The sequence below is a fragment of the Triturus cristatus genome, chromosome 12 (genome assembly GCF_964204655.1).
Source record: "Triturus cristatus chromosome 12, aTriCri1.1, whole genome shotgun sequence".
Classification (NCBI taxonomy): Eukaryota; Metazoa; Chordata; class Amphibia; order Caudata; family Salamandridae; genus Triturus; species Triturus cristatus.
This window is the reverse complement of record NC_140595.1, coordinates 862,189,039-862,333,217: the sequence shown is the minus strand read 5'-3', so window position 1 is coordinate 862,333,217 and position 144,179 is coordinate 862,189,039. Positions and strand designations below refer to the sequence as shown.

General features: G+C 49.5%; 1 protein-coding gene and 1 long non-coding RNA gene across 4 annotated transcripts in view; both read left to right on the top strand.

Moving 5' to 3' along the window:
• Positions 1 to 39,569: 39,569 nt before the first annotated feature.
• On the top strand, positions 39,570 to 109,286 carry LOC146783129 (uncharacterized). Its single transcript, XR_014972324.1, has 2 exons — positions 39,570 to 40,012; positions 108,958 to 109,286. It is a non-coding gene; the product is annotated as an uncharacterized LOC146783129 (long non-coding RNA).
• An 18,904-nt stretch (positions 109,287 to 128,190) lies between these two features.
• Positions 128,191 to 144,179, top strand: part of LOC146783128 (uncharacterized) — a 389,572-nt gene continuing 373,583 nt past the window's right edge. Inside the window, exon 1 of one of the 3 annotated variants that reach the window (XM_085639289.1) lies at positions 128,191 to 128,326. The gene's annotated coding sequence lies outside the window, so the exon portion shown is untranslated. The remainder of the gene's footprint in view (positions 128,327 to 144,179) is intronic. The other 2 variants (XM_085639291.1, XM_085639290.1) reach the window with 2 other exon arrangements.

Below are 144,179 nucleotides of genomic sequence, written 5' to 3'. Positions count from 1 at the left end.
CAAACAACCATCAACAGATTGTTGTGAATAGCCACACAGGCACTGCCCAGTGTGAGTATGCACAAGCAAACTGGTGTATCCCTGTCCAGTGGACACATGTAGCACACATGTGAAAAATACAACCTAGGCCAGGGAAGAATGCCACAGAGGCAGGGCCATGCTGAACCCACAGTGAATGTGCACAGTGTTGGATGACACAGATGATTAGGAGGGCAGGTTGTGTCAGGGGACTGTAGTGGGCACACTGCTCCATGGTCCTGGAAGGAGCTGACTGTAACAGGAGCAACCGTCCCGGCACTATGCATATCTCCCACTCATGCACATCATGTCTGAGGCCACAACATTGGTAATGCCAACAATTATGCACCCCCAAATGACTGAACAGGACAGGGCACAGGCAGACCACACCCACACATGATGCTGAAAGCACTGTGCACCTTGATTAACTGGCAGCCTAGATGACCATGTGCAATAGTGATAACACACAGACCAGGTAACACATGTCAAGGAGGGGAAGGAAGGAAGAACAGCACAGGTTGACTTGGGGGAACAGGATATGCACTGCACATATATACCCTGGCATTGTCTCCAGGCGACTGAGCAGCAACAAAAGCTGGCGATACACAACAAACACACATGTACCTACCCCCTTCCTGCTGCTGTAACTCCTGTATCCGCCTATCCAGGTCAGGGAAGACCACCGCCAGGACACGCTTCATTTGGTGGGTCAGGCGCCGGCACCCGCCATGCTTGCGGGGAGCCTCCTCCTTCAGCATGACCCGGGCGATCCTCCGGGTCCAGCACCGGATGTCCTGTCATCTCTTCCTCACTTGTGGCAGGCGCCGACTGCGACCCTCCACCGATTGAACGGCCTTGACCGGCCTTGACGGCGCCGACTGCGACCCTCCACCGATTGAACGGCCTTGATGGCCTCCTTCCAGATCTTCCCCTTATGGTAGGCGGTTACCTGTGATGATGACAAAGTGGGACAACATCACAACACCTGCACCATGTCACAGAGACACACATTTTAACATCTTTGATTTGTTGAACAGGGCATAGTATGCTGGCAAGTAATAGCACCTTAGTCATAGGGACATTTGCCACTGTGGACGCACCAATGCACTACATGGCATAGTAAGTACACAGGTGGCATGAGGGGTGCGAACCAATCCCTGATCATGGCACACACTGTGCATCCCAAGCAACACAAGGCTGATGGCCAGCACCGCAAAGCAGTCACATGCCCCAGGCCACTGACAAAACCGCAGCAGAGTACACAGACACACACAGGCACAGATCAATCACCTGCCATTGTCAACAGCGGATACAAAGCTCACTCTGCACATGTGCCACTTGCCAGGGGTGTGTCACAGGTGTGGGGCTAGCTCAGCAAGTCAGACACACAGCACAGCTTCCTTCTCACATCAGATGGGTCGAGCAGTTGCCTCCTCCATACAGCTGTGGTGCAACATTCCAAATAGACACTCACCCACATGACAAGGAACATTCACACACATCAATGTCCAGGGGGCGTACACATCATTTGGACACTCTCACCACTCTCACCACAGCTCCACTCAACTCACACACATCTGTGGGTGCAGTCACCTGTCACACCGGGGTGACCACTGAATCACCGCAGGACAATAGAACAAGAATGCCCAAGAGGATTAGCCAGGCTGAATGTGCCATGCACTATGCAGTGAATGTCACAGTAAGCACAATGCAAGTGAGGAGTGCACACATGAACTACATCAAGCCCTGCATGAGAGACATAAGCCATCCACCCCCCCCTGGGACCCACTCTAAACAACATTGCATGTCTGTCACACCTGGACACAATGCCAGAAGTGACAGACACAAAAAAGGTGCACAGGCAAAGGTAGTGGAGTCAGCACTCACCTGCTCCCCTGGTCGACCATACAGCATGGGGTACCGTGGGAGGATCACATCCAGCAGGGCCTGGTTCTCCTCCTGGGTGAAAGGCTGGGCCCTCTCCACAGTCCTTGACATGGTGCCAGAGGGAGACAATACAGCAGCAGTGGTATCGACTGACATATTGTGCAGGCAAGTGCCCTCTCATGGGTTCTGCCTGCCTTATATCTGCATTGCTGGCCTATTTCATTTACAGGAGTACAGAGTGATTGGTCAGACTCATTTGCATCCTACGTTTCCTCCAATCCCTTTAAACATACACCAGTGACAGCCTTAGCATCTTTCGAATTTGCAGCATCATGTCAAGTCAACAACCACTTTGCAACAATGTATAATGTAGCCAACTGCTTTTTCCAGACCACATGATGTAAAGTTTTGAACTTGAAACTCGGTATCCATGACAACCAGCATGCATTTATGCCCTAATACTTGTCCCTCATGTGTCCCCATTGTAATTTTTAAATCCCCACACAGGTACGGCGCGTTTCACACGTACCCCTAGGGCACCATCACTACAGTGATACGGCCCGTACTCACGCGTGTACGGGCCGTACACACGTGGGTACGGCCCCTATCACTATAGTTGTGTTACCGTAGGCCATAGTGATAGGGGCCGTACTCACACGTGTACGGGCCGTACACGCGTGAGTACGGCCCCTATCACAATGGCCTACGGTAACACAACTATAGTGATAGGGGCCGTACTCACGTGTGTACGGCCCGTACACGCGTCAGTACGGGCCGTACACGCGCGTGTACAGCCCGTACACGCGTGTGTACGGCCCCTATCACAATGGCCTACGGTAACACAACTATAGTGATAGGGGCCGTACTCACGCGTGTACGGCCCGTACACGCGCGTGTACGGGCCGTACACGCGTGAGTACGGCCCCTATCCGTATGGCCTACGGTAACACAATTATAGTGATAGGGGCCGTACTCACGCGTGTACGGCCCGTACACGCGCGAGTACGGCCCGTACACGCGCGAGTACAGCCCGTACTCACGCGTGTTCGGCCCCTATCACAATGGCCTACGGTAACACAACTATAGTGATAGGGGCCGTACTCCCGCGTGTACGGCCCGTACACACGTGAGTACAGGCTGTACACGCGCATGTACGGCCCGTACACGCGTGTGTACGGCCCCATCACAATGGCCTACGGTAACACAACTATAGTGATAGGGGCCGTACTCACGCGTGTACGGCCCGTACGCGCGTGTACGGGCCGTACACACGTGAGTACGGCCCCTATCACTATGGCCTACGGTAACACAACTATAGTGATAGGGGCCGTACTCACGCGTGTACGGCCCGTACACGCGTGAGTACGGCCCCTATCACAATGGCCTACGGTAACAACACTATAGTGATAGGGGCCGTACTCATGCGTGTACGGCCCGTACACGTGTGAGTACGGCCCCTATCACAATGGCCTACGGTAACACAACTATAGTGATAGGGGCCGTACTCATGCGTGTACGGCACGTACACACACGAGTACGGCCCGTACTCATGCGTGTATGGCCCGTACACACGTGAGTACGGCCCCTATCACAATGGCCTACGGTAACACAACTATAGTCTCCCGTGCGCAGCTCGGCCTTCAGTTCCCTGATCCGGTGTCATTCATCTTTGGTGTTTGTGCATGCATTGTCTCTGGGTGTGCCATGTACAACCGGACAGTCCTTCCTTTACACACGCCTGTTGCAGTTGTCCTTCAGACATCCTAGTCTTTGTGTGCAAATTGTGGCATATTTTCAAGAACATGCCGCCTGCTGCTGCGGACCCTGCAGCAAGGGCCCACAGAGTATCCTGATTTGGCAACACACACGCCTCAAAGAAGCTCCTCCCTTCCTCCCTCCACCCATTCATTTGGCTGTCCTCAGCTTGTCTATGCCACAGTTGGCACCACGCGGTAGCAAAGGCTGGACCATCAGCACATGCAACGTGCACATTGCACGACCCTCATGTCCTTGCATGACACACATCACACTACAGTCTGATGTAGCAGCCACACTCCAAGCAATGTCCATCCGCAAATCTACCGCATGCTGTCAGACATACCCTAAGCGCACACACGACACCTTTGCATGCTGAGTGTGCTACTCCAACTGCCTACACAGTGCTGCCACGCCTTCCAGGCCCTGTCACACCAACCAGGTCATGTCCCTCCTACTCCCCACCGGCTCTGTACCCCAGCAAGGCAATGGGAGTGGGACTCAAGGCTTCTGCATGTAGTATGGTGTCGTCGTCTGGCACATGGCACAGGTATCATCTCTCAGCGTGTCAATCTACAAAGTGTCCAGGACCCCCCTCTCCACCATCACATGCGCACAGCACCTCATCTGCTGGTATGCCATTGACAGCCAGGTGCTCCTCGCCCTCACCAAAGACGCAGACATTGCCAGTTCCATTATTCCTGAATGCATGAGATCCATTGATGAATGGCTGTACATGAGCCACTTGAGGCTGGACTTGTACAGGACTGAGGTGATCATCTGAGGATTGTCCCCTTACAGCTGGGTCAAGTGCTTGTGTCCCACCCGCAAGAGCCCTGCCCCGGCACCCAGTGGCCACACACACAAGATGGTGTGCATCATGTATTGCTCGCACACATTTGCCATGTCAGTCCACAGCATCTGTACCTCATGCTGCAACGCCCTCTGCATTATGCACATGATCCACAGATAGATCCACTCCAAGGAAAGACAGACCATCCCCCATGTCCACGACAACATCCGTGTCAAATACTGGCCTGCCGTCTACGGAGCACGTACATCCAAACTCCCGGGAAACTTGTCCACATCCAGGGTGCATCTGCACACCTCAGCTTCAACATCCTGCGCCCCAGCCACATCACCGTCCACCATAGATAGCTGCAATGGATCACTGTCAGCTGCAGGATGACCTCAACACTCCCCACCCACACTCAGGAGGCAGTCCACAACCCCGACACAAAACCAACCTTGTACGTCTTGTCATACGAGACCCCGTTGGGCCATCTCCGTGCTTCCGACCTTGCCCTGGCCACCATTCTTCACATCCACCGTACTCCAGCATGCAGGACATAGTTCTCCCACCTGCCAACACATACCTGGGATTCCCTCCCCGGGAACCTCCACATGAGCCATGACCTCTACGCCTTAATGATAATCTTCCAAATAGGTCTGTCCGCTCAGTATTGCAAGCCCCCCTCAGCAGCTTGTGGCCATCACAGGTGAGTGTTCTGCTCCATGCCTGCTTTGAATGATACCTTGTGACCCATGTGTGTCCTGTACCAGACTCAGATCCCAGGGTATGGATGGCTGGAGTTAGTTTAACACTCAGGCATAGTTTGACATTTACATACACATATGTTGTGGAATTAAGCAACATGACAGCAATGTCTCATGAACCAAATAATATTTTTATTTGCGGTGGGGTACGTGTTTTGGTAGGTGAAATTAGGTGCTCTACCGGGGGAATAGAATCCAAAGTTCACAGGGGGAGATGGTATCCTTGGCATTGGAAGTCATCAGAGTCCAGAGCACAGTGTTGGTCATCATTGGTCAGACTGTGACCAGCAAGTCCATGTAGCAGAGAATGTCATTGGATGAGGTGCTGCTGTTGCGCCAGAGGGCCAGGTGCCAGGCCAGGTCACCTGGGAGATGTTGATGGTCCACTGACTCTCACGGTCTTTTCCGTGGACGACCCACCTTCCTCCGGGGACCCTCAGATGCAGGCCTTGACGATGTTTGGGACGCTCCGTCGGATGAATCCTCCTCCTCCTCCCTCCCTGTGGCTGGTGCTGGTCTGCGCCTGCTGTCACAGGGAGGGTTGCTCATGTTGCCGGCAATCCGACGGAGTGAATGGCTCATGTCCCTTTGCACCGCCAGGAGCTCAGCCTGTCTTGCCTCCATCCGTCCTTGGTGTTATTGTTGACTGGCATGTTGCTCGGCCTGCATGTTCTTGATCTCGTTGAGGGTCCCCTGCATCTCTGTGAGTCTTGACACTACCTGGCTGGTGCCCCTGGTGTCACGCCGGTATGTGTCCAGGATGTGGTGTGTGTGGGACATACCGGTTCCCTCAGCTGGCTGGTCAGGTTCACGCCTCCGCCTGCCTCCACTCCCACCACCCCTGCCCACTTGAGCCTGGCCTGCCGTTGTGGGCACATCGGGTCTACGGGACCCTAGAGGGATGGCATTTGCAGGGTTGCCTGCCTCCTCCTGGGTGCCCCCAGAACCTTGTCCCTCCTGGTCAGACTGGCTGTGTTGTTCAGTGCGAGCAGGGCTCCTGGGTGTCTCCTGGGATGTGGCAGCAATGGGGGTGGTGGTTGGCACAGATGTACCTGACGCAGGTGCTGCAGGGGCTTGGGCACCAGAGGGGCCAGGTTGGTCGTGGTCATCCACAGAGTGGTGAGAGTCGTCGCTGCCGGTGGGGTCATCTTCACGGCGAGCCGGGGACTGTGATTGTTCCCCCCCACTGTTGGGGGGAGATCCACGACGTTGCCTTGTCTGTGAGAGAGAGACAATGTTAATGCTGTTTCATGCGACATCCATGTTTCATACATATTCAAGTTGTCACAGTTCCTCCAGGTAGTTGGATGTGCCTAGCATTCCTCTCAATGTCCACTTGGGGATGGGTATGTTGCGGGGGACAGATTGATATGTTCTCCTGAGTGTTTGACCTGTAGAATTTTTGCTAGGATGCTTATTTGGCTATGGATTGGTCTTGTGTCACATGTCCATTGTGAGAGTGTGTAAATCCGTTGCCTGCCCCGGGGGTGTGTGCTTGTGTAAGGGGGGTGTGTGTGACCGGGACTGCTGTTGGGTGTAGTGTGAGTTGGCATTGGGTCTCCCAGGTGATGTGTGTGTCCCCTCATGGTGAATACTGGCATGACAGTGAGTGTGAGTTCCTGTGCTAGTTACCTGTGCTTGTGGAGTTGGTGTTTGAATGTACAGTGGTCCCAGGAAGGCCTTGTGCTGCATACAGCAGGGCCAAGTGTCAGCGACATTGTCAGTACTTTGCCAGTCCCTGTGCATTGTGCATGGGTATGTACCTATGCCATATGGGCTGAGGGCATTGGTGTCTGCTTCTCATTTTCACAATGTGTTGTGTGAGGCCCACCCTCCCAGCCTCCCGGACATCCAGTCTTGGGTTTGTGGTTGGTGTAGCCTGGGACATGGCATTGGCTTGATTTGTGAATGGTGCATGGAGACGTTGGTGGCATGAGCATGGTTTTTGAGTGTGGTTGTGTGCGGTGAGTGCTTGGAGGAAGTTGCGTGCATTTGGTGTATTTGTGGTGTGGACCCCATTACCCACATGTTACGTAAGTTGTTTTTGTACTCACCAGGCTCTGCGACTCCTTCAACTCCGTGTACTTCCACCGGCGGAAGCAGGGCCATCACCTTCTCCTCCCAAGGATGGTAGTGTACGGGTCTGCGGGGCAGCCCGCCTCCAGTGATGTTACTCTGGGCGTATTCCTCATTCGTCTTCCTCTTGACTGCCCTGCGCAGATCGTACCACCTGGCTTGGCATTCATGCCTGGTCCTTCGGATGGCGTTACAACAAACAAATGATGGACGGAATGCTGACAATGCAGACATTCTCCCCCAGTCAAGAGATCTGGGTTAAATCCATCGTTCTTTTGCCCACTACGCCACCCCAGTTCAGACATGGCCATATGCAAATCAGTCTTGACCCTGTGCCTCATGGGAACAGTCCAGCCCGAACTGCCAAGCCATGTCTTCCCTGGACCGGAATCAAGCATCCTAGGACCGGTTTCTGGCTATCAGCCGTCATCAGCCAGGATAGCTTGACTCCAGTGGCGTAGTGAGCACGGGTCCCACGTCTGGGAATACCCATCCCACTTAGGGCGAAAAGCGTTACAACAAACAAATGATGGACGGAATGCTGACAATGCAGACATTTTCCCCCAGTCAAGAGATCTGGGTTAAATCCATCGTTCTTTTGCCCACTACGCCACCCCAGTTCAGACATGGCCATATGCAAATCAGTCTTGACCCTGTGCCTCATGGGAACAGTCCTTCGGATGGGCGCAATAGCATTCAACTTATCGACGATCCTCTGCCACAGGCTGGTTTTTTGGGCTATGCTGATCTGTCTGACCAATGTTCCAAACAGCTGTGGCTCGACTTTGATGACTTCGTTGACAAGGAGCTCCAGCTCTGCCCTTGTGAACTTTGGATTCTTGTCTGTGGGCATGGTGTGGGGTGTGGGTGTGGATGGTTGTGGGTGTGAATGTGACGGTGTGTGTGTGAATGTGAGTGGGGGTGTTTGTGAAGGAGGTTGTGTGAAGGTGTGTGAGTTAAGGTGAGGTTAAGGGGTCAGTAAGGTGCAGATGTTTGTGTGTGGGGTCTGGCAGCAGTGGGTCTGTTGCAAAGGCTCATGGGTTGTGTGTGTGGGCCCTTTTTATTGGTCCATTTTTGGGTGTGGCTGTGTTTGAATTTTGGTGGGTGTGTTATAAGAGGTGGTTGTGAGTTTGGGCCTCTGTTTGCCTGTTTGGATGTGCCAGGTCAGTCTTTGAGATGTATTTTGTCATGTAGACGTGTTTTGTGGTGTTGTACGAGTCAAATTGACCCTCCTTGTGCTGTTTTACAGTGTCCTGGTTCTGTCCGAGTATTTTTCGCGTAGGTACTGTCCGTACATACGCGATGCTGGGTGAGGGTGCTGGGGTACGGGGTTAGGGTGCTGCGCGTACATGTGGTGGGGGTACGGCGCATACAGGTGCGGGCCTGGGGCGGTGGGGGTACGGCGCGTACAGGTGCGGGCCTGGGGTACCCACGTACATGGGGGGTACGACGCGTACATGCGGGGGTACAGCGCGTACAGGTGCGGGCCTGGGGCGGTGGGGGTACGGCGCGTACAGGTGCGGGCCTGGGGCGGTGGCGGTACGGCGCGTACAGGTGCGGGCCTGGGGTACCTGCGTACATGGGGGGGGTACGGCACGTACATGCGGGGGTACGGCACGTACATGCGGGGGTACGGCGCGTACAAGTGCGGGCCAGGGGTACCTGCGTACATGGGGGGTACGGCGCATACATGTGGGGGTACGGCGCATACAGGTGCGGGCCAGGGGTACCCACATACATGGGGAGGTACGGCGCGTACATGCGGGGGTACGGCGTGTACAGGTGCAGGCCTGGAGTACCCGCGTACATGGGGTGGGGGTACGGCACGTACATGCAGTGGTACAGCGCGTACTGGGGTGTACAGCGCGTACGCGTGCGGGCCTGGGTTACAGTGCGGACAGGGGGGTGTACGGTGCTGACATATTGGGGGTGGGGGGCTGTACGGCTCGTACACGGGCACAAGTTTACCCGTGTACATGTGTGCTACTGCGTTGGCTCCGTACGGGGCCTTTTACATGCGGTTGTGTATTCGGACGGGCGGTACGAATCGTACTTGCGCGTTCGGACTTTTGTTTTACGATTTGCACGTAAAAATGTCCGGCTACCTCTCGTACACTTTTCACGAGGCCATTCGGACGTAAAAAATTCCGACTCCCTCTCGTAGACATTTCCCGACGCTATTCGTAGGTATTTTTCACGTCCGAATCGTACTTGGCCTTTTTTACGGTACTTGTACGATTCGTACGTAAAAAAATACGGATACGAGTCGGACGGTAAATTTTTTTGACGGATCGGAATCGGCATCATAATGTCAAAAATATTGATCCCCAGAATATCAAATAAAATATTATCGACAACATAACTAATAAATCCCTAAAAATACACCAAAAATCTAATTTTAACATAAAAATTACATTAAAAAAGTGACATCTTTTTTATTATACTAAATTTGGGGGAAATCTTGGACACTAAAAGGGTGACATTTACTATTCTCACTCCAACCGTAAACCAACTTCAGGAAGGTGTTAGACACTAAATGGGTAATATTTACTTTCCCCACCCCAATCTACACCAAATTGGAGAAGGTGTGTGACACTAAAGGGGTAACATTTAGTATTACCACTTCAATCTAAACCAACATTTGTGCGGTGTTGCTCACTGAAAGGGGTGACAGTTACTATTCCGACGTCAATCTATACTAATTTGAAGGAAGGCGTTAAACACTTAAAACTTCAAATTTTATAAATCCAGATCCGAATAAAACATTTTCCCTAAAATATTATAACATTAAATTATACAATACACAATATTGCACATTCTCACATTTCACTAAATTACAAAAATACATATATTAAAACACTATAATTGAAACTACTAACCTTTTCATAAAATAAAACCTTCTAAATTTAAAAATTGTATTTTAATTAGAAATAACATGTACAATATTTTTTTACATTATTTCTTACCATTCATAGACTTTAAAAAATACAATTACATGAGATTCAAAGAACAAAATTCTCAATAATTTAAAAAATATATATATTTCTTACATTTTTACATTGTAAATGTTTTGTGAATACATTTTTAAAATGTTCCAATTTTTTTTTTATAATTGTGTATACAGTTATAACAATTTTATTTTAAAAAGTATTATTTTTTACATTTATACAACAAAATAAATGCAAATATACTATTTTACCAAAATGTAATATATTAAAAAATACATATTTTCTAAATAAACATACCATTAAAATATATCTCATTTAACAAACAAATATTAATAATTTTTAATAATTATATAAAATACATTTAAAAATTCAAAACAATTAATTTGCATGTCTTTAAAATTATTAACTTACATTTAAATTTTAAGTACATATGTTTAAAAAATCTCCCCACTCTTATCCCCTAATGACCCAACATCCTGCTTCTAAAAATAAATTAAATAATTAATTAAACATTAATATAATTTGAAATACAAATTTAAACAATTTAATAAATAAAAAATGTCAAAAATACCAACAAAGACAATATTTTACCTTCTATATTTCTGTCCATGATATATTTGAAATCCTGATATTTTTGACACTGTTTCTGTAGCATGATATTTTTTTCCAGATATTTGGCCAAACAGCGAATAATTATTCATATGGTTGGTTAGTGCTTAGGTGTTAAGGTAATGTGCTGTCCAGCGGCGGCCTCCATAAATAAAGGGTGGTGGGGCAGGTGGGGTTCAGCGGGAGAGGTCGCACGGGGGGCTTACAAATACATTTAAAAACGTACCATTTGCCAACGGCCACCTCCAGCTTTCGTGTCCTGCCGCCTCTCCCCTTCTTCCTGGGTCCCAGAGGCCCCTGGGACCCAGACTCTCCTCCAATCCCCGTGCTGCTGGGGATTGTCTGCTCTTGTCTGAGCAGGCAGGAAAGACTCCCTGCTCAGACCAGGGAATCTGTGGGGTGTCTCCAGCCCAGCTGCATTGAGCATGTGCCTGAGATGGCCGGCGCATAGGTGCATATCCTCCCCCCTCCCATACCTAGGCCTGTCCCTCCCAACACCACTGGCTAAGAACCAGGAAATGTAAAATAAAACGCTGAAAGAGCATCGCCAGGTAGGGGGGCGATGCTCCTCCGCCATTGCGGATGAGCCGCAGCTGGTGCCATCTAGTTTTCCTGTGATCTGATTTACTGATGAAATGCTACATTTGCTCAGACCACAGCAAGTCTGCAGATTTGTAGCTTCATATGTGAAAAGAATGTAGAAAAACACTTGTTGGAACATGGCGGCCGCATTGTGAGTGGTCGCGGGAACGCTCCCTCAGGCTCTGACTTTTTCACGATCACTTGATGCCGGGAGAGGGATTACGATGTAAGACGGTTACCTCTGTGGAACATCCAACATATCGGGCCCCGCTTCTCGATCGGCGATGAGAGAGGAGCTTCGGTGGTGCTGGCGGTCCTGTCCCTACACGGCCGAGGTGTTCGAGACGAGCGTGTTCGATCTTCGGGACGAGGGCGGAGCAATTCCAGAAGGTCCGCGCTGGAGGTGGGAGGCGGCGGCGGCTGCACGCGGAAACAGCGGCTTATACTCACTGCTTTGGCGATCTCTGTGGGGGAGCCCAGCCCAGCGCCCAGAGGCTAACTACCTGGTATCGGTGAAGGTAGGGGGGGCCCGGTCAGTGCGGATAGCCCAGACTGAGGTCTCCAGGAAAGGGGGTGTGTCCACTGTGTCCACAACAACAGGACACGGGGGCTGGTGGCTCCCTCCCTTTCATTGGTGGGCCAAGACTGGTAAAGACTCTAGTAAAGGGTGTGCCCGATGTTCGGGAGAACACAGGGGGTGCTGGTGCGTGAGAAGGGGGGCAGCCCGCTTTGAAGACTGTATGGAGAGAAGTGCTAATATTCAAGAGGCCATTTCCCCCCCAAAATTAAATAGATATTCATTACGTGCAAGAGCAGCCCACCTAGCGGCCAATAGAGATATAATACATTTTTCTCAGAGGGCTCCTCCGCCTCTAGCAATAGTGTCAGAAGCTAGGAACGATCTCCAAGCATCACCAGGACGGCGTAAGCAGGAGACAGGAATACAAGACCTGCCTGGGGGTTAACCCTTGCCAAACAGTTGAGGGGGAAGCTTAGACCGTAGGAAAGGAGAGAAAAAAAAGCAGTAATTAAAACTAAAGTCACTCCATCACTGAAGACTTTCTATCAAGTTATCTCACTTATATCCTCAGCTAAAACGCCGCATCCACCAAACAATATCATGCCCAGCCCCATGCAGGGGGGGGATCAGATCTTTCATCGTCAGTCAAGAATATACCATCTCTAGCCCCCCCCCATATCTCCCAATTTTATGTCTAAAGAGAAGATGGGGAGGTCGACGAAGAGCAAGACGGCTTAGATCAACTTAGATTCTTAGTCCTCGAGGAGCATGAAAAGGCAGCTCATGATATCGATCAAGAACAGGGGCAGGTGGAAGAAGGGCATGGAGTCAATCAGAAGGATTCAAGTTCATCTACTCTAAACCCACGCTCACTAGCGGACTTGTTGATGGCTATGAAGGAAGAGATGACGTCTAGGTTCACTATCTCAGAAACAAATCAGGCGGAGATGGCTACGCGATTTACTGTCTCAGAGGCAAACCAGGTAGCTATCAGGTCATCATGTGAGGCTCTGGCCAAAAAATTGGAAGAGATTACAGCAAGAACAGAAACACTTGAAGAAGAGATTCCAAAACTGAAGGAATCCTTAGTGACTACTTCAGTAAAGTAAGACTCTCTTTCGTCTCAGAATAAAGAGCTGAAAGATGACCTGGAACGGCTAGAGAACCATTCGAGGCGAAATAATTTAAAATTCCTAAATGTCCCAGAGACAGTTGAAGGGCAATATATAAAGGGATTTCTGATCGCCCTGTTAAAGGCTACAATCCTTAAGAGCCAACCGAATATTGATCTTAATTACGAGATCCAAAGGGTACATAGAGATCCCTTCAAAAGAAAGACCGGGAAACAAAAACCACATAAAATACTAGTGAATTTCTTATCATACTCCGTTAAGGAGCTAATTGTGAGAAGTTGGCCTGATGTATGATGTCACTAGTTCTAGTGTACACCTTATATCAGTCCAAATACCCTTATGGTGATTGGTTGTAAAGTCAACCTTATAGACCAGCTATCCTAGTGGTAGCATGGACAAGAGCAGTCTTAGGCTAAACTCTGAATGGCATGTGAAGCCAGCTGTGATACCATATATAATCCCTTGAATACCAAATGAAAGGACACCACAACAGATATATATATAAAATAAAGTGTATTTATTCTAGTCAAACCCTCAGCACTCTTTATGAGATTAGAGGTAAGTACAACACAGTCTTATTTAAGCATACATTAAGTCACACAGGTAAGTAATACAGTTAGGCCCTAGGGGCCACGCAAACCATATACTAAGTAAGTGGTATAAGGACCACTGTCACGGAAATAGAATAGGCCTAGGCCTAGGGAATCGCTGGGGCTACACTACACTAGCGTTAGTTAGGAAGTGGGAGGCCCACGGGATTCGTGTGCAGAGTGGAAACACTCACGCGTAATGCGTAAAAGTCACTAGCAATAGTACAGTTTAGAAAACGATAGATTTAGGACACTTCCGGAGTAGCTAGGACGTCGAGACTGGAAAACTAGACACTAGGATAGTCACTATCCTGATGAGCACCGGAGTACCCAAGTTACCTAGCCCACAGGCTGCGGGTGCATAGGGGTGAAGATGCGTCGGTTTTCGTTGTCGACTCCTATGGATGCCTGAAGAAAGATGCTGACAGAGTGTCCGGTGGATCCCAAGGCTGGGATCAAGAAGAGAGGAGACCTGCAAGCAGAAGGGACAGAGTCAAGGTCACTATCCAGTGACCACGTGGAACCAGGAAGGAACCAGGCGATGTCGTGAAGATTGCAGGTGAAGGTGAAGCTTGTCGCTGCAGCCAGGAGGACCAGGAAGCGTTGAGGACGACCAGGACCAGGAGGCGAGCTGTCCCACGAAGGCTCTTGCTGTCGGCGGCGTCGAAGTTGGACTAGGACTCACAAAGCCTTGGCAAGCGGAACCCACGAAGAACGGAGGACTTGCTTCTGGTGCAGACCAGGAAGGTCTGGGGTGCTTTTTCTTTGCAGAGAAGCGGGAGCCAGTCTGGAGGAGCCAAACCAGCACAGAAGATTTCAGGGTACGTCGTCACAAAGGCCACTAGCCAGCGGGCAAGCAACCGGACAGACGCGGCAAGCAGGAAAATGCAGAAGGGCCCCACGCAGGACTCGTGGAGTGTGGGGGGCTGATCTTCGGTGCAGATGGTGCTTGGGGTTGGGGCTTCTCAATCCCCGGTGCACAACTTCGAGGGTGCCTCAGAAGCTGCGCTTTAAGTTACTAGCCACTTTTCCCAGGTAGCCGGTCCCACGTCGCTCGTCGCCTCCACGGATCTCAGCTTTGCTGTGGATGTGGATCAGGGTCGGAGAAGTCTGGAAGTCAAGGCTCTGGTCGGGCTCTGCAGTCGGTTCCTCGTAGAACGTGGGCAAAGCAAAGGGTAGTCTCTTGATGGTGCCTGTTTGCACAGGGTAGCCACTCCTAGGCCACAAGGGAGATTCTTCAGTCTTCTTCTTTCGTCGAATGTCGAAGGTCCAGAGTTTCTGTTCAAGTTGCAGGTTCAGGATAATCTAAAGTCTTGAGGCCCAACTCCCACTCTTATACTAATCTGGGGGGCTGGGATACCTGCTAGGTCACGCCTTATGGGTGGGATCTGGGAGGGGGTGGTTACACCCACTTCCCTTTGTCCAGTTTCGCGCCAGAGCTGGGGCTGGAGTGCCCCAGCGCCGGTTTGAACTGGACTATGCAAGGAACACCTTGTGTGCCCCAGGCATGTCTCATTCCTTTCAGCCCACCCTGCCCCAATACACTAAAGGCTGTCTGGGGAGGTGCTAGCACCTCCCCAAGCAGGAAACCTATTGTCCAGGCCTCCCTGGCTGGGATCACTCCCAGCTGCAGGAGGTCAGACTTGTGTCGTGGCAGCAGCATCCATTTTGTGATGCTGAGGCTTTGGTCAGAGGCTAACAGTGAAGTATGATTTTAACATGTCTTTCCCTCTAGAAGGGGGGAATAATATCCTCATGTCCAGAAATGGCATGGGGGTATTATTCCACAGTGTTAGACACCTTACACGACATGTTTCGATAAAGCCAAACCATAGTTACCATAACCGTCTAAGATTATAAGGCACTTTAAGAGTATATGGTAGGCTATATCATAGAACAGCTATAAGGACTTGGTTACGAAAGCTGCAGACAGGCTCAGCTCATGCTAGAGCACCATCTCACATGTTACCAAGCACTCTGCCTCCAGGATTGTTAAGGCCTGCCATAGGAGTGACTGATAGGTACACATGTGTCTATATGTAAGTTAGGTATAGGAATACTACACCTAAGCAAGGGGTGATTACACGACCTTGCCCCAGCTGAGTGATCAGCCAGTTGTGTCAAAATGGAAGGCCAGGCCAGGGGTGGCATAATACATGCTGCAGCCCCTGGTAGGCCTAGGGTACACCTATGCCCTGGGTACCTAGGGTACACTGTACAGGGGCCAATAAGGTGATCCTATCCAAATGGGTTATGCACCTAAAGTACATAGTATTAATTTAGAGAGAGAACAGCAGGGCTGTGGGTCTGATTAGCAGGCCCACAGCCACATCTAAGTCGAAAACCAGTAAAGCAAAAGCAAAAAGTGGGGGTGAACATAGAAAGCAGACCCTACTCTCCTACACTAATCCTCACAGCAACACTAAAAGAAGGGACTATATCCTCGCCAGCTACCAATTATCCCACTTTCTCTTTTACCATCAGATCCGATATTTCTCATATAACGGCTACGAGACAGTGGGAATTGGGGAAGAGACTGGAAGAGATCAACAGCGTAGGGGCAAAGGCACAATTAAGGTTTCCTGCCACCCTTCGGGTAATGTGGAAGAACCACATGTACATCCTACGATCGTCAGAAGAGGTCGATAAATTTATTGTTAAAATCCAACGCGAAAAAAAGGATGGGTAGTAAGAGAGGGATAAAGGGGCCAAGCCAGAAGGAGTGGCCCTTGCTAAGTCCTCTTGGCCCGCAAGTGATATTTATAGTTTTTTTTTTAGTCAATGAAGAAGTCCGAGGGAACAATTCCCAAACAGGCTCTGCCTATGGAAGGGAGGGTTCCTCAGGGAAAAGGGTGCTACGGGGGGTTAAGGGGCACTTAGGGGAGGTTAAGGGTGTAGGAGAAAGAGGGGGGGAACACAGGGTGGAGAGCAGAGTAAGGGGAAAATGGGAAACAAAAATAAAAACACCTCATCACACCAAGATTCACACTTTTGCAACAAGGGAGTAATAAAGAAGTCCTTTAACTATAAGGAAATCCTTGGTAATGACGGGTAATGTAAAAGAGGGCTGTAAGATTCAATATATTTCCTGGAACCTAAACGGATTAAGGTGTGAGCGTAAGCGAAGATTGATCTTAAAATATTTAGAGCTTGCACCAGTACAGATATGTCTATTACAGGAGACTCATTTAAATCCTTTGGAGTTCGACGTGGTCTTTTCAAAAATTCCCTGGGTACAGTGTTTCTGCGTTTCACAACAATCAATGAATAATCGTGGAGTAGCAATTGTTGTTAAAAAGGGTCCCTCCTGCAGGATCAAATCGGTTCAAACAGATCAGTCTGGTAGATGGGTAATTGCCCTCCTGGATTATGGCGGTGTTGAGATGACTTGTTCATCTTATTATGGGCCGAATTCAGATGACCCCTCATTTTTAGTTAAACTACAAGGGAGTTTAATGTCGGCAAACCCCCCCCCCCTGATAGTAGGAGGGGATTTTAACGTAAAACTCGACCCAGCAAAAGACAGTTCCCATTCAAGTTACACCATAGTAACCCCTAAATCACGAAGGGTTATGAAAAATCTAATCTTAAATTTAAACTTAGCTGATTTATGGAGACTTAAGAAAGGCGATACCCAGGGATTTACATACCACAGTAAAAAATATAGACATTCTTCACGGATAGACTATGTGCTGGTCAATAAAGAAGCTCTCAAAAATGTTATTAGTATCACGGTCATGCCAACCCACTGATCAGATCATGCACCTCTATTAGTAGTCTATGTAGCCAGCAACAATCGTACTCAGTCAAGATGGACACTGAATAGAGCAATGCTAATGGACACAGAGATAATACAATCCATTAGTAGATCTTCTTTAGAATTTTTTAGCTTTAATTTGGGATCAACTTCAATCGATCAAGTATGGGATGCCTATAAGGCTAATTTGAGAGGCCTACTTCATGCTCAAATAAGTTCTAAAAATCGAATAAAGACTCATGAACTTTACGCCCTTGAGGGGTAGATTGCCACTCTGGAGACTGAAAGGAGGGAGACCACTACAGGAGATGTGGGGGTTCTAGACTCGATAGATAGTAAATTGGAGGAGGCCAGACAAAATCTTAGGTCTTTTTTAGACCAGAAATGTAAGGCGCAGTGGCAGGCCAGAAACATGTAGATCTTTGAATATGGAGAGAAAGCAGGGGCAATTCTGGCCTGGAAGGCAAGGTTAGACCAGGCAAAGAACGATATCAATGAGTTAATTATTGATAGTAATGGGAACAAATCAAGTAACGTGGAAGAAATACAGAAACCCCCTTATATCTCTCTTCTCAGATCTATATAAAGAGGATCTTAAACCTACTCAAGCCCAGATATCCCACTGGCTAAAAAACAAGTCTCTTCCCATTCTAACGGAGGCCTCCAAGGAGGTGTTGGATGCTCCTATAACAATAGAAGAGATATCGAACCAAATAAAACGAGCAAAGAATAAAAAAGCTGCTGGGCTTGACACTCTCCACAACGGAATATATAAACTACTCCAGGACGACCTCCTTCCGGTACTCCATAGGCTATTTAATTCAATCTATTGTTCCAACGGGGTGATGCCAAGATCATGGAGTGAGGCCACGTTAATGTTAATTTTAAAACCTGGTAAGGATCCCTTAGCGGCAGATTCTTATCGTCCAATCTCCCTCCTGAACGCTGATTATAAAATCTCCATGGGCATATTAGCAGGGAGATTGGCGAAACTGGCTCCTAATTTAATCAACCCCGATCAGAAAGGTTTTATAGAGGGGAGGGTAATTCAAGAACAAATCCAATTATTGATAGGCAACATCGACCTAGCAGAGGCAAGAACAGACCCATTGGCAGTGGTGGCAATCGATGCCGCCAAAGCCTTCGACCGTGTGTGTTGGAGGTATCTCTGTGGCGTCTTAGAGGCCATGGGAATTGGCCCAGTGTTCGTGAGGACTGTCAAATACTGCTATACAGGTGCCTCGGCAAAAATCCTTTTGAATGGCTCACTTACTCCAAGTTTTCCAATTCAGAGAGGGACTAGGCAGGGATGCCCCATGTCTCCTCTTTTATTTAATCTTTATATAAAGCCTTTAGCTCAAACTATTAAACTGGATAATACCATCATTCCATTTAAATCTTTAAGCTATGAATGTTAATTGGCACTCTATGCCGATGATGTGATAGTCTACACCAGTGATCCAGAGAATGCAATTCCACAATTGGAACACACGTTAAGGGAATTCGGCAAGGTCTCAGGGTATTGGGTAAACTCAGATAAGACCGAAGTAATGTGTTGGAACACTACATATGGAGGAGGCCCTGTAAGCAAAGAATTTAACTATCTTGGAATTAAAATAGTTAAAGATTTAAATAAAATACCATTGATAAATCTCCGGAAAATCGAAAAGGATATAGATTTTTTGTTTGCTAAATGGAAGAACCTCCCTTTGACTATCTATAAGAGGGTCAATTTGGTAAAAATGTCTGTGCTCCCTAAATTGACATATATTTTCAATGCAATTCCGATATCCTTCCCCAGTAAGAATATAAGTAAGATACAGGGGAAAATAGGCAGTTTTACATGGGGCCAAAAAAGTGCTAGGATGTCGTGGAAAAAGCTTAGGAGGAAGCTCCTTGAAGGCGGGCTAGCTCTACCGGACATCAACTGGTACTTGGTGGCCTTTCAGTTTAAAGGGGTCAGGATGCTCCTAACTTATCCTGAATCAACTGCCTGGGGGAGAGTACTTGGGGAAGTGGCTTCAGTTGAGGGTGTTAGCGGCCAAGGCGGGTTTTTGTACAAATTTGGTGCACCAAGGTTTTTTAAAAGGGTTTGGCTAAAGGTTTTGAAATCAGCCCTATCAAATTGGTATAAAATCAGGAGGATATGGGGCATAGGGTACTTCTCTGACTTTGCCCCAATCTGGGATTCTCCCGGGACACCACCCTGTATGTCTGATAGTCTGGCGACACCAATCAGAAACTCAGGGATAGTGAGATGGTCGGACCTCGTAGACTCAGAGGGTATTTTTTCCTGGGATATCCTATTAGCCAAGATAGGTCCTTTATTTTCAAGGTTTAAATATCTTCAATTGAAGTGTTGGTATGAGTCAGAAAAAAGCGACATCTCCGGGAACTGGGAACTTGAGCAATTACTGCAAGATCCGCGACCGAGGAAGAAGGAGATAGCCCTATGGTATGCACGAATCCAAGAAGCAGAGGAAGCTAAGATCCCTTCCCCAACATTAGTTTGGAGTCAAACACCACTGGCTATGCACATTGATGGATTATTTGACTCATCATTGAAGATCATATATAAATACTTAAAGCCTGCTTCCCTGAAGAAAAATCTTTTTTTGTGATAAATAGGCTATATTACACTCCAGCCAAAATTGCAAAATTTGCACCTAACCCGCCTCCAAGCTGCCCAAGATGTAGTTTTGTTAATGCCGATGACATGCATATCTTCTTTCAATGCCAGGAACTAACTACATACTGGAAAGGAGTGGGCGATACATTAACATCCATATTTGAAATAGATATTGTAGTAGACCTACCCCTGGTGTTTTTTGGTAAGAATGATTCTATTAGCGGTGTGCTCTCACATGAACAAATGGCCCTTGTACTATATCTAATTCTCCTGGCAAGAAGAGAAATTTGTATCAAGTGGAAGGATACCACCCTCCCCCCATAGGGTAAGGAGGGATGGTTGAGAGCCGCCCTCAACATGGCACGATTAGACCAAGACACCAGGGAGGATAGCCCACTCAGTACTTGGCGGTATTTGATAGAATGGGCACGACAAGTATTTGATCATTTAAGGCGGTAAGATCTAAAAGGGCCCTATTCCCCAAGGTCCCATGATTAAACCAGTCCTCAAAAACGTGAGGAAGGCCGCGTGGCCTAGACAGAAACAGTGAATCAAAGGGCCCACAGGAACAAAATAATTTTGGCTTGTTAAATCTGTGAAAGTCTTTGGTGAGATGAGGACAAAAAAAAGAAAAAAAAAGGAAAACACTTTCTTTTGAGGGTGAGTGAAAAGACTTTCCTGTTCAACTAAGGATTCTGTCTGCATCTTTCCCGAGTTTGCTTCCCATTTGGGACCTAGATTATTTTCTGAATTTTGCTTTCTCAGTACATCTCTGCATTGAGAGCCTTCATGGCATTGAATTTGTACCATATAATTTGAAATTCTGTAATAAAACCCTTTTAACCTCTCCATTGATCTAGAACTCAGTTATTGAGTGGGCCTGTTCAACCGGATCATTTATTTAATTGATTAACTTCCCTGATTTTGATGCTTGGGCTGAGATGGCTGTTGTCTTTTCTCCCAGACAGGGCCCAGTGAGTCACGCACCCACCCTGCACTTCCGAACACAATAACCTCATGTGCAGAATACCTCAAGGAACATCCCTGAGCCCTAACTTCTTCACCATCTACATGGCGCTATGCGACAATGTCATAAGATCCCATTGAATCAACATTGTCTCATACGCAAATGACAACCAGCTCATCCTCTCCCTCACAGACAACAATCACACCACCAGGTAAACTGGATGAAGAAGAACTGCCTAAAACTCAACATGTATAAAACAGAAGTCCTGATATTCAGGAACAAGAGCTCTCCATGGGACTCCTCCCAGTGGCCAACAGAGCTGGGAGGCACGCCAACCCCCACTGACCAGACCTGGGACCCATGCCCACCCCCACTGACCACACCAAAAACCTCGGTATCATCTTAGATGACAGACTCACAATGAACTACAAGTCGTCTTCATCCTACGTATGCTCCACAAAATATTTGCATGATGAATCAACTCATACAAAGACTCCAAACCACCCAGAACACCACCAGACTCCTCCTTAATATCCCCCACAGCGCACACAACATGCCCCACCTCAGAGACCTACTCTAGCTAACAATCCACAAGGGATGCCAATTCAAGCTGCTCACCCACGCATATAAAGCACTCTACAACGTTGGACCTGCCTACCTCAACCACCACCTCAACGTCCACCTGCAACTGTGCTCAACCACACTCCACCTCATGCAAATACCGCGCTTCCACAGAACAAATCAGGAGGACGCTCCTCCTCCTACTTGACTACCAAATCCTGGATCCTGGTACGACCTTCCACATCACAGCCACACCACATCAGAACCTCCCGTTCCCTACTCGAGCTGCTCAATAAACTGAAGACCTGGCAATTTAACTAGGATACTGATCAGCTTACTCATCTACTCCAGCGCCTGGATACCCCTTGATTGATAAGCACACAATACAAATCCGCTTAACATAGCAGTGCTATAATGTGACGTATTAGTGTCAAAACTTGCACATGTAAACAAAAAACACTTTTTGGGGAATTTTGAAGACCCTTAATCATATTTTGGAGATGCTTGTTGTAATATCTACAGAGCAAATATTTTCAGGGCTCAGCTCATACATATGCTCGTATTGGGAGAGGTGTGGCGTGGTGACCAGAGAAGCTGACTCTGGAGCGTGGGGCTCACGGTTCCATTCCCGACGGCAGATCAGCTCAGCATCATGCGACTCTGGACAATGCTCAGTTATCTCCCCGACGGCCCCTAGCACCTTGAAACCTTAAGGGGTGATATGTTCACATTTTACAAATCAGAATTATGATTATAAAAGCCGAGCCTGACCCTTGGTTCTGGCTGAGCTCTCCATGTTAATTTGTTTGCTCGCCTACCTCTAACCAAAGTCCAGTCAGAAGTCGCTCTCAGGCGCAGCCTGGCATTCACTTCTAGTTAGCACATAGGAGTCACTGAATTCTATGTCAGGTAACGGAAGCTTCGGATTATGCTTCCCTTTCTTTACGTAGCTGAAACAGCAGCCAATGAAAACCTTAAACTACATATCCCAACAGCCTTAGCGGCCCTTCTCTCCACCAATCACATGTAAATAGTCCCCAAATATATATGGTCCACAAACTGTAGTCCTTCCTCTTTCTTTGCTGCTGCAGCAGTGCAGTGGAGTGATTTTCTACCCTTCTAATTATGTGTATGTTGCCACATGTTAGTTACTGTTGGTGCCGTAGGTGTTATCAGATGAGTGCTTAGGCGGTTATTGTGTGTGAACTCAGCGCGTCTCGTGCATATTTATTTTTGTCTTCAATCCCCCTTGTGGAGCGGGACAGACGCGCTTGGCGCACACAGGGCAGTCCTCCTTTTCCTCTCGGGCTAGTGCATGTGCGAGCAGCCACGCATGCATAATTAATCTCCGATCGGCTGCTCACGCTGTGACAGTTTCACGAGCCGGATTATCCCTGGTCCCTAGAGCGCCCAACGGGGTGCATAAACGTGACAGGCTTGGCTTAGGAGAGTTGGGATGGCTCCCTCTACTCTTTATTATCTTATTACCTATTCAGTGAATGTGCTGAGTGCAATTGCTGACCGGGGGCTCCTGTCCTAAAACAGTCAGTTTATTATTATTACTATTTTCACCCTTGGGGATACTCTCCCCCAGAATCTCTTCCTCCCCTCTGTTAACACAATGGCGTACTACACCAAGGAGGTTGATACCTATAATGACTACACAGTATATGAAGAGGTGCCTTATAAGTACTATATGGAAAAGCAACTTGTTGAGGCCCTTGATTTACACGAGCAGGAATCAGTGAATCGGGCATTGATCAAGGCTATACAGCTCTTTGCCCAACCTTTGAAAATTTATGGGAAACGAATATTGGGAGGATCCATAGGGGATTCCTTAATCAGGGAGTAACAGTCGGGGGAGCCTAGCATTGCCCGGGAGGTGGCCTTCAAGAACTCCTCTTCTGTGGAGATGGCTTCAGTGGTCCTTCTGGATCATGGATAGGGCAGTGCCTTTGGGCCAGATGCTTTGGCGCCTCCCACCATTTCCGCTCCTGTGACGGCAGGCGTATCATCCCCCTCGTCCAGCACCTCATCCTCTGAGGAGGAACAGGAGATGCCTCGCCCTACCTAACGTAAACACAAAACCCACCATGTAGTGCCTGAAGCCCCAGCGAATAATAACCTTTGCTTTGATCCGAAGAACATTATCCATCCTAGGGCTATGGAGTGGGTCCCCTGTGCAGAGGTTGCACACTATGTGCTGGAAAACATGAGACAGGACTTTGAGCGCAAGACGTGCAATACTTGAAGATTGGAATGTCCTAGACCCTCACGGTAAAGTGACTGAGACCCTGAGATAGGCCCCGACATGGCCACTTCCCTGAAAAAATTCACTAAAGATCCATAGAAGGGGTTGGATAGGGCCTGGAAGAGGTGTCAAGACATGGTTTTGGATGTATCAGGACCCCTCACCAAAATTCTAGTTTGGCAGTCAGGGCAAAGGATTTCAATTCCTGCCTGGATCGAACTGAAATTGTAGAATGGGTGCAAAGAGCCCAATTTTTTGGGGGCAGTGCCAATTGCACTCCGTCTAAGGAGCAGCGCAAGTCGTTCTTAATGAGGATAGACCCTCAGCCGGCAGATTTAGCTTCCAATGAGGCAGGTTCCTTGGCCAACTGCCTCTTATTTGAGGATAAATTTGTCAAAGACCTGGGCAAATATGTATCCACTTTATCAGCGCTTGATAAGGCCCATACATCCCTGAAGAAGGTTTTCCACACTGGCCTTTTTACCAAGGCCGGACGCTATTGTGGCCGAGTACCAGGCTGAGGTAACCCCAAGGCCTCAAGAGGATATGTGCCAAGACGATGTGGTGGTGCCCTGCGCTCCAATTTCTACCCCACCCACAACAGAGGTGGCAGGGGTCCAGCGCAACATGGAGGATACAGAGGAGGAGACAACTCTGGTGACACCTCTTATGCAGGTAAGGATTTTTCCATCTTCGTAAATGTTGGTGGGAGGATGGATGCGTTTATTTCAACGCAATTGGGAGATGATTACCCATAACCCATTGGTCCTCCAGACCAGTGGCAGCTGATGGAATTTTAAAGTGGTGGGAATGCAGAATGACTCAACGTATGCGAGCGAGCACAGCGAGCGAGGCTGACGGCAAAAGCAAGGTGCGGGGGGGTTCTCCCCCCGTGAAGAAGTTTTTTTTGTGCGATTTTCAGCACTATTTCTGTGATAAATGGACTAAAAATTCAGTTGTTCTAGGCATTCATAAAAGAAAACTCATACATTATTTCTGAGAATTTCTGGGTTTCCAAGCAAGTCTGACTTCTGAAGAGGGCTAGAGTACTAAGCAAGGCTGCTTTGGCTCTACCCTTTCCCAATAGAAAACACTAGTTAGTGATGTGAACAAGTTCAATGGACAAACCTGGGGTCTAGGGAGAGTCCCTTTCCCGAGAAAGAAATGTAAAAAAGATTGGCAAATGGTGCGTTTTTTTTTTGTTGAAAAATGTTATTGTTGTTATGTTAATCGAGTACAGCTGATCACCATCACTTACAGTTACAGTTATTCCTTTGCATCATATACAAAGTAATACCACTATATGAAAGAAGCATAAGTACAATCTCTCCAACCTCACTGTCGTAGGATCCTACACTGCCTTACATGAAAGGCTTCCCAAGTTGAACGCTCTCTCAGTTTATCAGTCACTCAAATCCGGATCAGAATCTTCGGGTGGAGGGGTACATATGTTCCCCTGAAATGTGTTCCACTTCCCCCATACTCGCATCCATTTGCGGGGGCATCCCCTATTTATAAAGACTGCCTTTTCAGCAACCATGGCACTGTCTAGGTCACGACACCACTGCTGGTGAGAGGGAATTGTTTGTGCTCCCCTGTGTTGTGCGATATTCCTTGTGCCCAGCGTGATACTTAGGGTTGCCCATTCCTGTTCTGCATGATTGAGATCTGTTGGCTCCCACACATTAAGTAGGCATCTCCATGGTTTGGGGGGGACAGCGAAGCCACACACGCGAGTGATCGTGGCCATAACTGCCCTCCAATATTGTGTGATATGGGGACAGTCCCATATTATGTGGTAAAAAAGTACTAATGAACCCACACCCCCTAAGGCAAAGTGGTGTATCGGCCCTCCCTATTTTGTGTAGTGTGGTTCTAGTGTAGTATGTTCTGTGCAGTATTTTCAGCTGCACGAGTTTTAATCTGGAGGGAATCGCCACCTCCCGCGGGTACGCCAGCGCCTCCTGCCAGTCCTGTTCGTCTATCTCTCCCACTTCCACCTGACTTTTCTCTTTACGGATGTGTGTGGGATCCTTCTGATTGTTGACCAACTTACAATATGTTAATGAGATTACTTTTTTGGTTAGGGAGTCCGTCAACAAGCGATCCTCAAGCGGTGAGGACTTAGGTAGATCAGTTCCCGGAGGTATGGCCTTCGTCAGTGCGTGCTGCATTTTAAAGCAAATTAATGCAGCGATAAAGCAAGGCCTATTAAGCAGTGGGAACGTATAGTCTTGAAATATTAAACACATTAAAAACTGCCCCGTATCTTCTTGCATTCATTTGTTCAACAGTTACTGTAATATGTAAATTGTTCTGCATGACAAATTTAGCCCCTTAAAATGTATGCTTGCCCAGTGTCTTGCGCTGCATGCGGCATTAGCTTTGGAAAAATATGCTCCAACCCGACTTCAGGAAGCGCCCACAGCTGCTGGCTGTAACTAGTCATATGGAAATATGTGCAGACAGGTCTTTAAGTGTGATCAAGTGGGGGCTCTCTATAAAGGAACATGCCAAATACATTTCTGTGATTCCCATAGTGTGCCATCAGAACGGTATTTTGGTTTCTCTCTGAGATGTAATTTTATCCAGATAAATGGCACAGCAACTGTGAGGTACTAACGGAGCTATCGCATTTTCCCTCTCATGAAGATCTTGTTTTCAACAATCCATTACCTTATCTCGCCGCCATTAATGACGCTGAAAGTGGAACGAGATAACATGCCTAACTTGCCAGAGGAGCGCTGTCTCATCAAAATGACAGGATTATTAAACAAAGATCCCTTTGGATGGAGCTCCGAGCTCGAAGTTGCCTGCGCGGTTTGCCACAGTGTTCACGTTTCTTTTTCATCTGTTCACTTGTATGAACCACTATGACAGCAGCCCGGAGGTGAACTCTAAAGCTGGCGGCCCCGTGGCGGGTGGAGTAAAGACAGTGTGGTTTACATTAGGTGCTCCACTAACCTGACTGCCTTTGACTCGGTCCCACAAACTTTAAAATAGGCCCATGGACACCTGGCCTGAAAGAAACCCCTCGCCATGGCACATGTCTACGTCCACGTTTCAGTCTTCTCTCTTCAGCGCTTGAACCAAAAAAAACACAACATCTAAACGTGAGCTGCTGCCTTCCTAAATTCACCTATACACTTTAAATGACTGGAACCGCCTCCCTTTACTCATGCGCTAGCCATATTCGTTCATCCTCATCTGTATATGTGTAATTAAACACACGTGCGAGCCAAGAGATGTACATGCACTCTTTTTCACTCTCTCTTTATCTCAGTCTCTCTCTTTTGATTGCTCTGTCTCTCTTTCGCTCATTCTCACTCCCTCCCGCTCACTCTAGTCTATCTTGGACTTACTCTTACTTTTTTTCTCTGCCTTGCTCGAATTCTCGCTTTCTCTCCCTTCTGTAAATCTCTCTCTTTCCCTCCCTTTTGTTTCGCTCTGTCTCTCTCCCTCTCTTTTGCACTCTTCTCCTGAGCCTCTGTTTCCGGGCCTACCTTTATTGCCCTCTGTGCATCACATGGGTAAAGCTTTATATGATCTCACCCTCCCTAGTATGACTCATGCACCGCACATTAAGACATTGTTTTCTTTTTTCCATCGCCTCATAGTAGGGAGAAAATTGCCACAAAATAATAAAAGTTGACATTTCCGTGAAATACTGATGTGTCCCCAAACAAAATACACCGGTTGAAACTCTAAATCTTCTTTGAAGTGCACATATGAAATTTAGTTTTAGAATAATAAAAACGCACTTCAAACAGGGCGCTGTGTCGTCTTCTTATTTTAAAAGTACGAATGTGTGCTGTTACACCTCAACAGTTGTGCTGGATATTACTTGAGAACGCCGTGCCAGTAAAAACAAGCATTGAAAATGCAATAGGCCTCGCCTTTAGTTAAGTTAAAGCTATTTGCTTTGCTAATGGTATTGTATAGCAAAGCAAATGGCTTTAACTTAATCAAAGGCAAGACCTATTGTTACTGACTGGCATTGCCCAGATGTAGGTGGATGAGCAACTTGCACAGTAATTCAGTCCCATTTAGGACCCAGCTGCGGATGCTAACAGGAGAAACAGAGGTGGAGGGTGAGGAGAGATGGAGGGTGAGGAGAGACCGCTGTGGAGGGTGAGGAGAGACAGAGGTGGAGGGTGAGGAGAGTTGGGGGGAGAGACGGGGGGAGAGGTGGTATCACTTTCACCTCCTCTCCTAGTGTAAGGTAATGCACCCTCTCCACAGGCCCTGCCGGGGCCGAGATCAGATCCCTGCCCGCATCAGCCGTCACCCGAGACCGATTGTGCTTGTTGGTAAAGAGAGGTTTATTATCTGATGATGATGTGATCCACTTGGAGGGGGGGGGGCTCCCCTCACCCATCACCAGGGCCGACACTGAGAAGGCACCAGAGACCTGAAGCTGTCTATGCTGCAATACTGGGGGAGGGGCAGAGGAAGAGGAGTGGGGTTAGAGTAGGAATAGAGAAGGGACAGATGGGGAGAGAAGGGACAGATAGACAGAAATGGAGCGATAAAAAAATTGGAGAGCGAAAATAGCGGAGTTGGGGAAAAGGAAAAAATTATGAGAGAACTTGTAGAAAAGAGGTGGAGAGAAGATGGCGAGATGGGGAGGAGAGGGTAATGACGCAGAAGAGAGATGGAGATGGTAGAGACAAAAAGCCAGTATGTGGTCCGAAAAACATCCTCCCCAACAATCTTAAAACACACAGAACTCACATGAACAGACGAGTCCCTCAGACAACCCATGAACTGCACAAACAGGACACGGTCATACACAAAACATCACTTACAGACCCACACGAGTCACAAACACAACACACAGAGACAGTGCAACACTCACAGCAGCGGTGAAGGCAAACAAAGTGCTCTTGCGGCACCCGGGCCGGCAGCAGTGATCGGGGGCATACAGCGCCTTGAAGCTTCCGGGCCGGCGGGGATATCAGCTCACCACGATCCCCTCTGGTCACGGGTCGGTCAGACAACCCATGAACTGCACAAACAGGACACGGTCATACACAAAACATCACTTACAGACCCACACGAGTCACAAACACAACACACAGAGACAGTGCAACACTCACAGCAGCGGTGAAGGCAAACAAAGTGCTCTTGCGGCACCCGGGCCGGCAGCAGTGATCGGGGGCATACAGCGCCTTGAAGCTTCCGGGCCGGCGGGGATATCAGCTCACCACGATCCCCTCTGGTCACGGGTCGGCAGCACCCAGCGCCTCTGTTCACAATGTGCAGGCGTTTTTTAGGTCTTGCCTGAGCCAGCGCTTTAGCGCTGCTCTGGCGTGAGCTTTAGTAAACGGGGGATTTGGAAGTGCAAACTAGTGCTTTTCAGGCCTCCAAATATAGTGCATGTGCGCCGGGCGCGCGCACCATTTGTCAGCCTGCCTATTCACTTTCGCAGCCGCTTTGATGTTCTCAGTGAGCCGCGCGACCACTGAGAACATCAAAGCCGCCGCGAAAGTGCTCGCCATTTGCCACCCCCTCCCTTGGCGGCTTAGTAACAAACCAAACAAACTCCTGGCCAACTTCCTCAGAGCGTGACAGGCAAAAAGCTTCATACTAGAAGCTAGAGACAGTAATGGGATAAAGCGCTCACAAGAGGTAGCTAAAACTGTTGCTTTCAGGATTTCTATATGGACCTCTACAAGAGAAATCCTACAAGCCCAACTCGTCACAAACAATATTTACAGAAAGCTGCGCTCCCCACTTTACAACAGCAGACCAAAAGAAATTTGAACAACCCATCCCCAAAGAAGAGATCATGACAGCACTATCAGAGCTATGCCCATTTAGGGCCCCCAGCCCAGACGAGTTTACAGCACTTTTTAGAAAATATTTTTAGCCTTCAACTACTTCCCATTTTAGCAAATGTCTTCCTCAAAATAAGGAGAAAACGTGACAACCACAAAGGCACAAACAAATCTATATTCCTGCTGTTAACTACTGGCAAAAGACGGCTAAAAACTGTGTCTCCTGTAGGTTTATGTTTCCTTAATGCAGCTGTTAAAACTCTCATTAAAATTGCGACCAACCACCTTTACTCAATCATTATATACCCTTACCAATGTGTTTTGTCGCTGGACAGCAAACAGGTGACAACAGCAAACAAGCATTGGCATAGCCAATAGGTCTCGCCTTTGGGACCTTATAAGTGTTTAACCATGCAACAGTTGATGTTGTTGCACCAAGGATATTGTGCTGCATACCTAAACACTTATAAGGTCCCAAAGGCAAGACCTATTGGCTATGCCAATGCTTGTTTATTTATTAGGTCTCGCCTGGGCTAGCGCTTTAGCGCTGCTCTGGCGAGAGCTTTAGTAAACAGGGGATTTGGAAGTGCAAACTAGTGCTTTTCAGGCCTCCAAATACAGTGCATGTGAGCCGGGCGCGCGCACCATTTGTCAGCCTGCCGATTCACTTTCGCGGCCGCTTTGATGTTCTCAGTGAGCTGCGCGGCCACTGAGAACATCAAAGCGGCCGCGAAAGTGCTCACCATTTGCGACCCCTCCCTTGGCGGCTTAGTAACAAACCAAACAAACTCCTGGCCAACTTCCTCACAGCGTGACAGGCAAAAAGCTTCATACTAGAAAAGGGGTCTACAACCTTTTCTGTAGTGAGAGCTACTTCTGCTCAAGGAAAGTCTTCCCGAGCTACTAGCAAATTTTATACCTGTAAGATAGTGACTATACTATGACCACCCAAAGCAAGATTTTCAGTAGTTACCACCCAAGTATACCAAGTGCGGTTAACAGCAGAAATGCTGGGAAAAAGTTCTTCAATATTAAATGCCTCCCCTTAACTTATGAAGTAACATTCAAATCTTGACATGCCTATTGGCACAAGGGACATAAGCACAGCAGTATGTCTCCCCAGCTCAGCTTGAATTATCATTCACCATGCCCATTTTTCTATCTAACACTACTTTCCACTGTACGCAAACAAACTCAATTTCGACGATTTCGGATTTACAAATATTCATTTCATGATTTTCTGATGATGCACAGAGAACATTAATCTGTGAAAAGGTAGGCTGGGATGATATCAGGTACAGGCCTACGGGTCTTCCTCAGGATGGGGGAGGGGAGGCAATCTAGGGTGAGGTACAGTCAGGATACAGCCCCTGAGGAAGACCCGCCTGCAGAGGATATAAATTACCCTCATTGCACCAGGGTCGAAACGTCGACACTCTCCCCCAGTATGCCTGTACCTGATATCATCCCAGCCTGCCTTTTCACAGATGAATGTTCTCTGTGCATCATCAGAAAATCATGAAATGAATATTTGTAAATCCATAAGGCACTGGGCTATCTGTAAAACTGGTGCCACTATGAACCACGAACAGTATTACTAAGGATACCAGAATGTGTAATTGATTGTTTATTGAATTTGTCTTTTGGACTCCACTCCTTTATATCTGTCCTACCTCACGAGCACTTTCCTTTTCCACACCCCCCTTGGAGCAACCTCTTACTCTATTTGGAGCATTGAATATGGTGATCTGTTATAAAAGTAACTAAAAAATAAACAGTCACTATTGGAGTGATATTTTGTGACTTTGTGTCTTTTGAGGATATACCTGTTTGCATTGTAAAGAAAATGGTGGTACATTAATGATACAATGCTAATTCTATATGTACCGGATGCCCTTTGACTAATGAATGTTTTTCATAACTGAATTGTAGCTTTAAAGAAGTCTAGGACCGTTGTTTCCTATACCAATTGTTACCTAGGTCCATGGACAATTGTGGGTTACCCCATTATGTCATAATGGATGCTCACCATACCACAGATGCCTGGATTATGCCAGTGATGCCCCCCATTATACTAGGGCCACAGTTGTGCCAAGGCTGGAAACCAGAAGGATCAGGGATAAGACCACATATCAGTCATGACCATTAATATGTACATATTACATGTACATATAGGCCAGTCATGCTCAGAGTAGGTCTATGATGGCTGCCAGCATACCACAACTAGCCCAAAAATACTAAAATAGTCAAGGATGACCATAATTATGCCATTGGCACTATTATGTCAAGAATGGACACAATTATGCCAAATATAACACTCTTATGATGGGGCTAGCATATATATTTGGCGGTTTTTGGCACCAAGCATAGTTTCAGGAAGCAATAGTGTTTATTATGGGCACACACATAAATGTTGATGAATCTGTTAATTTTCTCTGGTCTGGATCATACCCTGTTCTCCTCAGGTCTTGAGCTGATCATGCATCTAACTGACACATTTTCACTCTGACTCCTGCAGTCCCGCACTTTGGTGGGGCAGCACTGATTACAGCTCAGGCTACTGCTGCCATACTTTTTTGATGGTGTATTGTTCACACACATGTTGTGACTGATAAAGGAAGGACTGTAACATGGTCAATCTCCTTGTGGCTTAATTATATTGAGATTGGATACAGACTGTCATGTAGCAGGTCCTATAAGCTGGCACAGTGTGTGTTTTAGTGTTAGTATGAGTTACTGTGATAAGTGTGGCTGGCTGTCACTCTTAGCGTCTTGAGATGATCAGTGCTGCGTTCTTTAATAGGCACCTACCCTGAAATTCATAGAGAGCTTGACTTCGCCTCAGAGAGCTACTTTGAAGGTACTGGCGAGCTACCAGTAGCTCCCGAGCTACTCGTTGGAGACCCCTGTAAGTTAGAGACAGTAATGGGATAAAGCGCTCACGAGAGGTAGCTAAAACTGTTGCTTTCAGGATTTCTATATGGACCTCTACAAGACAAATCCTACAAGCCCAACTCATCGCAAACAATATTTACAGAAAGCTGCGCTCCCCACTTTACAACAGCAGACCAAAAGAAATTTGAACAACCCATCCCCAAAGAAGAGATCATGACAGCACTATCAGAGCTACGCCCATTTAGGGCCCAGCCCAGACGAGTTTACAGCACTTTTTAGAAAATATTTTTAGCCTTCAACTACTTCCCATTTTAGCAAATGTCTTCCTCAAAATAAGGAGAAAACGTGACAACAACAAAAGCACAAACAAAGCTATATTCCTGCTGATAACTACTGGCAAAAGACGGCTAAAAACTGTGTCTCCTGTAGGTTTATGTTTCCTTAATGCAGCTGTTAAAACTCTCATTAAAATTGCGACAAACCACCTTTACTCAATCATTATATACCCTTACCAATATGTTTTGTCGCTGGACAGCAAAGAGGTGACAACACCAAACAAGCATTGGCATAGCCAATAGGTCTCGCCTTTGGGACCTTATAAGTGTTTAACCATGCAACAGTTGATGTTGTTGCACCAAGGATATTGTGCTGCATAACTAAACACTTATAAGGTCCCAAAGGCGAGACCTATTGGCTATGCCAATGCTTGTTTATTTACAGATCTGAGATCCTGTACCCCGCTCACCCCCCCAAATAAAAATGGCTCCCACTTCTTTTTGTAGGCTTGCATGTGTAAGGGAACATATACATAACTACAAAATGACAGACTCAGGTTACCACACTCACGTGTTCGCTATACATGGTGTTCTTTCACGTCGTCTTAGAATGCTTTTGTTTTGAATCTGCAGTGCTGGCACATTCCCTTCAGCTCAGATAAAGCACAGTGTCCCTGTGCTTGAGCCTGCAACAGTCTGATGCACCGCAAACCGGAAATCTTACTCTCTAAAATAATAGCCTTTTGGACTTGAAGTGAAGCAAACTTTCCATCACTCGCTTGGGTGGCACATTCCTGTTTCCTTTTATTAATCAATTACCTGCCAGCACATAGTGTACCCTCTGTGACTTATTTTTTGTACTGCTCCAAAACATGTTTGACATTATGACCGAGATGTGTAAAGTAATTTCTGCACTGTCAATCCTATGAACTGCAAAGTTTCTGACTCCTAAAATGGATTTACTAACTCATGCCGAAGGCTTTGTCTTTCTTAGACAGTGCCCCCCCTCCTTCCCACTCATCTGCAGTTTTTTTTCAAAAGACAAACCACTCTTGTTTTTTGTAGCCGGTCACGCCAGCCTGCCACGCTAGCCAGCCTTCCAGCCCAGCCGTTGACCTCAGCAACTCGGGAGAGCAACTCAGCACCGCTTTACTCCTGCTGTCCTGGCTATCTCTCCTACTAATAGCGTTCCAGCAGGAACAAGCCCAGCGCACTGTGGTGACCAATCACAGCAGCCATTAGCCTGTCACCCTTAAGCGGTGCTATGGAGAGCTTCCCCAGACCGGAGTTCAGTATAGCTCTTCAATTCCTGGCTGCACAACACCAAGGAAAATGTGCTGCATGGCTAATCACTTATAAGGTCCCAAAGGCGAGACCTATTGGCTATGCCAATGCTTGTTTTTAGCTTTCTTCTTTTGTTTCCACAGAAAACTGCGGCACTAGTTGTGTTGAGGCCTTGAAGGAATTATACCAATGTACTACCTCAATGCCATTAACGTCTTGATCTCAGTTTTAAAATGTGATGAAGCACGTCGCTCATCACCTAATGTAAAAGTCCAATAAAACGAATTCCTAGCGAGTAGAGATATTCCAAAGTATCTTTATTAAAAATACAGCGTCAAAAGCCCCAAACATGCCAGCAGCTACAAACAGCTCTGCCTCGCACAGTTGCCCCATTCAGAATCATGATATCATTCCAGGGATGATGCAGTGGTTACAGAATCTGGTGTAAAGAAAAAGGGCCCCCTGCGGATAGATGAGAGTTCCTCTAGGCAGGGAAATAAGTAAAGCATACAAAACCTAGGTCGACTCCTAATGAATTATGCAACGTATAATGAAAGTACCTGTCATCCGAAATCCATGGTATGTTTTGAAAAGTTTAAATATGTATATTTTTTCTTCTTTGAAAAGTACGTTGTCCGACAGACCTCTCCCTTGTCTGCCTGCTAACGCCCGTAGAAAAGTACAGAATGCGAAAATGAAACCAAAACTTTTCAGGTCTCTCCACCCTCCATGCCACGTGATCACGTTCTCTCTCAGCTTTGATAAATTCATTTTATCTATTTTCTGCCAAGTTTCCCACCATTCAGCAAAATAAGAAAAAAGGATATTGACGTAAAACACATACATAAAATTTCAGTGGTCGCTTGCGTTTTCTGAGAAGCCACTGCATCAGTTCATTCGAAGAGTAGGGCATTCTAAGATGGCCGCCACGGTAGCCCGAAGTGATGCAATGCATTTCCCGTGAAAGGGCTAGGGATAGTTTCTTCTGCCTCTCTATGGTCTTTTGTGCAAATGCTCGGCTGCAGCTCGTAGTTTGTAGCCTGCAGGACACGTATGGAAGAGGAGCAGTGCGTTAAAGAGCGTGCAACATGAGGCCAGGTAATGTTGGATTTTGTAACCGTGCAGGCTTGGGGAGGAGAGAGCATAATGCGGAGACGGGTATCAGAGAGAACGAAGCACTCGAGTTGCAGGGTGATTTTAAGGGGCGCCTTTGGAGATAGCGAGAGAAATAGGGCCTACTATGGACCTTTAAAAAAAAACAAGCGCTTGCCATGACGTATTTGCTCGGCTTTCCCGCCTGCTAAAAGGTTTCTTGTCTTTATGGGGCCATGTGTTTGGCCCCATAAAGATAAGAAACTTTTTGCGGTGAACACAAAGCAGGCGAGGCCATCCAAATGGGACGGCCGAAAAAGCCGAGCGAATACGTCACAAGGAGCTCTTTTCCAATGGCTGGCCACCGTTTAGCATAAACGGTGACGCCAGCCAATGGAAAAGAGGGGCGGGGCTCAATGCCCCTTACAGAAAATACCCCATATCATTAAATCTCGCCAGCGAGACTGCGCATGCGCACAGCCTACGCCAGGCGAGACCTAAAAACACAAGGGTGTCATGTTGACTGTGAAGTTGATGGTTGTTCATTATGAATAATTGAATGTATAATACTTAAGGCTTTTCCAAGCGCCTTCAGCAGGAAAGTATATACAGGCAAGATGTGGAGCTCGCAATTTTTATCAGGACAATGCAAGCAGAGTTCAGCAAGGCTGGTTCCAAGTCATCTGTGATAAATGAGAAAAAAGGACAATCAGTGCACACCATGACTCTCTGTGCAGCTAGTTCCGCACACTTCAGAACTATTCAGGTGTGTACACAAAGCTTATGAGCCTGGGGGAGAGGGGGCTCAATATAAACGCATCTTTCATGGTGGCCACTGGCCCAGACTTCACCCGGGTCACACACCTACAATCGATCTTAAGTGCTCCTTGCCATAGCGGCACTTCCGTACGGGTCCACCCTCTGTCATGTGGTGCGAGAAGCCTTAGAATACGTGTTACAATAACCCCATGAGGCGTGCTGCACACACAATACTTGAATGCACGTTTTTCTGAGGTTCCAAGTGTGGAAACCAATTTATCCAACACACATCACGTGATTTCACATCAGATTTAATAAGACCAACACACTTACGTTATGCTCAAAGGCAAATAGGGCAGCCCTTCACACAATCATCAGGTGTTCAACATTACCTATACGGTTGTAAATGCAGCATTTTCAGAATTCTGCAATGTCAGTTCAATATATCTTTACTCGGCTATAAAGCAGTCATAAAACATCACAAACGCATACCAAGAAAGTATACAAATACAGATATAGCAAATCTTTTGCGGCTATTTTCGGCCGAAAAGCGGTGATAATTTTATCACTATATTAGTAAGGTCATGCTATCGCGTGAAACCTTGCCTTAGCGCCTGAATTCCTAACGCCCATATTTGCATCTCTAATGAGATGCAAAGTGGGCGTTCCTGACCTGACATGACAGGAGAAATGTCGCTAAGCGACATTTCTGCTATCATCAAGCCCTACGCTATGAAGCATAGCGGCAAGAAAAGTAGTGATAACCCCTGTCATCGCTACTTTCCTTACACCTGCTTCAGGACTGACTTAGCCATGATATCCTATGGAAGGTGGATATCATGGCTAAGTTTGTGAGGCCCTATCAGCAAGCTAACGCCACACTACGTGAGATTATCGCTGGGTTTCCAGGTATAAACTCACATTTGGCAGTTAGAGCTAGGATTTTTATCGCTTTCGAGATAAGCGTTGCTAATAGCACGCTATCTCAGCGATAAAAATCCACGCTAGCCGGCGATAATTATCCTAGCGCTAAGTGCGCTTAGCGATAATTATCGCCGGTTGTTGCTGATATGCCCCTTAAAGCTCATAAAATACATAGACGTGATTCACATCTTTTCCTAATGAGGACTGCTATTTTTATAACATTTCAAACCGCAAAACATATTTGTGGAGTCTAAGGGGCATATTATCAAGCAGGGCGTTATTAAAATTATCGCCAGTTTAGCTGCAGAAAACAGCCGCTTAAGCGGCGATAATGGGCTTGATAATATGCCGCAGAGATTTCCCATAGAAGCCCATGTTCTGATGTCAAACTGGGCTTCTATGGGAATTCTCAAGGGCATATTATCAAGCCCATTATCGCCGCTTTAGCGGCAGTTTGCTGCCGCTAAAGCGGCGATAATTTTAATAACGCCCTGCTTGATAATATGCCCCTAATGTCTGTAGGCTTATCATATGCTCATTTATATGATCTGATTTTGCTCTTGCGCAAAATGGGGACCAAGAATCAGCGACGTAGCATAGACAATATAGTGCAGAGAGGTGATATGTGCTTTGCCTAGAGACGCCATCACAAGGACAGGGGGCAGTGTTCTAAGAAACGGTCCCTGCATGGGGAAAGCAATAATAAAGTGCAGTGTTTAACCTACAAAAAGTTAGATAAAAGCGTTGTCTAGAAAGCATCACAAATGACAGAGGGGGTTCTGGGCCAGCTGGTGTGCAAGCATTGGACACCAGACAAAGATGGCGCCCGCCTCACCTTATCTAACAAGCATTGGCATAACCAATAGGTCTCGCCTTTGGGACCTTATAAGTGTTTAGCCATGCAACAGTTGCATAACTAAAGACTTATAAGGTCCCAAAAGCGAGACCTATTGGCTATACCAAGCGGCCGCAAAAGTGAAAGTGATCGCGATCGCGATCAAACGCAAAAGTGAAAGTGATCGCGATCAAACATCAAAGCGGACGTGCGGTAGCTAAAGTGAAAGTAATTGCGGTAAAAGTGGCGCGCACGCCTGCGCACATGCACTTTAGCCCTAGGCTGTCCTGGTAGCACTTTTTTGAGCCCTGGGTCAGGCGAGACCTAAAAAAAGCATTGGCATAGCCAATAGATCTCGCTTTTGGGACCTTATAAGTATTTAGGTATGCAGCACAATATCCCTGGTGCAACAACATCAACTGTTGCATGGCTAAACACTTATAAGGTCCCAAAAGCGAGACCTATTGGCTATGCCAATGCTTGTTTTTTTATAGTTGTATGAGGGAAATTTCATAATAGGCATCCTTCACTGCACTGCGCAAGGCATTATAAACATCATATTACACAGATTCCTACAGCGAATGTAGTGCATTTGATTAGTTGACGACGACCTGCACAAACCCGATCGGCTTGAGGAGCACACAGCAACCGATAACTTTAAGTAGCCAATGCTGTGAAGAAGCAGGCTACTAAAATGAAAGCATCATTAACATAGCGTGCCCCACCCATCGCTGGAAGCACAGTGAGCCAGCTGCCAGGCACCGCCCGCCGGACAGTCTCCTGAGCATCACCGCGGCTCTCCCAGCTGATTTCACACAACTTCCTCTGCTGATCTCACCGCCATGCAAGAACCAACTAAAAGGCAAAGTCTAAAAACCATAGAAGATACCATTTCAAAAACAAATCGCTTATAATCGAGCGGTTCCCCCCTCCCTTCAGCGCCTTGAGACCCTCACGGGTAAGTAGTGCGCTTTACAAATTCCTTGATTGATTGATTGATTGATAATCAGTAGAATCAGTCATTATAATCACTTGCAATTACAGGTTCCGGAAGAACAGGCGCATCCGAAAGCGGCACTGGAATTGTAAACAAGCATTTGCAATGCAATAGGTCTCGCATTTACGCGAGTTTGAGCTATTCGCATTCTAAATTACAATGTCTTTTATTTTTGTTTTGGTTTTTAAAACAAATAAAAGGCATTGTTATTTGCAATGCTAGTAGCTTAAAATCTCGCAAATGCGAGACCTATTACATTGCAAATGCTTGTTGTGATGTGTGTTTGCTGGTCATGTGCACAAGTTTCAAGACTTTTGGGGTGTTTCTGAAAGTATACAGATAATAGTTTTCCATTTTGGGTGTTTCTCACACCAGTGTCTAAAGAGACAAGTAAGTGCTCCTGCTAATGTCCTTTAGGATCTGATAGAAACATTGTTTGTTGTCTAAACCTAGTACCCTAACTGAACGTGACCTGCGCTGCCATAGAAGAAAGACTACAACTCCCATAATGTAACTGGCCGTTAAAGTGGAAAGCCAGGACTGTAATATTGTGCACCAGATGACATGAAGCCACCTGTTAACCCCATAAATCAACATGGTTCTAACAATGACAAGGGAAGCTGCTATCCTCCCCAGGCCGCTTCGAAAAGGGCTTTGAGTGACGTGCAACACTTTCAAGGCAATTCTTGTTAAATGCTAAAATCATTCCTAAAAAAATGATTGTCGGGGGTGTTCAGAGCAAAGCTGCTAGATTCCAGTGCAATCTGTACTTGCAACAAACTGTCTCCATTTTACGAACAACCCTCTCCTTCCCTGTGGCTACTTGTAGGACTTGCGTGGCCTTCAGCGGCGCCATGTTTTACTAGACAATCCTTCTCATGGCGGAGCTCAGAGCCTCCATGCAGACAAGCTCAGAAACCAGCACTCTGAGATAATTACCTACAGTACAGCTACTAAAATCACATGGCAGAACTAGACAACCAGGCCTATCCGAGACATGTGTTGAGCCTTCCAGGAGTGGGAAGAAAGAAGGGTCACGGCCCGCAGAGCCCGGCTCAGACGGAAGTGGCGTCATGCTAAGCGGCATGCCGGGAGAGGTAGTATTTTGGTCTCTCTTTGGCCAAGCTACTGCACGGTTTGTAGTCTGTCCGTGCATTCTCGCCGGCCGCTGACATGGCGGGAATGGAGAGGGCTACCGGGTGGACGGGCGGAAGCCGGGCGAGTTGTGCAAGATCCAGGCTCGCATGGGGGTCTTCGCGCAGGCAGACGGATCCGCCTACATCGAGCAGGGCAACACCAAGGCGCTGGCCGTGGTGTACGGGCCGCATGAGGTGAGCCTTGTAGTTTTATTTATTGCGAACTGGACCCGCAGGTATTGGAGCACTTTACATGGGCACCGTTTTCATTACACAAGGACACATACACTTTTGGTTGGCGAGGGAAGATTAAGTGGGGTTCTGTTGTCTGTAACTTCATAGACGCGAGGAAGGATCCTTCTGCTGAGTGGAATCTACATCAGAGCTGGCCCAATGCAACCAGGAAGAAACCGGATCCGCTCTGGGGAGCTTGTTATGGAGGGGGTCTTTATTTACTAAGCTGCCTTGCAAAGGGCGCCCATGTTCTTTCCAGAGGCCATTGTGGTCAGTAGACTGGGGGTGTTCAACACAGAGCGGCTTTAGGCGACTCTGCCCACACTGACCTCGAGACACACAAATAAATACGATTAGAATGATGGCAGCTCGGTTGGCTGGCTGATACGGACCCAGGGGCCGACCCCGTGTACAGATTGTACTGGAAGGCTCCAAGCACAGCAGTGCACACACACTCCAGCTCTGAGTATCGAACCAACCTGCATGACAGAATTGTTTTGTTTTTGTTGTGTTTATAATATAATGAACGCGAGCTCGACCCGAGCGCTTTACATGAGCAGCAGTTAGATTACAGAAGGACACATTCATTTTTGGTAGGCACGAGGACATTCAGTGATTTGCCCAGAATCACAGGATGTTGAGCCGACGCCGAGACTCGAACCTAGTTCCCCAGCTCTAAAGCCGGCAGCTCTGGCCATTACGTCACACCATCTCCTCAGAGTTTGGCTACCTGCAACCCACCGCCGCCACTGTCTGCTGACAGACTAGCAGCTTTTCTGAAATTTGAAGACCGGATATTTGCAGCGTGGATGCCGCGAAGGTGGAGGAAACTGCAATTGTCCAAATGACCCTCAAACAAGTCCTAATTAATGTATGGCACAGTTAGGTCAGGGCCTCACTGGCCTCTGGGGCCACCTGTCAGTCGAAGGCGGATATGCGCAAAGTGACTAAAATGCATAGAATACTCCTACATTTACGTAGACCTGCATGTGCACCTCTTTTTATTGACATCTGTCGGGTGTTCTCAGCAGCCATGTCCATGCCACCGCAGTGCGATTGCAGACCGTGCCCCCTCCAGGTGCCCACAGGAACGCCTGCCACAGCAGCGGGATTAGATTCGGCGTCGAGAGCGCAGTGCCCAATAAATGCGGGGTGCCATTCCCGGAGCTTCCTTGGCCAACATCTCCCCAACGGGGAGAATGGAAAGTGAAAGTGTATGAGGCTGCTGAGGACGGAAGGGGGACAGGAGATGTGCACGCCGCGTGGCTGTACACATCATTGCAAGCGCGTCTCCACAAGGGCGTCCACAGACTACAATCGCCAAAAGCCCTGCACGTGCCCATCTCCTGTCCCACTTCCGAGGCAAGTCAGCAACAATAGATCTCACTGGCGACAGCGAGACCTAAAAATAAATTGCGGCAAGGGAACTGGGGGAAACTTCCGAAACAGTCGTGGCTCGCAATACTCACGGGGGGTCGCACGGGGTTGGGGGATGGGGGACTCACTCAGGAGAATAAAATTAAGAAGACTTACCTGACCGTCTCTGCTCCTGGGCCGGCCCTGGGGTCCTGCGTTGGCACCCAACGTCTTCAGGAACAGCCACACGGCGTCACTGGAATGGCAACCCTTCTAAGCCAGGATTGGCTTAGCAGGGTTACTCGCCGCCCTGCCGCCCATTAGGAGACCAAGGGTTGCAGCATTGAGAAACCCTCTGTCTCCTAATGCGCAGCCTCCAGCCAGACAGTACACTAGTGCGCATGACTGGGCTGGTCGGAAAAATTCTCCGACCTTCACCCAGCATGCGCACTTGTGCTGCTGCCTGCTGTGCACTCTGCGCCACTCTCTGGCTGCCTGACAATGCATGTCAGTCAGCATGACGCCAGACCCCCCACCCCCTTCAGACTCTGAAGGGGGTGGGCGGTCCAGCCTCCGGCGTCATGCTGACTGTCTGACATGCATTGTCAGTTAATTACTGTTTGGTTACTTTGCAGCTTTGCGGGCGTGGGCGGCTTGTAGGTGTCATGTTCCCTAGCGCCTCTCGCCAGCAGCCTGGAAGCAGGGCAGTCATCCCTCGCAACGAGACTCCTCCCATTGTTACCCCTGGCAGGTTACAGTCTAGTCTTTCGACGGCGCGTAGCTGACGCCGCCGGCCGGCCGTCACTACCGGCTATATTGGCTTATCACGGCAGAGAACATCGGTCTCGGCGCTTCGGATTCCGCAACAGAGCTTCGCCGGCACGCAGGAGTGTGGCGAAGGCTCTACCAGCAACCGGACAGTCGGTCCGGACCACGCAAGGGCGCCTAAAGATTCCTTCCGACGACTCGTGCTGCCATCACCTTGCTCATTCCCCGCAGCGCAGGAGAGCTTTAACATTGCCTGGGCAGTTCGTGCGAATGCACGGAGCTGCCATCACCTTGCTCATTCCCCGCAGCGCAGGAGCGCTTTAACATTGCCTGGGCAGTTCGTGCGAATGCACGGAGCTGCCATCACCTTGCTCATTCCCCGCAGCGCAGGAGCGCTTTAACTTTGCTTGGGCAGTTCGTGCGATGGCACGGAGCCGCCATTACTTTGTTACCTTCTCATAGCGCTAGAGCGCCTTATCATTACTTTGACGACTCGTGCGGCGGCACGAAGTCGCCGTTACTTTGTTTCCTCCTCATAGCGCTGTAGCGCGTTACCCTTGCTTCGACGACTCGTGCGACGGCACGAAGTCGCCATTACTGGTTTCCTTCACGCAGCGCAGGAGCGCTTTATATATTTGTCTTTCCTTTGGTGATCCGCACGACGGCACGGACATCGCTTCCACAACACAAGAATACCTTACTAGCAGGTAACCAAGTAGGGATTCCTGCTTTCCAAATCTCTGTATCTATCCCCGGTGATCATTGGATGTGTATGTTCCCGCTAAACCCCAGCGCTTTAGTTAACCCTGTCTCCTCTCTTGCCTTTAGGTAGCGTGGACTTCCACACAACCTCAGGAGCCACGAAGGGTGCCCCATCACGCCATCCACTATCCCGCTCTCACCACCCTTCCTGGCAACCTCCCCCGGTCCCCTCCTTGCCCTGGCTAGTATATTTAGTCCTTCCAGTAGCAGAAGGGCACAGACGGGGGTTGCCCATGTCGACCCTGTGGGATCCCTTCACAAACACGAGGTAAGAATTGTGGGGATCTGAGAGAATCCGAAGCCCAAGCTTATCTTCCTACCCGGACAACATGGAGAGCCCCGAAGTTACTTTACAGGACATAGCAGCGATGTTAACCAACATCCAAGCTGAGAATCGGAGCCTGAGAAACGATGTCACTGCCTTACAAGGACAGATGGGAGCAGGTCACGCAGGAACGTGGGGCGCGCCCCCGGTACAACAACCCCGACCAGCAGGAACATTGAGACCTCCCTTGTTTAACCCGTGGGGTCCGGCATCTACTCTCTAGACTACTCCTCCCCCTGTGCAAGTTCTAGCCCAACCCATGGCACAGTTGGCCGCACCAGAACGGTTTTACGGCGGTAGTACGAAGTACAGCATATTCCTCAACCAGTGCCACCTACACTTCATGGCCAGAGCGACTGCATTTCCGGATGATGCCTCAAAGGTCGCCTTTGTTCTCTCCTATTTAGGAGGTGACGCCGCTCAGTGGTCCATTCCCTTGGTAGAGAACGACGAGCCTCTGCTCTACAACTTTCCAGTGTTTAAGGAGACCATGAGACGTATGTTCGCCCGCCATACGTTCGTGCAAGCCGCGGACAATGAACTGCTTAATTTAAAACCGGGCAACACTGACTTGTTGCACTACATTACCACCTTCAATCGATTGGTAGTAGAGGCTCACTGGCCAGAAGCAAAACAAGTATCGGTGTTCTATAGGGGCCTCCGGGAGGAGCTAAAGGACCTCATCTCTCAGATGACAGAACCACCAGAGGACATAGGTCTGTTTATTGATATGGTAGTGAAACAAAACTATCGTCTACAAGAGCGAAGAACCGAAAGATCCAAAGGAGGTGAGACCAGACTCCCGGTATACAGGGACACCGCAAAATCCTGTGAAACGCCCGAGCCCATGCAGATCGGAGGTGTTCGTGCTCCCTTGACTAAAGAAGAAAAAGTAAAGAGACGGAAACAGAACCTATGCCTGTATTGTGGCAAGAACGGTCATTTTGTGCGGGATTGCCCGGCCAAGCCACGCCAGCCCAAGGAGAGGACCCCTTCTGCTCTATCAATCACCAGAGAAGAAAGAACGGGAAACGGGACCTCCCAGTAGATAATGGGGTCTGTCTATTGGGACTACAAACCGAGAAGAAGCAGACCTCGAACACCTGCGCCAACCACCACCACATGGGCGTGCCGGTGCTCTTACAGTCGTCTACAGGATCCTCCTGGCGTGTCATAGCCTTAATCGACTCTGGAGCAACCGGGAACTTCATCGATGCCCGTTACATGACGGGTCTGGGCATACTGAAAAGAGCCAAAAAGAAACCTGAAATAGTAAAGGCAGTAGACGGTACGGACTTAACCTCAGGACTGATCCGATACCAAACAGAAGACCTGCGGATGGTGATGGAAAATCAGCATACCGAGACCATCGCCTTCGACATCATCGATGCTCCTCAGTTCAGGCTGATATTAGGCCTCCCCTGGCTGGTACAGCATAACCCCCTGATTAATTGGGCTACTGGCAAAACGATATTGGACTCTAGTTTTTGCGCCCAATCCTGCTACCCCTCAGAGAGGAAAACCGTGACTAGAGAGGTCCAAGCCTGTACCCTGCCCAGAGACGGCATGGGCTTGGTCACACAGGAAACTATACCCCACGAATACCAGGACCTGGCCCGGGTTTTCGACGAACAAGGAGCCAATACCCTGCCTCCACATCGTCACTTTGACTGTAGAATTGACCTGATCCCGGGATCCACGCTCCCTTGTAGTAGGGTTTACTCTCTCACGGAAAAAGAAAACGACCATCTCCGCACCTACCTCACACAATACCTTCAGAATGGGTTCATCCGGCACTCTAAATCTCCGGTCTCCTCCCCTCTCTTCTTCGTGGCAAAGAAGGAGGGTGATCTACGCACATGCATTGACTTTAGGGCGATGAACGCCATAACCATTAAGAACAGGTATCCTCTACCCTTAATTCCTGACTTACTGGACCAAGTGAAAGACACGGCCATATATACCAAGCTGGATTTGCGAGGGGCCTACCATCTAGTCAGAGTCCGGGAGGGTGATGAATGGAAAACCGCCTTCCGGACGCGGTACGGGTTATTCGAGTATCGCGTCATGCCCTTCGGACTCTGCAATGCCCCAGCTGCATTTCAGTACTTCATCGATGAGGTGCTACGGGACTTCATCGACCGTTTCTGCATCGTGTATATCGATGATATACTAATCTACTCCGCGAACATGGAAGAACATCTCCAACATGTACGAGCCATTCTCCAACAATTGCAACAACACGGGCTGTACGTGAAACTGGAGAAGAGCGTGTTCCACACCACAACGGTGGAATTCTTGGGACACATTCTGACACCAAGAGGTGTTCAAATGGATTCCAGAAAAGTCGACGCCATTTTGACGTGGCCATCCCCGAACTCCGTGAAACAAGTCCAGAGGTTCCTAGGGTTCGCGAATTATTATCGCCGCATCATCGATGGTTTTTCCCGGATTGTCACCCCCATTACCTGTCTCCTGCGCAAAGGGGTACAGTTCGCATGGAACGCCAAAGCAGAACATGCATTCCAAGAACTGAAGACCAGATTCACCTCGGCGCCAATCCTGAAACATCCTGACCCTACACGCCCCTTCGTCGTGGAGGCCGATGCCTCGCAGAACGCCCTAGGGGGAGTATTGTCTCAGACAGACAACAAGACCAATATGCTTCACCCAGTAGCATATTACTCCAGGAAGTTGCAACCCGCTGAATGCAACTACTCCATTGGAGATAAGGAACTCCTGGCCATCAAAGCAGCATTTGAGGAATGGCGACACTACCTCAAGGACGCTAAACATACGGTGACCATCTTCACCGATCACAGGAATCTAAAGTTCCTTCGTTCAGCCAGAGCATTGATGGCAAGACAACTACGCTGGACACTCTTTTTTAACGAATTCGATTTCCAGATCACATTTAGACCCGGAAGGGAGAACGCCAAAGCCGACGCCTTGTCACGATTAGAGGAAAATGAAGACCAGACGCCTCCCACAGAACCATAACCCATTATTCCCATCCGATGCTTCCAGGGAGTAGTGACGTCCTCCGATTTCTTGACACAACTCCACCAAGAGTTACAACAAAAAACCAGGGACGAATGGGCCGGAGACATCCAAGGTCTCACGGAAAACAACGGATTCCTGTTCAAGGACGGGCGATATTATTTACCATTGCCCTCTCATCAGCAACAAGCACTGGTCATGTTCCACGACCACCCCCTAGCAGATCATCCAGGATACCAGAAAACCAGGGAACTACTGCAGAGACAATTCTGGTGGCCAACCCTTAATCGTGACACACAAGCCTACATCGCCCACTGTGCCATCTGTACTCAAGGAAAAACGCTCTCAGAACCCACAGTAGGGTTATTACACCCCATTCCAGTTCCCCCTGGCCCATGGCACACTGTCTCGATGGACTTCGTGGTAGACCTCCCTAAGACCTCCACAGGACACACTACCATCCTCACTATTGTCGACCACCTGACGAAAATGGCGCATTTCATACCATTAACACATCTGCCATCAGCAGCAGAATTAGCAGTCCTGTTCATGCATAACGTAGTAAGGCTACATGGTATTCCATCGGTTCTGATAACAGACAGAGGTACTCAATTCGTGTCCAGATTCTGGATGGAAGTCTACTCGCTTTTACAAATGGAAGCCCGTTTATCGTCCTCCTACCATCCCCAAACAGACGGACAGTCCGAGCGAACGAATCGCACTATGGAACAATACCTCCGTTGCCTGCTGCTTTCCATGGAAGATGAATGGTCCAAGGTATTGTGGATAGTGGAGTACGCCTACAATAACAGTAAACATGCGGCAACAGGAGTTTCACCGTTCTATTGCCTCCAGGGACACCATCCCAGAACAACTCCCTGGGAAGAGGCCCAGACATGTGGAGTACCTACAATACAGGAACACCACGCTTCCCTCCGCGCCATTTGGCAACAAGCACGTTTTGAACTCGCAAAGGCCAAAGAATACTACAAAAACAACACAGATAAACACCGACAAACCGAACCAGCCTATGTAGTGGGTGACAAGGTGTGGTTATCCATCAAGAACCTCAACACACATGGGCCCAAGAAACTGTTGCCCCGATACCTAGGTCCCTATCCCATATCCCGTGTCATCAACCCTGTGTCCATGAGACTCTCCCTACCTTCTCACTTGAAAATCCACCCCGTCTTTCACGTTTCCCTCCTGCGTCCTGCTCATCCTGACAGCCCGAAGGCGTAGCCCCCTCCTCCTGTTCCCGTGGATGACCACGTGGAATACGAGGTTCGGGCCATTCTTGATTCCCGTAGAACTAGGGGGAAACTCTTTTACCTAGCGGATTGGAAAGGGTACGGCCCGGAAGAACGATCCTGGGAACCCCTTTCTCACGTCCGCAATGCTCCTTCATTAGTCAGAGCCTTTCATGCCCGACACCCTCAGAAACCTCGTCCTGTTACCCCTCTTTGACCGACGGGTTGGTCTGCTTTAGGGGTGGGTGCTGTCATGTTCCCTAGCGCCTCTCGCCAGCAGCCTGGAAGCAGGGCAGTCATCCCTCGCAACGAGACTCCTCCCATTGTTACCCCTGGCAGGTTACAGTCTAGTCTTTCGACGGCGCGTAGGTGACGCCGCCGGCCGGCCGGCCGTCACTTCCGGCTGTATTGGCTTATCACGGCAGAGAACATCGGTCTCGGCGCTTCGGATTCCGCAACAGAGCTTCGCCGGCACGCAGGAGCGTGGCGAAGGCTCTACCAGCAACCGGACAGTCGGTCCGGACCGCGCAAGGGCGCCTAAAGATTCCTTCCGACGACTCGTGCGAATGCACGGAGCCGCCATCACATTGCTCATTCCCCGCAGCGCAGGAGCGCTTTAACATTGCCTGGGCAGTTCGTGCGAATGCACGGAGCTGCCATCACCTTGCTCATTCCCCGCAGCGCAGGAGCACTTTAACATTGCCTGGGCAGTTCGTGCGAATGCACGGAGCTGCCGTCACCTTGCTCATTCCCCGCAGCGCAGGAGCGCTTTAACTTTGCTTGGGCAGTTCGTGCGACGGCACGGAGCCGCCATTACTTTGTTACCTTCTCATAGCGCTAGAGCGCCTTATCATTACTTTGACGACTAGTGCGACGGCACGAAGTCGCCGTTACTTTGTTTCCTCCTCATAGCGCTGTAGCGCGTTACCCTTGCTTCGACGACTCGTGCGACGGCACAAAGTCGCCATTACTGGTTTCCTTCATGCAGCGCAGGAGCGCTTTATATATTTGTCTTTCCTTTGGTGATCCGCACGACGGCACGGACATCGCGGACGTCCTCTCCAGCGTTTCCACAACACAAGAATACCTTACTAGCAGGTAACCAAGTAGGGATTACTGCTTCCCAAATCTCTGTATCTATCCCCGGTGTTCATTGGATGTGTATGTTCCCGCTAAACCCCAGCGCTTTAGTTAACCCTGTCTCCTCTCTTGCCTTTAGGTAGCGTGGACTTCCACACAACCTCAGGAGCCACGAAGGGTGCCCCATCATGCCATCCACTATCCCGCTCTCACCACCCTTCCTGGCAACCTCCCCCGGTCCCCTCCTTGCCCTGGCTAGTATATTTAGTCCTTCCAATAGCAGAAGGGCACAGGCGGGGCTTGCCCATGTCGTCCCTGTGGGATCCCTCCACAAACACGAGGTAAGAATTGTGGGGATCTGACAGTAGGGCAATGCCCCAGCGCCCTAAGGGACCCACTTCCACTGCTCCAGACACTTCAGGATTTCAAACTAGAGTTCTATTCCTCCACGTACAAGTGTCAAAGACCGTTCCCTCTCCAATCTTCCTTAACAAAGAGCAGTTTCATGGACAAAGAGGTTGCGTCGCTGTTGCACAAAGGGGTAATAGTGAAGACACACCTGCATCCTCACGGCTTTACCAGCACCATCTTTTTAGCTCTAAAGAAGAATCAAGGGTTCTTTTGGTTTTAAATATGAAAGAATTCAATTCATGGATTGTGTATCACTACTTCAAGATGAAGGGCATACACTTGTTGAGGGATCTGTTACTGGAGGGTGATTGGATAGTGTGTCTCGATCTCAAGGACGCGTATTTGACAATCCCTATCTTCCCTCCCCCTCAGACCTTTTTACAATTTCAGTGGCGTCTCCAGTGGTTCAAATTTCTAGCTATGCCCTTCGGCCTCTCCTTGGTGCTTCTCCAAGTTACTCAGACCGGTGGTTCAGTATCTGCTCATGGCCTAGAGCAAAGACTTGGTTCTACTACATCTATTCTATCTTGAACAACTCAAATACTGCAGTATCTGGGATTTGTCATCAACTCGGACAAGTCGATCATAGTACCATCTCAGACTATGACATTTCTAGGGTTCCAGGTGGACTCACTGTTGAAGCAACTGTTGCTTCCCTGGAGGAAATGCATTTAGATCAAGAAAGAGTTGAGGAAAGCACTTGCCTCTCCGACTACATCCTCGAGGATTCTGGCTCGCCTAGTGGGCCTCTAAGCTGCCTCTATTCAAGTGATATTCCCGGGCCTACTCCATTATCGGACCCTGCAGCGGTTGAAAAGTTTACATCTCTGCAGGGGTCTCACCTATTCAGAACAGATCGTGCTCTCCTGAGTGTCCTGGTGGCTGGATCACATGGATGCATGGAATGGCAAGGCCATTTTTGCGTTGATCCCGGAAGTAGTGATAGAGTTTGATGCCAGCCAATGGAGCTGGGGGGCTCGCTGGAGACGGGGGCAGATGGTCCCTGGAGGAACTTCAATTCCACATCAATTGTCTGGAACTCCTGGCAAGTTCTTTCGCTATTCGGACATTGTCACCTCAGGAGACAAGTTGTTGCATCCTGTTGAGGATGGACAATGTGTCCGCGGTGAGTGACATCAATCGTTTGGGGGACACGAAGTCTTGACTCTTGGCGGAGATAGCCAAGGATTTCTGGCATTATTGCCTTCAACATCACATTTCAGTAACGGCAAAGTATATTCTGGGAAGCCCCAATGTAGTGGCAGACTTGAAACTCTTGTTTTCTCTGGGATTCCAGCAACTGGAAACTGCATTGCAGGGTGTTTTTTACTACTGGTATTGAAATGGGGACCATGCAGAATTTACCTATTTGGGTCTCGAGTGAACACTCAATTGCCCCTCTTTTACAGTTGGAGACCAGATCCTCAAACTCTCCGTTCGGATGCCTTCCTTCAGTCTTGGTTGATAGACCAACTTTATCCATTTCCCCTGTTCCTCGTGATGCCACGAGTGTTGGCGCAGGTTCGTCGGCAAAGGGCAGAGATTGTGCTAATCACACCATATTGGAAGGCGCAATTATGGTTTCCAATGACACTTATCCTGTTGTGTGCTCCTCTTGTGCATCTGTTATCATGCCAAGATCTTCTTCTGGATCCGTTGGTATGCTCTCACCCACCTGTGACGCAAGGGCAGTAGTTACTCATGGCCTGGAGACTTTCTGGCGACAGTGTCAAGTGCTGGGAGTTTTGCAGGTCGCAATGTTCTTCTTGTCTCAATCATGGACTCCTGCTATGCACAAGCGCTATGAATCAGCTTGGCGTAGATGGGTTTGATGGTGTAGTGAACGGTACGGTAGGTGGATCCCGTGGGATCTGGTATCCATATGATTGTTAATTTCCTGTCAGAAGAGGCAAGTCAGAGTTTGGCATACAGGACAGTTAACAATTTCTGTTCAGCGATATCGGTGGGCCAGCCTCAGCTGGATGGTAAACCCGTTGGGGAACACCCTCTTGTTTGCAAACTTTTGAGAGGTATCAGGCTACTTCGGCCTCTGCAACCCAAATATTCCACAGTACGGGATGTGAATATTGTGCTCCAGTTTTTGAAAATTGGCCAGCAAATGAAGGCCGTACATGTAAGCAATTGTTGGCAAAGATCACTTTGTTGTTGTGCCTTGTTTCCTGCAGAAGGGTATCGAATGCCAGAGCCTTGGACTTGGCAGGTAGAGTACATACCCCTGCGGAGGTCTCTTTTACAATTTCTAGATATACCAAGACAAATTCTACATGTGTGAATCGTCCTGCCTTTCCACATCATCAAAAACTGTGCATTGTTAAATGTTTAAAATGTTATGAAGATTGTACGTGAGGACTACGTAATGATGTGGCAGGCCAATTGTGATTTCCTTGCAAAAACCTTTCTGGACGGGTTCTTCAGCGACCTTGGCCTGTTGGTTTAGATGGTTATTGGCCGAGGCTGTCATTGATGTCTCCATATTTGGAGCTCATTCTGTGAGGGGGGGCTATGGTCTCAAAAGCATTGCTCACTGGTTCCCGACTGGAGGACATAATGGCCACGGGGGATTGATCTGCGGATTCAACATTCAAAGTCTTTTATCACAATCCTATTATTGATGTTGCATCTAATGTGGTGACTAAACTTTAAACTTGCATGATCCGAAGCCTCCATTTCCTAACATAGAATTAAAAAAATTCTTGCTGGCGCATCTCAAATTTTCAGATCTATTAAGGACACAGAGGTGAGGATTATCCCACCATAGGTTCTGTTACACATTCCATCAGCCCCCATACAATTCACGGCCAGTCAGAGGATATACCTGTGGGCTATGGGGCTTCGCCTCTGCACGCCCGCTACGGTGGGTCTTGGTTATCACGGTGGTGGTCCCAAGGCGTGGTCTCTGATTCTGTGGAGGGCCCGGCGGCAGGACTACAGAGCAGCGCGGTCCGGGTCCTGTTTCGGGACTTAGGAACTACGTTTCCCACGGGGCATAGCGGAAGTGACTGCGATTGCCGAAATCACGCGGGAAGCAAACGGGATGAGGAAGACCGGTTAAAGGAAGCCTCAAATCAAATCAGGTGTTTGTTAAGCACAACTACTCACCCGTAAGGGTCTCAAGGCCCTGGGGGTGTGGGGGCGGTTTGCAGGTTCCAGTCAATCAAGGAGGGAGTGTCGAAGAGCCAGGTTTTGAGGTTTCTTGCGAAGATGGGGAGTGATGTTATCTGTCTGAGGTGGAGCGGAAGGTCGTTCCAGGCTCTGGCCGCGCGGAAGGAGAAGGAGCGGCCTCCCGATCTTGTCTTTCTGGTGCGGGGCACCACGGCATAGGAGAGCTGGGCTGATCGTAGGGTCCTTTGGGGGTGCGTGGAATTTGAGTCGGCTGTTCAGGTATGCTGGTCCGGTGTCGTGTAGGGCCTTGTGAGCGTGGGTTAGCATCTTGAAGGTGACTCTAGCTTCCATGGGGAGCCAGTGGACTGTGCGCAGGTGCTGGGAGATGTGGCAGTGTCTCGGCAGGTTGAGGACCAGTCTTGTGGCGGCGTTTTGGATGTTCTGTAGCTTGCAGGTGAGGTTTTTGTTTATTCCGGCATAGAGTGCGTTGCCGTAATCGAGCCTGCTGGTGACCAGGGCGTGAGTGACGGTCTTTCTGTGTTCGAGGGGGATCCATTTGAAGGTCTTACGTAGGAGGCGGAGGGTGTGGAAGCAGGAGGACGAGACAGAGTTGATCCGGCGGTCCATTTTGAGCTCTGAGTCCAGGATGATTCCCAGGTTGCATGCGTGGTCCGTGGGGGTGGGCGGGCTTCCGAGGGTGGGGGGCCACCAGGTGTTGTTCCAGGTGTCTGGGTTTGGGCCCATGATGAGTACTTCCATTTTGTTGGTGTTTAGTTGTATGCAGCCTTGGGCGATCACAAAGCTGCTGGTTATTCTCTTGTCGAGTGGCGCCCCCCGCGCTGCAGATTCCTGCCCAGATCTGTGTAGGGTAAGGGTGCACTTGCACCGCCTTGATCGGGAACTCTCCGATACCACTCTTTGCGTGGATACAATTTGCTAATTGACTTTTGGGGGCATACAAACTACTCGAGACCTGTGACTCAGCCTTCAGTGCTAGCTTGGTTCCTTTCTCCAGCCAAAGCACTTGTGTTTACAGATCATTGGTGTGTGATATGTTACATCCAGCTACGAGTACTACTAGTTGTTTTAGGTATATAGGTTTTGTGGTGAAGGATGTGGTTGCGCATATGTATATGACTGGCAATAATACAAGCACATTACTACAGGATCAAAAGAAGTATTTTGATGATTTTTATTTGGTTCATTTCTAACAGGTGGTTCAAGAGGCGGCCTTCTGCTCTTCCCCTGTGACGTGGAACCGTGTCTGTGTACTGGTGTGTATGGATCTTTGGCACATAGTAAAGCGAGCGACTATTGCGTGTATGATTGGGCTACAGAATTTATGTTCCCTTTGTACCTCTATCCCTTTCTTAGCGCAATACTCGCCATTGCTGAGCTAAGATACAGAACTATTGGTTCCATGCTTCTCCTTAATGGATGGAGTGTTGTTATTTGTTTTACAGGTATGGGTTGCTTACTTGCTTAGATAAGAGAACAGTATATATGTATATATGTATATATCTATTATCTACTGGCGGTCGCCAGTAGATAGTTATAGTTAGGACCGTGTTTCTATAGGAAATCGCAAAATTCTATTTTGAATAACTTTGGCGCCGGTTGACGAATCTTCGCGAAATTTTCAAGACTAATGGGGCGCTCCGCTCAGCTCCTACCCTGAAAGTCTCGGGGGGATTCATCAAGCGGGGGCTGAGAAAAAAGGGGGGTCCCAAAACGTGTTTTCCCCATGCATTTTCCCATAGGACCTTTAGTCGAAGGTACAGCCTGAACGGCTGAACAGAATTACTTGAAATTTGGCAAAGAGGTAGTCCTCAGGTCAGGCATGTGCCTTTTGCATATATGGTGTAAATCCGTTCAGTAGTTCCTGAGAAAATCAAAAGTAAAATGATATACATATCTGGGCGGAGCCTAACCACACATCTCATCGTGAGATCTGATTGGCTGTCAGCACTTCATCCAAGAAGTGTTGGCAGCCATCTTGGGACCAATATACATGATAGCACCTCATTAAAAAGCATTGCAGTTAATAGAAGGTTTTAAGACTTTAGTTACATTATAAATCATTTGTTGATGGTACCATACTCATTTTAGGAATTGTGGTGTGTTCTAAAGGTGATTTTACCATGTGAAAAAACCTTCTGCTGTGATATCATGAATCATGTTTGAGAGAGAACTATTTTCTCATGCTTTTCCCACAGAGGTTTGGAAGGTGATCTATAAGCTAACCTGAGAGCATATTTTCTGTAAATTCACATTATCTTTCTCAGTCATGTGAGAATGAAGTCTGACATTCTCAGTAAAACATGTACATCCAACAAGGGCAGAGACTGTCAGTTGATTCCTTTGTGTTCTACTGCAGCTTCCCAGAGTGTTCTAACGAACAACTAGAGCGCTAACAGTCTTACTTATGACAGAAGTATGGCACACCTGAAGCCATCTTGATTGGAATAAAGTGGTAACACTTAAAACATTTAATTTACAAAGGAACAAAATGAGGGGGTTCATTTTGCCATAGAAATTATGATTAGTGCTGTAGAAAGAAAAATTAGGGCACATTTTGACTTCTCAAATCCTCTTCTATTTCATAAAAAAATTCTGACATTCAGACTGAAACATGCACTTTGAATACCAGCAGCAGACTTCCCTGGTGAGCAGTAGCTTTACTACAGTGATCTAATGAGCAACTAGAGTGCTAACATTCAGAATTTATAGCAAATGTGTGACACATCTGGATGCCTTCTTGATGGAACCAAAGTAAAAAACTGAAAGTATTTCCTACTGAGGAGACTGCAGGAAATTAGGAAACTTCATAACAAATAAATCTCCCAAGATGGCCACCAGAGACAAAAGAGCCCAAATGTAGCCCAAATATCACCCAGATGTAGCCCAAGTATAGCCCAATGACAGAATGTCCCAGAGTGTTCTTAAGAACAACTAGAGCGCTTACTGTCTTACTTATGACAAACGTATGGCACACCTGAAGCCATCTTGATTGGAAAAAACTGGTAACACTTAAAACATTTAATTTAAAAAGGAACACAATGAGGGGGTTCATTTTGCCATAGAAATTATGATTAGTGCTGAAGAAAGAAAATGAGGGCACATTTTGAGTGACTTCTCAAATCCTCTTCTATTTCATTAAAAACTTCTGATATGCAGACTGAAACATGCACTTTTAATACCAGCAGCAGACTTCCGTGATGAGCAGTAGCTTTACTACAGAGATCTAATGAGCAACTAGAGTGCTAACATTCAGAATTTATGGCAAATGTGTGACATATCTGAATACTTTCTTAATGGAATCAAAGTAAAAAACTGAAAGCATTTCCTACTGAGGAGACTGCATTAAATTAGGAAATTGGGAAATTCATAACAAATAAATCTCCCAAGATGGCCACCAGAGACAAAAGAGCCCAAATGCAGCACAAATATCACCCAGATGTAGCCCACATGTAGCCCAATGACAGAAGTGTGCAAAACACTTATTTTTTGAGTATTTGCAGTTTTATATAGTGCAGACTTGTCAGGTATTGAGTGCTTTACATGAGCATTGGTTACATCACACAAGAACAAATTCATTTTGGTTGTAGACATGGGGAGATTAAGTGATTTGACCAGAATCACAGAATGTTGAGCTGAAGCAGAAACTCCAACCTGGTTCCCCAGTTGCAAAGTCTGCAGCTCTGGAAGTAACACCACATCCTCTCCCCTAGGTGCAACATTTAATCAAGTGGTCAACTGGATAAAAAAGCATAAAGAATACAAATAAAGTAAAAGTTCTTTGTCGCTATTTGAAAACTCAGAAAATATGTCCTCATTTTAGTTTTTTAGAGCACTAACCATAATTTTGATGCAAATAAGACCCTCTAATTTTTTTTAAACACGTAGTTTATTGGTTTTTTGTACAAACACATATACATCTTTACTCAAGATTCATCAGCATACTCCCCGAGGAGTAATCAAAAGCCCCCCGCCAGTTATACAGTGCTTAGTACGAGGCTATGTAAGTCCTGCTGGAGCTGTGCGTCAAACAAACCAAAAACCTTCGTAACTAAAACCCCTACCCTTAAACACTGTAAAAGTTGTAAAGTTCCTCCCATAAGACCCTCTCATATGTGTAATTTCATCAAGATGACGTCAGGCGTTCCACACTTTTGTAATAAATATAGAATGTTAGCAATCTAGTTGTTCATTGGGATACTGTTGAGAGGCAGAGGCCAGGGGCACGGACTCTGAAAATTAAAGGCAGGTAGGAGAGTGGAGAAGTGTGGCTCAATGGTTAGAGCGGCAGACCCTGATGCAGAGATCTAGTCCGGGACCAGGGTTCAATTCCCCGCCTCGGCGGGTCTTGGGCTCAAAAATTCCACGAACCTGATAATTCTCGCCTTGGTGCCATTCCAATCATGGAGTCCCACTCTGCAACTCTGGGCAATAGCTTGCTTAATCTCCACAACGGCCCCCACAACGCTAAGGATGCCTGGCCTCCACCTTGGGGGTGCCCAGGAGTGGACGCCTCACAGGGAAAGCCAGGATGGGTTCCACAGCGGTATTCGTACAAGCGCCTTGAGACCCTTGCGGGTGAGTAGTGCGCTATACAAGTATCAATTTACAGAGTGCAGATGCAACAATTTGACCACACTGGGCAGGCAGGAAGGGCAGTGGCAGCACAACAGACTATGGAGGGCAGTGGAAAGGGGGACAGGGGCAACAAACCAACAATACAGGACTGGCAAGAGAGGCTGTGGCAATATAATACACCATTGTGGGCAGAAGGAAGAGGCAGTGGTAGTACAGCCATACATGCCAACAGACCCGTTTCAGCCAGGAAACGTCCAATGTTTTTAAGCTCAAATGGGCTTTATTTGATCTCTCTCCTGTCTACAATCTCCTCTTTTTCAATGTAACTCAAAGGGGAAATTCAATACCCCAGTTCTTTTTTCAAAATCTCCCTATTACCAAGTTCAAAATGTTTGCAAGTATGGTACATTGGATCATGGTAGGCAGGAGGAATTGGGGTAGGGACATGGACTCGGATAACAGAGGACAGGAGGGACATGGAGAGGTGCACCAAACTGACCCTACAGGGCAGGCATCAGGGTTTGCAGCAGCACAATACACCACACAGCGCATGCGGGACAGGAGTGAAGCACAACAATCCATAGAAAGCAATAGGGAGGGGACAGGACCATGCACATGTACAACAGAGAACAGAGGTGAAAGAGGCAATGGTAGCTAGCTGACCATAATGGGCAGACAGGAGAGAAAGCTGCAGCATAACAGACCATAAAGGGCAGGAGGGACAGATCAGGGGCATTACAATGGAACAGAGAAGCCAGGAGGGGCGGAATAGGGGTCTGCACATGGAAACAGAGGGCTGGGGGCAAGGGGGCAAGGCAGGAGCAGCAAGATGACCATGGAGGTCAGGCAGATTGGGCACTAGAAACAAAACACACCATGGAGAGCAACAATGAGACTATGATGGCATACACACAGACCATGGAGGAAAGGTGGGAGGGGGTCAGGGGCAGCTAGCTGACCACACAGGGAAGGTGGGAGGGGCCATGGCAGCACAGAAGACCATGCATGGCAAGCGGGAGGGTTAGTGGCAGCACAATGGCTATGATGGGCAAGAAGGAGGGTGCAGGGGCATGCACAAAGGACCATGGAGGATAGAAGGGAGGGTCAGGACCTGGGCTCAGACAAGAGAGTTCAGGGGAAGGGGCCTCACAACAGACCGCGTGGGCAGGCAGGAGGAGCAGTTGCAGCACAACAGACCAGAGAGGGCAGAAGGGCGTGGCAGTAAAATGGACCATGGAGGACAGGAGGAAGGGAATAGGGGCATGGCATGTGGACAGGCAGGGTGGAGGTGGCAGGGACAGGTTACAGTCATCTGACAATGCTAGGCAGGTGGGAGGGGAGTGGCAGCTCAACAGAACACTCAGAGTAGATAGGAGTGGCAGGTCCATAGAACATGGTGGGCAAAAAGGATGGAGCAGGGGCATGCACAAAGACATCGGAGGGCAGGGGGAAGGAGAATAGGGGCAGCAAGCTAAGCACAGAGGCTAATCAGGAGGTCAATGATGGGCCATAGAATTGGGCAATGGAGGGCAGGAGGAGTGGACTGGTACATCATGCTAAATGGAGGGCAGTGGCAGTGCTCCAGTGCGGAGTGCAAAATCCCTCCCTACCGTTGCGGACCAAAAGATCTCACACACGCACACTATCCATACATTCGCTGGTGGGGCCCATAACAGCAACACACACTCACCATCAGTCCGTACGAGAGGCGATTATCCTTCCAAGTGCTGGATAATGAGGGAGGAAGATACCACTTTACCCTAATGAGCAACAAACCTACAAACCCTTCTTATACTCATTAGGCCCTAGATTCTACATTTGGTATTCCCCTCATGACCGGGATGGATCTGTTAGTTGTAGATTTAAGTGAATTTCTAATACTCTAATTAACCTTTTCATTAACACATTTCAATGAATAAACAACCCAACGCATTTCTGTAGATGTTCAAATCCAAATTTATATTAATATTGCAGATTAAATCATTCATTTGATCAAGTTGCCATTCATATTTACCTATTCTGGCTAAAGTCGTCCTCTATGTCAAATCTGGCAATCTCGCAAATCTATGCCCATCAATTTAGCAGGTTAAGTTCATCAGGATTTTGGGCACTAATTCAGTCCGTCAAAGATTCAGGCTAACTGCTGTCCTGCAGTGTCACCGTCCTCTTCGTCAGCATATCAGGAAATCGAAGAAGCGACCCTCCAACCTCTCTATTCTATGGGTTTTATAATAATTTCAATAGCAAAATGTAACAATATTGAGTTTTAAACTGTTCTGATTGGCTGATCAGGGGTCAACCTCTCCGTTCCCATAAGGTTTAGTCCATGTTGTCAGCATACTTGCTGGTTCCGGTTCTTTAATAAAGCTTTTTGTCTGTAGCGCTGGCACCTTTCCCAGTGGCCTTGATAAGTACAGCTTGCCTGGGGTCAATACAAGGACATTGTTGCTCATCTTTTAGCACAGGCGCACTTCACCCAAGCCTGGTTCAGCGTCGGCAGTTGGGTTAGGCACCAAAAGCAGCCATCATTTGATAGGCCAGAATAGTCAACTTAAGCAAAGAAACACAAAAACGTAATTAATACATAGAAATGACTAATTAAATGTTATTCCCTCGCTAATACCCATATGTGTGTGTATTTATCTAGCCAAAAGCAACACTCAATGCGGTTTATACTTACTAAATAAAGCACAAATCACAATTTCATCACCAAAGCGACATATATCATGCAATGTTCAAATTATCTATCATTAATATGCGTACGAAATTTAGTTCACGTCATTAACTAGGCCATGCAGATGCAAATCCCACGTGTATTTCGGTCATTAATAAGGTTGATTAGTTATTTCCACATCACTTCAAACCATTAGTACAATTATGATTAATTAATTAATCTAATTAATAAAACGACATGCAAAATGGGATGGGTAAACAAACATTTTGCATAACCCGCTCCAGCAGCAGCACATCAGACCATGCATGGCAGGAGGGAGGAGGCTAGTCCATGGATTCAGACAACAGAGGATAGGGAGGAGGTGGATGGGGCAGCAAGCTAACTGTTCAGAGAAGGTGGGTATTAGGAACTTTATTGTTTTAAAATGTGTGCCTGTGCAAACTACTTAAGATATGAACAAGTATGCAGCATAATCTCACTTTTATTCAGGAAGAAGAGGACGTTTGTGACTGTGACTCCGGGCTCACTTGGCAGAAACACCCCCTGACCCTCCACCCCCCATCGTAAAATGTAATGCCCGTGAAAAGGGTAGGTGGACGCAGTGTTATATAGAACATAGTCCTGAGAGCACGATTGAAAATGAAAACTAGATATAGTATATGGTATAAATAAGGCTCCCGGTTTTCCGTTTAAACGGATTTTTACTTATAAATACAGACGGAAAACGTTTTGTCCTTCGTCTGTATTTATAAATAAAAACGGAAAAATACTGCCAAAGTGCTTTAGCTCAAGGTTGCCTGATCTGATGCATAGAATGCAGGCTGCTCTGTGCACATGAAAGGCGCGCCCTACTTAGAGGGCGGACTCTTAGCACAGCATTTGGCACTCTCCCTTCACACGTCATTACTCAGGACCCCTGGGGGGAGCCTAGGATAGTCATCCCCATCCAACATGCTCTCACTGCTAGGCAGAGGCACAATAAAAATTTCGGGGGGGGGGCTAATTCTTCCGGCCGAAGGGGTGAAAAAAACAACAAAGCCTCGCTAACAAGTGAAGTGATGGTCTTTCAAAGACCTGTGAAGTACCTGGGTGCGGCTGTGTGTGCCCGGGAAGCGTCTCAGCCCTGGAAGACAGCAGACACACACGACAGGGGGGCGGGAGGGGCTGGCTATGCGCACCTGCATAGGAGAGATAAGATCAGAGAGACATGGTGACTGCAGTGAAGGAGTCCAAGGTTAAAGGGTACGGAAAGAGAAGTGAGGGCGGGTAACGGCCGAGGGTAAAGACACGGGGTGAGAGTACCAGGAAGAGATGAGAGACGGTGTAATGGGAAGGGTAGAGAGTAAATGGGAGGCGCTGGTTCCAGCAGAGGCAGCGAAGAGGGCACAGCCAGCCGAATCCAGAGCCCGCACGCTCGCTACAGTGCCTCAGCTGTACCCTGCTCAGTACTGTATGTTACCTTTGCTAGGCCAGTACATGCTGTGGACTCGGAGCGGGGAGGGGTGAGGGGCCGAGGACTCGTGTCAATGGCACATTAGGTACTCGGTGATGTGGCGCCCCCTTGGCTCCTATCTGGCCGCTTTAGGGGTCAAAGAACCTCTCTGGAGAGGGGCCTTTTCGACATCCTAGTGCACAGATGGGGGGGGGATGCTTGTCTCTTGGTCATTTGGAGCATGTTTGTGCCCCTGGAGGCCCCCCCGACTTCCAGAGGCTTTCATCCACTCTCAGCCTTACACCCCACTTCTCCTTGCGTTCCCTCACTTCACTCATGCATAGCTGGCACAAACATGGTCTTACAGCTTCTAGTCACAGCAAAGAGTCCTAGTACTAAATGGGCATGGAGTCTGATGGGCAGTGTCAGCTATTGGCATACGTAAACAATGTGACGAACCGACCCTGTCGGGCAGTGTGAGATGCTGTCACTGATAGACAGCATGAGGGACTGGCAATTGGGGGCATGTGAGGATCTCCCCAAGTGGGCAGTATGAAGAACGGGTAGTGGGGGCAAAATGTGTAGTTCCAAGTGATGGGCAGTTTAACCCTTTCGATACGCATGACGGAGCGGTTCCGTCATGCGCATCGGTCGCGCTGTGCGGATGACGGAACCGCTCCGTCACGGCCCCGCCCGCGCATCGAACCTTCAGCACGGCGCGGTAATCCGCGCCGCGCTGAAGGGGTTAAGAAGCTGGCACAATGAAGATTGTGAGAAAGAGGCTGTGGGGTTCAGAATAGTAAAGTTACACTGGTGAACAGTGTTAGAATGTGGCACTGTTGGGCAATGTGAAGAACTGGGGTGGGCAGTGTGAATATCTGGCACTGGTGGCTAGGGTGAGGAAAAGACAGTGATGTGGGGGGAGCGGGGGGGTGAAGCCAGTTGAGCCCAATGGGTGTTGCGCGCCTCCTTCCGGGGGAAGACTGTTTCCGATGCGGACACAAAGCATTTTGCACCCTCCTCCCTTCAAAAATATGAAGACATCTTGCGTTTTAGCAAGTTATAAATCGATATTTATCATAGTGTACGCTGGAAAATTATCTCCTCCGTTTAAAAAAAATAGAAGAAAAATCTGCCAAAATAATTCCTATGTAGGCCTAAATAATCCCAGGGAAATTGTTCTGCAATGAGAAAAAAGAATGGGTTGCTCCCTCAAAAACACAGCTTGACATTGGACCTCTGTCTTTGAAGGGCAGGATTTAAAGGTCCCTAGGTTGTACAGCCCGCAGTAAAGGTTTCCTCATGCAAGTTACACAAGGTCTGTTTAGGCCTATTTTCTCTTTAAATTATTTTGGCAAAGTTTTCAGATGAATATATTGTGTTTACTTAATTTGATGTATATATACATATATCTAAACCTATTACAACTGAGTGCAAGTGTGCAGTGCCTACTTAAATAAATGTGGAAAAATACTGGCTGCAGCGTCTTCTTTTGCTTGCGACAAAAATAAATGTGGATAAATACAGATAAAATGACCAAAAAATAAATATGGATAAATACAGACGGAAATGTCAAAAAATAAATACCATAAAACCGGGAGCCCTATAAACTATGCACCAAAAAGTGTGATATACGATGAACCGGGGCGTGAAATATAATGTGCAATACATTGTGCGCAATGACCGATTCATTGGAGAGCGCGAGATAGCACAGGCACTAGCGCGTGCTATGCGATATGCGCCTTGGAGTGTAATATGCATAGGGCAGTGTTGTGTAACCTAACTAGTCTCTAAAGTTGTAATATAAAATATGTGCTGGGGAGTGTAACGTTTCATATGCACTGTGACAAAGATATGGATACCAGATTGTAATATGTATGGCATAGCGCTGTGCGTTATAACATAACATAGGCATCGAGGAAGGCACGTTAGATGGGGCAATATAACCCGTGCGAAGGCAAGTGTGGCATGACATATTCACGGGGTGGTGTTACAGTGCACATGGGCTAGAGAGTGTCATAGCATACGCACTGGCTGGTGCAATACAACACAGAGGTGTGAGGCACTCGGCGGGCACTGGTGGGTGTAACGTAGCATTGGGCTCAGCCAGGAGCACGCTGTGACTCTCAAGTGAGGTTCGTCTCATTTCCAGAGAGTAAAATAAAAACGTCAGTTCTTCTTTTTTCCGTGCCAGTAAGCGCCGATCCGGGAGAGCTACCCCTTTAGTCATTTTTTGACTAACCTTTTTGACTCTTTTCGGTCACTTTCTCGACTCTGGTGCCGGTAGGATGCCTGGTTTCAAGGCCTGCGACAACTGTCATCGACTGATGTCGGTGACCGATCATCACCGCCGGTGCCTGTACTGTTTGGGCCTCGACCACGACGCGGAGTCGTGCTCCGATTGTATGGCCCTGACCTCGAAAGCTAGGCGGGAGCGGTCCCGTAAGCTTCTCGAGCTTCGCCACTCGGCTCCGCGCCCCTCTCGATCCCGGTCCAGGAAGAGGTCCAAGGATCGGTCGCGGAGCCGCACTCGACATCGTCGCTCGTCTGGCTCGAAGTCTTCGGGTAAGTCGAAGCACTCCAAGAAGTCCAAGAGGCATCACCGCTCTTCAGACTCCCCTCGCCGGTAGCGCGACTCGGCCGAGGGTCAGGGTGGTTCCACCCCCGCGGCTCCGCCGGAGCCACAGGCGCCGCGCACGTCCCCATACCCGCCGGTCACTGGGACTGACTCGACGCCGGCGGAGGTCAGTGCCTTCCTCTCGGCCATGAGGAGCCTGGCCCCGCCATCGACGCCCGCTGGCGGGCCTTCGGGCCCCGCGGACTCGACTGGGCGACCTTGCGCGCCGGCGGCTCCGGCCCCAGCGCCGTTGGAGGCTCCGGCCCCGACACCGGTCGACCTCGTCAGGCCTCCTCCACCGGTGTCGACACCGGTGCCACCTCCGACGCCGACTCCGGTCGACGTCGATCCCCGGTTCAGCCCCTGTCCCGTCCCGACGCCAGTGCGGCGCCGCCCGACGCCGCTTCCGACGCCGCTAGAGACACATTTTGTCTATCGACCGGCTCCGATCATTCCTCCTGTTTACCAGGAATCGGATGACGGGGGCAACTGGGAGGGGTTCGTGGACCCTTTGGCCCTTCAGGGCCAACTTTCACAGGACTGGGCAGATGAACTGGGGGAGGCCAGTGGTTTAGATACCTCACCGGACACTGGATTCATCTCTCCTCCGACTGTGGCTTCGGAGGAGTGTGGTAAATAATTTAATTACCGGAACTTAATTTGATGCGGAAAATCTATAACAATAGCTCAGTAAAATAAGAGGCAGAATCCGTGGTATTAAAGGTTCGGAACGGGCTTTATTCCAAAATCAATTTAAATTGAGGAGCTCCATATTCCATCACCACGAAGGTTCAGGAAGTGAAGACGCTACTTTATTGACAAGTAATCATTTTTATACAATAGGCATTACAGTGAAGCAAATGCAGGAGGCGTAACAATTGATAGTAAAGATAAAACATACATGCGTAGCAAAAGTGGGTGTAACTAAAGAACGTCATCAGGTATGATGTCATAATAGGGTGGTTCCATGAAAGAATTTCGCAATGTCAGCAGAAATACTTGGCAGAAATGCGCGCGCAGCAGCATGACGTGTGATTGACGTGCAACTAGGGGGTGAAGGGGACTTGACATTTAGCTCTACATGTGGCGACAGAAGTCTGGAGGGTCAAGTCAACCTAATCCCAAATCATATCTAACATCCTATGTTTAAAGAACTATGTTATCCAAAAGAGAAGTCTTTTAGAGTAGAATCTTATTCTATACTGACTATACTGACTGTTAGTGCGTGTACAAGCGTCTAAGTGTCTACACAATATGCGGGGGCAGAAATCTTCCATAGTAACAGGGCTATGAATTACTTGTATAAAGACAGAGAAGCCGGGCCTTTTGCTCGGTAGCTGGAAGAATGTTTACTTAAACTACTAGACAGGAATGCATTGGGTAGGGAGCGGAGCAGATAATCTCGAAGGTGAAATACAGTTTTTGGCAGGCAACAGGCTGATGTCAGGCACCGTTAGCCGCGCAGAGAGTAGGGCAAAGTTCATGGATACAGATGCGAGCTCAGACTGGAGCTTTCAGAGGCAGAAGGCAGGAAAAGCTTGATGGCAGAATCAGGGCCTACTTGCCTGGACTGTAAAATGGCATAAGTGAACCATATAAGCCGGTGGCCTTTCATATTTAGGAATAGAATATCCGGCCCATTCATGGCGGATCTGAAAGAGGACATGTTGGCGGTGGACGCACATGTGTTTGCGTCTTCATAACTGGAACTGGAGGGAACATACATGTACTTGTGATTTATACATGAAACCGTTGGGGTCCAAGATAGGGGAAATAACTGATCAGAAAAATCCATATTTCCACATTCCCTCCTTGTCCCCTACTTGCCCGTTAAGAGATATCAATCTTCATCAATCCATCGATCTGTTCATATAGCATCATTTGTTCTTCTTTTTTCTTCTAGAATGAATGAAATCTTGGTGGTGGAATACACGATGTGGCACACAGACCACAGATCGCTGGTCCACATTGTAGGCATAGACAGCAACTGAATAATATGAGGAAGCCAATACCTAGGAAGGATAGGACCTTCCATCCAAAGGTAGATAATACACTCCAAAACCAACCGGACCAAGTCCAGGTGCCTGGATTCTGGTGTATCTGGCTTACAATCTTATGAAGACGAGTTATGGCTTTATATACAGATGGCGAATTTTCTGGTATGAAAATGCAACAACTTGATCCGATGACCCTATAAGCTCCGCCCCTATCGGCCAGGATGACGTCAAGGACAAGACGATTTTGAAGCACAACAATCCGCATAGCAGACTGCTCTTCTGTTAAATTGCCTAAGGCGGAAATAGTTTCGTTCACTACTGCTTCAAGGGTTCTAGTTAATCTACGTATCAGCTTACTATTGGTAACTGTACCTATATAGGGAAATAGACCTTTATTGAAATCTGTGTATTTTTCCCATGCGGTCTCAGTGTAATCGACTATTGGGAGATCTTTCTCTATTGTGTACTAAATGAGTGTTTCTGTGATAATCAGGAGGAGCTAGGAAAACAGGTGGCAAAAGGAATCCGATGTAGCAGGTACCATCCCAATCTAGTGGCAGACGTATGTATGCCGTCTGACCACATATGAAGTAGGAATGGCGGGAAGCTCTAAATGTAGACTTGCCTTGATCACTAAATTCTATTACAGTGGTGCATCTACTATGGCCCATATGTATGGAACCATTCTTTCTTACACATAATTCACCTTTTACTGGAAAGACTGACATGGCGGGCAAAATTGGTGTAGCTTCGGATTCGACATTCAGGATCATGAGATTAAGCGTAAAATTACCTAATCCATATACTTCATTTTCTAGATCAGTTCCTGTTCTTTTGGGAAGTCCCTCCTTGTTAGGGTAGCAGACTTTGAGCAAAACTAAGTTCAGATTTCCCCATACCCAGTTATTCTGGTAAACTGCAGAATTCGAATCTAGGGAATTAATTAAACTAAACCATGCTCCACAGGAGCCGTTGTGTGTGAACGGGTATGGAAAGAGAGGTAGAATTCCTTTATAGTTCTGATAGGGAGGGAGTCGGCCACATATCCAACAATTTGTAGCATTGCTAACCTGATGGGAATGATGTAACATACTAATAAAAGTGTTATTGCGCAGCGCAAATCTATAGGACAATTCATGCGGAGGTAATTCACTAAAAGAATGTTCGGCAGTAACATTGTAAACATGTCTAGAAATAGGATAATATATGTGCAACAATATACTTGCAGTAATTATTAAAAGACTTAAGAACAACAAAATTAATAACGTCACTGTGCAATGACTACGCAGTGATTTACAGTACGCATGTTGTTTCAACTTTATCCTTCTGTTTCTTTCTCTATATAGGTCTAAGGGATACATGTCAGAGACAAATTCGACCGATTCACCTTGGAGAGGACTTAAACAATCAAATTGCCTGACTTGTTAGACCGAAGTTTTAGTTTATATTGTTCATTGTTATTCAATTCAACCAAAGGAAGTTTTGAGTCAATCGGTGAAGACACGCAAGGTGTGTCGTTTACGTCTGACGGTAGTCCATGAAATTTCTTGATATGACTTGAATGTATCCAGCCTTTTCGACCTTCGATCTTCACGGCTGTCCTCGTCGTTAGCAATACGAGTTGAGGCGATTTCCACCTAGGATCCAGCTGAGACTTCCGATCAAAGTTCCTCACTAACACCAAGTCTCCTGGAATTACGTCATGGGGTTTCACCTCGGTGTTATCGGGAAAGGCTGCAGCTACCTGTGAACGACAAGATTGTAGTGCAGACATCAAGGAAGCCAAGTAATCTGTCAGCATATTACAGTCAATATCAGTTATTTTGCGTGGTATAGGCGTCCCCCACATATTTGGTGGTCTACCGAAGATCACTTCATAAGGGGATAGCCCTGTTCGAGAGTGTGCTACCATTCTCATGTAAAAGAGTGCAACTGGTAACGCTACTACCCAGTCGACACCTTTCTCTCTGCATATTTTGGACAATCTAATTTTCAGGGTCTGGTTATGTCGTTCCACGAGACCTGCTGCCTCGGGGTGTCGGACACAGTGAAATTTCCACTGATAGCCTAACAAAAGTGAAACGTGTTTCATTAATTCGGATGAGAACGGCTAGCCGTTATCTGAGTAGACAGCACGTGGTAAACCGTACCGTGGGAAGAATTCTCGAACCAACTGTTTGGCAGTAGTCGGAGCAGTGTAATCTGAAACCAGGTATGCCTCTGTCCAACGGGAAAGAGCACAGACAACTACGAGAACATATTTGAATCCTCGACATCGTTCCATCTGGATATAATCCATCTGGAGGACTTCAAAAGGGTGATCAGGAGGCTGAAATCCACCCTGTTCTACGGGAATGCTTTTTCCTGGGTTAAACTGACAACAGATCATACAGGTACGGACTTTTTGTTTAGCTGCTGCTCGTAAATGTTTGTTGAACCAAATGTGTTGAATGCTGTCTAGCATAGCTTTTTCTCCTAGATGTGCTGGACTATGTACAGTGTTAATAACGACGTGGAATAGGAAGGAACCACACAGATTTTTCCTTCGTCATCCATCCTTGATCCGTTTGGATCCCTCCTAATTCAGTCCATTTCTTTATTTCGTCTGGTGTAGCATGTGTCTGTATGTCGATTACGTCAAGGGCGGGATCCTTAACCGTCATGCAATATGTTGGTGTCGGGACTATTGTCTTTGTCATGTCGGATGTTTGAGTTTGAGCAGTCTGTTTAGCTGTTCTGTCAGCTAGATCATTGCCTTGAGAAATGATATCAGTAACTTTCGTATGGGCTTTACATTTCATAATTGATATTGCAGTGGGTAGATGTATTGCATCTAATAAGGCATGAATAAGGGGTCCGTGCTGGATGTGGGCACCGTGAGATGTTAAATAACCTCTCTCTCGCCACAGCACGCCGAAGTCATGTACAACTCCGAATGCATAACGTGAATCAGTGTATATGTTGACTTTTTTATTTGTGGCTTGAATACAGGCTTGTGTCAGAGCGATGAGCTCTGCTGCTTGAGCGGACAAGGTATTTATGCAATTTGTTTCAATGATTTCAGTGTCTGTTGTGACTGCGTAAGCGGCCACTAGCTCTCCTGTACCTGTTCTCATACATGAACCATCTACATATAACGTCAGGTCTGGGTCTGACAATGGGACGTCTGTCAAATCTTGTCTGGGTTTCGTCGTGATAGTGATAACTTCAATACAATCATGTGCTAGTGGGTCTGTTCCATTTACAGGTAACAGTGTGGCAGGATTCAATGTACTACAACGTCTGATTTCTATATGTGGCTGAAACAATGTTAATTCGTAACCAGTGAGTCGTGCTATAGTCAAGTGTTGTGTTTGTGTGCGGTTCAAGAGAACCTCTACTGCATGTGGTACTTGTACTGTCAATGGATGTCCTAATACTATGGCATCGCTTTGTCTGATTGCTAAAGCTGTTGCTGCCACTGATTTCAGGCACGCAGGCAAAGCCTGAGCTACGGGATCTAATGTACTAGAAAAATAAGCACATGGTTTGTGTGATCCTGCTTGTTCCTGTGTGAGTACTGACAAGGCAGTACCTTCGCGTTCTGTAACGAAGAGTGTAAACTGTTTATTGTAACATGGTGTTGCTAAAACAGGTGCTTGGCATAAGGCTTTCTTTAGGCTTTCAAAAGCTTGTGTATGTTCCTGAATCCAAGGGAGAACAGTCGATGTGGCTGCCTCCTGTGTTGTCAATTGAATGAGTGGTTTTGCTAGAAATGCATACTGAGGGATCCACTGCCTACAATATGAAGTGAGGCCTATGAAAGCCCGCACCTCCTTTTGTGTCTTGGGTATTGGCATATTTGCAATTAACTGGATGCGATCTGATGTAAGCTGCCTTCCCTCCTTGGACAGTGAGTGACCAAGGTAAACAACTCGCTGGACACAGAATTGCAGCTTAGAAGGGGACACCTTGTGCCCCTTTTCGGCCAAAAATTGTAAAACCGTCAGTGAGGCTTTTTCACATTCAGGTTCGCTTCTAGCGGTGATCAGCAGATCATCGACATATTGAAGCAGGGCAGTGTTGACTGGCATGTGGATACTGTCGAGTTCTCGTTTCAGTGCTTGGCTATAAATGCTGGGGCTTTCTGTAAATCCTTGAGGTGCGCGTGTGAATTTAAAGCTACGTCCATTTAAACTAAATCCGAACAAATATTGGCTTTCCGGATCTATTGGGACGCTGAAGAAGGCATTCTTGAGATCAATTACAGTAAAGAATGTTGCTTCGGAATCAATGGCTGTCAGTAATGAAGAAATGTCTGGGACTACGGGGTATTGTGGTACTATGCATTTATTTAATTCGCGCAGATCAATAACCAATCGATACACTGGCGGGGCTGTTGGATCGGTTCGTTTAAGAATCGGAATTATCGGGGAATTACATACATTGGAGTCAGTTTCCACAACCACTCCTTGGGTAATAAGCTCGTCAATAATTTGTAGTAAAGCCACTACAGCATCTGGGGGTAACTTGTATTGTCGCATTCGTGGAAGTACCACTCCTGCCTTTAGTGTGACTCGATATGGTGTAATGTTCATGCAACCAACATCTGTAGGGCCTTGTGCCCATAAATGTGTGGGTAAAGTCTGTAGTCGGTGATCCATGTCTCGGGACACGTAGTGCCCTTTGAAATCACGTAAAAACAATCTTACTCCTTCCGGAGAACAACATATAATAGCTCCTAGAGCTTTCAAAGTTTTTATGCCTAACAAGTTTTCTGGACATGATTTAGTAAGTAATAAATCTGTAGTTCGTGTCAAGGGACCAATCGTAAGTGGAAGAGGCTGTGTTACTTCGTTAATGATAGGTTTTCCTGAAAAGCCAAGGGAAATATTCTGTGAGCCTGAGAGGGGTGCCCCTGGAACTTCACTACGTTTTATTGTTGTTCGGCTTGCCCCTGTATCAAGTAAGAATTTTCTATCTTGGCCTAATAGTTCACTGTGCACATAAGGTCCTTCTTGATCTACAGGGACCTCAATAAGGGGTAAGCCAACTTCCCTCTCTAGGCTGTTTCATGAGTATCGTTGATAATCAGGATAGTCATACTGTGCGGTCTGATACATCTGTCGGGTCGTTGTTTGTGTGGCAGCAATAGGCTGCGGTGGTGGAGCTGGCATAGACTGTTGCGGAGCTGGCATGGACTGTGCATGCTGCAGTGCTCCTTGTTGGTTCTGATCCTGTCTAAGTGGTCGTGATCTTTCTTTTGTATTACCTATGGCGATATTATGTTTTAAGACTGGACAATCGTGTACATAATGACCTGGCTGTTTACAATAGTTACATGTCCCTTTTACAGGACCTGTTGAAACACTGGACTGTGTTATACCCTTCTTATGACCATCAGCTGGAACTGTCTGGGAAACTAGCATTTTCATTTTCGTGTCTTTCATACGTCTATGTTCATGTTCTTGTTCTTCTCTAATTCTATTGTGATGGTACTGTAGCATTTGTAACATTTGTGACGGAGTGTTACCTTGCCAGGTACTCTCGAATTTCAATACTCTATTCTTAACTTGGGGCAAGGCATTTTCAACCAATTTTGTCACAAACAGATGTGGATACGACTCGCTACTTGCTTTTATTCCACTATTTATACCAAAACATTTTTCAAATCTGGAATAGAAATCACTAGTGTCTTCATCTGATTTTTGTTTACAGGCTGAGATTGCACCCCAGTCTTCCTTTTTCGTAGTTAATAAACGTGGCAGTACCTGTACTAGTAGACCTGGTAGTGCTTTGATCTTGTCCCCGAGCCCTGAACCTGGACCTCGAGCTTTTTCTTCGTTTTCTAATGCTGTCCAATCTATCTTCTGATCTCCCACCTCCCAATCCTTTTCCTTGAGTTTTTCGTAAATGCCCGCAGGCATTAATACCTTTAATATTGTCATAATGTCGGGGTAGGTATATTCTCCCATGAGTAACATATCTTTAATTTCACGATGGAAACCCGCTGGGTCTTTATCATGACTGGGGACCACTTTCTTCATTTCTAATAGTTCTATTTTGGATATGGGTGTGTATACAAACACACGTTTAAACTCATTGTCATCACCTTTTATCGGGTGCACTTCGCGTAAGGGATTCTGTCTATCCATGTAATACGTCGTTCTTTCCTTGATGGGCAGTGAGACATGTTCAGGACATACAAAAAGGATGTACTGCTTTCTGGATTCTAGTATTTCTCTAATTAACTTAGTACCGGAACCTCTCCATTTATTCGTGAGTAATTCAGTCAATATATCAGGTAAGGGACCAGGATCGGAGTGTTGGCTTTTATATAATATAAGGAGTTGTTGAATCATATAGATACCAGCTAAACGCTGTTCATCTGGGGCGAGGTTCAAAAACGTATGCACTAGTGTATCATCACCATATTTTCCAGGACTATCAACCCAGTGAACGGCTGACCTGGCTAATTCTTGTTCGTCCATAGAATCGAGTATATGATAACCCCTCCGTTCTCGGAGTAATTTGTCTGCGGCTTGGAACGAATGTTCGGGGGACCTTGTATTTATTATAGGAGTTTGGAATTTTCTGTTATTATCTGGACGTATCGGACATATCGGATCAGTAAAGCATCTAGTATTATTGCAAGATCTTCCTCTACCTACATAGGCCATAGTTTCTAACTGTCCTGTGGGCAGTTCTAATTCTTCCTCATCCTCGGTTTGTTCTGGTTCGTCTACTGCTAATCTTTCCTCGTGTATTCGTTCTATTTCTTTGCGGATCTTTCGGCTCATAGCTACTATACATGATCGTTTATCGTGTCTCCCCTCTGATATATTCTTACCCCATGTGGTAAGAATTTGCATTTCTTCCGGATTTACCCCCGGTTGATCTTGATTTCTGATCACACAGTTTATGAGGAAACGTAACAGTTCCCCCTGGATTTCCACTTTTTGGTACTCCATGGCTCTGTTAATACTCTCAGGGTCTCGCCCTGACTGAACAAAGTGATATATATTTTCTAAATGTGCAGTCATTCCTGGTAGCTTCCCTAAGTATATTGCAGCTCGTCGGATACGTAATGATGCCAGCATCATTTCGTCCCCTTTTCCGGGCACAGGGTCATATCTACAATCTATTAGAAGTTCCTTGAGCGTGTTGGGAGTTACTAGTTTGGGCGTACGTTGATGGGCTAATTCTTGAAAGGAAAGTTTATTTGTTCTGGGTGGCGTGGAAAAAATGCTTGATGTACCTCCGGTAGCACCACCTGGGGTGCTGGATGTGAAAGGATTCGTTGAACGGGATATAGCAACCATAGGTGTGGATGCGGATGTAGAAACAGATGTGCTTGCCGGAACTTGTGTCGGAGTTTGCTGTTGCAGAGGTACAGACGAAGGAGGGTCTTGGCGTTGAACCCCCTCGGCAGGCGGTCTATGTGGCGCAGCATTAGCATACTCGGGAGCTGCGTCGTCTAAATAAGAGGAAAGAAAAACATCTTCTGCGGTTCTGGGATGCCCTTTGGGATGTGCTTTTATCGGAAATAATGGGGGTGGCAAGTCTCTTGGTATCTCCGGAGTAGCCTTAGGTAATCCTTCGGCCAGAAGAGGATACATACCATTCACAAGGGCATTTCTTTGTCTGTCTGTTTGTTCTGACTTTACTCGAGTACCTTCTTCAATTAATACACTTTCTCGAACTTTATTTGAATTCTCCTTACTTTTCTCTTCCTGTCTGAGCGCTTTCTCTGTGCGTCTATATGATTCTTTACGCCATAATTCAATGGCATCTTTCTGTGACTGTCTAGCTTTCTTTTTCCATAATTCTTCTTCTACTTTCATAATGCAATCTGCATCCCAGGTCCCAGCTGCGGGCCACCTCTGACTTTCTGGTAATTCCTTGGTGTAGTCTACCCATAGATCAAGAAATAATATGGCGTCTAGGCCATGTTTATGATACATGAAGTACCCTGGAGTGTCCCTAGGAGGAATGGGAACAGCTTCTTCGAGTACCCCTTTTCTAGTTTTGATCTGTCTTAATTTCGAAAAGAACGGCATATTGAGAACTGATCTGATACCTAATTTTGAACACGTTTTAATACCATAAAACACAATAATGGACAGTCATTCACACCACAATATACAGAACGTATTTAAAACATTTTAACATTTAACATTTAAATGAAATAGACAATGATGGCCATTTAGGGAACTAGTCACTAAGCATAATACTCGATACTAACTAGGTAATTCTGAATTTTATACTAGACCTACTTGATATACTGCTAAACAGTACAGATACACTGCTGAAACAGTGCAGACCGGATTTGTGTACCCAAACCCGTCTTGACCGGCACAAACTATGTGCACGTCAGAACGCCTCCCCGATAATGGTACTCACCGGGTAGCTCGGAACGGAAGGCCTCGGAACTGAACTGAACTTGAACCGGACTGGACTCGACTCGGAACTTCGGAAACTTCGGAAACTGGTGGGCCTCTGTATACCTCGGATCTTGCTCTCTCAGCTAGGCTCTGGTCGGGATACTTCGCACTTCTCACCGCCTCGTCTGGGTGTTGATCGCAGCCTCAGTTACCCCCGCTCGGCAGGAGGGAGATACAGGAAATCCTGTGGGTACGCGTTGTTGTCCGTCCAGCTGTGACAGGAGACCGGGCCTGCAACGCACCGCCGGCGCGTGAGATGAGAAAGTGTCCCTATTCGGGCGCCATTTCTGTGGTAAATAATTTAATTACCGGAACTTAATTTGATGCGGAAAATCTATAACAATAGCTCAGTAAAATAAGAGGCAGAATCCGTGGTATTAGAGGTTCGGAACGGGCTTTATTCCAAAATCAATTTAAATTGAGGAGCTCCATATTCCATCACCACGAAGGTTCAGGAAGTGAAGACGCTACTTTATTGACAAGTAATCATTTTTATACAATAGGCATTACAGTGAAGCAAATGCAGGAGGCGTAACAATTGATAGTAAAGATAAAACATACATGCGTAGCAAAAGTGGGTGTAACTAAAGAACGTCATCAGGTATGATGTCATAATAGGGTGGTTCCATGAAAGAATTTCGCAATGTCAGCAGAAATACTTGGCAGAAATGCGCGCGCAGCAGCATGACGTGTGATTGACGTGCAACTAGGGGGTGAAGGGGACTTGACATTTAGCTCTACACGTGGCGACAGAAGTCTGGAGGGTCAAGTCAACCTAATCCCAAATCATATCTAACATCCTATGTTTAAAGAACTATGTTATCCAAAAGAGAAGTCTTTTAGAGTAGAATCTTATTCTATACTGACTATACTGACTGTTAGTGCGTGTACAAGCGTCTAAGTGTCTACACAATATGCGGGGGCAGAAATCTTCCATAGTAACAGGGCTATGAATTACTTGTATAAAGACAGAGAAGCCGGGCCTTTTGCTCGGTAGCTGGAAGAATGTTTACTTAAACTACTAGACAGGAATGCATTGGGTAGGGAGCGGAGCAGATAATCTCGAAGGTGAAATACAGTTTTTGGCAGGCAACAGGCTGATGTCAGGCACCGTTAGCCGCGCAGAGAGTAGGGCAAAGTTCATGGATACAGATGCGAGCTCAGACTGGAGCTTTCAGAGGCAGAAGGCAGGAAAAGCTTGATGGCAGAATCAGGGCCTACTTGCCTGGACTGTAAAATGGCATAAGTGAACCATATAAGCCGGTGGCCTTTCATATTTAGGAATAGAATATCCGGCCCATTCATGGCGGATCTGAAAGAGGACATGTTGGCGGTGGACGCACATGTGTTTGCGTCTTCATAACTGGAACTGGAGGGAACATACATGTACTTGTGATTTATACATGAAACCGTTGGGGTTCAAGATAGGGGACATAACTGATCAGAAAAATCCATATTTCCAAAGGAGGGTGCAGCTTTTTCTGTGGTGCTGCGCAAGGCGGCCGCGGCCCTTGGGCTTGAGCTGCCTGCCGTGGCTGTGAGGACTAACATCCTCACTGAGGTGCTTCAGTCTGCCGCATGCTCCACTGAGCCTCTGCTGCAATTCAATGAGGCCCTCATTGACATTCTGCAGGGCACCTGGTCCAAGCCCTCCACAGTCCCTCCTGTGGATAGGAACGTTGCCAGGCGCCACCGCCCTGCTCCGGGCGACCCCAGTTTTCTGTCCCAACACCCCACCCCTGAGAGTCTGGTTATCCAGGCCTCTACCTCCCAATCCTCCTTCCCGTCCGCTCCTCCGGACCGGGATTCCAAGAGACTGGAACAGTTCGGTAAGAAGCTGTTCTCCTCGCTCAGTTTGGGCCTGCGGTCTTTGAACACCGCCTGTCTCTTGGACCGTTATTCCCACTCTCTGTGGGATACGGTGGAGGACGTGCTGCCCCTGTGCCCGGAGGAGGCCCGGGCACGGCTTTCCTCAGCTCTGGCCGATGGGAGAGATGCAGCGCGCCATGCAATCCGATGTGGTAGGGCGATTTCTACCACGGTGGCGCTTCGACGTCACGCCTGGCTGCGGTCCACGTCCTTTTCAGGGGATGTCCAGAGTTCTCTCATGGACATGCCTTTTGATGGCACTCGCCTTTTTGGTGAGAAAGCGGACAGTGCGCTGGCTCGCTTCAAGGACTCCCGGGCTACGGCCAAGTCCTTGGGCCTCTCGGCCCCGCGGCCACAAACTTCCGCTTTTCGCTCCTTTCGTGGCCAAGGAAGGGGCACCACCTCACGTCCGCCTAGCCACCGGCCGCAGAACCAGCCTGCACGCGGACGCGGACGTGGTTTCCGCCGAGGCGGTACTGGAGGACAACGCGGTCAGTCCACATCCACCCCGGCAGCATCCGCCTCAAAGCCTTCCTAGTCCGAGCTTTCAGGCCCATTCCTCGCCAGTGGGAGGCAGGGTTCGCCATCACCTGCTCCACTGGCGTACCATCACTTCGGACAGGTGGGTGCTGCAAATCGTCCGAAGGGGCTACTCCCTCCTCTTCGAGACGACACCTCCAGCCATGCCACCGCAGCACCACCGTATCTCGGAGGATCATTTGAATCTTCTGCAAGAGGAAGTTTCGGCCCTCTTGGCCAAAGAGGCCATCGAGCGCGTTCCGAGCTCAGAAGTAGGTCGTGGTTGTTATTCCCACTACTTTCTGGTTCCCAAGAAGGGCAAAGGGGGCCTACGCCCTATCTTGGACCTCAGGAACGTCAATGCCTTCCTCCGGAAGGAACAGTTCAAAATGTTGACTTTGGCTCAGGTTCTAGCTGCCCTAGACCCTGGAGACTGGATGGTAGCGTTGGACTTGCAGGACGCATATTTCCACATCCCCGTCCTGCCGGCCCACCGGTGTTACCTGCGGTTCACGGTGGGTCAGGAGCACTTTCAGTTCACCGTGCTCCCCTTCGGCCTTACCAGTGCCCTTCGGGTGTTCACGAAAGTGATGGAGGTGGTCGCAGCTCATCTGCCCAGATCAGGGGTTCCAGTCTTCCCCTATCTCGACGACTGGTTGTTGAAGGCGGGCTCGCCCCAGGCAGTCGTCTCCCACCTCCAGACTACGGCGGATCTCCTGCATTTGCTGGGGTTTTCCATCAACGTGCCGAAGTCACACCTGAGCCCCTCTCAGAAGCTCCTCTTCATCGGAGCGGTTCTCGATTCGGCGCAGTTCCGGGTTTATCCACCGGAACAGCGGGTCCGGGATATACAGGCCCTGATTCCTATCTTTCGGCCTCTATCCTGGGTTTCGGTCAGGCTAGTGTTCTAGGGCTGATGGCCTCCTGCATCCTACTAGTGCATCACGCCAGGCGGCGCATGCGGGCTCTGCAGTGGGACCTGAAGTTTCAGTGGGCCCAGCATCACGGCAACCTGTCCGACCATGTCTTGATCTCGGAGGGCACTGCACAGCAGTTGCAGTGGTGGCTCACGGACCGCGTTTGGGTCACGGGCAAGAGCCTCTCCCTACCCCTACCGGAGCATATCGTAGTGACGGATGCGTCCCTCCTGGGATGGGGTGGCCATATGGGAGAGGCGGAGATCAGAGGCCTCTGGTGTCCTGCGGAGTCTCGCCTCCACATCAACTTGTTGGAGCTGAGAGCGATCCGACTTGCACTGAAAGCCTTCCTTCCCTCTGTCCGGGGAAGTGTCGTGCAGGTGTTCACGGACAACACCACCGCCATGTGGTATTGCAACAAACAGGGCGGGGTGGGGTCGTGGACCCTTTGTCAGGAGGCTCTGCGCCTCTGGACATGGCTGGAACACCAGGGCGTCACCCTAGTGGTTCAACATCTGGCAGGCTCTCTGAACGCCAGAGCAGACGAACTCAGCCGCCGGTGCATGATGGATCACGAATGGCGTCTGAACTCAGAGGTGGCGCAAGGTCTCTTTCAGCAGTGGGGAGAGCCTTGATTAGATCTATTCGCCACCGACGAGAACGCGCAATGTCAGCAGTTCTGCGCCTTGGAATTTCCAAGGCGGCACTCGCCCGGCGACGCTTTTCATCGCGAGTGGAGTTGCGGTCTGTTGTACGCCTTTCCGCCTATACCACTTCTGCCCAGAGTGCTGAAGAAGATCAGGCACGACCGGGCCCAAGTCATCTTGGTGGCTCCGGATTGGACACGAAGGTACTGGTATCCCGAGCTACTCAGTATGTTGACCGATCCTCCGATACGTCTGCCCCTTCGGGAGGATCTTCTGTCGCAGCAGCAGGGGACGGTCCTCCACCCGAACCTGTCCAGCCTCCACCTCCATGCGTGGAGATTGAGCGGCGGCAGTTGATGCCATTTGACTTGCCTCCTGAAGTCTGTGATATCATTCTGGCAGCCAGGCGTCCCTCCACAAAGACGGTATACGCCTGCCGGTGGAACAAATTTGTGGCATGGTACATAGCAAAGGCTGTGGATCCCCTTTCCGCCCCTCTTTCTGAGGTTCTCCTCTTTCTTCTTTCTTTGGCCCAGCAGGGCTCTGCCTTGGGCACCTTGAAAGGTTATCTTGCTGCCATCTCTGCCTTCTTACGGCTTCCTGATCAGCCTTCTCTTTTCAAGTCCCCTGTAGTTTCACGCTTTCTTAAAGGCATTACTCACACGTTCCCTCCTGTCCCTTTTCGTAATGCCTCAGTGGGACTTGAATCTTGTCTTAACATTTCTGATGTGCGCTCCCTTTGAGCCTCTTCACAAATGTCCTCTTCGTCTTCTGAATCTTAAGACTGCTTTCCTGGTAGCCATCACCTCGGCTCGACGGGTGAGTGAGCTCCAGGCTCTATCGTCCAAGCCTCCTTTTCTATCTGTTCATCCGGACAAGGTTGTCCTTCGGCCTCGTCCCTCCTTTCTACCGAAAGTGGTGACCCCCTTTCATCTTGGGCAATCTGTCACCTTGCCCACCTTCTTTCCGCCTCCTCATCCCTCCAAAGAGGAAGAGCGGCTCCACCGTCTGGACCCAAAACGTGCGCTCTCCTTTTATTTGGACCGCACAAAACAGTTCCGAGTGGACGACCAGCTTTTCGTTGGCTACGTGGGTGCAAAGAAGGGAAAAGCTGCGCACAAACGGACCATCTTCCGGGGGGTCGTTTTGTGTATAAAAATCTGTTATTCCTTGGCAAAAAAGGACCCGCCTGTTGGGCTCCGAGCCCATTCTACTCGGGCCACGGCAGCTACTACTGCTTTGGGACGGGGAGTCACTTTGCAGGACATCTGTCAGGCGGCCACGTGGGCTTCGCTGCACACGTTTGCCAGGCATTATTACCTAGACAGCCAAGTCTTGAGGGATGGCTTCTTTGGCCGTTCTGTCCTCCAGGACTTTCTGGTGTGATCTTGGTTCGCAGACCCACCACCGGGGTTGGTATTGCTTGGGTATCTATTCTAAGGTGAGGAATCTAACTAACGTGTTTCTTTCAGATGAACAAGTTACTTACCTTCGGTAACGATGTATCTGTAAGAAACATTAGTTAGTTAGATTCCTCTCCGACCCACCCATCCTCCCCGTTCTGCGAACTGACATCTAGGGTTAAGGCTATCCTTTTCAGGGCCCTAGATTTTTTGGCACCAGTGTCGGTCTCTTGCATGGCTCTGCGTTTCTGGCACGGAAAGCTATGTAAAAGAACTGACGTCAGCGCGCGAGGGCGGAGTCTAAGTACTCCGACGTCATTCCGGCGCACGACGCCAACGACAGACGCGGAGCCGCAGACGACGCCTAGCGACGCGCAAGGGGTATTGCTACAAAAATCTTCCGGATCCAGTCTGACGCCTGGGGATATTCTAGGGTGAGGAATCTAACTTACTAATGTTTCTTACAGATACATCGTTACCGGTCTTCTTGCATAGTTTGGTCGAATTTTTGTCGATTCCCCTTTGAATGGCTTGGTGTGCGTGTATATTAAATGTGCCTGTCAATAGCTACCCATGTTTGTATAAATAAACGACAAGGGTGTCTACTTGGAGAGTACCCACCGGCGGGGGTGCCGAGATTAGGCACGGTAGGGAGTCAGACACGTCAGAGCTTCACTAGCGGTGTAAATACATTCCATGTTGATTCATTCTATGCACAGTCGCCTTTTAATGAATATCACGCAAATCGTCATGGTGATAGGTACATACGGTTTGTCCAGCATGTCCTAGGTGTTTCTATAAATATATATATTTTTTTAAATAATAAAAAACAAAGGCCGGCCCCGGGGGATGGGGTCCCCGGGGCCATAAGTGGCCTGAGGAGGGGGCAACGCAGCCCCCTCCTAAAGAAGTTTTTTAAAAAAAAGGTCATGACCCGGGGGTTGGGGTCCGATTAAGGCCTTGAGAGGGCCAAATTTATTTTTTTCAACAAAAAAATAAGGTGGAGGCCCTGGGGGATGGGGTCCCCAGGGCCAGTAAATTAGAAAAAGAAGGGGGGCCACACAGCCCTCCTTCTTAAAAAAATAAAATAAATAAAAGACCGGCATCGCGCCGGAGGCCACGCCCCCTCCTTTCAGCACTCTGCAAACGCGCCCCCTGGCCAGTTGTAAGTTTGGGAATTAATTCCCCTTCAATACTGAGGGTCCCTCAGGGCCAACTAGCCCAACAGGTATCTCTAGTATGTGCCAGGGAGCTGCGTTGCAGACAGGTGTTCTGAGGCCACGCCCCTTTTTACACCTCTATGCAATGCAGCTCTGTGGCGCTTACTGGAGGTACCTAGTCGGCTATTTTGACCCTAGGGACCCTTAGGATTCAAGGGGACTTAATCTCTCAACTTAGAACGGCCACAGGGCACATTTACACAGTGGTAAAGGGAGGGGATGGGGCCTGAGGTGACTTGTGCAAACACGCCCTGTGGCGCGTTTTAAGTTGGGGAAATTATTCCCTTTCAATCCTGAGGGACCCTGAGGGCCAACTAGCCCACCAGGTGCTTCCAGTAAGCGCCACTGCTCTGCGTTGCAGAGAGGTGGTGCAGGCCGTGCCCCTTTTTACACCTCTCTGCAATGGCGCTTACTGGACGTACCTAGGGGGCTATTATGCCCCTAGGGATCCTCAGGATTCAAGGGGACTTAATCTCCCAACTTAAAAAACGGCCACAGGGCGTGTTTACATAGTGGGGAAGGGAGGGGACGGGGCCTGAGGTGACGTGTGCAAACACGCCCTATGGCGCGTTTTAATTTGGGGAAATAATTCCCCTTCAATCCTGAGGGCCCCTGGGGGCTAACTAGCCCACCAGGTGCTTCCAGTAAGCGCCACTGAGCTGCGTTGCAGAGAGGTGGTCCAGGCCGTGCCACTTTTTACACCTCTCTGCAACGCAGCTCTGTGGCGCTTACTGGCGGTACCTAGTGGGCTAGTTGGACCCTAGGGACCCTCAGGATTCAAATGAACTTAATCTCCCAACTAAAAACGGCCACAAGGCGTGTTTACACAGTGGTGAAGGGAGGGGATGGGGCCTGAGTTAACATGTGCAAACAAGCCCTGTGGCGCGTTTTAAGTTGGGGAAATAAATCCCCTTCAATCCTGAGGGACCATGGGGGCCAACTAGCCAACCAGGTGCTTCCAGTAAGCGCCACTGCGCTGCGTTGCAGAGAGGTGGTATAGGCCGTGCCCCTTTTTACATCTCTCTGCAACACAGCTCTGTGGTGCTTACTGGAGGTACCTAGTGGTCTAGTTGGACCCTAGGGACCCTCAGGATTCAAGGGGACTTAATCTCCCAACTTAAAACAGCCACAGGGCGTGTTTACACAGTGGGGAAGTGAGGGGACGGGGCCTGAGGTGACGTGTGCAAACACGCCCTGTGGCCTGTTTTAAGAGGTAGTTTTAATCCCCCTGCCCTATTATATACTAGGGGCTTACAGAGGAGGTCATGCTGATCACAGGGGGATCCCAACGCATAGTGTTCCCTAGTGTATGTAGGTGTTTTCACTGTATTCTGAGTGTCTTTTAACATAGCACTGGCTCTAGGACTGTTTAGTGAGACTCAGTTACCACCAGTATCCGTCTGAAAAAGTTGAGGGTACAGGATGATTTTGCAACAAGGCTTCTTTCTGCTCTTCTGTTTGTTCTTTCTGCACGTTATCCTTCTTCCTGCACTTTTCTTCGTCTTTGAGGACTTCTGTTGCTTCTTTCTGCATTTCTTTTTTTTCTTTCTGTGCGTTTTTTCTTCTTTCTTCACATGTCCTATCTCTGTAGGCATAGTTAGAAATTAGCATTTAAAAAACCTTTGAAATTCACTGAAAAAACCATAGGTTTCAGGCATGTTATAGTTAGGAATTAGCATTTAAAAAACCTTAGAAATTCACTGAAAAAACCATAGGTTTCAGGGGCGTTATAGTTAGCTGGACTTTTCACTCGTACAAAACCATTGAAATTCCCCCGTTATAGTTAGTTCAGCTAACTATAACTCGCGCGCCCGCAATGCACTGCTGATGACGTCACATATTACATCACTCATGACATGGTCAGTGACGTCACTCATGACATCACTGATGACATCACTGATGACATCATCCTTGTGATAGAGTGGCAGACCTCCTCTCCCCCTAATATAACCTTTGATACACACATTCAAAAATAGAAACTAAAATTTTCAAAACAATGGACATACCAATACCAGTTACAACAACCTCTTCAGTAATTCTAAGAATCACATACACATCCACTCATTCACCAACAGTCCTATACAGTCACTCATACATGTACTCACTCATCATATGTACTCATACACCTATACATCCTGTTACACAACGCCACTCATCCATAGAGTTACTCACACACATAGTCACTCATGCTAATAAAGAATCAAACATCCATTTAGTTGCATATACAGTTATACACACACCACCACACTTACTTCTACAGAAACTTACACATACTTCGGGCCATATGTAAGTAGCTAAATACCGGTCGGTAACGGACGAAATTCGGTAAATATCCCGTTACCGACCGGTATTTAGTCAATTGAGATGTAGGAGGCCAAAAAGAAGGTTTCGGTAAATAAGAATCGGTAAACACCGATTCATATTTACCGAATTCTAAATTACCGATTCATATTTACCGAATACATATTTTCCGATTCGGTAAATATGAAGTGGTAAAACGAGAAAAGAGATGTAGGTAAATTCGGTATTTAAGAAATCCATGAAATTCGGCATTTAAGAGTCGGTAATTAACACAGATTGAAAGCAGGTGGTAATCAGCAACAGTGCATATAAGCAATCCCAAAATGCAACAGCGTGGACACCATGGCCGCTCTGTATGTGATTGCAAGGCGCCTACGTCTACAGGCAGCAGGTCTGAGGATTTGGAGACGGGAGGAACACATTTACAGACAGCGCATCACACTCTTTCAACAGACTGAGCCTGAGATACATGAAAGGTACAGGCTACACCCACAAACCATCATGGACCTGATAAGGGACCTGCACCCACTCCTGGACCAGCCAACAAGAGGGCTCATGCCATACCACCACATGTGCAGGTACTCTGTAGCCTACATCTACTTGCATCTGGCAGTTACCAGGGGGTGATAGCTGCGGTAGGCGGGGTATCCCAGAGTTGCCTGTCCCGTTTCTTCAGGAAGTTCCTGGATGCAATGATGCAGAGAATGCAACACTACATCAGCTTCCCAAACACACAGGCTGAACTGCAGAAAACCAAGACCGACTTTTACCAGATGGCACAGTTCCCGCATGTCATAGGCTGTATTGATGGCACACACATTACAATCTGCCCACCAGCAGCCACTGAGCACATATACAGGAACAGAAAGTCCACCCACTCCATAAATGTGCAGGTAATCTGCGATGCAGGGAACATTATCACTGATATCGTAGCAAAGTTTCCTGGGAGCACCCACGACTCCTTCATCTTCCAGAACAGTGGGATCTACGCACGCCTGGTTGCCGGAGAATTTGGAGAAGGATACCTGCTAGGTAAATCACTGTTACGCTCCCTAACACTTAGTGCAAATTATTGTGTATTGAGGCATGTGACTGATGGTTCTCTCTTACTCACCTAGGCGACAGTGCATATGCCGTGCGGTCATTCATCCTCACTCCCTACCTACACCCATCAACCCTGAGTGAGAGACGATATAATGTGGCACACAAATCAACACGCAATGTGGTGGAGCGCACGTTTGGACTCTTGAAAAGCAGGTTCCGCTGCCTCCACAAAAGCGGAGGCGCACGCCAGTACTCACCCATCATCTGCTGCAAAATCATTGCCACTTGTGCAATGCTGCAGAACCTTGCCACGAAGAAAGGTACAGAGGTGGAGCTAACTGATTATGAGGACAATGATGATGAGTCTGCACAGCCAGAGGCCAACGCAGCTGGAGTGGCAACAGCAACAGATGGGAGAGAGAGACGGGCAGAAATCACATGCAACTATTTCTGAGTAATAAGGGGACACAGCCAGTAGTTGGATGGCATGACGTAGTTTAATTATGCGGCACTACGCCACAACACAAAGAAAAACCTGTGCTCTCAATATTGTGCAATAACCAGTTGCAAATCAAGGGTTACTTCACCCAAATGTCTCATGCTATACTGGGCAGCATTAGTGTCTGCGCCCACGCACTACAGTGCGGGATGCCATTGATTGTGCATCCTCGCTAGCGGCAGCCCTATGCCGCCTGCTGCTCCTCCGTGTATCTGGGACAGGGGGGGTATGGCTGCTCCTGCTGGTGGTTTCTACTATGTCCACAGCATTCCCAGCACCAGTTGTGGCCGACTGGCTTGTCAGTAGCACTTCCAGTGCACTGGTGACCCTCACCATCCCCCTTGAGACGTCATTGCTGCAGTGCGTCAGGCCCTCCTGCATTGCCACAGAGCGCCTGCAGAGCAGCGAAGTGGCAGTTGCCAGCCGGCTGACTGCCCGTGTATGATTGTCTCTTCTCTGCCGTTCCCGGCGCCGTGCAGCTCTGTCTGCATCAAACTTACTGCACAGCAGCATGACGGACTGGGACATGTCCCGCATGCCCGCAGCCATCACACTCATTCCCTCAGCCATAGCGCTGATGCCCCTGTCCATATTTACAAATGTATCTTGGAGTCCCCGCATTTGCCGCTGCACTGACATCATTGCCCTTGCCTGTAGGCGCTGTATCTTTACCATGGTGGCCTCCAGCCCCGAGAACACTCCATGGCTCTCACCCTGTGGTGGTGGACTCTGCATCTGAGCCCTGCAACGACGTCTGGCACCTGAGTGTGCTCCCTCAGAGGCGGAGGGCACACTGGCATGGCTGCCATCCAGGGGCACAGTGGATTGTTCCGGCCCCCTGCAGTCTTCGGATGAGGACTCCGACACTTGCAACCTGGAAGCAGCACGCCTCCTCGACCTGAGCAATGCAGGCGGTGATGATGCCGGTGACTCCAGCATGAGTGGCGATGCTGGCTGTGGTGGTGATGCTGGCTGTGGTGGTGATGCTGGCTGTGGTGGCGAGGCTGCATGTGGTGCTGGTCTCTGGCCAGAACTGGTGGTGGCCTTCCCTGAGCTGTCTTTCCGGTGTGCCCTCTCTCCCGTCTCATGTGCAGTCCTGCGCAATGTATCGTCTGTGGACAGAAATGCAACATCAGCTCAGTGTACCTGAAGCCCTGCATTGCTAGCATCACAATACAATTCTGAAACACTCTCACATTGTCCTCTGCCTGCTTTTCGCTAATGTGTGTAACATGCCTTGTTCTGTGCTATTCAGTTCATGGTTGGGGTTTCCCGGACTACATCTCCCATAATGTATTGCTAGTATGCACTAACACATGGACTGGAGTGGGATACTCATTGCCCACTTGGGGAGTTGGGATAGGGGTAGGGGGGGCCACATTGCTGTGCATGCGTCTTACCTTGTTTGGTGGCGGCTCTGGCAGAGCTGTCGGCATCCCCAATCCCCACGACACTCTCGGGCTCTATTGTGGACTCCACTAGCTCCTCCAGTTCTGTAAGGGCAGGTGCCCTGTTCCTTCCCCCTCCTGTCCGGCTGGCCTCCTTCTGCAGTTCCCCCATCGTCCTCTTGGTGACGATGCGTAGGTCATACCACCGCTTTTTCAGCACGTCTATATCCCTGGGGGTCACTCCGATTGCATTCACCTGCGCCTGGATTCCCAGCCAGATTTTCCTCTTCTCCGACTCAGGCACTTGCAGGGACTGCTTTCCAAACAGCTTCTGGTGCTGCTTGACCACCTCCTCCACTAGTACCTGCAGTTCCTTTGGGCTAAATTTTTGTTTCCTCCTCCTTTCCCCTCCATCTCTCTCTGTCTCCTGGCTGGACATTGTCAGTTTGAGGCTCACAATCCGGCACTGGCTCCCTTGCTCTGCTCTGCACTCCCAGCCTCTCCAGAGTCTGTTGATTGTGTGCACCTGCCTGGGTGTGGCCACTTCCTGGTTGGGTGGGGTTGGCCTTGCACTGGATTGGCTGATTCATCAAGTGATGTATATTTGAATTACCGATTCGGTAAACTCCGATTCGGTATTTACCGATTCGGTAAATACCACCTCGGTATTTACTGATTCGGTAAATACCGAATCATGATTCCGGCCGGTATTTTGGATTCGTTATTCATTTACTGAATTTTACCGAATCGGTAATTTTTACCGATTGTTTACCTACATACTATTTACCGATTCATAATTACCAATTCGGTAAAATTCGGTATTTATGAATCGATAAATTGTATGTTACCTACATATGGCCCTTCGTCTTTTAAACAATCACTTATAGAAACACATACTTATTCATACAGGAACTCTTTCAATCTCTCACTCTCACATATACTCACTTATATACACCAATAGTCACATATACTAGTTTAAAACATATGTAGTTACTCATGAAGACACTATTGAGACAGTCATTCACTCACTAACACACCCATGCACACACTCATCCACCCATACAGTCCTGCACACATGCTGTCTTCAACACATACAAACAGTGAGTCACTCATTCATGCACCTATGCACTACGTAATACCCCCCACCGAACCATACAGACACTCAGACACTCATAATGATACTCAAAAAACCAACTAATAACCTATATAGACACTCAAGTAGCTACTCACCAACCCATGCAGCCACTTATACACAAAGTGAGAGACTGATACAGATATTTACATATTTAAACATTACTCACTAAGCCATGTATTCACTAAGATACACTTAATCAGTCAGTTATACAATCAATTTTTAAAAAACAAATCATCCATTTAGACACTTATATACCCATTTATTCTTCCATCAACCTTGAGATATACATATATAAAACATATGTAATTTTCAGAAAAACACACATTCACTGGATGATGTCATCAGTGATGTCATCAGTGATGTCATTTGAGATGTCATCAGTGATGTCATGAGTGATGTCACTGACCATGTCATGAGTGATCTAATATGTGACGTCATCAGCAGTGCATTGCGGGCGGGCGAGTTATAGTTAGCTGAACTAACTATAACGGGGGAATTTCAATGGTTTTGTACGAGTGAAAGGTCCAGCTAACAATAACGCCCCTGAAACTTATGGTTTTTTCAGTGAATTTCTAAGGTTTTTTAAATGCTAATTCCTAACTATAACATGCCTGAAACCTATGGTTTTTTCAGTGAATATATATATATATATATATATATATATATATTCACTGAAAAAACCATAGGTTTCAGGGGTGTTATAGTTATCTGGACTTTTCACTTGTACAAAACCATTGAAATTCCCCCGTTATAGTTAGCTCAGCTAAATATAACTGGCGCGCCCGCAATGCACTGCTGATGATGTCACATATTACATCACTCATGACATGGTCAGTGACATCACTCATGACATCACTGATGACATCTCAAATGACATCACAGATGACATCATCCAGTGAATGTGTGTTTTTCTGAAAATTAAATATGTTTTATATATGTATATCTCAAGGTCGATGGAAGAATAAATGGGTATATAAGTGTCTAAATGGATGATTTGTTTTTGAAAAATTGATTGTGTAACTGACTGATTAAGTGTATCATAGTGAATACATGGCTTAGTGAGTAATGTTTAAATATGTAAATATCTGTATCAGTCTCTCACTTTGTGTATAAGTGGCTGCATGGGTTGGTGAGTAGCTACATGGGTGTCTATATAGGTTATTAGTTGGTTTTTTGAGTATCAGTCTGAGTGTCTGCATGGTTCGGTGGGGGGTATTACGTAGTGCATAGGTGCATGAATGAGTGACTCACTCTTTGTATGTGTTGAAGACAGCATGTGTGCAGGACTGTATGGGTGGATGAGTGTGTGTATGGGTGTGTTAGTGAGTGAATGACTGTCTCAATAGTGTCTTTATGAGTAACTACATATGTTTTAAACTAGTATATGTGACTATTGGTGTATATAAGTGAGTATATGTGAGAGTGAGAGATTGAAAGAGTTCCTGTATGAATAAGTATGTGTTTCTATAAGTGATGGTTTAAAAGACTAAGTATGTGTAAGTTTCTGTAGAAGTAAGTGTGGTGGTGTGTGTATAACTGTATATGCAAATAAATGTATGTTTGATTCTTTTTTTTTTTTTTTTTTTGAAACCGTTTATTACAGAATCCCAAAAATATACAAAGATGGGCCTACAACCTTCAGGCCGGCCGCTAGCAAACAGAAGGAGCATATAATACAGACAGTAGAACGCACGCTGCAGCAGAAGGGAGTTCACAGGAGTTGAAAGAGGCGTTGGCAGCCACACCATCCGGACCCCACACGACGGTTTCATTTTTATATAAATAACAACAAGAAACAAGTCCACAAGGCAACCCACAGTCGGAAACAACAGCATGTGCTCCCCTAGGGGGGGACCCCACCGATCCATAGGAATATCGAGGGGGGGAATAGGTCAGGACGGGGACTAAGTAGACTCATTGCCCAGAACCGGGAAGACAAACAGGCTAAGGAGACGGGGCCGGTGACGGATCAGGCAGTAGCGGCGGGGTACAGATTCCCCCACGGTAGGTGTTCCAGGGGCCCCATACTTTCACCCATGTCCCAGGCTTACCTCTCGCAAAATACACCACCTTTTCCCGAAACATACACCAATCCATGTTGTCCTTCCACGCCGAGACAGTCGGCGACCTCTGGGAACCCCACAGTTGCGCAATGTCACGTTTGGCCACCATATATCCCAGAGTCGCCCACCACGTCTGTGGCACTGAGTAGTCGGTTGGCTCCCATACATTCAAAAGACATCTCCTTGCCTCAGGCAACAGCGGCACATGCGTAACTACCTGCAAAACCTCATGCACACCACGCCAGAATCGCACCACCTCCGGGCATTCCCAGAAAATATGGAGAAAGGTCCCCAAAGAACCACACCCACGCGATGTCTGGAGGATCTGGCACCCGCAGGAGCGCCAATACACCCACACGTCGGCGGCCCATCACTCCCACGCCCGGATCGACCTCATCTTTGTGCCCTCTACCGACTGCGTGGGGGTGCGGGACGCACGCATTCTTCCGAGGGGCCTTTCGGACCACTCGCCGGTGCTCCTCGCTCTCGGTCCCCCCCCCCTCTCTGCCCGTCCGATATGGCGTCTGAACGCTTGGTTCCTTCACGACAAGGCTTTTCGGAGGGCGGTCGGGGGCGAGATAGTCGACTACTACTCTCATAATGAGGGCTCTGTCGTCTCCCCCGCCGTCCTCTGGGAGGCTGGCAAGGCGACTGTTCGGGGCGCCGCTAAAGGGCACCTGCAACGTCAACGACGGGCTCAATCCCAGAAGCTCGCGGACTGTGAGGCCCAGGCCTTAGAACTGGAGCGTAGTCTGGGTAACTTAGCCGATGCCGCACGGTCTCGTCGCTTGGCCTTCCTGCGGGAAGAGATTCGCCTGCACTCCCTGGAAGCGGCGAAGATCCTATGGCGCTCCTCGGTGGCCCGGGTGTACGGTTGGGGAGACAAAAACGGCACTCTTCTCCACCGCCTGGCGACCTATCCGCGGGCGGGCAGGATCATTCCAGCCATCGCGGACCCCGCGGGTGGAGTCCACACGGTCTCAGTGGCGATAGCCCAGGCATTCGCTGACTACTACTCCCGGCTGTACCGTCTCCGACCGTCCACGCTCTCCCTGAATGAGCTACTGGGAACAAACGGGGCGACACTTGCGCGGCTGCAGCCTGAGATTTCTGAGACCCTGGATTCGCCGATCGAGCTACAGGAGATTGAAGAAGCGATCGGCCGCCTGGCACCCGGGAAGACCCCGGGACCTGACGGATTCCCCCAGGAATATTACGCTCACTACCGTGAGACACTGGCCCCGAGGCTTCGAGACCTCTTTGCGGCCGTGGTGGAGACGGGCTCGTTCCGGCCCGAAACGGATACAGCAACCATAGTTGCACTCCCCAAGACACAGCCTCCCTCGCGGTCCTGCTCCGACTACCGGCCGATATCCCTTATTAACACAGAACTCAAAATCTATGCCACGGTCCTGGCGCAACGGTTACGCCCATCGCTCGCCTCCCTGGTCCATCCGGACCAATGTGGCTTTATGCCGGAGCGGGGGACCAGACACTGTCTACGGCGCCTCCACCTCGCGATGGCGCACCGCGGCCGCCTTTCCCCCTATCTGGCCCTCCTCTTGGTCGACTTTGAAAAAGCCTTTGATTCCGTGGGATGGGCGTACTTGGGTGAGGTCCTGGAGCGTATGGGCTTCGGCCCCCGGTTCCGAGCCATGGTAATGGTCCTCTATGCGCGCCCGCGGGCCCGTGTGTTGGTCAATGGGGCACTTTCTCGCCCATTTCCCATAGGCCGGGGGACGCGCCAGGGTTGTCCGCTCTCGCCCCTCCTTTTCGCTCTGGCGATGGAACCCCTGGCGGTGCTGATTCGCGCGGATCCTGTTCTTCGAGGATGGGAATGGCCGGATGTGGCCCCCGACAAAATCGCCCTATACGCGGACGACGTCCTCCTCTATCTCTCGGACCCAGCGACCTCGGGACCCCGGGTCCGTCGGATCCTCCATCGATTTGGCCAAGCGTCGGGTCTTCACCTGAACCCCAAAAAATCCGTCCTAGTCCCGCTACACCCGTCGCGGGAATGCTTCGACTGGCAGTCGGACATCCCCCTCCGGAGACTCTCCTTCAAATACCTGGGGATTTGGGTCACCCTCCTTCCGGAACTATGCTGGGCCCTTAATGTGGCTCCGGTAGTCAACAAAACCAGGTCAGACATGCTCCGGTGGCAGTCCCTCCCATTGAATCCGCTAGGGAGAGTCGCTCTATACAAGATGATGATCCTCCCCAAATTTCTTTACATACTACAAAATACTCCATGCCCTTTTCCGCGCCCGTGGTTCCGAGACCTGGATAAAATGGTGACCAAATTCCTTTGGGGCGGCGGTAGGCCTCGGCTGGCCTTGGATCGATGCAGGGTCCCCTCCTATGATGGCGGTCTGAGCATGACCAATCTATATCTTTATTACCTGGCCACCCAGTTACTGGTGATCCATGACTGGTTCTCGGGAGGCTGGGGCGACCCGGCTTACCGTCTCGAGGTGCAAGGCCTTGGGTTCTCCTCCATCCAAAACATGCTCTATGGCACAACGGTCCCCCTATCACTCCCCGACGTCGTGCGGGCTCCTTTCCTCGCGTGGCGCGCGGCACTGCGGCACACTAGATGGTCGGGGACGTCCACACAACTCACTCCGCTTTGGCACGGGACCTGGCTGCGGGAGGTGGTGGGATTGGCGGGCTTTCGGCAGTGGGATCTTCTTGGTATCTCCTGTCTGGGCGACTTATGGCGTGGGAGCCGCATGTGTTCCTTCCAAGAGCTTCAGACCCGCTTCTCGCTGCGGCCCTCCCAATTCTACCGCTACCTTCAACTGCGCCACGCGGTCCGGGCTCACGTCCCTCTAGACTCCAGACTGCCTCCCCATAGCCCACCTGAAGCTCAGGTGATGCTGGGGTATCTGGGAAAGGGGGGTATATCCCGCATTTACAAATCCCTGATTAACAATTCCCCGGTGGACTGGAGCGGGCTCAAACAGCGATGGGAGGCCTGGGTGGGACCCCTGGACGAGGCGGACTGGAGGGACGCCCTTATGGGCCCTCGGTCGCTTACCACCTCCGCTAGGCTGCGGCTCATCCAAATCTACTACCTACACACCGCCTATCTGACCCCAGACCGCCTGTACCGGGCGGGTCTCCGCGTGGACGCCTCCTGCACCCGGTGTGGGGTGGCTCCGGCAGATTTTTTCCACATGGTGTGGTCTTGTTCCCGTCTACACGATTACTGGGCAGCGATTGAAACTGAGCTAGCGGAGGTCTTGGGTTGGGAGGTTCCCCATGAGCCTAGAATGGCCCTGCTGGGCATCATGGATGGGATCGACGGATCCCGTAACGAAAAGTACTTCCTCACCACTGCCCTTATGGTGGCTAAGAGAGACATAGCGGCAGTATGGTCACAACCGGACCCACCCAGAGTGGCTACCTGGAGTAGAGGGGTGGACTGGTGTGCGGCCCAGGAGCGGTCGTTGTGTGCTGCGCGAGGCTGCCCCAAAAAATTCCGCAAGATATGGGGGAAGTGGCTGGGGGGCATGATTTGAAGGGTGGGGGCGCAGGGGGTGGGGACGGAGGATGGGGGAGGGTGGGAGGGTCTTTGCAATGGTTTATTGATGCTTATCCAAATGCAGTTACTGATGCCTTGTTCAATGCACTGCTGTATCTTACTCTTGATACTGTCTTTTATGCCGCAAAACACAATAAAAATTTGTTTATCAAAAAAAAAAAGAACCACACCCACGCTTACACAACCCGTCCACAGCATAGCCCATACGCATCAGCCTCGGCCCCGTAACATACACCCTATGGAGTATCTTGAGCTGGACGAAGCGAAGGCGGGCCGGTATGGCCACCTCTTTCGGGGAGGCCACCGCAGACACCCAGTCCTCGTCATCCAGCTCCAATCCATCAGCCCCCCACGCCTCACGAAGGCCGGTCAGCAGTCCCGAACGGTCATTGATGAGCTTTTTGTAAATTAATGAAATCGCGCCGTCCGGGACATGCCCATCTAGCACTCTATCCTCCAGAGGGGAGTACTCCGGGATGGAGGCAACGTCCGGAAATACGGAGCACAACGCATGACGGATCTGCATATATCGAAAGTACTCCCTGTCCTGCAGCTGGAATTCTGTCTGCAGCACATCGAACGTTTTGAATCCCCCCCTCGTCCAGAGATCGCCCACCCTGCTGATGCCTATCATGTCCCACCTCTCAAAGCCCTTCGAGGTCCACAGGGAGCCCAGCCGCTCAGATGCGTATAGTGGCGTCGCCCGGGTCAAGCGATCCCTCCACCCCATCGCCACGTTAGCCGTGTGCCACACCCGTACCATGACCCTCGTGGGGCCCGTCAGCCGCGCGTCATGCGAGCTAGAATAAAGCGCCCGATTATAGTCACCACCCGGCAGTAACATTTTATCCATCTCAAAGGCCGGGTTTAGGGCGGGCCCGTAAAGGCCGTGATTGATCGCAGCCAGCTGGGAGGCCCAGTAATATCGCTTGATATCTGGGAGGGCAACCCCCCCGTCGTACCACGGGAGCGTCAGCTTCGCCAGGGCGATACGCGGCCTACCCTCCCAGAACAGTCGGCGCTGCAAGCTCTCCACCTCGCGAAAGTATTGTATTCTGCAAAGCGTACAGGAAACGTGGCAGCGACATCATCTTAAACAATGCCGCCCGGCCGAGCGGCGAGAGCGGCAAGCGCCTCCAACACGCGACGTCCTCCTTCAGGCGCTGGAGGGGGGGAAGCAAGTTCTGTTTATATCGGGCCTCCGCGTCCAGGGTAATGAAGACACCCAGGTACCTAAATCCCCGCGGGGCGATCTGGATAGGACAACCCCGCGGAAGGATAGGATCCTCCCCAGAGAGGACATACACACACGATTTAGCCCAGTTGATGACCAGGCCGGAGTTGAGGCCAAATGAGTGCAATACATCAACCAGTACTATCAGTGATTTACGTGGGGAAGCCAGGTACAGAAGAATATCATCAGCGTAAAGAGATACGCGGTCCTCATACTCGGGGGTCCATCGGAGACCACGAATAGAAGGATGCCACCGCAGCCACTCCGCCAGGGGCTCTAAGGCAAGCGCGAAGAGGAGCGGCGATAATGGGCAGCCCTGGCGCGTGCCCCTGCCCAGCTCAAACGGAGCCGACACTCTACCGTTCACAACCACCTGCGCCAGCGGTCCAGAGTACCACAATTTCACCCAACCGATGAATCCCGGGCCAAACCCAAACTTCGCCAGTGTCGCCCAAATATATGGCCACTCAAGTGTGTCAAACGCCATAGTGGCGTCCAGGGATGCCAAAATGGCCGGTTCCCGTATAAACGGGACACGCGCGAGCACCCCATGTAAGCGCCGCAGGTTAAGCGCAGTGTTGCGATGAGGGATAAATCCGGACTGATCCTGGTGAATCAAATCGCACACCACGCCAACCAGCCGATTAGCCAACACCTTGGCGAGAAATTTGGGCTCCGCATTCAGCAGCGAAATAGGCCGGTAGGACGTGACCCGGTCCCGCGGCCTCCCCTCCTTGTGAATAACCACGATAGTAGCCAGACGCTGGTCTAGCGGGAGGGAACCCGCCGAACGGGCCGCGAGGAACATCGCACGGAGATGCGGCGCCAGCGTATCCGGTCGCAGCTTGTACAATTCGATGGGAAGACCATTAGGACCCATGGCCTTGCCGGAACCGACCGAGCGTATGGCGAGGGCAATTTCCTCAGAGGTTGGGGCGGCGTCCAACAACACTCTGTCCTCCTCCGAAAGGGAAGACAGCGCGATATCCCTAAGCAGGGCATGGGAATCCTCTTCCGAGCGGGAGGACACCGGGGAATACACCCCACGGAAATATTCTGCAAAGCAATCGACAATTTCTTCCGGTTCAGTGACACACACACCATCCAGTTTCTCAATCGACGGAACAACTCGACTCGCTCTCTCCCTTTTATCCAGCCAAGCAATCAATTTCCCAGCCTTATCACCCACATCATACAGTCTCCCCTGTTGCTCTCTACTGAGGCCCCTGGCCGCCTCCGTGACGAGGGCCTTATAGGCCGCCTGCTTGAGTCGGAGAACATGTAATTTGTCATCCGTCACCCCACATTCGAGGTCGCCCTCCAACTCAGTTATTTCAGTTTCAACACGGGTCACCTCCTCCCGCTCGCGCCTCCGGGAATGGGAAATAAGGGACAGGGCATCCCCCCGAATCACCGTCTTAAATGCCTCCCATAGCGAGACCGCCGATGACACCGACCCCACATTATCATCAAAATATCGCTTAAGGGACTTAACCAACTCTGCGCGAATGGTGGGGTCACGCAGGTACCAGGGATTAATCGGGACCACCCTACCCTCTCCCCTCGGGAGAATATCGAAGTGCAATAAGAGCGGGGAGTGGTCTGAAATACCCCGCGCCAAATGACGCACCTCCCCGATCCTTCCCGCATGCGCCGCCGGCACCAGGACATAGTCTAGCCTTGAGAGACTGCCATGGGCCCTGGAATGAAAGGTGTACTGTTTCTGCGTAGGATGTTTCAAACGCCAACAATCCACCAGCCCCAAGGTATCCAAGAGGCCAGACAACCACGCTTGGGCACGGGGGAGATCCCTATGGGGGTGACGGTCCTCAGTTCCGGAAACCACAGCGTTAAAATCCCCCCCAACCACCAGAATCCCCTCCGGAAGGCCAAGGAGGAGGCGCCCCAGATCCGCAAAGGTGGTCGTCTGCAACCCTGGCGGGACATAGACAGAAACAAAAATAATCACTCTGCCCTCCATTCTACCCACCAGAACCGTGTAACGTCCCCTGTCATCATGGAGCACCTCATCAACTTCCAACGGGAGCGAGGTCTTGACCATGATGCCCACACCCCTTGAACCAGACGTGAAGCCCGAATGGGCCAGGAGGCGGTAGCCCCGTCGGTTCATAGCACGAAAGGAGTTGCCAATGAGGTGCGTCTCCTGCAGAAAAACTATGTCAGGTGAAATTCGTTTCAGGAACTGCAGGACCACACCTCGTTTTATCCTGTCCCCCAGTCCATTAACGTTCCAGGACAAAAGACTCAGTCCCCTACCCCCCATCATAAACGAAAGCAATCACTCGTCCCCCCGAGAGCACTTTGGGAATAACACAACGATACTTTTGCCTTGTGGTACAAATGAACAACACCCCACCCCAACCCAACCGCCCCAACAAAACTCCCCCCTCCCTGCACCCCTGCATGAGCCCAAACAGCCCCCCCAACTTGCAGTGTGCCTGTCGCCCCTATATAGTTGAAACTAGGTAAACCCCCTAGAGGAGGAAAGAGTACCCCTTCGAGACCCCGCACCACCTACAAAGGAGGGGGAACGAGTACAAAAAACGAGAGACCCTAAGCTTGGCCGAAAGCGGCAGCATCTTCGTCCAGAGTGAGTCCCAGTATCAGCACCTCAGTCCCGGTCCAGTGGGCCCTCTCCTCCCGCAGCCCCCCCCCCGCCATCCCGATCCCGACCCCCAGACAAAGTGTCCAGCCAGTCCCCGGCCGTTTCAGGACGGTCAAAAAAGTGAGTGCGACCATCCACCTCCACCCGCAGCCTGGCCGGGAAGAGCATGGCGTATTTTAAGTTCATGTCCCGAAGCCGCCGCTTGACGCCCAAGAAGCTCAGTCTCTGCTTCTGGACCGCTTGGGTGAAGTCAGGATAAAAGTTCACCTCCATGTTCTCCAGCTTGATCGGCCCTTGCAGTCTGGAGGCTTGCAGAATCGCATCCCTGTCCCGAAAATTAAAAATACGGGCAATAAGAGGCCGCGGAGGGGCTCCGACCTTCGGCCTTCCCCCGGGAACTCTATGAGCCCTCTCCACGGCAAAAAACTTACTCAGTACCCGAGGCTGGAGATGGGTAGTGATCAGGTCCTCCACAAAAAGATCCGCCGCCGACTCCTCCCGTCCCTCAGGTACTCCGATGATGCGTATATTATTCCTCCGGGCCCGGCTCTCGGAATCCTCCAGGCGCCGATCCATGAGCGCACTCGCCTGACGAAGCCGGTGTATCTCCGTTTGAAGGGCCGCCACCTCAGTCGTGAGGCCCGACGCGGTGTGGGCCAAAGAATCGACCCGGTCGTTAGTCTTCGAGAGATCAGCTCTCACCAGGTTGACATCAACGAGGACCGCGTCGATTTTATGCGCTAAAGTGTCAAACCGCTGGCCCACCGAGGCCTTCATCTCAGCAATGGCGCCCATGACGTCTTGCAGAGTCAGATCTGTGGGCAAATCCGGGGCATCCGGGGGGCACTCAGAGGACTTGTGCGGTCCACCGGGAGATCCCTTCGGGAGGGTGTAGCGGTCCATGATGTTGGCCTGATGTGCGGCACCACGCCGGGTCGACTTGGCCTTCAACCGATCTCCATCTTGTTTCGTGGCCATCGTCGCGGGTCTCACACCCTCACCAGCCACGCAGTAAAAAGCAAGCAATCGAGGCCACGAGCTCCGGGGGGCCACCCCAGGATGGCGGAGCGGGCCACAGCAGGCAGGTAGGCAGGGTCTCCCAGCGAGGCCACCCCAACACAAGGAGCACCGCGATCCCACTTGCAAAGACAGCAAGGGGGCGCAAAAGTGAAAGTGAAAGTGAAAGTGCGGGGTACGCGACTCGCCAGGCCCAGCCCGCCGTTGTTGTTCACTTTGCCACCGGGTCGCCCCCAAACGCGAATCCGGGGTCAGGAGAGAAGTAGGCCGCAAACTTCAATCTGTGCTCACTCCGGCACCCGAGGTCCGATTCGAAAATGGGAAACGGGTACCACCTCGTCTCAGGCTCACCGACACAGTCCCCTCAACCGATGCAGGATGAAGACAGGATAAACGTAGGAGGTTGCGGAGGTCCTCGGGAGCCTCGCACCTACGCGGCCATCTTGGTTGCGCGCTAGGCTCCTCCCCGTATGTTTGATTCTTTATTAGCATGAGTGACTATGTGTGTGAGTAACTCTATGGATGAGTGGCATTGTGTAACAGGATGTATAGGTGTATGAGTACATATGATGAGTGAATACATGTATGAGTGACTGTATAGGACTGTTGGTGAATGAGTGGATGTGTATGTGGATCTTAGAATTACTGAAGAGGTTGTTGTAACTGGTATTGGTATGTCCATTGTATTGAAAAGTTTAGTCTCTATTTTTGAATGTGTGTATCAAAGGTTATATTAGGGTGAGAGGAGGTCTGCCACTCTATCACAAGGATGATGTCATCAGTGATGTCATTTGAGATGTCATCAGTGATGTCATGAGTGATGTCACTGACCATGTCATGAGTGATGTAATATGTGACGTCATCAGCAGTGCATTGCGGGCGCGCGAGTTATAGTTAGCTGAACTAACTATAACGGGGGAATTTCAATGGTTTTGTACAAGTGAAAAGTCCAGCTAACTATAACACCCCTGAAACCTATGGTTTTTTCAGTGAATTTCTGAGGTTTTTTAAATGCTAATTCCTAAAAATAACGTGCCTGAAACCTATGGTTTTTTATGTGAATTTCAAAGGTTTTTTAAATGCTAATTTCTAACTATGCCACAGAGATAAGACATGTGAAGAAAGAAGAAAAAATGCACAGAAAGAAAAAAAAGAAGTGCAGAAAGAAGCAACAGAAGTCCTCAAAGATGAAGAAAAGTGCAGGAAGAAGGATAACGTGCAGAAAGAACAAAAAGAAGAGCAGAAAGAAGCCTTGTTGCAAAATCATCCTGTACCCTCAACTTTTTCAGACGGATACTGGTGGTAACTGAGTCTGACTAACCAGTCCTAGAGCCAGTGCTATGTTAAAAGACACTTAGAATACAGTGAAAACACCTACATACACTAGGGAACATTATGCGTTGGGGTCCCCCTGTGATTAACATGACCTCCTCTGTAAGCCCCTAGTATATAATAGGGCAGGGGGATTAAAACTACCTCTTAAAACAGGCCACAGGGCGTTTTTGCTTCACCACTGTGTAAACACACCCTGTGTCCGTTTTTAGTTGGGAGATTAAGTTCATTTGAATCCTGAGGGTCCCTAGGGTCCAACTAGCCCACTAGGTACCTCCAGTAAGTGCCACAGAGCTGCGTTGCAGAGAGGTGTAAAAAGTGGCACAGCCTGGACCACCTCTCTGCAATGCAGCTCAGTGGCGCTTACTGGAAGCACTTGGTGGGCTAGTTAGCCCCCAGGGGCCCTCAGTATTGAAGGAAAATTATATCCCCAATTTAAAACGTGCCATAGTGCGTGTTTGCACACGTCACCTCAGGCCCCGTCCCCTCCCTTCACCACTGTGTAAACGCGCCCTGTGGCTGTTCTAAGTTGAGAGATTAAGTCCCCTTGAATCCTAAGGGTCCCTAGGGTCAAACTAGACCACTAGGTACCTCCAGTAAGCGCCACAGAGCTGCGTTGCAGAGAAGTGTAAAAAGGGGCTTGGCCTCAGAACACCTGTCTGCAGCGCAGCTCCCTGGTGCATACTGGAGATGCCTGTTGGGCTAGTTGGCCCTCAGGGACCCTCAGTATTGAAGAGGAATTAATTCCCCAACTTACAACTCGCCAGGGGGCGCGTTTGCAGAGTGCTGCAAGGAGGGGGCGTGGCCTCCGGCACGATGCCAGTCTTTTATTTATTTAAATTTTTTAAGAAGGGGGGCTGTGTGGTTCCCCTTCTTATTCTAATTTATTGGCCCTGATGACCCCATCCCCCAGGGCCTGTCTCCTAATTATATTTTTTTGACCCCAATCCCCAGGGCCAGCCACTGTTTTTTATTATTTTTAAAAAATATATATTTATAGACACACCTAGGACATGCTGGACAAACCGTACGTACCTATCACCATGACGATTTGCGTGATATTCATTAAAAGGCGACTATGCATACAATGAATCCACGTGGAATGTATTTACACCACTAGTGAAGCTCTGACATGTCTGATGCCCTACCGTGCCTAATCCCGGTAGACACCCTTGTCGTTTATTTATACAAACATGGGTAGCTATTGACGGGCACATTTAATACACATGCACACCAAGCCATTCAAAGGGGATTCGACAAAAATTCGACCAAACTATGCAAGAAACCCCCTCACGGTTAATAAAACACACATCCACTGCCGGATGTGTAATACTTTTTATTTTACTCTCTGGAAAGGGGACGAACATCACTTGAGAGTCACAGCGCGCTCCTGGCAGAGCCCAATGCTGTGTTACACCCACCATTGCCTGCTGAGTGCCACACACCTCTGTGTTGTATTCCACTAGCTAGTGCATATGCTATGACACTCTCTAGCCCATGTGCACTGTAACACCACCCCGTGAATATGTCATGCCACACTTGTCTTCGCACGGGTTATATTGCCCCATCTAACGTGCCTTCCTCGATGCCTATGTTATTACGCACAGTGCTATGCCATACATATTACAATCTGGGACCCATATCTTTGTCACAGTGCATATGCAACGTTACACTCCCCAGCACATATTTTATATTACAACTTTAGAGACTAGTTAGGTTACACAACACTGCCCTGTGCATATTACACTCCAAGGCGCATATCGCATAGCACGCGCTAGTGCCTGTGCTATCTCGCGCTCTCCAATGAATCTGTCATTGCGCACAATGTATTGCATATTTTATTTCACGCCCGGTTCATCTTATATCACACTTTTTGGTGCATAGTTTATACCACACACTATATCTAGTTTTCATTTTCAATCGTGCTCTCAGGACTATGTTCTATATAACACTGTGTTCACCTACCCTTTTCACGGGCATTACATTTTGCGATAGGGGGTGGAGGGTCAGGGGGTGTTTCTGCCAAGTGAGCCCGGAGTCACAGTCACAAACGTCCTCTTCTTCCTGAATAAAAGTGAGATTATGCTGCATACTTGTTCATATTTTCAGTAGTTCGCACAGACACACATTTTAAAAACAATAAAGTTCCTAATACCCGCCTTCTCTGAACAGTTAGCTTGCTGCCCCATCCCCCTCCTCCCTATCCTCTGTTGTGTGAATCCATGGACTAGCCTCCTCCCTCCTTCCATGCATGGTCTGATGTGCTGCCACTGCCCTCAATTTAGTATGATGTACCAGTCCACTCCTCCTGCCCTCCATTGCCCAATTCTATGCCCCATCATTGACCTCCTGCTTAAACTCTGTGCTTAGCTTGCTGCCCCTATTCTCCTTCCCCCTGCCCTCCGATGTCTTTGTGCATGCCCCTGCTCCATCCTTTTTGCCCACCATGTTCCATGGACCTGCCACTCCTATCTACTCTGAGTGTTCTGTTGAGCTGCCACTCCCCTCCCACCTGCCTAGCATTGTCAGATGACTGTAACCTGTCCCTGCCACCTCCACCCTGCCTGTCCACATGCCATGCCCCTATCCTCTTCCTCCTGTCCTACATGGTCCATTGTACTGCCACACCCTTCTGCCCTCCCTGGTCTGTTGTGCTGCAACTGCTCCTCCTGCCTGCCCCGTGCGGTCTGTTGTGAGGCCCCTTCCCCTGAACTTTCTTGTCTGTGCACAGGTCCTGACCCTCCCTTCTATCCTCCATCGTCCTTTGTGCATGCCCCTGCACCCTCCTTCTTGCCCATCATAGCCATTGTGCTACCACTAACCCTCCCACTTGCCATGCATGGTCTTCTGTGCTGCCATGGCCCCTCCCACCTTCCCTGTGTGGTCAGTTAGCTGCCCCTGAACCCCTCCCACCTTCCCTCCATGGTCTGTGTGTATGCCATCACAGTCTCACTGTTGCTCTTCATGGTGTGTCTTGCTTCTAGTCCCCATCCTGCCTGACCTCCATGGCTATCTTGCTGCTCCTGCCCTGCCCCCTTGCCCCCAGCCCTCTGTTTACATGTGCAGACCCCTACTCCCTCCCTCCTGGCTTGTCTGTTCCATTGTACTGCCCCTGATCCATCCCTCCTGCCCTTTATGGTCTGTTATGCTGCAGCTTTCTCTCCTGTCTGTCCATTATGGTCCTGCCTCTTGCCCCTCTGTTCTCTGTTGTCCATGTGCATGGTCCTGTCCCCTCCCTCTTGCTTTCTATGGATTGTTGTGCTGCACTCCCGTCCCGCATGCCCTGTGTGGTGTATTGTGCTGCTGCAAACCCTGATGCCTGCCCTGCAGGGTCAGTTTGGTGCACCTCTCCATGTCCCTCCTGTCCTCTGTTACCCAAGTCCATGTCCCTACCCCATTTCCTTCCATGATCCAATGTACCATACTTGCGAACATTTTGAACTTGGTAAGAGGGAGATTTTGAAAAAAAACTGGGGTATTGATTTTCCCCTTTGAGTTACATTGAAAAAGAGGAGATTGTATACAGGAGACAGATAAAATAAAGCCCATTTGAGCTTAAAAACATTGGACGTTTCCTGGCTGAATCGGGTCTGTTGGCATGTATGGTTGTACTACCATTGCCTCTTCCTTTTGCCCACAATGGTCTATTACATTGCCACAGCCTCTCTTGCAAGTCCTGTATTGTTGGTTTGTTGCCCCTGCCCCCCTTTCCACTGCCCTCCATAGTCTGTTGTGCTGCCACGGCCCTTCCTGCCTGCTCAGTGTGGTTAAATTGTTGCCTTTGCACCCTCCTACGTGCCTTCAATTTTCAGAGTCCGTGCCCCTGGCCTCTGCCTCTCAACAGTATCCTAATGAACAACTAGATTGCTAACATTCTATATTTATTACAAAAGTGTGGAACGCCTGACGTCATCTTGATGTAATCAAAACTGTAATACCTAGAGCATTTCCTTTAGAAATTACATATATGAGAGGGTCTTATTGGCATCAAAATTATGGTTAGTGCTCTAAAAGAATAAAATAAGGACATATTTTCTGAGTTTTCAAATAGCGAGAAAGCACTTTTAAATTATTTGTTACCTTTATGTTTTTTTATCCAGTTGGCCACTTGATTAAATGTTGCACTTAGGGGAGAGGATGTGGTGTTACTTCCAGAACTGCAGACTTTGCAACTGGGGAACCAGGTTGGAGTTTCTGCTTCAGCTCGACATTCTGTGATTCTGGTCAAATCACTTAGTCTCCCCATGTCTACAACCAAAATGAATTTGTTCTTGTGTGATGTAACCAATGCTCATGTAAAGCACTCCAATACCTGACAAGTCTGCACTATATAACACTGCAAAAACACAAAATAATAAGTGTTTTGCACACTTCTGTCATTGGGCTATATTTGGGCTACATCTGGGTGATTTTGGGCTACATTTGGGCTCTTTTGTCTCCGGTGGCCATCTTGGGAGATTTATTTGTTATGAAGTTTCCTAATTTCCTCATGTACTGCAGTCTCCTCAGTAGGAAATGCTTTCAGTTTTTTACTTTGATTCCATCATGAAGGTATTCAGATATGTCACACATTTGCCATACATTCTGAATGTTAGCACTCTAGTTGCTTATTAGATCACTGTAGTAAAACTACTGTTCACCATGGAAGTCTGCTCCTGGTATTAAAAGTGCATGTTTCAGTCTGCATGTCAGAATTTTTTAATGAAATAGAAGAGGGTTTGAGAAGTCACTCAAAATGTGCCCTCATTTTCTTTCTTCAGCATTAATCATAATTTCTATGGCAAAATGAATCCCCTCATTGTGTTCCTTTTTAAATTAAATGTTTTAAGTGTTACCAGTTTATTCCAATCAAGATGGCTTCAGGTGTGCCATACTTTTGTCATAATGAAGACAGTAAGCGCTCCAGTTGTTTTTAAGAACACTCTGGGACATTCTGTCATTGGGCTATACTTGGGCTACATCTGGGTGATATTTGGGCTACATTTGGGCTCTTTTGTCTCTGGTGGCCATCTTGGCAGACTTATTTGTTATGAAGTTTCCTAATTTCCTCATTTACTGCAGTCTCCTCAGTAGGAAATACTTTCAGTTTTTTACTTTGATTCCATCAAGCAGGCATTCAGATGTGTCACACATTTGCCATAAATTCAGAATGTTAGCACTCTTTTTGCTCATTAGATCACTGTAGTAAAGCTACTGCTCACCAGGGAAAACTGCTACTGGTATTGAAAGTGCATGTTTCAGTCTGCATGTCAGAATTTTTTAATGAAATAGAAGAGGATTTGAGAAGTCACTCAAAATGTGCCCTAATTTTTCTTTCTGCAGCACTAATCATACTTTTTATGGAAAAATGAACCCCCTCATTTTGTTCCTTTTTAAATTAAATGTTTTAAGAGTTACCACTTTAATCCAAGCAAGATGGCTTCAGGTGTGCCATACGTTTATCATAAGTAGGACTGTTAGCACTCTAGTTGTTCTTTGGAACACTCTGGGAAGCTGCAGTAGAACACAAAGGAATCAACTGACAGTCTCTGCGCTTGTTGGATGTACATGTTTTACTGAGAATGTCAGACTTCATTCTCACATGACTGAGAAAGATAATGTGAATTTACAGAAAATAAGCTCTCAGTTTAGCTTATAGATCACCTTCCAAACCTCTGTGGGAAAAGCATGAGAAAATATTTTTCTCTCAATCATGATATCCCAGCAGAAGGCTTTTTCACATGGTGAAATCACCTTAGAACATACCACAATTCCTAAAATGAGTATGGTACCATCAACAAATGATTTATAATGTAACTAAAGTCTTAAAATCTTCTATTAACTGCAATGCTTTTTAATGAGGTGCTATCATGTATATTGGTCCCAAGATGGCTGCCAACACTTCTTGGATGAAGTGCCGACAGCCAATCAGATCTCAGGATGAGATGTGTGGTTAGGCTCCGCCCACATATATATATGATTTTACTTTTGATTTTCTCAGGAACTACTGAACAGATTGACACCAGACCTGCAAAAGGCACATCCCTGACCTGAGGACTACCTCTCTGCCAAATTTCAAGTAATTCTGTTCAGCCGTTCGGGCTGTACCTTGGACTAAAGGTCCCTATGGAAAATTGCATGGGGAAAACGTGTTTTGGAACCCCCATTTTTTCTCAGCCCCCGCTTGACGAATCCCCCAGAGACTTTCAGGGTAGGAGCGGAGCGGAGCGCCCCACCTATTTTGAAAATTTCGCGAGGATTCTTCAACCGGCGCCAAAGTTATTCCAAATAGAATGTTGCGGATTTCCTATGGAAACACGGTCCTAACTATAACTATCTACTGGCGACCGCCAGTAGATAATATATATACATATATATGCGCTTATCATTTAGTATTTTGCTTTTCAGATCTCATTGTCAGTGAAATTGCTCTCCCACTCTCGCAGCTCCACCAATAAGTGAGGCCTCTCCTGAGCCCCTGCACTTCCGTAGTGTTTGGTGTTCAAGGCCCTCCTCTACCCGCAGGTTATACCTGCGCCTCATCCCTGGTGGTCCAGTGGACCTCTGACTCCTTTCTCTCACTCCATTTTTCACCCCTTCAGCTCCGTTTTTCACCCTTTAGCTCTTTTCACCATTTCACTCTACTTAGCACTCTTCTGCTTTCATGCTCCGTTTTTCCCCCTTTAGCTCTTTTTCACCCTTTCACTGCTCTCAACACTCTTCTTCTGCTCCATTTGCCCCTTTCACTCTTCTTAGCACTCTTCTGCTTTCTGCTCCGTTTTTCACCCTTTAGCTCTTTTTCACCCTTCTACTCTTCAGATCTTTTTGTTTCTTATTCACCCTTTTTACTCTTTACTTTCTTCGTCTATTGCTTACTTTCCCCTGTTTTATTCCCACCGCTGCTACCCTCGCAGCACCTACCCCAAGCGCGACCAGCCCGAGCCAGTTCCCCTCCCCGTCTCCCAGCTGTCCAGCCCTCCCTGACCTCTACTTAATGGCGGCTGCTGTGCGGCCGCGCCGCTGGCGTGCCAAAGGCAAGTCCATCTGCGCCTGACCGCGACCAGTGCCAGAATCCCTGGACCTCCGCACCTCCACTGCTACAACCCAGTGGCACTCAATGCACTCAATCCAGGCTTCAACAACAACTGCAAGCTAGTGTCACCAGCCAACACCCACGGACCCTTCAGCTGTCAGCACTGCAGGCACACCTGCAGCACCGCCAGGAACACAGACCCAGCACAACCAGCCCGCAAGAACACAACCAAACTGAAGTCCCTGCAATGCATCCTCCTCAACGTCTGATTGCTCCACAAACATGCCACCGAAATCTGGGACCTCCTTGACAGCACCACCGGACGTAGCATTCTTCACCGAAACCTGGACCAACACCACCTTGGAACCGGACTTCGCCATCGCCATCCCCCAAGGATACAAGATCTCCCAGAAGGACCGCTCCACCCGCCCGGGAGGATGAATCGTCATCATCCACAAATCCACCCTCCACCTGAGCACACTCCGGTACGAGCTCACAGACCTGATGGAACACCTACACTTCAAGATACAGGCCAGCCCTACCACCACCCTCCGAAGAACTCTCATCTAATGACCGGCGGACCTTTCACCAACTCCATCACGGACATCATCTGCCCGCAAGCCATTGCATCCACCAACTACATCCTGCTGGGAGACCTCAACTTCCACCTAGACAACAAACTAGACCCTAACACTGCATCCCTACTGGACAACCTCCACAACATTGGACTCCGCCCGATTGTGACCAAACCCACGCACTCAGCAGGACACACCCTCAACTCCCTCTTCACATCAGGAAACTCCATCACTTTCAGGCACACCACCGAACTCCTGTGGACAGACCATCGATGCATCCAATTCACCTTCAGAACACCCACCAACCACAGACACCAGCACCTGCCCTCACGAAGAAACTGGACCAAAATCACCGACGACAAGCTCACCTCCTCACTCAGCAACTTCACACCAACCACCACGGAAGACGACGACCCCAACACCACAGCCGAACTCTGCACAGATAGATCTCCGACAGCACCAACACCATAGCCCCCCTCAAGAAGAACAACAACACACATGCCAAGAAAGCCAGATGGTTTACCACCGAACTTCGAGAGTCCACACGCACATGCCGCCACCTCGAAAAGGCCTGGAGGAGTTCCAAATCCACAGAAGCCCACAACATCAGAGCCGCCACCAACGCCCACCATCATTTCATCAGAAATACGAGAAAAACAGCAATCGAAGACAGAATCTCCACACATGCACACAACAGTAAAGAACTCTTCAGCATCATCAAGGAGTTCGCCCAACCCACCAGCAAGCCTACTGACATTCCTCCCTCACAAGACCTTTGCAACAAACTCAGTGCCTTCTTCCACCACAAAATCAAGAACATCTACGACAACTTCGACAAAGACAACCAGCACACTGAATCCTCACCAGCCACCTCCGACACCCTGAAACCAATGATTGACAGCTGGACAGCCCTCACCACCGAAGACACACTGAAGACAATGAAGTCAATCCACTCCAGGGCCCCCACGGACCCCGGCCCCCCCACCCCATCTTCAACAGAGCCACCGACACCATCGCACCCATGCTTCGCCACACCATCAACCGCTCTCTGGCGACTGCGTCTTTCCCCGACAACTTGAAACACGCCGAGGTCAACCCCCTCTTGAAGAAGCCCTTGGCGGACCCCACCGACCTCAAAAACTACAGACCCATCTCCCTGCTCCCATTCTCAGTGAAAGTCATTGAGAAAGCCATCAACAGCCAACTCGCCACCTTTAACAACACAGCACAGAAACCGCCCTCCTCGCCGCAAAAAATGACATCCACTCCCTACTGGACAAAGGAGAAACAGTAGCCCTCATCCTCCTCGACCTCTCAGCGGTCTTCGATACAGACTCCCACCGCATCCTAACACTCAGACTCCACAATGCAGGGATCTGGGACAAGGCCCTCAACTGGAACCACACTTTCCTCTCCAGCAGAACGCAGCGGGTCAGACTGCTTCCTTTCCTCTCGGACCCTACACCAACCACCTGCGGAGTCCCTCAGGGGTCCTCCCTCAGCCCTACGCTCTTCAACGTCAACATGGCTCCGCTCGCCCCCATCGTCAGAACCCACGGACTCAACATTGTTTCATACACAGACGACACCCAACTCATCCTCTCCCTATCTAACGAACCCAAAGCAGCCAAACACAACTTTCAAGAAGGCATGGAAGCTGTCAACACCGACAAAACAGAAGTATTCATCATGGGCCCACACCCCGACGCCTGCAATGACACTTAGTGGACTCCGCGCTCAGAAGCCCACCCACCCCCACAGACCACGCATGCAACCTTGGAATCATCCTGGACGCCGAGTTCAAAATGGACCGCCAGATCAACTCTGTTGCATCCTCCTGCTTCCACACTCTTCGCCTCCTACGCAAGACCTTCAAATGTATCCCCCTCGAGCACAGAAAGACTGTCACTCATGCCCTCGTCACCAGCAGACTCAAATATGGCAATCAGTCTACACCGGAATAAAGAAAAACCTCACCCGCAAGCTACAAAACATCCAGAACACTGCCACAAGACTAGTTCTCAACCTGCCAAGACACTGCCATATCTTCCAGCACCTGTGCACACTCCACTGGCTACCCATCGAGACTAGAATCAATTTCAAGATCCTCACCCATGCACACAAAAGCGCAATACAACACCAGACCAGCATACCTAAACAGCCGACTCAAATTCCACGTTCCCCAAAGGACCCTACGATCTGCTCAGCTCTCCTTCGCTGTGGTCCCCCGCGACTGAAAGACCAGATCAGGAGGCCGCTCCTTCTCCTTCCTCGTGGCCAGAGCCTGGAACGCCCTACCGCTCCACCTCAGACAGACAACATCACTCCCCATCTTCACAATAAACCTCAATACTTGGCTCTTCGACAGACCCCTCCTTGATGGACTGGAACCAGCACCTTCCCTCCCCCCAGCGTCTTGAGACCCTTACGGGTGAGTTGTCGCGCTTAACAAACACGTGATTGATTGATTGATGTCACTCCCTGCTGACCCCTTCCTTTCCTTCCTCCGCTTGATTATCCCATTCACCTGTGCTATTATAGCATTCAGGGTTGGGACTAACGATAGGTGGACCCCTTTTGGCATCAAACCGTTCCTGAGGAATCATCGAGCTGACAATGATTTTACATATTACTGACAGTTATTTAACTTATGTTTTTACTTGATTGTTCTAATTTAATGTGATTCCCTCCCAAGTTTGTAGTATATTTTGGCAATGGGATATTTAGCTGTGATTTCTTTTCAGGAGCTGAGACCAAGGCAACCTGAAGGTGCTTAGGAGATGGCAGAGATCGGTTCAGTGGATGACGACAGAGTTCCTGGTCGGACGTTGGAGTTGATCGGTGGACAAGAGCCAGGGACCTGCGGAGTTCTGTTGGTGGTTCGAGTTTATGGACTTACACTGTTTAGTTTGCAGAGAAAGAGGAAGGACTGCAGTTTGTGGACCATATATATTATGGGACTGGTTACATGTGATTGGTGGAGAGTAGGGTCGCTAAGGCTGTTGGGATCAGTGGTTTAAACATTTTATTGACTGCTGTTTAAGCTAAGTAAATAAAGAGAGGCAGAATCCTCGCCTTGGTGTCATTAATAGAATTGAAAATTCTTGATGTGCTAGCTAGAATATTATTATTAATATTTATTATTTTTACTCTTCCTAGGAGTAGTATGCGTCAAAGTGTCGCACGTTTGGAAATATACTGCTCAGGGTCTTCCCACCAGAGTACCAGTAACCAGTGTGTGCATACGGTCATTAACGCGCTGCATAGGCCTCTGCTATCCCTAGGCCCCGCCGCGCTACACTGGCGACGAGGCCAGTCATACTCTGGTGCATCATCCGTGCCAGGCGAGGAGCACGCGGAGCCCACCCGCTCCGCTCCGCTATCTGGATAACCCGTTTCCTGCCACCTCTCACCGTGTAGAGCCATCCGCAGCCTGGGCTGTGTCTCCTGTGCCCTGTGCTGCCGCTACTGCAGTGTCTCCTGCTCTGCCTCCGGCACCGCGACTCCAGCCGGCGTCTTCTCCTGCCTGGCGTGAGGCCACTGGGACGTCCTGCACCTGCCCGCCCTTCCCTGGACTGTCGGGAGCGTGCTTGGTCCAGCGGTGCATGCGGGAGAGGATCATCGTGAGCCTGAGTGTGGTGAGTCAGCTGACCCCGTAGAGAGCTCCCCCGGTGGCGCACAGTGGAATTGCAGGCCTGAAGGGAGGAAGGCAGAAAGTGAAGCCTTCCACGTGTCCTGCCCCACTGCCAACACCACCTCAGAGGGAGACCCAAGGGAGCTTGTGCAGCCCACAGAAGTGAGAGTGCCATCAAGACCCCAACACTGGTTAAAGTGAAAGACAGGGCAGCTTCAGTCAACCCTACAGTCCACAGGGTGGCCGTTCCACATCAACCTGAGGAGCAAGCCCAGCGCATCACGCTTCACCAGGCCCATCCCACACGTGGATACACGCCGGCACAGACCGTGCATCCAGGACCCCTAGAGTCAGCACAGCGACACCGCACTCACGCCCAGGCGTGCCCACGCCATGACCACGCCAGCCGCATCAGGTACATCGGGTCAGCAGGCTGAAGTGGACAACTCACCCAGGGGACCCAATGCACCACCTCCCGGCCACAGTCACACAGTTGTTTCCCCGCTACCGCCATTCAGCAAAAAAACGCTGACCCTGTCACGATGGCACCGTGATGGAAAGCGTGGCTAGGACGGCTGAACCACTATTTCAAAGGCACCAGAGAATCGGATGGTACCGTGAAGAGGTCACTGCTCATATACTATGGCGGCACAGAGATCTACGATCTTTTCGAAACCCTGCCCAACACAGGTGACGATGACGACTATGAGGCGACGGTCGCCGCGCTCAACAGGCACTGCGGCCCGCAACTTAACCCCAACTTCAAGCGGTTCAAGTTTAGACAGGTGTCGCAGTCAGACACGGAGTCTGTAAACATGTTTTACGCGCGGCTGCGCAGGCTAGCCAGCATGGGCGCCTTCCCAGATCAACAGGAGGAGATACGCGGCTAAGTCATCCAGGGGTGCCGCTCGACACTGCTGTGGAAGCTGATACTTCGACAACCAGGGATCTCGCTGGACGAGATCCTCATCCTGGCCAGGTCTCATGAGCTGTCGGATGGCCGGGCTGGCGAGATGGAAGCTGCTCTGCACAAGGCTGTTGTGGCGACACACGCCCCACGATAAGTGTCTGTCAAAGAAGAAAGGGTTGAGGCGATACAACGGCGCCCTGCTATGGCTCGCCAGGCACCGAGGACGACAACCAGAGGGACATGCGGCAACTGCGGAGAGGACCACCCGGCGACGGCAGTGTGTGGAGCAAGGGGGAATACGTGCTCTCACTGCGGGAAAATGAAAAACTTCTCAAGGGTGTGTCACAGTAGCCGCCCCCGGCAGGCCCCTCAAAGATCACGAGGGATGTCACAATGCCTCCGGCAAGTCTCACTCGAAGACCCGCAGTCGCGAGAAGATGACCCGCCACGGGAGTGTTCATCGTGTCTTTTGTCAGCAGGTCCGACAACCACTGGAGGCCGCCACCGATGTGCTCTGTTCTAGTCGAAGGGTTCGCTGTCTGGGCGCTGATTGACACGGGCACATCGGTTAACGCCACTTCGGAACAGTATGATCGTTTGTCGCCACGCCCCCCGCTTCCACCCACGAAAGTGCAGAAATACACCTACAGAGGAACAGACCCACTCCCCCTTCGAGGAGTCATCGAAGCCAAGATCGCCAGCAGGAAAACATGTCACGGTGGCTCGGTTCCACGTCATGGAAGGGAGAAAAGGCACGCTACTCAGCTGCCACACGGCGGAGGATCTAGGCCTGGTCTTCTTTGCGAACCAGATTCACGAATCCCACGCCAAAACCATCCTGTGGGACTTCCCGGCGCTATTCACTGGGCTCGGCAAGCTGAAGGAGAAACGGTTCAAGCTTCACATAGACACCACGGTGAAGCCTATCACCCTGAGGCACCGGAGAGTGCCGTTCAATCTTCGCCCTCAAGTGGAAGAAGAGTTGAAGAAGCTGGAAGACCTCGATGTCATCGAGAAGGAGTCCGGTCCGACTTCATGAGCGTTCCCACTGGTCGTGGCTCCCCTGCCAAAGCAGCCTGGAGCCACCCGACTCTGTGTGGACACGAGGCTCCCAAACCTGGCGGTCAAGAGGGAACGCCACCTTACGCCCACCATGGATGACAATGTGGCGGATCTGAACGGAGCCAAATGGTTTTCAAAGCTGGACTTAAACGCGGGGTACCACCAGTTGGAACTCGAACCCGAAAGCAGATATATCACCACGTTCTCAACTCACGTCGGTCTCAGGAGGTACAAGAGACTGAGTTTTGGGGTGTCGTCGGCAGCCGAGGTCTTCCAGAATGCCATCAGGGAAGTACTGTCAGGCTTGCAGGGTGGCATCAACCTGAGCGACGACATCCTGGTGTTCTCGAACACCTTGGAAGAACACCACACTCGCCTCCGGGCCACCCTCCAGCGGCTTGAAGATTGCGGTCTAACCCTCCACAAAGCAAAGTTCTCATTCTACCAGGAGTCAGTCGACTTCTTCGGGTACGTCTTCACCAGGGAAGGGCAGCAAGTGGACCCCAAGAACCCCGTGGCCATACGTGCAGCTAGTACCCCAAAGACCTCCACGGAGGTTTGCAGTTTCCTCGGTATGGCCACATCCTGTGGCAGTCATCCCGAATCTGGCCTCACTGTCAGAACCACTTCGCATCCTCACCCGCAGTGACCACAAGTGGGAATGGACCGTAGCGGCTAATACTGCGTTCAACAACATCAAAGCTGCGCTCATGGATAAAACGGTGATCGCCTACTTCCTCCCGGGGCAACGCACCGAGCTGGTCATCGATGCCAGCCCAGTAGGCCTCGGAGCAGTCCTCCTTCAGGAGCATAGTCACGAGACCTGAAGGCCAGTGGCGTACGCCAGGAGGGCACTATCGGACACTGAGACCAGGTATGCCCAAATCGAAAGAGAGGTGCTTGCAATAAAATGGGCGTGCCAGCATTTTCACCTGTACTTGTACGGACAAGAATTTCAAGTGATCACCGACCACAAGCCACTGCTCCCGCTATTTACTAAGTCATCAAGACTGGCCCCTCCAAGAATAGGGAGATGGGCTGTGCAGCTACAGGCCTACAACTTCAAAGTTGTCTGCAACTAAGGAATGGCGAAGACAAAGGCCAGACTGCGGAACAAGGTGTGGTTCCCAGCCATGGATGACATGGTGGAGGACATGGTGAAACAATGTCACGCTTGCACCATCACTGGTGGGGACCCGACGACGGTAATCACAGAAGAACCAAGCAAACTCCCATGGACCAAGGTCCGCATTGACTTTGGAAGCTTTCCGGATGGTCACAACATGCTAGTGCTGGTTGACTAATTCTCAAAGTTCCAGATCGTGGAGGTGGTGACGTCGACAGCGTTCATGCATGTATGGAGAGCCCTTGAGAAGATCTTTGCACTCATGGGGTTACCCGATGAAACACGTTCAGACAATGGACCTCCATTCCAGGGCTGGGAGTTCCAGGAATACTTGGAAAAGAAGGCGATTCACCACAGAAAGATCACTCCCCTATGGCCACAAGCCAACGGGGAGGTGGAACGTCTTATGCGGACACTCAACCGGTCCCTGCGCGTTGCTGTTGATCAAGGTACAGATGCAGAATCGGCACTTGACCAGTTTCTTGACACCTACAGTCAGACACCACACAGCACGACCAAGTGTGCTCCTGCTCATCTGCTTTTCAAAAGAACCCCCGAGGAACAGCATCCCGACTGATCCAACATGGAAACCCCCGGAACGGGACAATGAAGCCATCCAAACGAGGAAAACCTCAACGAATCAAAAGGCGAGTGAAGCCCACAGAGCAAGAGAGCCGCAGTTGAAAGTGGGGGACTGCGTTGTGGTCAAGGATGGAAGTTTAGAACACTGTATGAACCAGAAGAATGGGTCATTGTTAAGATTCAAGGGACCATGGTCACTGCTCAGCGAGGGCAACAAGTTGTCACGAGGAACGTGTCAAGCTTCAAGAAGACGAGTGGGACAGGTGTTGACCAGGAAGAGTCAGGAGGTCTGAAGAACACCCCGAGCCTCACCCCCATCGGCTCGCCGGGACCGCTAGTCCCTCCACCAAGTTCCCTGCTGGCAGAGAGTGGATGGACTGTCTCTGAGGCCAGCGGGTCACACCAAGGACTTGTGACTGTTTCACCCCCGATCACTCAAACGGATGCAGCGGCCAGTTCCAACTCCCGGAGCCAGAAGTATGGACTCCGGCCGAACCCTGCACCCAGCCAGTGGCTGAGAGACTTTGTGTGCACATCCCTGTAATTCTGAAGGATCCTGATAGACTGTGTCTAAAGAAAAGGAGGGATGTAGAGAGCCATCTGTGCTCTCCACTACTTTGTTTCAGTTTACAACTGTGCAGGCACTCCTCGGGCGGGCTTGACCTGAGGAGATAAATAAACGGTGGAAGACCGCTCGGGGTCTTCCCGCCAGAGTACCAGTAATCAGTGTCTGTGTACTGTCATTAATGAGCTGCGCAGGCCTCTGCTATCCCTAGGCCCCGCCGCACTACAATAATGTCACTCGCAAGAGTACTGAACGAAAGAATGGAAATGTCACATAAAAGCAACCTGAAAACTTTGCAGCTATCTGCACCCTCTTGTGTCCTATTTGAGCTTCTTGGCTCATTTCATACAAGGACACCCAGCCACTTATGAAGAGTACTATGCTTCCTCCAGTGCTCTTAATGGGAGAGTACCTGCATTTCTCATAGTAAACACGTGCTCTGAGTATCTGTACTTATAATAGCAGACACGTCCTCCGAGTACCTGCACTTATTAAAGCAGACACGTCCTCCGAGTACCTCAACTTATTAAAGAAGACACGTCCTCTGAGTACCTGCACTCATTATTGCAGACACGTGCTCTGAGTACCTGCACTCATTATAGCAGACACGTGCTCTGAGTGCCTGCACTCATTATAGCAGACACGTCCTCCGAGTGCCTGCACTTATTATAGCAGACACGTCCTCCGAGTACCTGCACTTATAGCAGACATGTCCTCCGAGTGCCTGCACTTATTATAGCAGACACATCCCCCGAGTGCCTGCATTTATTATAGCAGACACATCCTCCGAGTGCCTGCACTTATTATAGCAGACACGCCCTCCGACTGCCTGCACTTATTATAGCAGACACGTCCTCCGAGTGCCTGCACTTATTATAGCAGACACGTCCTCCGAGTGTCTGCACTCATTATAGCAGACACGTCCTCCGAGTGCCTGCACTCATAGCAGACACATCCTCCGAGTGCCTGCACTTATTATAGCAGACACGTCCTCCGAGTGCCTGCACTCATTATAGCAGACACGTCCTCCGAGTGCCTGCACTAATTATAGCAGACACGTCCTCCGAGTACCTGCACTCATTATAGCAGACATGTCCTACGAGTAGCTGCACTTATAGCAGACACGTCCTACGAGTATCTGCACTTATAGCAGACACGTCCTCTGAGTACCTGCACTCATTATAGCAGACATGTCCTCTGAGTACCTGCACTCCTTATAACAGACACGTCCTCCGAGTACCTACACTTATTATATCAGACACGTCCTCCGAGTACCTGCACTCATTATAGCAGACACGTCCTCCGAGTACCTGCACTTATAGCAGACACGTCCTTCGAGTGCCTGCACTCATTATAGCAGACACGTCCTCTGAGTACCTGAACTCATTATAGCAGACACGTCCTCTGAGTACCTGCACTTATAGCAGACACGTCCTCCGAGTACCTGCACTCATAGCAGACACGTCCTCCGAGTGCCTGCACTCAATCAATCAAGAGGCTTTATTCGAGAAATTCTCATAAAAGCAGTACACACAATGATAATTTTTAGAAAACATTGTTAAAATCATACCTCATAAAATGTACAGACAATCAGAATTCGGAAAACTAGATATAAACACAATGCATTAGCACAGTAACCAATATTACGTTCTTTTAATTAAATAGCTCCTAAACAATGACACTCTGCCTAATGGACCATGCCCACCCCAAAAATTTAGCGGTTGCTACAGTCAGTTGAAGACAGGAGCTAGTGCAAATAATTCTCATAGCTACAGAGCTGCTGAGAGCACCTAAATTTTTAGAGGCCGGTGCTAACCAAATACGTCGTGGGGCTGCATAGGCTTTGCAGGAAAACAAGAAGTGCCCAATGGACTCATTTGTAATTCCACAGGCAGGACAGGTAGTATCGGTAGAACCCCTCCACCTCCCGGTTAAAGACCTTAAAGGGAGGGCACCTATCCTCAATTGAAAGAAAAGTTTCCTATCCCTTGGGTTAGTTATAATGTCCCAGAATAGTTCCAGTGTAGGGAGGGGCTTAACCTCCAAGAAACGACCAGACATAGAACCGGCATCAGATTTTCTCCATGCCTGCTTAGACACATGGGCCCAATACAGCTCCTTGATTGCTTGCTTGCTTGGAAAGGATGCTTCTAATGGGGAATCCCATAGGAGCTTTAGCCCAAGCACACATAACAATGTTCTAAGTTTACTCAACCATTGGATCTTATGGAAGACATCGGCCTTAATCACTGCTAGAAAGCCCTCGGCATAATGCTTAAGTTCTGGTGTAGTCCAGAGCCGCCTCCAATATAAAATCGGGCGTAACCTTGCCAGGTCACCTACTGCCTTCCTTCCCAAATCATGTCTGAGGGGGATCAGAGGTGTACTTTTAGGGAGACCGGTTAATGACCTAAAAAACTTATTCTCAGACATCTGCATCGAATTGAGGTTACCAAATCCCCACAATTCTGCACCATACAGTGCAGATCCCAGGGTTTTTGCTTCATACACCTGCAAAGCTGGTGCAATAGGTTTCGACTGTGATTTCCTATGCTCGAGCCCGAGGACTCCAGCCACTTGCCTATGCTTTAGAGCAGCCAAGTCAATGTGCTGAGCCCATCTTAAATCATCTGTTATGTAAATGCCCAGATAAGTAAAGGCTCTAACTGCATCTAGGGGGTGTTGGCTCAAATACAACTTGGATCTGACACTGCGGTGAGGGTTAAAAAACATGAGTTTAGTCTTTGCCACGTTGACTTCCAAACCATTATTCCTACAAAAATCATCAAAAATACAGAGGGCACTTTGCAGACCACTGGGAGTCTTTGACAGGATCAGCGTATCATCGGCGAACATCAAGATCGGTATCTTGATGCCCGCCAACGAGGGTGCGTCCACATTCGCGGATAGCATTCTTGCTACTACCCCATTAATAAATAGTGAAAAGAGCAGCGGGGCCATCGCACACCCTTGTCGCACACCCCGTTCTACTGGAAAATCAGCAGTAGTCTCACCCTGCCTACCCCACTGTATCCTGGCGAAATTTGCCTCATGTAACCGCATAGCCATAGTCAGTAGATCGTCAGGCAGACCCAGGCTTCTTAATTCAAACCACAGCTTGGACCTAGGCACCAGGTCGAAGGCAGCCCGCAAATCTACAAAAGCAGCGTACAAGCTGCCATCAGCAAGTACCACAGTCCGCCACTGTACCAGAATGAATCGAAACAACTGGTCCATCGTGCTGGTAGCCCTCCGAAACCCTGCTTGGTAGGGTGATAGTGCATTATGCTCATCAACCCATTCCATGAGCCTGTTTACCACCATCCTCCCCACAACCTTTTGTATGGTCGCTATCAAGCTAATTGGCCGGTAGTTCCCAGGCGACCCCCTATCGCCCTTCTTAAATATGGGAATAATGATTGCACCCCTCCAACTCATCGGTACCGGTGCTCCTTGAGCGACTGCATTAGCGAGGAGAAGGATGTATCTACCCCATCGTTCCTTATCATTGGTAAAAAGGTCTACCGGGACCCCATCCATTCCAGGGGCTCTACCCGACGATGCTACACTAAACGCCAACAGGACCTCTTTGAGACTAAAAAATGGCTCTTTGGGATAGACAACCTTAAACCCGTCCATCTCCCTGCCAGGATTAGATTCGGCATATTGAGGTTTAAAATATTTGACCCAATCCTCCTCCTGGACATTATTATCAGGGCAGTCAGGCTCACCACCCCTCCCCCATTTAACAATACTCCAGAAAAGCCTGGAATCCTTGGAGCCGCAGGCTTCCAGTAGCTCTCTCCAGTGCCTCTCATCCCACTCCTTTTTTGCTGCGACTATACAATCTTTATAATTACTTCTGGCACCACGAATTACCGCCAGGTCCCTAGTCTTAATAGCACTGCCCAAAGCAAGCCTTGCCATCCTGCACTGTGCATTGTACCACTTCGCAGTCTTGGTTAGGGACCTACTATTATTCCTACCTACCTTCTGGAAATGTGACTTAATGGTTAAAAGAGAATATCGTGAATTGTTGTCGCTTCCTGCGACCCCTGGGTAACAATGGCAACCTGCTCCAAGGCCTCAATTGCTCTATCCACCTCCATATTTATACTAGCCATAGAATCTTGATTGGCCAGTACACGAGGCCATTTTAACCGGCGTGTATCATTGGAAGGAACTGGTAAGGGGAGACCTTCCCACTCTGTTCGAACATTCCCGCTAGGCAAGGTCCACCATCTGTGACAAATACACAGAGGGTCATGGTCACTTTCCAACCTGTGCATGACCTCCATATCATTAACCTGCTTCCATATTTCCAAACTACACATGACATAGTCTATCCTACTCCTACTCCGGCCATTGTCAAAAGTGCAAGCCCCCACCCTGTCACTCTTGGTTCTCCCATTCAACGCACGGAGGCCTCTCTCTAGGCAGATGGCGTTTAGGCAAATAACATCATCAGACCACCGTTTTATCGGGTCTAGATCTAGTGGAGGGACACCCCAATGCCTATCCTCTTCTGACCCAATACAGTCATCACCTGTGTCTAGTGGTTCGAATGTACGATTAAAATCGCCAGCAATTATGATATTATTAACCAGGGAGTGGGTCTCTAGGAGAGCCACCAAAGAAGCTAAAACTTCTGACTTTCCACCCTTGTTACCCCTGGCATATACATTGTATAAATCAAGTCGCCCTAACGGTCCCAAATCAAGATTTATAAGTTGGATATCCTTACTCCCTGTCTCAATAACTCTTATGTTAAAACGCAGGTTTTGCCGAACCCAGATCGTCAGACCTCCCATTGGTCGACCCTTTTGGCCCTTAGTAGCTGGTATAGAGTAATTCAAATAGCCCTGAAGGAACATGGGTTCGCACATCCATGTCTCTTGAAATAGACATATATCAAAACCATTAACAAAGTCAACCCAGTCTTGGGACTCCTGTTTGTGACGCAAGCCCGCAATGTTCCATGACATTAGACTTCCTGCCCCTTCCCCACCATCGGTTGGAGCTTCCCTAACTGGAACTGACAAAGGCGATGGCACATTAAAAGTTGTAGTTAGGCCTTTTTCATCTACAGAGCAAGTCTCACCAACCATCAAAACCTCCTCCCTACAAATATTACCATGATCAATAATGGAATCGCGGTCAGTGAGGGGGGCAGACTGAACTATTTGTGTACTAGAGGGTTCAATGAGTTGAGGCTTCACGTGGGTAGCACCGCCAATCGGGCGGGCCCACATGCCCCGCAAGGGCTGTAATCTTCAATCGCACCCTTCCATGCCAGTGAACACATCAAACCTGTTTACTGTCTCCAAGGGTGTGAAAGGTCTCAAATGATCCATTCTCCTGTTAGTGGTTATGTTAAAACTAGGAGGTACGGTATTCCACCCAAAGAGATCGGCAACAGGTACTGGGTATTGTGCTTGCACAAAATGCCCAGTGTTGTACGGTGCTAAGAAATTTGTATAGGTAGGTGCTTGTCCGCTTATGTAGGTTGGAGGGGATAGAAGTATGTCAGGGCACGAGGGGTGATGCAGTTATTGCCATTGCCCGTGGGCCAGTTTAATATGTAATTGACCACACGTGGGTCTCTGAAATTAACTATAACTACGTCTCCCTCAAGGTCTTTACTTCTACCACCCAGCCATGGGAGTCGCCGAACATGCACTATTTCACCATTTATGTTTTTTGTGATTGGTCTGTATATACTGAACCAGTGCATGATTTTATTTTTTAACTGGGCGAACCCTTCCCTTTTATTGTCTGTCAGTATAGGGACCCCCGTCAAGACAACCACGAAGGGCACAGCTTCAGGGGGAAGTTCAACTAATGGACCTTTCTTCATTGGTGCCCTTACGTGTCTGGTGCTTCCCCCCTCCTCCCGGGTTTTTCCTACAAGAACCTTTTCCATTCCCCTCGTGGGTTCACTGGCAGGAGTTACAGCTAGTTTGTTTGCCTGCAATGGGGGAAATAACCTTTGTTGATTAGATTTTGCTAGATTGGGAAGTTGTGATGTAACTTTGGTGGGTTGGAATAAAACTTTAGAGGCAGAACTGGTTGGTTGTGCAACCAGGGTTATGGGTGGCACCGCCGTACTCACTGTGGCCCTAGTTGCACCGTCCTTACTGCTAATAACAGACTCGATGGCCTCGAGTCGCTTCTCCACCCTCTTTAGCCCCTCAATAATTGGTAGAAAAAAAGACCTAATTAGTTGTTCCATGCTATCTGGTGGGACGGTGGGAAATGCTGCTTTCAGCACGGACTCAGCAGAAATGGCAGTAGGTACAATGGTACTAACTTCCTTATCGATATGTGGAGGTTTAAGGGGGGCTTCCAAGTTAGGCAAGTTGACTAGTACGGCTACTGACGCCTGATCTGTTCTAATGGCCGGCTTGGAAGGCCTGCCAAAGTCGGTGTGACTAATCTTGGATTTTTGTTGTTCCCCCCCCTTTGCGTCTTCTTTTGCCTGGTGGTGGGCCATGGCCCTTATGCGGCAATAATTTATTCATCTTATTTCGGACAGATTTTCCCCTTCTAGTGGTCGGATTGGTCAAATTGGCAGTTATGTTGACGGGACTGGGAAGGGGAGTATAACTCATGGGCTGTTCAATGGAGAGACAAGGTGTAGGTGTGCAATCACGTAGCAGGAGTGGAACACTCTCTAAGGATGTAAGGTCGGCAATACCACAGAGACTTCCTCCACTGAGGGAGAGGGCGTGAGGCGTGAGATCTATTGAAGCCCTATTTTTCAGACATTCAACCGAGCGACGGCGCTCCGCCCTACGCTCTTCTAGTGTTGATTCCCTATCTAAATCGATGGGAACCCTTGTGAAGTAACTGTTGAGAGTGCCATTTAACGACCCCCCCGGCTTTTCTAGAATGACATTGTCCAGACTCTGGGCCATAGCAACGATGCTAACAAAAGATACAAATGGAGAGGAAAAAAGATGAAAGGGAATGAGCCCTGCCCGGCCTCGCTCGGCCTCAGAGGGCCTAAGAGGGCCCGCCCTTTGCCCCGGGCACTCCCGCGCAGCGGGGATCTAGATCGTTTAAGTAGGGCAGGGTTACAGGCCGTGGGCGTAGCAACAGGGAGAGCGGACCAGGTGTTGGCAGTCGGTCTGGCAGGGACTCCTGGGAGATGGAGTCCCTGCTGAAACGCTCGCAGCCCTGCTGCACCCTTTTAGCCACAGACCACGAGTCCTTCAGGCAGATTGCACTGTCTCTCACCCTAGGCGGCTAGGAATGGTGGTAGGTTTAGAATCAAGCGTCTTCCTCCCGGTAAACTAGTCTCTTCCAAAGGTTTAGACAAGAGGTCCCACTGAAGCAGGGCAGGCAGGTGTCTGTAATCCTCTCGTGCGGCCGTGGGCGGAGCAACAGGGAGAGCGGACCAGGTGTTGGCAGTCGGTCTGGCAGGGACACCTGGGAGATGGAGTCCCTGCTGAAACGCTCGCAGCCCTGCTGCACCCTTTTAGCCACAGACCACGAGTCCTTCAGGCAGATTGCACTGTCTCTCACCCCAGGCGGCTAGGAATGGTGGTAGGTTTAGAATCAAGCGTCTTCCTCCCGGTAAACTAGTCTCCTCCAAAGGTTTAGACAAGAGGTCCCACTGAAGCAGGGCAGGCAGGTGTCTGTAATCCTCTCGGGCGGCCGTGGGCGGAGCAACAGGGAGAGCGGACCAGGTGTTGGCAGTCGGTCTGGCAGGGACTCCTGGGAGATGGAGTCCCTGCTGAAACGCTCGCAGCCCTGCTGCACCCTTTTAGCCACAGACCACGAGTCCTTCAGGCAGATTGCACTGTCTCTCACCCCAGGCGGCTAGGAATGGTGGTAGGTTTAGAATCAAGCGTCTTCCTCCCGGTAAACTAGTCACCTTCAAAGGTTTAGACAAGAGGTCCCACTGAAGCAGGGCAGGCAGGTGTCTGTAATCCTCTCGGGCGGCCGTGGGCGGAGCAACAGGGAGAGCGGACCAGGTGTTGGCAGTCGGTCTGGCAGGGACTCCTGGGAGATTGAGTCCCTGCTGAAACGCTCGCAGCCCTGCTGCACCCTTTTAGCCACAGACCACGAGTCCTTCAGGCAGATTGCACTGTCTCTCACCCCAGGCGGCTAGGAATGGTGGTAGGTTTAGAATCAAGCGTCTTCCTCCCGGTAAACTAGTCTCCTCCAAAGGTTTAGACAAGAGGTCCCCAGACACGTCCTCCGAGTACCTGCACTTATAGCAGACACGTCCTCTGAGTGCCTACACTCATTATAGCAGACACGTCCTCCGAGTACCTGCACTTATTATAGCAAACACGTCTTCCGAGTACCTGCACTTATAGCAGACACGTACTCCGAGTGCCTGCACTCATTATAGCAGACACGTCCTCCGAGTACCTGCACTCATTATAGCAGACACGTGCTCTGAGTATCTGCACTCATTATAGCAGACACGTCCTTCGATTGCCTGCACTCATTATAGCAGACACGTCCTCCGAGTGCCTGCACTCATTATAGTAGACACGTCCTCCAAGTGCCTGCACTCATTATAGCAGACACGTCCTCTGAGTACCTGCACTTATTAAAGCAGACACGTCCTCTGAGTACCTGCACTTATTAAAGCAGACACGTCCTCTGAGTACCTGCACTCATTATTGCAGACACGTGCTCTGAGTGCCTGCACACATTATAGAAGACAAATCCTGAGTGCCTGTACTCATTATAGCAGACACGTCCTCCGAGTGCCTGCACTCATTATAGCAGACACGTCCCCCGAGTGCCTGCACTTATAGCAGACACGTCCTCCGAGTGCCTGCACTTATAGTAGACACGTCCCCCGAGTACCAGCACTTATAGCAGACACGTCCTCCCAGTGCCTGCAGTTATAGCAGACAGGTCCTCCAAGTGCCTGTACTCATTATAGCAGACACGTCCTCAGAGTACCTGCACTTATAGCAGACACGTCCTCTGAGTGCCTGCACTTATAGTAGACATGTCCTCCGAGTACCTGCACTTATAGCAGACACGTCCTCTGAGTGCCTCCTCCGAGGGCCTGCACTCATTATAGCAGACACGTCCTCCGAGTGCCTGCACTCATTATAGCAGACACGTCCTCCGAGTGCCTGCACTTATAGCAGACACGTCCTCCGAGTGCCTGCACTCATTATAGCAGACACGTCCTCCAAGTGCCTGCACTCATTATAGCAGACACGTCCTCCGAGTGCCTGCACTCATTATAGCAGACACGTCCTCCGAGTACATGCACTTATAGCAGACACGTCCACCGAGTGCCTGCACTTATAGCAGACGCGTCCTCCGAGTACCTGCACTTATAGCAGACACATCCTCCGAGTGCCTGCACTTATAGCAGACACGTCCTCCGAGTGCCTGCACTCATTATAGCAGACACGTCCTCCGAGTACCTGCACTTATAGCAGACACACCCTCCGAGTGCTTGCACTTATAGTAGACACGTCCTTCGAGTACCTGAACCTATAGCAGACACGTTCTCCGAGTGCCTCCTCCGAGTGCCTGCACTCATTATAGCAGACACGTCCTCCGAGTGCCTGCACTGATTACAGCAGACACGTCCTCCGAGTGCCTGCACTTATAGCAGACACGTCCTCCGAGTGCCTGCACTCCCCCTGTGCCTTCACAGACGGACGCTCCCTCCCACTGCTGCTACCTACCTGTCTCCGCTGCCTGACGCCTGTTTGCCGCTCCTCACCACCTACCTGACGCCGCTGCCTGCATCTCGCCTCCGCCTCCCAGGTAACGCCAGCTGCTTCCTGGTCGCTACCCACGCCGCTACCTTCACTCCTCACGCCCGCTGACCACCGCCACTTACCTGGTCACTCCTTGGGCTCCGTCGCTTCCCGCCGGTTTTCCCGCCGTTTTTTCTCGGCGCCGCTGCCCCAGGCGCACACTCCCACTCCCGCCTCCTCCTTCAGTCCCGCCCCCCCTCCCTGCCCATTGGCCACCCCGCTCCCGCCTCCCGCTGACCCTCCCTCCCGGCTCCTTATTTAAGGGGACCCCGCGGGCTGGTCAGTGCGACCCCCTGTGCCTTCACAGACGGACGCTCCCTCCCACTGCTGCTACCTACCTGCCTCCGCTGCCTGATGCCTGTTTGCCGCTCCTCACCACCTACCTGACGCCGCTGCCTGCATCTCGCCTCCGCCTCCCAGGTAACGCCTGCTGCTTCCTGGTCGCTACCCACGCCGCTACCTTCACTCCTCACGCCCGCTGACCACCGCCACTTACCTGGTCACTCCTTGGGCTCCGTCGCTTCCCGCCGGTTTTCCCGCCGTTTTTTCTCGGCGCCGCTGCCCCAGGCGCACACTCCCACTCCCGCCTCCTCCTTCAGTCCTGCCCCCCCTCCCTGCCCATTGGCCACCCCACTCCCGCCTCCCGCTGACCCTCCCTCCCGGCTCCTTATTTATGACGCCCCCTCCGCGACCGCGCAGCGGACGCGCGCAGCGGGAGCGCCTTATGTGCGCCAAAGGTGCGCCAAAGGTAAGCCCGTCTGCGCCCGTCCGCGCCTGGACCGCGCCCAGCGCCAGACCCCCTGGTCCCCGCGCCCGCCAGCCCCCCCGCAGGATCTATGACTTCGCTACGCTCATCGCACTCAAAACCGCCCGAGCCCCCGGATGCTACCGAGCGTCCCCGCGACGCACCCATGGACCCTTCGCCTGCCGATCCTGCAACTTCTCTTGCCTCCAAACAAGCACCACGCCCACCAAGACGGACAACAACAACCACCTCAAGTGCATCCTGCTCAACACCCGCTCCGTCCACAGACACGCCGTGGAACTCTGGAACCTCCTTGACACCGCATCTCCAGACGTCGCCTTCCTCACGGAAACCTGGATGAACGACTCTTCAGCCCCCGACATCGCCATAGCCATCCCGGACGGCTACAAGATCATCAGGAAGGATCGCGTCAACCAGACCGGAGGAGGCATCGCCATCGTACACAAGAGCACCATTCGCATCTCGACTGACTCCATCGACGTATTCAACGCCGCCGAATACCTGCACTTCCAGATCCACACCGACCCCAAGACTACCCTCAGAGGCACCCTCATCTACAGACCCCCGGGACCACGCGCACAGTTCTGCGAAGACATCGCCGACTTCATCAGCCCTCACGCCCTCCCCTCCGCCGACTACATCCTCCTCGGGGACCTCAACTTCCACCTGGAGAACAACAATGACCGCAACACCACCACCCTGCTGGATAACCTCGCCAACCTCGGACTTCAGCAACTGGTCAACACCCCCACCCACTTCGCCGGCCACACGCTCGACCCACTCTTCTCGTCCAGCAAGCACGTCACCTTCAGCCACTCCACCGGACTTCACTGGACCGACCACAGCTGCGTCCATTTCAGCTACAGAAAGAACACGGTCCACCATCACCCGAAGCAGGCTCCCCACAGAAACTGGAGCAAGATCACCGCCGACCAGCTCGCCACCTCCCTCAGCCAGAGCCCACCTGTCAGGACCACGGACCCTAACACAGCTGCCCTCGACCTCAGGCAGTGGCTGACCTCCTGTGCCGACGACCTCGCGCCACTGAAGAACCCCCTCACCAGGCCCAGAAGCAAGAAGGCCCCCTGGTTCACCGACGAACTTAAGGACTCCAAGAAGGCTTGCCGCACCCTCGAGAAGGCCTAGCTCCTCAACAAGACCGCCGACAACAGAACAGCACTCAAACTCGCCACTCGCAGACATCACCAGCTCATCCGCACCACCAAGAAGAAATCTCTGCGGGAACGACTGGACAAGAACGCCCATGACAGCAAGGAGCTCTTCAACATCGTCAAGGAGTTCTCCAACCCCAGCACCGGCAACAACGACATCACTCCCTCACAGGACCTCTGCGACTCCCTCGCCTCGTACTTCCACCGCAAGATCGCCAACATCCACAACAGCTTTGACATTTCACCCCCGCACCCATCGGCCGTACCTTCGCCCCCCTCCGCCACCCTCCAGACATGGACCGAGGTGACCCCCGAAGACACGTCACGCATGATGAACACCATCCACTCCGGATCTCCGACCGACCCGTGCCCCCATCATGTCTTCAACAAGGCAGCCTCTACCATCGCACCCCACCTCCGAGACATCATCAACACCTCCTTCAACACAGCAACCTTCCCGGAGAGCTGGAAGCACGCCGAACTCAGCGCTCTGCTGAAGAAACCAACAGCGGACCCGACCGACCTCAAGAACTTCCGCCCCATCTCGCTCCTTCCTTTCCCCGCCAAAGTCATCGAGAAGGTCGTCAACAAGCAACTGGCAGCCTTCCTCGAGACGAACGGATCCCTCGACCCATCACAGTCCGGATTCAGAGCCAACCACAGCACCGAGACCGCCCTCATCGCAGCCACCGACGACATCCAAGCCCTGCTCGACAACGGCGAAACAGCGGCACTCATCCTCCTAGACCTCTCCGCAGCATTTGACACTGTCTGCCACCGCACACTAGTCCAACGCCTCAACGACACCGGCATCCAAGGGAAGGCTCTGGAATGGATCATCTCATACCTCTCCGGCAGAACACAGAGAGTACGCCTCCCTCCGTTCCGCTCCGAGGCCACCGAAGTCATCTGCGGCGTCCCGCAAGGATCGTCGCTCAGCCCCACTCTCTTCAACATCTACATGAAACCCCTCGCTGCCATCGCACGCCAACACAACCTCAACATCATTTCCTACGCCGATGACACCCAGCTAATTCTCTCCCTCTCCAGAGACCCCGACACCGCCAAAGCCAGCCTGCACGAAGGGATGACAGACGTCGCTGAATGGATGAACATCAGCCGCCTGAAACTGAACACGGACAAGACAGAAGTCCTCATCCTGGGACCATCACCCTCCGCATGGGACGACTCCTGGTGGCCCCCGGCACTAGGCACCGCACCTGAACCGACGGACCACGCACGCAACTTGGGCGTCATACTGGACTCCTCCCTATCGATGACCAGACAAGTCAACGCCGTCTCCTCAGCTTGCTTCCACAACCTCCGCATGCTCCGAAAGATCTTCCGATGGATCCCCACCGAGACCAGGAAGACGGTCACCCACGCTCTCGTCACCAGCAGACTAGACTACGGAAACACCCTCTACGCCGGTACTACAGCCAAGCTTCAGAAAAGACTTAAGCGTATCCAGAACGCCTCCGCCCGACTCATCCTGGACGTCCCCCGACGCAGCCACATCTCGTGCCACCTGAGAGACCTGCACTGGCTCCCTGTCAACAAGAGGATCACGTTCAGACTCCTCACCCACGCACACAAGTCCCTCCACGACCTGGGCCCAAGGTACCTCAACGACCGCCTGACCTTCTACACGCCCACCCGAAAGCTACGATCCGCGAACCTCGCCCTCGCCCCTCGCATCCAGAGAGCCACCGCCGGAGGAAGATCCTTCTCCTACCTGGCAGCTAAGACTTGGAACTCCCTACCCGTCCACCTGCGGATGACCCAGGACCACCTGGCCTCAGGAAACAGCTCAAGACCTGGCTGTCCGAGCAGTAGCAGACCCCCTTCCCCAAGCGCCTTGAGACCCTTACGGGTGAGTAGTGCGCGATATAAGTTCCACGATTGATTGATTGATTGATTATAGCAGACACGTCCTCTGAGTGCCTGCACTTATAGCAGACACGTCCTCCGAGTGCCTGCACTTGTAGCAGATACGTCCTCCGAGTACCTGCACTTATAGCAGACACGTCCTCTGAGCGCCTGCACCTCTATAGGTCCATTTCAAGCGATGGTTATACGTTTGTCCGGTCAACGTTGTTTCTACTGCGCGTGCGCAGACTTCCTGTTCCGTCTCAAAGACCTGTGAAAGCACTGCCTCAGTGTGCATGCTCAGATATCAAATACGCTCATGCTCAGAGAGGAAATACATCATTCGGAGCTCTTGCCCAGATAACTACATCTCGCGGGCTCTATGGGGATCAACAGAGCATGCGCGAACGGAAGACGTTCAAAAACTCATGCGTAGTAAGCAGACCTAACCTGACACGGAGCGTGCGCAGACAGTTTGGAGTGCTCCGAGGGAACTGCGCGTGCGCTGAGGTGAGTCGCTCTGCTCTCGCGATCTGAGGAACACTGGCCGGATGCGCATGCGCAGAGAGCAGCGGCTGCGGCACGTGCGCCTCTCTGAGTCGGGAGGAGGCCTCGAAGCGCTTTGAGTGACAGGCTCGGGTCTGCGAGGGCTTGGCCCGGGGGCCACTATCTCCTCAGGTATGGAGTTGGAGGGATCTGCCTAAAGGTGGCTGGAGGGAGGAATAAAAGGAGAACTCTGGGGCCCACGGCTGCCGTAGCCTTTGTTTATTCACGGGGAGTTGTGTACAGCGCCACAGATTCCGCCGCGCAGCGCTGCCCGAGGGTGTGACGGGGGGGGAGGTGCAAGTCTACCATTGACTGTGGATACACAGGGCTGGCGAGGGGTGTCTTTAAACGTCTCCTTTGGAGCAAAAGGCCTCATGTTAATGAATGAACCGGGCGGGGGGCATCTAGGTCCACCCCCCATTGAGGAGAAGGCGGGGCATCAAGGCCCAACCCCCCCCCCCATGGAGGAGTAGGGAGGGGCATCAAGGGCCAAACCCCCCTCATGGAGAAGAAGGGGGAGTATCTAGGCCCAACCCCCCCAATGGAGGAGTAGGGAGGGGCAACAAGGTCCAAACCCCCCAATGGAGGAGAAGGGGGGGCATCTAGCCCCCCCCCCCGGGGCAGCCGAGCGCCCTTCAGAGCGGAGTCAGAGCTGCTTGTGAGGGCCCCGTTCACGCCTCTGCTCCATGCCTGCCCCGGAGCCAGTCTCGAGGACAGTGAGACATGTATCAGCCCCTGGACAGTGAGACATGTATCAGCCCATGGACAGTGAGACATGTATCAGCCCATGGACAATGAGACATGTATCAGCCCCTGGACAGTGAGACATGTATCAGCCCCTGGACAGTGAGACATGTATTAGCCCCTGGACAGTGAGACATGTATCGGCCAGTCTCGAGGACAGTGAGACATGTATCAGCTCTCTGGGCAGTGAGACATGTATCAGCGCATGGACAGTGAGACATGTATCAGCGCATGGACAGTGAGACATGTATCAGCCCCTGGACAGTGAGACATGTATCGGCCAGTCTCGAGAACAGTGAGACATGTATCAGCTCTCAGGGCAGTGAGACATGTATCAGCCCAAAGACAGTGAGACGTGTATCAGCCCATGGACAGTGAGACATGTATCAGCCCCTGGACAGTGAGACATGTATCAGCTCTCTTGGCAGTAACACATGTATCAGCCCCTGGACAGTGAGACATGTATCCGCCCAAGGACATTGAGACATGTATCGGCCCATGGGCAGTAAGACATGTATCAGCGCATGGACAGTGAGACATGTATCAGCCCCTGGACAGTGAGACATGTATCAGCCCAAAGACACTGAGACATGTATCAGCGCATGGACAGTGAGACATGTATCAGCCCAAAAGACATCGGGGCTCTGGGCAGTGAGATGTATTAGCCCAACGACAGTGAGACATGTATCAGCGCTCTGGGCAGTTAGACATGTATCTGCCCAAAGACACTGAGACATGTATCAGCCCAAAGACACTGAGACATGTATCTGCGCACGGACAGTGAGACATGTATCAGCACAAAGACAGTGAGACATGTATCTGCCCAAGGACATTGAGATATGTATCGGCCCATGGGCAGTAAGACATGTATCAGCGCATGGACAGTGAGACGTGTATCAGCCCCTGGACAGTGAGACATGTATCAGCCCAAAGACACTGAGACATGTATCAGCCCAAAGACACCGAGACATGTATCAGCCCAAAGACACTGAGACATGTATCAGCGCATGGACAGTGAGACATGTATCAGCCCAAAAGACATCGGGGCTCTGGGCAGTGAGATGTATTAGCCCAAGGACAGTGAGACCTGTATCAGCGCTCTGGGCAGTTAGACATGTATCTGCCCATGGACAGTGAGACATGTATCAGCTCAAGGACAGTGAGACATGTATCAGCCCAAAGACAGTGAGACATGTATCAGCGCATGGACAGTGAGACATGTATCTGCCCATGGACAGTGAGACATGTATCAGCACAAAGACAGTGAGACATGTATCTGCACACGGACAGTGAGACATGTAACAGCCCAAAGACAGTGAGACATGTATCAGCACATGGACAGTGAGACATGTATCGGCCCAAGGACAGTGAGACATGTATCAGCACATGGACAGTGAGACATGTATCAGCACATGGACAGTGAGACATGTATCAGCACATGGACAGTGAGACATGAATCAGCACATGGACAGTGAGACATGAATCAGCCCAAGGACAGTGAGACATATGTCAGCGCATGGACAGTGAAACATGTATCAGCGCATGGACAGTGAAACATGTATCTGCGCATGGACAGTGAGACATGTATCAGCCCAAGGACAGTGAGACATGTATCAGCCCAAGGACAGTGAGACATGTATCAGCACATGGACAGTGAGACATGTATGAGCGCATGGACAGTGAGACGTATCAGCCCAAAGACAGTGAGACATGTATCAGCACATGGACCGTGAGACATGTATCAGCCCAAAGACAGTGAGACGTGTATCAGCACATGGACAGTGAGCCATGTATCAGCGCATGGACAGTGAGACATGTATCTGCGCATGAACAGTGAGACATGTATCAGCCCAAAGACAGTGAGACATGTATCAGCGCATGGACAGTGAGACATGTATCAGCCCATGGACAGTGAGACATGTATCAGCCCAAGGACAGTGAGACATGTATCAACGCATGGATAGTGAGACGTATCAGCCCATGGACAGTGAGACATGTATCAGCGCATGGACAGTGAGACATGTATCGGCGCATGAACAGTGAGACATGTATCGGCGCATGGACAGTGAGAGATGTATCAGCCCAAGGTAGGACAGTGAGAGATGTATCAGCCCAAGGTAGGACAGTGAGAGATGTATCAGCCCAAGGACAGTGAGACATGTATCGGCCCATGGACAGTGAGGCGTGTATCGGCCCATGGACAGTGAGGCGTGTATCGCCCATGGACAGTGAGGCATGTATTGGCTCATGGACAGTGAGACGTGTACCGGCCCCTGGACAGTGAGACATGTATCGGCCCATGGACAGTGAGGCGTGTATCGGCCCATGGACAGTGAGACATATATCAACGCATGGACAGTGAGACATGTATCAGCGCATGTGCAGTGAGACATGTATCAGCGCATGGACAGTGAGTTATGTATCAGCCCATGGACAGTGAGTAAAATATCACTGCACTGGGCAGTGAGACATGTATCAGCGCATGGACAGTGAGACGTGTATCGGCGCATGGACATTGAGACATGTATCGGCCCATGGACAGTGAGACGTGTATCGGCGCATGGATATTGAGACATATATCAGCCCATGGACAGTGAGACATGTATCAGCCCATGGACAACTTTCAAGGAAGGAGCGGAGGTGGACTAACTTTTTGGAAGGTTTTGCAATGATTTGTCAAGCTGGGACAAAGCTCGTAGTTAGTGTTGTCTGGTTAGAGAGCTGTAAAGAGTGTGTAACAAGGTCTGCTACATATAATAATTTGAAGGTGGTGGATACATTGTAAATGGAATCTATAACTATACCTTTAGAATGTTTAAAGTTTGTGTAGTTTAAGCTTGGTTTATATAGGGTAAATACGTTTTCCTGACTGAGCTTTAACCTTTGTTTCTTTTTCACAAAATTTCAATGTTGTATTTAAATTTTTTATAAAAAATTTGTTTCACATAATAGAGTCCAGTGTCACAAGTAAACAGTTATGTTGAGTGTCCTACAGTATAGTGGAGGAGAGAGTTCTAAAGTATTTAGTCATAGACTGTAGTATTGTAGATTGGAATTGAGTGAAGTAGAGTGTATATATAGTGTAGTAAAGTTTTATATAATGTAGTGGCATGACAACTAATATAGAGGAGTCAGATCTCGTAGACTGTTGTAGAGTGGTGTTGCATATTGTCAAGTAGAGTGTTGGACAGGGGAGCGGTGTAGAGCGGAGTATAGTACAATGGCATAGAGTGGGATAACGTGTAGTAGAGTGGAGTGAAATGCACTTGAATGTGGTAGTGTAGAGTGGAGTGGCGAGTCGTAGACTATAGCAGTTCGGAGTGCAGTAGAGTGGAGTGGCGTATAGAAGCAGTTGGATAAACTATCATAAATTGGAGAACCGAGTTGTACGGTGGAGGGTAGTGGAGTGTCGTACAGTTTTGGAAAGTGATGTAGACTACAGTAGTGTGGAATTTAGTCTAGTTGATTTTTGTATGGTGGAGGTGTGTACAGTATAGTGTTGGAGAGTGGTACAGTGGATTGGCATATAGTGTTATAGAGTAAAACGGCATTGAGTGGCACAGCGTTGAGTTGCATACAGTGGTGTAGAATGGAGTACTTTGTCAGAGTTGAGTGGAGTAAAGTGGGGTGCACTGGCATACAAAGAGTTGTGTACAGTGTCGTATAGTGGACGAGTATCGCAGAGTGGAGTAGAGTGTGGTACACTGGCATACAGTATAGTGTTATACAGTGGAGTGAAAAGGTATTGTAAAGTGTTGGAGAGTGGCATATAGTGTAGTAGAGTGTTGTAGAGTACAGTAGCGTGTGAAACAGTTTAACTGTGTAGAGTGAATTGTTGTATAGTAGAGTAGGGAGAGGTAATGTCTCATACAGTGGAGTAGGATGAGTGGTGTAATATAGTGTAGCGTAAAGTACAATAGAGTGTATTGCTGTGTCAGAGTTGAGTGCTGTGGAGTGTACGGGTGTAGCGTAGGTAGTAAACTGTTTTAAGTTGGAGTGGGGTCTCGTACAGTGGAGTGCTGTGTCATATGGAAAAGTGTTGTATAGTGGAATAGTGTTGTACATTGCAGCGTACGGGCAGGGAGTGTAGTATAAATTTGGGCAGTGGAGTGTACGGTCACAGAGTGAAGTAGAATGTTATAGAGTGCCATGAAGTATGGTAGACTTTTGTATAGTGGAGTTATACAATGTTGAGGAGAGTGCCATACAATGCCGCGGCTAGAGTAGAGTGGCAAACACTGTAGTGGAGCAGAGTTGATTACCATAAAGTGGAGTAGCATAGAGTGGAATATCGTACAGTGGAATACTGTACAGTGGAGTGTAGAAGATTGTAGTGGCATAAAATGGAATAGTGTATAGAGGAGTGGTGTACAGTGGAGTAGGGTACAGTGATTAGAGTGGGGTGGCAATTATTGAAGTGGCGTAGTGTGGAGTTGTGGAAACTGTTATAAATTGGCGTGGCATCTCATACAGTAGGGTGAAGTGCTGTGTTGTACAGTGTTGGTAACATTTGTAGAGTGCTATACAATAGAGTGTACAAGCATAGTTTGAGTGGAAATTGGACAGTGAAGTGTATAGGGTAGAGTGGAGTAGAGTCTAGTAGAGTGGTATAGAGAGTAGAAGAGTTTGGTAGAGTGAATTTATATAGAGTGGAGGAGTGTACAGTGGAGTGGCATAGAATGGAGTAGCGTAGTGTGGAGTGGCATAAAATGGAATAGTGCAGAGTGGAATAGCGTAGAGTGTAATAGCATATAGAGTAGTAGCGTATAGTGGAGCTGCTTAAATTGTAATAGCGTATGGTGTAGCACCATACAGTGGAGTGGCGAACAGTGTAGTGGTTTAGACTGGAGCTGTGTATTTTGGGGTGTGGTAGAGTGTAATAGCACACAGTGGAGTGAGGTAGATTGGGATACCATACAGTGGAGTGAGGTAAAGTGGGATACCATACAGTGGAGTGAGGTAGAGTGGGATACCATACAGTGGAGTGAGGTAGATTGGGATACCATACAGTGGAGTGAGGTAGATTGGAATACCATACAGTAGAGTGAGGTAGATTAAGATACCATACAGTGGAGTGAGGTAGAGTGGGATACCATACAGTGGAGTGAGTTAGAGTGGGATACCATACAGTGGAGTGAGGTAGAGTGGGATACCATACAGTGGAGTGAGGTAGAGTGGGATACCATACAGTGGAGTGAGGTAGCTTGGGATACCATACAGTGGAGTGAGGTAGAGTGGGATACCATACAGTGGAGTGAGGTGGATTGGGATACCATACAGTGGAGTGAGGTAGATTGGGATACCATACAGTGGAGTGGGATACCATACAGTGGAGTGAGGTAGAGTGGGATACCATACAGTGGAGTGAGGTAGATTGGGATACCATACAGTGGAGTGAGCTAGAGTGGGATATCATACAATAGAGAGGCAGAGATTGAAGTTATGTACAGTGTAATTGCATATAATAGAGTGGCGTACAGTACAGTGGCATAGAATAGCACAGAGTGGAGCGGCATACAGTGGAGTGGTGTAGACGAGTATTGTACAGTGGAGTGGGTTAAGTGAAATAGCATATATTATGTTATGTTAATACATTTGTAAAACGCACCTATACCCTGAGGTATATAGTGGAGTGGCGTCCAATCGACTTGCATAGAATGGAGTTAGAGTAGAGTGGTGTATAATAGAGTGGCATAGAGTAAAGTGGTGTAGACTGGAGTGGCGTGCACTGGAATGGGGTGAGTGTAATAGCATACAGTGGAGTTGCGTAGAGGGGAGTAGCGTTCAATGGAATAGTGTAGAATGGAGAGGGATAGAGTGTAGTGGATACACTAGAGTGGGGTAGAGTGGATTAGCATACAGTGGAATGGCGTAAAATGTAAAGGCATATACTGGAGTAGCACATAGTGGAGTGGCATACAGTGGAGTTCTGTACACCGAAGAGGCGTAGAGTGGAGTTGTATACAGTGTAGTAATGTACAGTGGAGTGTTGTACAGTGGAGTGTAATAGTGTATGGGGGAGTAGCGTACAGTGAAGTGTCATATAATGGAGTGGTGTAGACTGGAGTGGCGTACAGTGGCGCAGGGTACAGTAGATTAGCGTACAATGCAGTGACATGCAGTGGAATTGCGTAGAGTGGAATACAGTGGAATGCTGTAGAATGGAATAGCCTATACTGCAGTCGCATATAGCAGAGTGGCATACATTGGAGTGGCGCACACTGAAGAGGCCTTGAGTGGAGCTGCATATAGTGCAATAGCGTAGAGTGGATTGGCTTACAGTGGAGTTGTGTATAGTGTGATATAATTGAATGGTGTGTTGTACTGTGGAATGGTGTAGAGTACAATAGTGCATAGTGGAGCAGCATCCAGTGAAGTGGCGTATAATGGAGTGGTGTAGACTGGAGTGGCTTACAGTGGCGTGGGATAGAGTTATAGCATACAGTGGAGTGGTGTACATTGGAATGAAATTTGCGTAGAATGAAATGGCGTAGAGTGAAGTACCATACAATGGAGTAGCGTACAGTGGAGTGGCATACAGTGGTGTGGCATACAGAAGAGTGTAATATCGTATACTTTAGTAAAGTCCAGTGCAGTGGCGTAGCAAGCACTTTGGCTGCCCGTGGCAGTCCCCGTCCGTGTTTACCACCGGCTGCGGCTGAATCAAAGACCCGGGGGGTGGGATTTTTTCCATTTGCCGCTTCAAGAGCACGGGGCGATTGCTGCCCAAAGAACGGCAGGTAAGAGCTGGGGGAGGCTGCTGCCCTCAAAACTCGTGGCGCCCAGGGCAGACCACTCCCTACCCCCTCCTTGCTACGCCACGGGTCCAGTGGCATGGCATACAGTGAAGTGGCGTAGACTGGAGTATAGCAGCATTGCGTACAGGGCAGCATGGAGTGTAGTTGCGAAGAGAGGAGTGTCGTACAGTGGAGAGGCTTCACGTGGCGTAGAGTGGAATAGCGTATAGTGGAGTGGCTACAGTGGCCTGGCATACAGATGTATGTGAAATTTGGCACCAATGTATATTCTGGTGTGCAGAGTATCACAAAACTGCGAATTGCACTGCTTTGCATTTCTAGAGTTACCAGTCAGTGCAAGGCCACGCATGATAGCCTTCCGTTTCCTTGTCAGTTTGACTCATGTATTGAATTCCTGTGTGACATCATGACTGACGCAGGGTGCTGCAATGCAGTAATACCTCGAGGCCTTAGTTATAGTGTGGTCGGTGGTATGCAGTGGTAACTGTGCAGTGTACTGTGCTACATGGTGATGACAAGCCAGTATATAATTGGGTAATGACTGTTTTAAGAGAATGAAAAGGCAGCCATATTGTTTTTACAACAGTGTGGATGTGTTCAGTGTTTGAGCCTTAGATACAGGTAAGATATAGGTAGTAAAAGGTCCCTAATAGGTAGGGAGATTTGTTTATATACTTTTTAAATATATTTTTAAAGAAGTTTATGGAAATGTACCACAGTAGTTTCACAAAAGTTTTTTAAATTCTGTGAAACTATCGTTGTGACCGATATCTCTAACATACATGCCAACATTTTAGAAGAGGAACGTGGGAGAGTTAAAAAATAAAATATTTGAGCAAATGTATTTCTCCCATTGACTTCTATTGAGGCCTGAATCAGGTCTTATCGCATGTCTGAGACTTGTACGGGTGCTGCTGCAGGATCATACACCAGAAATGTAAATATATGTTTTTTCCTTACCTGTCAAGAGCACGGAGAAAACACTATGACAGGCAGAGAGAGATTGACAAACATGTTGTTCTTTGGCCTGCAGGAGCAGGCTACTGGCAGTGCATACTCTGAGCCACACTAGACCGGTACCTGTTGGCTGAACACTGCCAAGGAAACAGGTTTTTGCACGCAGGAATCCGGAGGTGGGAGACTTGGTTGGAAATCAGTATTCTCCATCCTGAATCGCGACGGTCGATATATATGCACTAAGTGTAAATGCCATATAATTAAAAATACTTACCCTACTCAACTGCGGTAGTGAAAAAGCATCATCTCTGCACCATAATGTATAATCCTTCGGAATCTCATGTAAATCCATTCAGCTGTATTCGAACTACGTCAAACACAATAGTCTATGGAAAATGAATTCTCGTAAAACTAGTTTTGGGACCCCTTTTGTGAGAAGTTGGCCTGGTGTATACTGTCCACTAGTTGTAGTGGGCACACTGTACCAGTCCAAACAACCCCTTATTGATGATTAGGTTAAAGACAACCTTTATTGAAAGCTATCCTAGTGGTAGCTATGGAGAGCAGCCTTCAGGCTAAGTCTTGAAGGAATGTAAAGCAGCTTGTTTTACCAGTCTATAATCTCTTGAAAGACAACCACACCAGGTATATATATAAAATATATGTATTTATTTCTAAACACACCCTCCTAGTCTCTTTATGAGGCTAGAGGTCAAAACACATAAGTTACACTTCAAATAGTACAGTAAAATAGCACAAATACACGTCAGGCCCGAGAGGCGAGCCAAACCATATACTAAAATAGTGGTATAAGAACCACGACTTAACTAGACACAAGGTCTAGAGCCTGTAGAATTGCTGGGACCCCAAGGAACCACCCAAGGTAGTGACACAGGGGACCCACGGGGGCCGTGTGCAGTGTGTGAACACAGCTGTGATTTCCCGTTAGCTTCTATGGGGAAAGTCGCGGTTAGATTTTTAAAGATTTGGGACACTTAGAAATGAGTCAGGACCAAACCCTAAGGGAGTTAGGAAGTTTTACGGTTAACACCGGAGTATTCGTGTTACCTCACCCAGGGAAGCCGGGTGCATAGGTGTCAAATGGTGTCGGTTCTCGTCGTCGTTTTCAATGAGAGCTGGCAAAGAAGTGCTGCTGCCGGGTAGATGCAAAGTGTCCGAAGAGATCCAAGCCTGGATCGAAGTCGAGAAGACCCTGAAAGCAGAGGGGACAGAGTCTGGGTCACTTGCCAGTGACCAGGAGCACGATAGGCGAATGCACACTGAAGTCGGGTGATTTCAGGTGAAGAAGGTGAAGCTTGACTCTTCAGCCACAAGGACGAGGAGGCGTCGAGGACGACCAGGAGCTGGATTCGCGCTGTCCCACGAAGGATGTCGAGTGCTGCAGCGTCGGTGCCTGGATTGGACACAACAAGCCTTGGCAACAGCAACCCACGCAGAAAGGAGAAAGATGCTTCGGTGCAGACCAGCAAGGTCTGAGGGACTCCCCACGTGGTGGGGAGTCGGGACACGTCTGGAGCAACCAGGGAAGCCCAAGGAAAATCAAAGTTGCCTTCTCAGGGACCCACCAGTTGACGGACCAGGGATCGCGAAGGAGCCTTGAGCTGAAATGCAAGAAGCAGGCTCATGGAACACTCGTGGAGTGTAGGCCCACAATCTTCGGTGCAGATGGTGCTCGAGGTGGGGGCTACAAGTAACCCCTAGCACGACTTCAAGAGACATCGAGAAGTCAATGCACTTGCAAATGTGCACGGTGACCAAGAGTTCCGGTTCCACGCTACTAACGAGGGCTGCGGGTTTGAGCTTTGCTGGGGACTCGGGTCGGCCTATGAGATGTCTGGAAACCCTCTTCCTGGGCTGCAATTACTTCGGAGTCTGGCGGGAGCTACGTAGATGCAGACCGGCAAAATGCTTTGTTGGTGCCTGCCAAGCAGGGGAGTCACTCCTTGGCCCCAAGGGAGATTTCTTCAGTCCTCTAGTCTTGAGTAAAGCGTCAAAGTTCCAGGATTCAGCTTCAGAGTTTCGTCCAGGGATATCTAAAGTCCTGTTGCCAGAGGTTCCTTACGTATACCTAAGGAAGGGGTTGGACTAGCTCTGGGGACCCACCTATGGGAGGGTTTGGAAAGAGGAGGGGCTACACACTTTTCCTTTGTCCAGTTTTGCGCCAGAGCAGGGGCTGGAAGCCCCTGAACCGGTTTGAGCTGGACTATGTACAGGGACACTAAATGTGCCCCCATTTCAGGACTTCAAAGCACTCTGAGAGTGCTCCCACCCAGCCCAAATATACATAAGTTTGTCTGGGAGGTGGTTACATTTCCCAGTGACAGGAAACCTATTGTCCAGACCTCCCCTGCCAGAGTTTCGGTCAGCAGCAGGAGGCCTGACCCATGTCTGTGGCTGCAGCATCCATTTTGTGATGCCAGGGCTGAGTTAAGTTGGTACCGGGTAGGGGAGACGTCCGGTGGACGCATGGCGGGCTAGTCGCTGATCAGCGCAGCTCCTGCCCTATACGGCATAATCCTACCTACATCCTGGCAGAATAGCGCCCATTCTACTATACACGGGGGTCGGAACCCCCCCCCCCCTGGTCCCGAGGATCTGAACCGAGTGCGGTTCCGCTTGCCGGTGTCCGGGGAAACCAACTTTCTCTCCCTTGGAGCTGTGGCGGTTCCCCTTCCTGCGGGATGGCAGCACGGGCCGCGACTGCCTGACGAACGGCCTCCTGACGCCTGTTCTGGGTTGGCCTTGCTGTGAGGACCTATGCTGAGGGGCCGATCGCGATCCGGACTCCTGCCGCACTGCAGGGGGCCCCCAGAGGATTCCGCCTGGAGGTGAGGTGTCGCGCGGACTGGCCTGCTGCATCCTGACAGAGTGCCTGGGGCCGAGTTCTACGCGACCTCAGGGCCGCGGGAGAGCCGAGGTAGGCCCACCTGGACTGAGCCTCTCCCTGTGAGATCTGGGGCCAACGGGACGCGACCCGCGAAAGTGGGCTCTGGTGTAGTGAAGCCTGCGTAACAACGTGGGGACCATGAATAGAGACGCCTGAGCCTTACCCCTCTAGACAGCGGACGGAGGCGGGGGCGAGGCCCTGCTGGATACAATTATGCTGAGGAGCCGTCAGAGGCCCGACATCTGCCTGGTGGAGTGGGGGGTCCGGAGGGATTCGAGATCCGAAGAGGTGGCACAGTGACGACTTGCTGACCCATCGCCACCCAGGAGTGCGCTCCACGCGAGCCCGGTGCATTGGAGGGGCCGGTCCTGGCCTACTCGGGCTGTGTTCCCGTCTGGGAGTGCCGTTGGCGGCGTGGTGCGGTCCGCGTGTCCAGGCTGCTGAGCAGAGGAGGTTGGACCTCTACTTGACGATGCACTCCTAAAGGGGGCCGATCCGTAAAGTCCCAGGACCGTCACCGACGGTGGGAGGCGCCCTGTTGGTCAGTGAAGTGACCACCCAATATTCACAGTAGGAAGACTCGGGGTGGCTACAGCTGGACCCGGGCTGGACTGCGACCTTCGAGACGGCCCTCGGATGCCCTGGTGCCTGGAGTGCAGAGCTCTGGGGGACACTTACCCAGATAATACTCAGCCGACTGGTAGACTAAGGTGCAGTGAGGGACCCACACACACACCTTCTGGGCCCGAGTTGCCCCGCGACAGTTTTTCTGGGCCTGGGGTTGCGGAGTGGAGGGCCCCGGGGACGACCTTGACAAGCCCGCACTGGAAATGGGGAGAGAAAGGCCCCTTAGAGGAGCACAAGCGAACAAAATTATGCAAAATACAGAACCGTGCCCAACGTCGGCAGAGCGCACCAGACCGAACCCTGAGCAGGGACCGCCGCAGGGATCGGCGGCCAAAGATAAGGCAGACATCCTAGAGGCCATTAGAGACTCACGGGCGGCATTGGAATCCAAGATGGATGGTATGGCCATAGACATAAATTATCTGCGCCTGGACCTACGGAAGGTGGCGGATCGGGTCACTACTACGGAGGGGGACTTGGCCGCCTTGCAAGCGGAGGTCCAACACTTGTAAGCGACGGTGTCTGCGTTGAAGGAGCACACCTCTCATCTCGAAGACCGGGCGGAAGACGCTGAGGGGCGCTCGTGGAGAAACAACCTTTGTTTTTTGGGCTTTCCGGAAAGGGTGGAGGGGCTGGCAGCGGACCTATTCCTGGAGGAGTGGATCGGATCCGCCCTCCCGGGTCTTCGACTATCCAAGATGTTTGCGGTGGAAAGAGCCCACTGCTCCCTTGCCCCCCCCCCCCCCCCCCCCCCCCAGAAACCGGGGTCCCTGCCTAGAACTCTGAACGCTCACTTGTTCAATTTTAGAGACCGGGACACGATCCTGCAGTTCATCTGCAAGAATGGTCCCCCCCGGTTTGAGAACCATGAGATCCATATCTATCCGGACTACACGAAAAAGGTGCAAAACTTGCGGAACGACTTCCTGAGGGTCAAGAGGAGGTTGAGAGATCTCAATATAAAATACAGCCTAATGTTTCCGGCCCGGCTCAGAGTACAATATGCAGACAGGGTCCACTTCTTTAATGATCCGCAGGAGGCCACGGACTGGATGGATTCGATGGGCCTGGAGGGGCAAGATCAACATCAAGGATGGCAAGAACGGAGGAGACGGAGCGGTCGACAGCGGAATCAGCCTGGTCACACTGGAGGACAACGGTCCGCGCCACAGGGGACACCAGACGGAGGTCGCATCATGGTGGGGCCGGATGGCACCCTGACCCACTAGCTGGTGGCTTGTGAGCCACTTATTTGCAAGTATGGGAACTGCCAATTGGGGGATGGTGGTCTGCGGGGTTGCACTAGACGCTGTAAGTGCGGACCTCACTGATACTGTAACCTGACTCTACTGTGGAGCGCCTGTGGGGGTGTCCTCAATTTCAGGGACTATAAGGGGGGTGGGAGCGTAGCTGTTGGGGTGGGGCGCTGTTCCGCCACACTGCAGTCTAGGTATCCCAGCTGTGGTGTGCTGTGTCAGCCCGGCTAGGCTGTTGGTTGGGCGGGGCTGCGCAGCCCAGGGAAGTTTGGTTGTACAACAAGGACTGGGGTTCTTCCTTCTGCAGACTGTCATTGTTGTTTACACTGTTGCAGGGGGTTTTCAGGGGAGGGTGGCGGCTATGGGGCGGCGTCCTGAGTTCTCAGACCTAGGTTGGGCTGTGCGAATGAGGTTCTACTGCCTGTGGTTGGGGGGGGGGGGGGGGGGGGGGGAAGGTTCACATTGTTTTGTTTTACTGTTCTATGAGGGGAATGTTTTATGCCGGGTCATGAGAGCGTTCGGAGGGGACGAAGGGGTTCCCATCACTATACATTATGGTCCCTACCACTTCTGCATCAGGTGTTGCGGTCAACCGAAATTCTCTACTTATGGCAGGCGATCAGCAGACCTGTAAACTTATAACATGGAATGTTAGGAGGCTCAACAACAGGGTCGAACGGATTCGGGTAGCAACATACCTTAGGCGATATAAGATAAGTGTGGCCTTTCTACAAGAGACGCACCTCTGGGGGGATTGCCTGACGTATGTCCAACGGCAGTGGAGGGGCCAGTTTTTCGCGACCTCTTACTCTGGGTTTGCCAGGGGGGCACTTATATGGGTGGCGCCTGGAGTCCCTTTAAAGTTTTAAAATGTAGTCCTGACTCCGATAGGAGATACGTGGTGGTGGAAGGGACACTGGATCGGAGACACATGTGTTTAGTGAACGTTTATGCTCCAAACACCGACGATGGGGAATTTTTGGTTAAGGTCCTGGGGAAATTACACCTGACACCTGACACCTGACGTGGAACTCATTATAGCAGGAGACTTTAATTGTGCTTTAGATGGGGAACGGGATAGGCACCCCCCAAAGGTGGATGCTAAACCCAAGGCATGGGAATCCATACGCCAGATGATTAACAACTATCACCTACTAGATATATGGTGGCACCGTAATCCTGATAGTCAAGTATACTCCTGTTATACTCCGGCAGCTAATATGCATAGCAGGCTGGACTATTGTTTTATACGGGAAACGGCGGCCGGTCGAATTCTAGAGACACAGTACCTGGCCCGATATCTGTCCGATCACTCCCCCCTGGTGGTGGCCTACACTTTGTGCCGCCCACGCTCCAAAATACCGTTGTGGAGACTTTACACCGACTCCCTGACGGACCCGGTTTATAAGGAGGCGATCGCGACAGGGTTGGAAGGCTATTTCGAGGTGAACTGGAACACGGCTAGCTCAAGGACGTTTGAATGGGACGTGATTAAAGTGGTGTTGAGGGGGATATGTATGTCCACGGAAGTGGGGGTGAGGAGAGTGTTAGAGCGGGACCTAAAACAACAGGAGGAACGCTTAAAGACCCTAGAGGTAGAATTTCTCACAGACCCAGAGGGGCCGACCAAATGGACGGAGCAGCGACAAATGATAGGGGATCTATGGGAGTCATTGGGCAAATACAATACAGGGATGTGGAATTTCTATAGCCCAACTCCCGGGACATATTGTTTGGGGTCAAGGGCAACAAGTTTTCATGTGTATTCTGTCCTTGGGACAAGTAGGCCCAACCCCCTACAGCACAAACCTGTTGGTTGCCAGTTTACTGTACCACATTATGGAATAGGGAAGGGCATTGTCTCCAGTTAAGGTAATATGTGTGTACATGGGTTAATGCTGTTCAAACTTGTATTTATGGTTCATTAATGCAAAGCATTTATTATTAGGGTGAGCATTAAAAGTAAATGCTGTAAGCTCGGCCTTCACTACTGACGGCGGTTCCAGTATAAATGTGTACACAGGTTTCCAAAGTTTAGTAATATGAGGCTATGTATAATGATACCAGAATGCTCTCTGTTTATATGCAAATATTTGCAGAAGCTTGAAAGCAAGAGTGATGGTTCTTAGCTTTCAAAATAAAATGTTCACAAAAAAAATGCAAGCAGGAAAAAAAAAACATTTTGTAAAACTACTGTAAGATTTTAGATACTATATCTTTGCAGCATCATTTAGTAACATGTTGATGTATGCTTGTATTTCCCAAAAATATTCATAATGGAAAATCAGTGTAACCAGTTGAAATATGATTATGGGAAACAAAAATAAACAAGCATTGGCAAAGTCAGTAAGTTTGAAATTTGTGGTCAGCGTTTTGGTTTTGTCAATGCGTGACTTGTTTAGGCATGGTTTTTGTAAAACCTTATCGGTGTGGGAGCTGCTGGTCCCTCACCATTCTAATAAGCATTGGCAAAAGCAAAAATAGTTTTTGGTCTATAAAAAAAAAAAAAGCACACATTGCCACAGCACTTCCAGGCACTGAACAAAACTATTTTGTGTGCTAATATGCTCCGTGTAAAAGAGCAGAATACTGTGACTCACGGGAGAGGGAGAGATAGAGAGAATTTTATTAAACACAAAGGTCATGGTTAACGCAAGGCCTAATTAAAGGCCCAATTAAAGAGTCTCAAAAGTGCATCCATGGTATATATCCTTGCATTAAGTGCATATATACAG